Here is a 144,179-nt window from a genome sequence, read left to right as displayed (position 1 = left end):
AATAAATAGCATGGGAAGCAGTTGTCTGCACAACGTGCCACCGCCGACTGGAGGGCAGATCCGAAGAGGGGATGATTATGTATTTTGGGCAGCACGTGACGTCACTACGGCACTCGTGGCTGGCAACACTCGTAGGCGTTGTAGATACGTTACTCTTCCGCACGTGTCTTCCAGCGCAATATCCTGGTATGGCTGTAGAAGCCCTATGAAGCATAAATAAATAGCATGGGCAGCAGTTGTCTACAAAACGTGCCACCGCCGACTGGAGGGCAGATCCGAAGCGGGGGTGATTATATATTTTGGGCAGCACGTGACGTCACTACGGCACTCGTGGCTGGCGGCACTCGTAGGCGTTATAGATACGTTATTCTTCCGCACGTGTCTTCAGCGCAATTTCCTTGTACGGTTGTAGAAGCCCTATGAAGCACAAATAAATAGCATGGGAAGCAGTTGTCTGCACAATGTGCCACTGCCGACTTGAGGGCGGATCCGAAGAGGGGATGATTATGTATTTTGGGCAGCACGTGGCGTCACTGCGGCACTCGTGGCTGGCGGCACTCGTAGGCGTTATAGATACGTTACTCTTCCGCACGTGTCTTCCATTGCGATTTCCTCGTACGGTTGTAGAAGCCCTATGAAGCACAAATAAATAGCATGGGAAGCAGTTGTCTGCACAACGTGCCACTGCCGACTGGAGGGAAGATCCGAAGAGGAGATGATTATGTATTTTGGGCAGCACGTGACGTCAATACGGCACTCGTGGCTGGCGGCACTCTTAGGCGTTGTAGATACGTTACTCTTCCGCACGTGTCTTCCAGTGCAATTTCCTGGTATGGTTGTAGAAGCCCTATGAAGCACAAATAGCATGGGAAGCAGTTGTCTGCACAACGTGCCACCGCCGACTGGAGGGCAGATCCGAAGAGGGGATGATTATGTATTTTGGGCAGCACGTGACGTCACTACGGCACTCGTGGCTGGCAACACTCGTAGGCGTTGTAGATATGTTACTCTTCCGCACGTGTCTTCAAGCGCAATATCCTGGTATGGCTGTAGAAGCCCTATGAAGCACATATAAATAGCATGGGCAGCAGTTGTCTACAAAACGTGCCACCGCCGACTGGAGGGCAGATCCGAAGCGGGGGTGATTATGTATTTTGGGCAGCACGTGACGTCACTACGGCACTCGTGGCTGGCGGCACTCGTAGGCGTTATAGATACGTTACTCTTCCGCACGTGTCGTCCATTGCGATTTCCTCGTACGGTTGTAGAAGCCCTATGAAGCACAAATAAATAGCATGGGAAGCAGTTGTCTGCACAACGTGCCACTGCCGACTGGAGGAAAGATCCGAAGAGGGGATGATTATGTATTTTGGGCAGCACGTGACGTCAATACGGCACTCGTGGCTGGCGGCACTCGTAGGCGTTGTAGATACGTTACTCTTCCGCACGTGTCTTCCATTGCGATTTCCTCGTACGGTTGTAGAAGCCCTATGAAGCACAAATAAATAGCATGGGAAGCAGTTGTCTGCACAACGTGCCACTGCCGACTGGAGGGAAGATCCGAAGAGGGGATGATTATGTATTTTGGGCAGCACGTGACGTCAATACGGCACTCGTGGCTGGCGGCACTCTTAGGCGTTGTAGATACGTTACTCTTCCGCACGTGTCTTCCAGTGCAATTTCCTGGTATGGTTGTAGAAGCCCTATGAAGCACAAATAAATAGCGTGGGAAGCAGTTGTCTGCACAACGTGCCACCGCCGACTGGAGGGCAGATCCGAAGAGGGGATGATTATGTATTTTGGGCAGCACGTGACGTCACTACGGCACTCGTGGCTGGCAACACTCGTAGGCGTTGTAGATACGTTACTCTTCCGCACGTGTCTTCCAGCGCAATATCCTGGTATGGCTGTAGAAGCCCTATGAAGCACATATAAATAGCATGGGCAGCAGTTGTCTACAAAACGTGCCACCGCCGACTGGAGGGCAGATCCGAAGCGGGGGTGATTATGTATTTTGGGCAGCACGTGACGTCACTACGGCACTCGTGGCTGGCGGCACTCGTAGGCGTTATAGATACGTTACTCTTCCGCACGTGTCTTCCATTGCGATTTCCTCGTACGGTTGTAGAAGCCCTATGAAGCACAAATAAATAGCATGGGAAGCAGTTGTCTGCACAACGTGCCACTGCCGACTGGAGGGAAGATCCGAAGAGGGGATGATTATGTATTTTGGGCAGCACGTGACGTCAATACGGCACTCGTGGCTGGCGGCACTCGTAGGCGTTGTAGATACGTTACTCTTCCGCACGTGTCTTCCAGTGCAATTTCCTGGTATGGTTGTAGAAGCCCTATGAAGCACAAATAAATAGCATGGGAAGCAGTTGTCTGCACAACGTGCCACCGCCGACTGGAGGGCAGATCCGAAGAGGGGATGATTATGTATTTTGGGCAGCACGTGACGTCACTACGGCACTCGTGGCTGGCAACACTCGTAGGCGTTGTAGATACGTTACTCTTCCGCACGTGTCTTCCAGCGCAATATCCTGGTATGGCTGTAGAAGCCCTATGAAGCACAAATAAATAGCATGGGCAGCAGTTGTCTAAAAAACGTGCCACCGCCGACTGGAGGGCAGATCCGAAGAGGGGGTGATTATGTATTTTGGGCAGCACGTGACGTCACTACGGCACTCGTGGCTGGCGGCACTCGTAGTCGTTATAGATACGTTATACTTCCGCACGTGTCTTCCAGCACAATTTCCTCGTACGGTTGTAGAAGCCCTATGAAGCACAAATAAATAGCGTGGGAAGCAGTTGTCTGCACAATGTGCCACTGCCGCCTTGAGGGCGGATCCGAAGAGGGGATGATTATGTATTTTGGGCAGCACGTGGCGTCACTGCGGCACTCGTGGCTGGCGGCACTCGTAGGCGTTGTAGATACGTTACTCTTCCGCACGTGTCTTCCACTGCGATCTCCTCGTACGGTTGTAGAAGCCCTATGAGGCACAAATAAATAGCATGGGAAGCAGTTGTCTGCACAACGTGCCACTGCCGACTGGAGGGAAGATCCGAAGAGGGGATGATTATGTATTTTGGGCAGCACGTGACGTCACTACGGCACTCGTGGCTGGCGGCACTCGTAGGTGTTGTAGATACGTTACTCTTCCGCACGTGTCATCCAGCGCAATTTCCTGGTACGGTTGTAGAAGCCCTATGAAGCACAAATAAATAGCATGGGAAGCAGTTGTCTGCACAACGTGCCACTGCCGACTGGAGGGAAGATCCGAAGAGGGGATGATTATGTATTTTGGGCAGTACGTGACGTCACTACGGCACTCGTGGCTGGCGGCACTCGTAGGTGTTGTAGATGCGTTACACTTCCGCACGTGTCTTCCAGCGCAATTTCCTGGTACGGTTGTAGAAGCCCTATGAAGCACAAATAAATAGCATGGGCAGCAGTTCTCTACAAAACGTGCCACCGCCGACTGGAGGGCAGATCCGAAGAGGGGATGATTATGTATTTTGGGCTGCACGTGACGTCACTACGGCACTCGTGGCTGGAGGCACTCGTAGGCGTTATAGATACGTTACTCTTGCGCACGTGTCTTCCAGCGCAATTTCCTGGTGCGGTTGTAGAAGCACTATGAAGCACAAATAAATAGCATGGGAAGCAGTTGTCTGCACAACGTGCCACCGCCGACTGGAGGGCAGATCCGAAGAGGGGATGATTATGTATTTTGGGCAGCACGTGACGTCAATACGGCACTCGTGGCTGGCGGCACTCGTAGGCGTTGTAGATACGTTACTCTTCCGCACGTGTCTTCCAGTGCAATTTCCTGGTATGGTTGTAGAAGCCCTATGAAGCACAAATAAATAGCATGGGCAGCAGTTGTCTACAAAACGTGCCACCGCCGACTGGAGGGCAGATCCGAAGAGGGGGTGATTATGTATTTTGGGCAGCACGTGACGTCACTACGGCACTCGTGGCTGGCCGCACTCGTAGGCGTTATAGATACGTTACTCTTCCGCACGTGTCTTCCAGCGCAATTTTCTGGTACGGTTGTAGAAGCCCTATGAAGCACAAATAGATAGCATGGGAAGCAGTTGTCTGCACAACGTGCCACCGCCGACTGGAGGGCAGATCCGAATAGCGGATGATTACGTATTTTGGGCAGCACGTGACGTCACTACGGCACTCGTGGCTGGCGGCACTCGTAGGCGTTGTAGATACGTTACTCTTTCGCACGTGTCTTCCAGCGCAATTTCCTGGTACGGTTGTAGAAGCCCTATGAAGCACAAATAGCATGGGCAGCAGTTGTCTACACAACGTGCCACCGCCGACTGGAGGGCAGATCCGAAGAGGGGATGATTGTGTACTTTGGGCAGCACGTGACGTCACTACGGCACTCGTGGCTGGCGGCACTCGTAGGCGTTATAGATACGTTATTCTGCCGCACGTGTCTTCCAGCGCAATTTCCTCGTACGGTTGTAGAAGACCTATGAAGCACAAATAAATAGCATGGGAAGCAGTTGACTGCACAATGTGCCACTGCCGACTTGAGGGTGGATCCGAAGAGGGGATGATTATGTATTTTGGGCAGCACGTGACGTCACTACGGCACTCGTGGCTGGCGGCACTCGTAGGCGTTGTAGATACGTTACTCTTCCGCACGTGTCTTCCAGCGCAATTTCCTCGTACGGTTGTAGAAGCCCTGTGAAGCACAAATAAATAGCATGGGAAGCAGTTGTCTGCACAATGTGCCACTGCCGACTTGAGGGCGGATCCGAAGAGGGGATGATTATGTATTTTGGGCAGCACTTGACGTCACTACGGCACTCGTGGCTGGCGGCACTCGTAGGCGTTATAGATACGTTATTCTTCCGCACGTGTCTTCAGCGCAATTTCCTTGTACGGTTGTAGAAGCCCTATGAAGCACAAATAAATAGCATGGGAAGCAGTTGTCTGCACAATGTGCCACTGCCGACTTGAGGGCGGATCCGAAGAGGGGATGATTATGTATTTTGGGCAGCACGTGGCGTCACTGCGGCACTCGTGGCTGGCGGCACTCGTAGGCGTTATAGATACGTTACTCTTCCGCACGTGTCTTCCATTGCGATTTCCTCGTACGGTTGTAGAAGCCCTATGAAGCACAAATAAATAGCATGGGAAGCAGTTGTCTGCACAACGTGCCACTGCCGACTGGAGGGAAGATCCGAAGAGGGGATGATTATGTATTTTGGGCAGCACGTGACGTCAATACGGCACTCGTGGCTGGCGGCACTCTTAGGCGTTGTAGATACGTTACTCTTCCGCACGTGTCATCCAGTGCAATTTCCTGGTATGGTTGTAGAAGCCCTATGAAGCACAAATAAATAGCATGGGAAGCAGTTGTCTGCACAACGTGCCACCGCCGACTGGAGGGCAGATCCGAAGAGGGGATGATTATGTATTTTGGGCAGCACGTGACGTCACTACGGCACTCGTGGCTGGCAAGACTCGTAGGCGTTGTAGATACGTTACTCTTCCGCACGTGTCTTCCAGCGCAATATCCTGGTATGGCTGTAGAAGCCCTATGAAGCACATATAAATAGCATGGGCAGCAGTTGTCTACAAAACGTGCCACCGCCGACTGGAGGGCAGATCCGAAGCGGGGGTGATTATGTATTTTGGGCAGCACGTGACGTCACTACGGCACTCGTGGCTGGCGGCACTCGTAGGCGTTATAGATACGTTACTCTTCCGAACGTGTCTTCCATTGCGATTTCCTCGTACGGTTGTAGAAGCCCTATGAAGCACAAATAAATAGCATGGGAAGCAGTTGTCTGCACAGCGTGCCACTGCCGACTGGAGGGAAGATCCGAAGAGGGGATGATTATGTATTTTGGGCAGCACGTGACGTCAATACGGCACTCGTGGCTGGCGGCACTCGTAGGCGTTGTAGATACGTTACTCTTCCGCACGTGTCTTCCGGTGCAATTTCCTGGTATGGTTGTAGAAGCCCTATGAAGCACAAATAAATAGCATGGGAAGCAGTTGTCTGCACAACGTGCCACCGCCGACTGGAGGGCAGATCCGAAGAGGGGATGATTATGTATTTTGGGCAGCACGTGACGTCACTACGGCACTCGTGGCTGGCGGCACTCGTAGTCGTTGTAGATACGTTATACTTCCGCACGTGTCTTCCAGCACAATTTCCTCGTACGGTTGTAGAAGCCCTATGAAGCACAAATAAATAGCGTGGGAAGCAGTTGTCTGCACAATGTGCCACTGCCGCCTTGAGGGCGGATCCGAAGAGGGGATGATTATGTATTTTGGGCAGCACGTGGCGTCACTGCGGCACTCGTGGCTGGCGGCACTCGTAGGCGTTGTAGATACGTTACTCTTCCGCACGTGTCTTCCACTGCGATCTCCTCGTACGGTTGTAGAAGCCCTATGAAGCACAAATAAATAGCATGGGAAGCAGTTGTCTGCACAACGTGCCACTGCCGACTGGAGGGAAGATCCGAAGAGGGGATGATTATGTATTTTGGGCAGCACGTGACGTCACTACGGCACTCGTGGCTGGCGGCACTCGTAGGTGTTGTAGATACGTTACTCTTCCGCACGTGTCATCCAGCGCAATTTCCTGGTACGGTTGTAGAAGCCCTATGAAGCACAAATAAATAGCATGGGAAGCAGTTGTCTGCACAACGTGCCACTGCCGACTGGAGGGAAGATCCGAAGAGGGGATGATTATGTATTTTGGGCAGTATGTGACGTCACTACGGCACTCGTGGCTGCGGCACTCGTAGGTGTTGTAGCTGCGTTACACTTCCGCACGTGTCTTCCAGCGCAATTTCCTGGTACGGTTGTAGAAGCCCTATGAAGCACAAATAAATAGCATGGGAAGCAGTTGTCTGCACAACGTGCCACCGCCGACTGGAGGGCAGATCCGAAGAGGGGATGATTATGTATTTTGGGCTGCACGTGACGTCACTACGGCACTCGTGGCTGGAGGCACTCGTAGGCGTTATAGATACGTTACTCTTGCGCACGTGTCTTCCAGCGCAATTTCCTGGTGCGGTTGTAGAAGCCCTATGAAGCACAAATAAATAGCATGGGAAGCAGTTGTCTGCACAACGTGCCACCGCCGACTGGAGGGCAGATCCGAAGAGGGGATTATTATGTATTTTGGGCAGCACGTGACGTCAATACGGCACTCGTGGCTGGCGGCACTCGTAGGCGTTGTAGATACGTTACTCTTCCGCACGTGTCTTCCAGTGCAATTTCCTGGTATGGTTGTAGAAGCCCTATGAAGCACAAATAGCATGGGAAGCAGTTGTCTGCACAACGTGCCACCGCCGACTGGAGGGCAGATATGAAGAGGTGATGATTATGCATTTTGGGCAGCACATGACGTCACTACGGCACTCGTGGCTGGCGGCACTCGTAGGTGTTGTAGATACGTTACTCTTCCGCACGTGTCTTTCAGCGCAATTTCCTGGTACGTTTGTAGAAGCCCTATGAAGCACAAATAAATAGCATGGGCAGCAGTTGTCTACAAAGCGTGCCACCGCCGACTGGAGGGCAGATCCGAAGAGGGGGTGATTATGTATTTTGGGCAGCACGTGACGTCACTACGGCACTCGTGGCTGGCCGCACTCGTAGGCGTTGTAGATACGTTACTCTTCCGCACGTGTCTTCCAGCGCAATTTTCTGGTACGGTTGTAGAAGCCCTATGAAGCACAAATAGATAGCATGGGAAGCAGTTGTCTGCACAACGTGCCACCGCCGACTGGAGGGCAGATCCGAATAGGGGATGATTACGTATTTTGGGCAGCACGTGACGTCACTACGGCACTCGTGGCTGGCGGCACTCGTAGGCGTTGTAGATACGTTACTCTTTCGCTCGTGTCTTCCAGCGCAATTTCTTGGTACGGTTGTAGAAGCCCTATGAAGCACAAATAGCATGGGCAGCAGTTGTCTACACAACGTGCCACCGCCGACTGGAGGGCAGATCCGAAGAGGGGATGATTGTGTACTTTGGGCAGCACGTGACGTCACTACGGCACTCGTGGCTGGCGGCACTCGTAGGCGTTATAGATACGTTATTCTGCCGCACGTGTCTTCCAGCGCAATTTCCTCGTACGGTTGTAGAAGACCTATGAAGCACAAATAAATAGCATGGGAAGCAGTTGACTGCACAATGTGCCACTGCCGACTTGAGGGTGGATCCGAAGAGGGGATGATTATGTATTTTGGGCAGCACGTGACGTCACTACGGCACTCGTGGCTGGCGGCACTCGTAGGCGTTATAGATACGTTATTCTTCCGCACGTGTCTTCCAGTGCAATTTCCTGGTACGGGTGTAGAAGCCCTATGAAGCACAAATAAATAGCATGGGAAGCAGTTGTCTGCACAACGTGCCACCGCCGACTGGAGGGCAGATCCGAAGAGGGGAAGATTATGTATTTTGGGCAGCACGTGACGTCACTACGGCACTCGTGGCTGGCGGCACTCGTAGGCGTTGTAGATACGTTACTCTTCCGCACGTGTCTAGCGCAATTTCCTGGTACGGTTGTAAAAGCCCTATGAAGCACAAATAAATAGTATGGGAAGCAGTTGTCTGCACAACGTGCCACCACCGACTGGAGGGAAGATCCGAAGAGGGGATGATTATGTATTTTGGGCAGCACGTGACGTCAATACGGCACTCGTGGCTGGCGGCACTCGTAGGCGTTGTAGATACGTTACTCTTCCGCACGTGTCTTCCAGTGCAATTTCCTGGTATGGTTGTAGAAGCCCTATGAAGCACAAATAGCATGGGAAGCAGTTGTCTGCACAACGTGCCACCGCCGACTGGAGGGCAGATATGAAGAGGTGATGATTATGCATTTTGGGCAGCACATGACGTCACTACGGCACTCGTGGCTGGCGGCACTCGTAGGTGTTGTAGATACGTTACTCTTCCGCACGTGTCTTTCAGCGCAATTTCCTGGTACGTTTGTAGAAGCCCTATGAAGCACAAATAAATAGCATGGGCAGCAGTTGTCTACAAAGCATGCCACCGCCGACTGGAGGGCAGATCCGAAGAGGGGGTGATTATGTATTTTGGGCAGCACGTGACGTCACTACGGCACTCGTGGCTGGCCGCACTCGTAGGCGTTGTAGATACGTTACTCTTCCGCACGTGTCTTCCAGCGCAATTTTCTGGTACGGTTGTAGAAGCCCTATGAAGCACAAATAGATAGCATGGGAAGCAGTTGTCTGCACAACGTGCCACCGCCGACTGGAGGGCAGATCCGAATAGGGGATGATTACGTATTTTGGGCAGCACGTGACGTCACTACGGCACTCGTGGCTGGCGGCACTCGTAGGCGTTGTAGATACGTTACTCTTTCGCACGTGTCTTCCAGCGCAATTTCCTGGTACGGTTGTAGAAGCCCTATGAAGCACAAATAGCATGGGCAGCAGTTGTCTACACAACGTGCCACCGCCGACTGGAGGGCAGATCCGAAGAGGGGATGATTGTGTACTTTGGGCAGCACGTGACGTCACTACGGCACTCGTGGCTGGCGGCACTCGTAGGCGTTATAGATACGTTATTCTGCCGCACGTGTCTTCCAGCGCAATTTCCTCGTACGGTTGTAGAAGACCTATGAAGCACAAATAAATAGCATGGGAAGCAGTTGACTGCACAATGTGCCACTGCCGACTTGAGGGTGGATCCGAAGAGGGGATGATTATGTATTTTGGGCAGCACGTGACGTCACTACGGCACTCGTGGCTGGCGGCACTCGTAGGCGTTATAGATACGTTATTCTTCCGCACGTGTCTTCCAGTGCAATTTCCTGGTACGGGTGTAGAAGCCCTATGAAGCACAAATAAATAGCATGGGAAGCAGTTGTCTGCACAACGTGCCACCGCCGACTGGAGGGCAGATCCGAAGAGGGGAAGATTATGTATTTTGGGCAGCACGTGACGTCACTACGGCACTCGTGGCTGGCGGCACTCGTAGGCGTTGTAGATACGTTACTCTTCCGCACGTGTCTAGCGCAATTTCCTGGTACGGTTGTAGAAGCCCTATGAAGCACAAATAAATAGTATGGGAAGCAGTTGTCTGCACAACGTGCCACCGCCGACTGGAGGGAAGATCCGAAGAGGGGATGATTATGTATTTTGGGCAGCACGTGACGTCACTACGGCACTCGTGGCCTGCGGCACTCGTAGGTGTTGTAGATACGTTACTCTTCCGCACGTGTCTTCCAGCGCAATTTCCTGGTATGGTTGTAGAAGCCCTATGAAGAACAAATAAATAGCATGGGCAGCAGTTGTCTACAAAACGTGCCACCGCCGACTAGAGGGCAGATCCGAAGAGGGGATGATTGTGTACTTTGGGCAGCACGTGACGTCACTACGGCACTCGTGGCTGGCGGCACTCGTAGGCGTTATAGATACGTTATTCTGCCGCACGTGTCTTCCAGCGCAATTTCCTCGTACGGTTGTAGAAGACCTATGAAGCACAAATAAATAGCATGGGAAGCAGTTGACTGCACAATGTGCCACTGCCGACTTGAGGGTGGATCCGAAGAGGGGATGATTATGTATTTTGGGCAGCACGTGACGTCACTACGGCACTCGTGGCTGGCGGCACTCGTAGGCGTTGTAGATACGTTACTCTTCCGCACGTGTCTTCCAGCGCAATTTCCTCGTACGGTTGTAGAAGCCCTGTGAAGCACAAATAAATAGCATGGGAAGCAGTTGTCTGCACAATGTGCCACTGCCGACTTGAGGGCGGATCCGAAGAGGGGATGATTATGTATTTTGGGCAGCACTTGATGTCACTACGGCACTCGTGGCTGGCGGCACTCGTAGGCGTTATAGATCCGTTATTCTTCCGCACGTGTCTTCAGCGCAATTTCCTTGCACGGTTGTAGAAGCCCTATGAAGCACAAATAATTAGCATGGGAAGCAGTTGTCTGCACAATGTGCCACTGCCGACTTGAGGGCGGATCCGAAGAGGGGATGATTATGTATTTTGGGCAGCACGTGGCGTCACTGCGGCACTCGTGGCTGGCGGCACTCGTAGGCGTTATAGATACGTTACTCTTCCGCACGTGTCTTCCATTGCGATTTCCTCGTACGGTTGTAGAAGCCCTATGAAGCACAAATAAATAGCATGGGAAGCAGTTGTCTGCACAACGTGCCACTGCCGACTGGAGGGAAGATCCGAAGAGGGGATGATTATGTATTTTGGGCAGCACGTGACGTCAATACGGCACTCGTGGCTGGCGGCACTCTTAGGCGTTGTAGATACGTTACTCTTCCGCACGTGTCTTCCAGTGCAATTTCCTGGTATGGTTGTAGAAGCCCTATGAAGCACAAATAAATAGCATGGGAAGCAGTTGTCTGCACAACGTGCCACCGCCGACTGGAGGGCAGATCCGAAGAGGGGAAGATTATGTATTTTGGGCAGCACGTGACGTCACTACGGCACTCGTGGCTGGCGGCACTCGTAGGCGTTGTAGATACGTTACTCTTCCGCACGTGTCTAGCGCAATTTCCTGGTACGGTTGTAAAAGCCCTATGAAGCACAAATAAATAGTATGGGAAGCAGTTGTCTGCACAACGTGCCACCACCGACTGGAGGGAAGATCCGAAGAGGGGATGATTATGTATTTTGGGCAGCACGTGACGTCAATACGGCACTCGTGGCTGGCGGCACTCGTAGGCGTTGTAGATACGTTACTCTTCCGCACGTGTCTTCCAGTGCAATTTCCTGGTATGGTTGTAGAAGCCCTATGAAGCACAAATAGCATGGGAAGCAGTTGTCTGCACAACGTGCCACCGCCGACTGGAGGGCAGATATGAAGAGGTGATGATTATGCATTTTGGGCAGCACATGACGTCACTACGGCACTCGTGGCTGGCGGCACTCGTAGGTGTTGTAGATACGTTACTCTTCCGCACGTGTCTTTCAGCGCAATTTCCTGGTACGTTTGTAGAAGCCCTATGAAGCACAAATAAATAGCATGGGCAGCAGTTGTCTACAAAGCGTGCCACCGCCGACTGGAGGGCAGATCCGAAGAGGGGGTGATTATGTATTTTGGGCAGCACGTGACGTCACTACGGCACTCGTGGCTGGCCGCACTCGTAGGCGTTGTAGATACGTTACTCTTCCGCACGTGTCTTCCAGCGCAATTTTCTGGTACGGTTGTAGAAGCCCTATGAAGCACAAATAGATAGCATGGGAAGCAGTTGTCTGCACAACGTGCCACCGCCGACTGGAGGGCAGATCCGAATAGGGGATGATTACGTATTTTGGGCAGCACGTGACGTCACTACGGCACTCGTGGCTGGCGGCACTCGTAGGCGTTGTAGATACGTTACTCTTTCGCACGTGTCTTCCAGCGCAATTTCCTGGTACGGTTGTAGAAGCCCTATGAAGCACAAATAGCATGGGCAGCAGTTGTCTACACAACGTGCCACCGCCGACTGGAGGGCAGATCCGAAGAGGGGATGATTGTGTACTTTGGGCAGCACGTGACGTCACTACGGCACTCGTGGCTGGCGGCACTCGTAGGCGTTATAGATACGTTATTCTGCCGCACGTGTCTTCCAGCGCAATTTCCTCGTACGGTTGTAGAAGACCTATGAAGCACAAATAAATAGCATGGGAAGCAGTTGACTGCACAATGTGCCACTGCCGACTTGAGGGTGGATCCGAAGAGGGGATGATTATGTATTTTGGGCAGCACGTGACGTCACTACGGCACTCGTGGCTGGCGGCACTCGTAGGCGTTGTAGATACGTTACTCTTCCGCACGTGTCTTCCAGCGCAATTTCCTCGTACGGTTGTAGAAGCCCTGTGAAGCACAAATAAATAGCATGGGAAGCAGTTGTCTGCACAATGTGCCACTGCCGACTTGAGGGCGGATCCGAAGAGGGGATGATTATGTATTTTGGGCAGCACTTGACGTCACTACGGCACTCGTGGCTGGCGGCACTCGTAGGCGTTATAGATCCGTTATTCTTCCGCACGTGTCTTCAGCGCAATTTCCTTGCACGGTTGTAGAAGCCCTATGAAGCACAAATAATTAGCATGGGAAGCAGTTGTCTGCACAATGTGCCACTGCCGACTTGAGGGCGGATCCGAAGAGGGGATGATTATGTATTTTGGGCAGCACGTGGCGTCACTGCGGCACTCGTGGCTGGCGGCACTCGTAGGCGTTATAGATACGTTACTCTTCCGCACGTGTCTTCCATTGCGATTTCCTCGTACGGTTGTAGAAGCCCTATGAAGCACAAATAAATAGCATGGGAAGCAGTTGTCTGCACAACGTGCCACTGCCGACTGGAGGGAAGATCCGAAGAGGGGATGATTATGTATTTTGGGCAGCACGTGACGTCAATACGGCACTCGTGGCTGGCGGCACTCTTAGGCGTTGTAGATACGTTACTCTTCCGCACGTGTCTTCCAGTGCAATTTCCTGGTATGGTTGTAGAAGCCCTATGAAGCACAAATAAATAGCATGGGAAGCAGTTGTCTGCACAACGTGCCACCGCCGACTGGAGGGCAGATCCGAAGAGGGGAAGATTATGTATTTTGGGCAGCACGTGACGTCACTACGGCACTCGTGGCTGGCGGCACTCGTAGGCGTTGTAGATACGTTACTCTTCCGCACGTGTCTAGCGCAATTTCCTGGTACGGTTGTAAAAGCCCTATGAAGCACAAATAAATAGTATGGGAAGCAGTTGTCTGCACAACGTGCCACCACCGACTGGAGGGAAGATCCGAAGAGGGGATGATTATGTATTTTGGGCAGCACGTGACGTCAATACGGCACTCGTGGCTGGCGGCACTCGTAGGCGTTGTAGATACGTTACTCTTCCGCACGTGTCTTCCAGTGCAATTTCCTGGTATGGTTGTAGAAGCCCTATGAAGCACAAATAGCATGGGAAGCAGTTGTCTGCACAACGTGCCACCGCCGACTGGAGGGCAGATATGAAGAGGTGATGATTATGCATTTTGGGCAGCACATGACGTCACTACGGCACTCGTGGCTGGCGGCACTCGTAGGTGTTGTAGATACGTTACTCTTCCGCACGTGTCTTTCAGCGCAATTTCCTGGTACGTTTGTAGAAGCCCTATGAAGCACAAATAAATAGCATGGGCAGCAGTTGTCTACAAAGCGTGCCACCGCCGACTGGAGGGCAGATCCGAAGAGGGGGTGATTATGTATTTTGGGCAGCACGTGACGTCACTACGGCACTCGTGGCTGGCCGCACTCGTAGGCGTTGTAGATACGTTACTCTTCCGCACGTGTCTTCCAGCGCAATTTTCTGGTACGGTTGTAGAAGCCCTATGAAGCACAAATAGATAGCATGGGAAGCAGTTGTCTGCACAACGTGCCACCGCCGACTGGAGGGCAGATCCGAATAGGGGATGATTACGTATTTTGGGCAGCACGTGACGTCACTACGGCACTCGTGGCTGGCGGCACTCGTAGGCGTTGTAGATACGTTACTCTTTCGCACGTGTCTTCCAGCGCAATTTCCTGGTACGGTTGTAGAAGCCCTATGAAGCACAAATAGCATGGGCAGCAGTTGTCTACACAACGTGCCACCGCCGACTGGAGGGCAGATCCGAAGAGGGGATGATTGTGTACTTTGGGCAGCACGTGACGTCACTACGGCACTCGTGGCTGGCGGCACTCGTAGGCGTTATAGATACGTTATTCTGCCGCACGTGTCTTCCAGCGCAATTTCCTCGTACGGTTGTAGAAGACCTATGAAGCACAAATAAATAGCATGGGAAGCAGTTGACTGCACAATGTGCCACTGCCGACTTGAGGGTGGATCCGAAGAGGGGATGATTATGTATTTTGGGCAGCACGTGACGTCACTACGGCACTCGTGGCTGGCGGCACTCGTAGGCGTTATAGATACGTTATTCTTCCGCACGTGTCTTCCAGTGCAATTTCCTGGTACGGGTGTAGAAGCCCTATGAAGCACAAATAAATAGCATGGGAAGCAGTTGTCTGCACAACGTGCCACCGCCGACTGGAGGGCAGATCCGAAGAGGGGAAGATTATGTATTTTGGGCAGCACGTGACGTCACTACGGCACTCGTGGCTGGCGGCACTCGTAGGCGTTGTAGATACGTTACTCTTCCGCACGTGTCTAGCGCAATTTCCTGGTACGGTTGTAGAAGCCCTATGAAGCACAAATAAATAGTATGGGAAGCAGTTGTCTGCACAACGTGCCACCGCCGACTGGAGGGAAGATCCGAAGAGGGGATGATTATGTATTTTGGGCAGCACGTGACGTCACTACGGCACTCGTGGCCTGCGGCACTCGTAGGTGTTGTAGATACGTTACTCTTCCGCACGTGTCTTCCAGCGCAATTTCCTGGTATGGTTGTAGAAGCCCTATGAAGAACAAATAAATAGCATGGGCAGCAGTTGTCTACAAAACGTGCCACCGCCGACTAGAGGGCAGATCCGAAGAGGGGATGATTGTGTACTTTGGGCAGCACGTGACGTCCCTACGGCACTCGTGGCTGGCGGCACTCGTAGGCGTTATAGATACGTTATTCTGCCGCACGTGTCTTCCAGCGCAATTTCCTCGTACGGTTGTAGAAGACCTATGAAGCACAAATAAATAGCATGGGAAGCAGTTGACTGCACAATGTGCCACTGCCGACTTGAGGGTGGATCCGAAGAGGGGATGATTATGTATTTTGGGCAGCACGTGACGTCACTACGGCACTCGTGGCTGGCGGCACTCGTAGGCGTTGTAGATACGTTACTCTTCCGCACGTGTCTTCCAGCGCAATTTCCTCGTACGGTTGTAGAAGCCCTGTGAAGCACAAATAAATAGCATGGGAAGCAGTTGTCTGCACAATGTGCCACTGCCGACTTGAGGGCGGATCCGAAGAGGGGATGATTATGTATTTTGGGCAGCACTTGACGTCACTACGGCACTCGTGGCTGGCGGCACTCGTAGGCGTTATAGATACGTTATTCTTCCGCACGTGTCTTCAGCGCAATTTCCTTGCACGGTTGTAGAAGCCCTATGAAGCACAAATAATTAGCATGGGAAGCAGTTGTCTGCACAATGTGCCACTGCCGACTTGAGGGCGGATCCGAAGAGGGGATGATTATGTATTTTGGGCAGCACGTGGCGTCACTGCGGCACTCGTGGCTGGCGGCACTCGTAGGCGTTATAGATACGTTACTCTTCCGCACGTGTCTTCCATTGCGATTTCCTCGTACGGTTGTAGAAGCCCTATGAAGCACAAATAAATAGCATGGGAAGCAGTTGTCTGCACAACGTGCCACTGCCGACTGGAGGGAAGATCCGAAGAGGGGATGATTATGTATTTTGGGCAGCACGTGACGTCAATACGGCACTCGTGGCTGGCGGCACTCTTAGGCGTTGTAGATACGTTACTCTTCCGCACGTGTCTTCCAGTGCAATTTCCTGGTATGGTTGTAGAAGCCCTATGAAGCACAAATAAATAGCATGGGAAGCAGTTGTCTGCACAACGTGCCACCGCCGACTGGAGGGCAGATCCGAAGAGGGGATGATTATGTATTTTGGGCAGCACGTGACGTCACTACGGCACTCGTGGCTGGCAACACTCGTAGGCGTTGTAGATACGTTACTCTTCCGCACGTGTCTTCCAGCGCAATATCCTGGTATGGCTGTAGAAGCCCTATGAAGCACATATAAATAGCATGGGCAGCAGTTGTCTACAAAACGTGCCACCGCCGACTGGAGGGCAGATCCGAAGCGGGGGTGATTATGTATTTTGGGCAGCACGTGACGTCACTACGGCACTCGTGGCTGGCGGCACTCGTAGGCGTTATAGATACGTTACTCTTCCGCACGTGTCTTCCATTGCGATTTCCTCGTACGGTTGTAGAAGCCCTATGAAGCACAAATAAATAGCATGGGAAGCAGTTGTCTGCACAACGTGCCACTGCCGACTGGAGGGAAGATCCGAAGAGGGGATGATTATGTATTTTGGGCAGCACGTGACGTCAATACGGCACTCGTGGCTGGCGGCACTCGTAGGCGTTGTAGATACGTTACTCTTCCGCACGTGTCTTCCGGTGCAATTTCCTGGTATGGTTGTAGAAGCCCTATGAAGCACAAATAAATAGCATGGGAAGCAGTTGTCTGCACAACGTGCCACCGCCGACTGGAGGGCAGATCCGAAGAGGGGATGATTATGTATTTTGGGCAGCACGTGACGTCACTACGGCACTCGTGGCTGGCGGCACTCGTAGTCGTTGTAGATACGTTATACTTCCGCACGTGTCTTCCAGCACAATTTCCTCGTACGGTTGTAGAAGCCCTATGAAGCACAAATAAATAGCGTGGGAAGCAGTTGTCTGCACAATGTGCCACTGCCGCCTTGAGGGCGGATCCGAAGAGGGGATGATTATGTATTTTGGGCAGCACGTGGCGTCACTGCGGCACTCGTGGCTGGCGGCACTCGTAGGCGTTGTAGATACGTTACTCTTCCGCACGTGTCTTCCACTGCGATCTCCTCGTACGGTTGTAGAAGCCCTATGAAGCACAAATAAATAGCATGGGAAGCAGTTGTCTGCACAACGTGCCACCGCCGACTGGAGGGCAGATCCGAAGAGGGGATGATTATGTATTTTGGGCTGCACGTGACGTCACTACGGCACTCGTGGCTGGAGGCACTCGTAGGCGTTATAGATACGTTACTCTTGCGCACGTGTCTTCCAGCGCAATTTCCTGGTGCGGTTGTAGAAGCCCTATGAAGCACAAATAAATAGCATGGGAAGCAGTTGTCTGCACAACGTGCCACCGCCGACTGGAGGGCAGATCCGAAGAGGTGATGATTATGCATTTTGGGCAGCACATGACGTCACTACGGCACTCGTGGCTGGCGGCACTCGTAGGTGTTGTAGATGCGTTACTCTTCCGCACGTGTCTTTCAGCGCAATTTCCTGGTACGTTTGTAGAAGCCCTATGAAGCACAAATAAATAGCATGGGCAGCAGTTGTCTACAAAACGTGCCACCGCCGACTGGAGGGCAGATCCGAAGAGGGGGTGATTATGTATTTTGGGCAGCACGTGACGTCACTACGGCACTCGTGGCTGGCCGCACTCGTAGGCGTTGTAGATACATTACTCTTCCGCACGTGTCTTCCAGCGCAATTTTCTGGTACGGTTGTAGAAGCCCTATGAAGCACAAATAGATAGCATGGGAAGCAGTTGTCTGCACAACGTGCCACCGCCGACTGGAGGGCAGATCCGAATAGGGGATGATTACGTATTTTGGGCAGCACGTGACGTCACTACGGCACTCGTGGCTGGCGGCACTCGTAGGCGTTGTAGATACGTTACTCTTTCGCACGTGTCTTCCAGCGCAATTTCCTGGTACGGTTGTAGAAGCCCTATGAAGCACAAATAGCATGGGCAGCAGTTGTCTACACAACGTGCCACCGCCGACTGGAGGGCAGATCCGAAGAGGGGATGATTGTGTACTTTGGGCAGCACGTGACGTCACTACGGCACTCGTGGCTGGCGGCACTCGTAGGCGTTATAGATACGTTATTCTGCCGCACGTGTCTTCCAGCGCAATTTCCTCGTACGGTTGTAGAAGACCTATGAAGCACAAATAAATAGCATGGGAAGCAGTTGACTGCACAATGTGCCACTGCCGACTTGAGGGTTGATCCGAAGAGGGGATGATTATGTATTTTGGGCAGCACGTGACGTCACTACGGCACTCGTGGCTGGCGGCACTCGTAGGCGTTATAGATACGTTATTCTTCCGCACGTGTCTTCCAGCGCAATTTCCTGGTACGGTTGTAGAAGCCCTATGAAGCACAAATAAATAGCATGGGCAGCAGTTGTCTACAAAACGTGCCACCGCCGACTGGAGGGCAGATCCGAAGAGGGGATGATTATGTATTTTGGGCTGCACGTGACGTCACTACGGCACTCGCGGCTGGAGGCACTCGTAGGCGTTATAGATACGTTATTCTTCCGCACGTGTCTTCCAGCGCAATTTCCTGGTACGGGTGTAGAAGCCCTATGAAGCACAAATAAATAGCATGGGAAGCAGTTGTCTGCACAACGTGCCACCGCCGACTGGAGGGCAGATCCGAAGAGGGGAAGATTATGTATTTTGGGCAGCACGTGACGTCACTACGGCACTCGTGGCTGGCGGCACTCGTAGGCGTTGTAGATACGTTACTCTTCCGCACGTGTCTAGCGCAATTTCCTGGTACGGTTGTAGAAGCCCTATGAAGCACAAATAAATAGTATGGGAAGCAGTTGTCTGCACAACGTGCCACCGCCGACTGGAGGGAAGATCCGAAGAGGGGATGATTATGTATTTTGGGCAGCACGTGACGTCACTACGGCACTCGTGGCCTGCGGCACTCGTAGGTGTTGTAGATACGTTACTCTTCCGCACGTGTCTTCCAGCGCAATTTCCTGGTATGGTTGTAGAAGCCCTATGAAGAACAAATAAATAGCATGGGCAGCAGTTGTCTACAAAACGTGCCACCGCCGACTAGAGGGCAGATCCGAAGAGGGAATGATTATGTATTTTGGGCAGCACGTGACGTCACTACGGCACTCGTGGCTGGCGGCACTCGTAGGCGTTGTAGATACGTTACTCTTCCGCACGTGTCTTCCAGCGCAATTTTCTGGTACGGTTGTAGAAGCCTATGAAGCACAAATAGATAGCATGGGAAGCAGTTGTCTGCACAACGTGCCAACGCCGACTGGAGGGCAGATCCGAAGAGGGGATGATTATGTATTTTGGGCAGCACGTGACGTCACTACGGCACTCGTGGCTGGCGACACTCGTAGGCGTTGTAGATACGTTACTCTTCCGCACGTGTCTTCAAGCGCAATTTTCTGGTACGGTTGTAGAAGCCCTATGAAGCACAAATAGATAGCATGGGAAGCAGTTGTCTGCACAACGTGCCACCGCCGACTGGAGGGCAGATCCGAAGAGGGGATGATTATGTATTTTGATCAGCACGTGACGTCACTACGGCACTCGTGGCTGGCGACACTACGTTACTCTTCCGCACGTGTCTTCCAGCGCAATATCCTGGTATGGCTGTAGAAGCCCTATGAAGCACAAATAAATAGCATGGGCAGCAGTTGTCTACAAAACGTGCCACCGCCGACTGCAGGGCAGATCCGAAGAGGGGGTGATTATGTATTTTGGGCAGCGCGTGACGTCACTACGGCACTCGTGGCTGGCGGCACTCGTAGGCGTTGTAGATACGTTACTCTTCCGCACGTGTCTTCCAGCGCAGTTTTCTGGTACTGTTGTAGAAGCCCTATGAAGCACAAATCGATAGCATGGGAAGCAGTTGTCTGCACAACGTGCCACCGCCGACTGGAGGGCAGATCCGAAGAGGGGATGATTATGTATTTTGGGCAGCACGTGACATCACTACGGCACTCGTGGCTGGCGGCACTCGTAGGCGTTGTAGATAGGTTACTCTTCCGCACGTGTCTTCCAGCGGAATTTCCTCGTACGGTTGTAGAAGCCCTATGAAGCACAAATAAATAGCATGGGAAGCAGTTGTCTGCACAATGTGCCACTGCCGTCTTGAGGGCGGATCCGAAGAGGGGATGATTATGTATTTTGGGCAGCACGTGACGTCACTACGGCACTCGTGGCTGGCGGCACTCGTAGGCGTTATAGATACGTTATTCTTCCGCACGTGTCTTCAGCGCAATTTCCTTGTACGGTTGAAAAAGCCCTATGAAGCACAAATAAATAGCATGGGAAGCAGTTGTCTGCACAATGTGCCACTGCCGACTTGAGGGCGGATCCGAAGAGGGGCTGATTATGTATTTTGGGCAGCACGTGGCGTCACTGCGGCACTCGTAGGCGTTATAGATACGTTACTCTTCCGCACGTGTCTTCCATTGCGATTTCCTCGTACGGTTGTAGAAGCCCTATAAAGCACAAATAAATAGCATGGGAAGCAGTTGTCTGCACAACGTGCCACTGCCGACTGGAGGGAAGATCCGAAGAGGGGATGATTATATATTTTGGGCAGCACGTGACGTCACTACGGCACTCGTGGCTGGCGGCACTCGTAGGTGTTGTAGATACGTTGCTCTTCCGCACGTGTCTTCCAGCGCAATTTCCTGGTACGGTTGTAGAAGCCCTATGAAGCACAAATAAATAGCAGGGGAAGCAGTTGTCTGCACAACGTGCCACTGCCGACTGGAGGGAAGATCCGAAGAGGGGATGATTATGTATTTTGGGCAGCAAGTGACGTCACTACGGCACTCGTGGCTGGCGGCACACGTAGGTGTTGTAGATACGTTACTCTTCCGCACGTGTCTTACAGCGCAATTTCCTGGTACGGTTGTAGAAGCCCTATGAAGCACAAATAAATGGCATGGGAAGCAGTTGTCTGCACAACGTGCCACCGCCGACTGGAGGGCAGATCCGAAGAGGGGATGATTATGTATTTTGGGCAGCACGTGACGTCGATACGGCACTCGTGGCTGGTGGCACTCGTAGGCGTTGTAGTTACGTTACTCGTCCGCACGTGTCTTCCAGTGCAATTTCCTGGTATGGTTGTAGAAGCCGTATGAAGCACAAATTAATAGCATGGGAAGCAGTTGTCTGCACAACGTGCCACCGCCGACTGGAGGGCAGATCCGAAGAGGTGATGATTATGTATTTTGGGCAGCCCGTGACGTCACTACGGCACTCGTGGCTGGCGGCACTCGTAGGTGTTGTAGATACGTTACTCTTCCGCACGTGTCTTCCAGCGCAATTTTCTGGTACGGTTGTAGAAGCCCTATGAAGCACAAATAAATAGCATGGGCAGCAGTTGTCTACTGAAACGTGCCACCGCCGACTGGAGGGCAGATCCGAAGAGGGGGTGATTATGTATTTTGGGCAGCACGTGACGTCACTACGGCACTCGTGGCTGGCCGCACTCGTAGGCGTTGTAGATACGTTACTCTTCCGCACGTGTCTTCCAGCGAAATTTTCTGGTACGGTTGTAGAAGCCCTATGAAGCACAAAAAGATAGCATGGGAAGCAGTTGTCTGCACAACGTGCCACCGCCGACTGGAGGGCAGATCCGAATAGGGGATGATTACGTATTTTGGGAAGCACGTGACGTCACTACGGCACTCGTAGGCGTTGTAGATACGTTACTCTTCCGCACGTGTCTTCCAGCGCAATTTCCTGGTACGGTTGTAGAAGCCTTATGAAGCACAAATAGCATGGGCAGCAGTTGTCTACACAACGTGCCACCGCCGACTGGAGGGCAGATCCGAAGAGGGGATGATTGTGTACTTTGGGCAGCACGTGACGTCACTACGGCACTCGTGGCTGGCGGCACTCGTAGGCGTTATAGATACGTTATTCTTCCGCACGTGTCTTCCAGCGCAATTTCCTTGTACGGTTGTAGATGCCCTATGAAGCACAAATAAATAGCATGGGAAGCAGTTGTCTGCACAATGTGCCACTGCCGACTTGAAGGCGGATCCGAAGAGGGGATGATTATGTATTTTGGGCAGCACGTGACGTCACTACGGCACTCGTGGCTGGCGGCACTCGTAGGCGTTATAGATACGTTATTCTTCCGCACGTGTCTTCCAGCGCAATTTCCTGGTACGGGTGTAGAAGCCCTATGAAGCACAAATAAATAGCATGGGAAGCAGTTGTCTGCACAACGTGCCACCGCCGAGTGGAGGGCAGATCCGAAGAGGGGATGATTATGTATTTTGGGCAGCACGTGACGTCACTACGGCACTCGTGGCTGGCGGCACTCGTAGGTGTTGTAGATATGTTACTCTTCCGCACGTGTCTTCCAGCGCAATTTCCTGGTACGGTTGTAGAAGCCCTATGAAGCACAAATAAATAGCATGGGCAGCAGTTGTCTACAAAACGTGCCACCGCCGACTAGAGGACAGATCCGAAGAGGGAATGATTATGTATTTTGCGCAGCACGTGACGTCACTACGGCACTCGTGGCTGGCGGCACTCGTAGGCATTGTAGATACGTTACTCTTCCGCACGTGTCTTCCAGCGCAATTTTCTGGTACGGTTGTAGAAGCCCTATGAAGCACAAATAGATAGCATGGGAAGCAGTTGTCTGCACAACGTGCCACCGCCGACTGGAGGGCAGATCCGAAGAGGGGATGATTATGTATTTTGGGCAGCACGTGACGTCACTACGGCACTCGTGGCTGGCGACACTCGTAGGCGTTGTAGATACGATACTCTTCCGCACGTGTCTTCCAGCGCAATTTTCTGGTACGGTTGTAGAAGCCCTATGAAGCACAAATAGATAGCATGGGAAGCAGTTGTCTACACAATGTGCCACCGCCGACTGGAGTGCAGATCCGAAGAGGGGAGGATTATGTATTTTGGGCAGCACGTGACGGCACTACGGCACTCGTGGCTGGCGACACTCGTAGGCGTTGTAGATACGTTACTCTTCCGCACGTGTCTTCCAGCGCAATATCCTAGTATGGCTGTAGAAGCCCTATGAAGCACAAATAAATAGCATGGGAAGCAGATGTCTGCACAACCTGCCACCGCCGACTGGAGGGCAGATCCGAAGAGGGGATGATTATGTATTTTGGGCAGCACGTGACGTCATTACGGCACTCGTGGCTGGCGGCACTCGTAGGCGTTGTAGATACGTTGCTCTTCCGCACGTGTCTTCCAGCGCAATTTCCTGGTACGGTTGTAGAAGCCCTATGAAGCACAAATAAATAGCATGGGAAGCAGTTGTCTGCACAATGTGCCACCGCCGACTGGAGGGCAGTTCCGAAGAGGGGATGATTATGTATTTTGGGCAGCACGTGACGTCAATACGGCACTCGTGGCTGGCGGCACTCGTAGGCGTTGTAGATACGTTACTCTTCCGCACGTGTCTTCCAGCGCAATTTTCTGGTACGGTTGTAGAAGCCCTATGAAGCACAAATAGATAGCATGGGAAGCAGTTGTCTGCACAACGGGCCACCGCCGACTGGAGGGCAGATCCGAAGAGGGGATGATTATGTATTTTGGGCAGCACGTGACGTCACTACGGCACTCGTGGCTGGCGACACTCGTAGGCGTTGTAGATACGTTACTCTTTCGCACGTGTCTTCCAGCGCAATTTTCTGGTACGGTTGTAGAAGCCCTATGAAGCACAAATAGCATGGGCAGCAGTTGTCTACACAACGTGCCACCGCCGACTGGAGGGCAGATCCGAAGAGGGGATGATTGTGTACTTTGGGCAGCACGTGACGTCACTACGGCACTCGTGGCTGGCGGCACTCGTAGGCGTTATAGATACGTTATTCTGCCGCACGTGTCTTCCAGCACAATTTCCTCGTACGGTTGTAGAAGCCCTATGAAGCACAAATAAATAGCATGGGAAGCAGTTGTCTGCACAACGTGCCACCGCCGACTGGAGGGAAGATCCGAAGAGGGGATGTTATGTATTTTGGGCAGCACGTGACGTCACTACGGCACTCGTGGCTGGCGGCACTCGTAGGTGTTGTAGATACGTTACTCTTCCGCACGTGTCTTCCAGCGCAATTTCCTGGTATGGTTGTAGAAGCCCTATGAAGAACAAATAAATAGCATGGGCAGCAGTTGTCTACAAAACGTGCCACCGCCGACTAGAGGGCAGATCCGAAGAGGGAATGATTATGTATTTTGGGCAGCACGTGACGTCACTACGGCACTCGTGGCTGGCGGCACTCGTAGGCGTTGTAGATACGTTACTCTTCCGCACGTGTCTTCCAGCGCAATTTTCTGGTACGGTTGTAGAAGCCCTATGAAGCACAAATAGATAGCATGGGAAGCAGTTGTCTGCACAACGTGCCACCGCCGACTGGAGGGCAGATCCGAAGAGGGGATGATTATGTATTTTGGGCAGCACGTGACGTCACTACGGCACTCGTGGCTGGCGACACTCGTAGGCGTTGTAGATACGTTACTCTTCCGCACGTGTCTTCCAGCGCAATTTTCTGGTACGGTTGCAGAAGCCCTATGAAGCACAAATAGATAGCATGGGAAGCAGTTGTCTGCACAACGTGCCACCGCCGACTGGAGGGCAGATCCGAAGAGGGGATGATTATGTATTTTGGGCAGCACGTAACGTCACTCCGGCACTCGTGGCTGGCGACACTCGTAGGCGTTGTAGATACGTTACTCTTCCGCACGTGTCTTCCAGCGCAATATCCTGGTATGGCTGTAGAAGCCCTATGAAGCACAAATAAATAGCATGGGCAGCAGTTGTCTACAAAACGTGCCACCGCCGACTGGAGGGCAGATCCGAAGAGGGGGTGATTATGTATTTTGGGCAGCGCGTGACGTCACTACGGCACTCGTGGCTGGCGGCACTCGTAGGCGTTGTAGATACGTTACTCTTCCGCACGTGTCTTCCAGCGCAATTTTCTGGTACGGTTGTAGAAGCCTTATGAAGCACAAATAGATAGCATGGGAAGCAGTTGTCTGCACAACGTGCCACCGCCGACTGGAGGGCAGATACGAAGAGGGGATGATTATGTATTTCGGGCAGCACGTGACGTCACTACGGCACTCGTGGCTGGCGGCACTCGTAGGCGTTGTAGATACGTTACTCTTCCGCACGTGTCTTCCAGCGCAATTTCCTCGTACGGTTGTAGAAGCCCTATGAAGCACAAATAAATAGCATGGGAAGCAGTTGTCTGCACAATGTGCCACTGCCGACTTGAGGGCGGATCCGAAGAGGGGATGATTATGTATTTTGGGCAGCACGTGACGTCACTACGGCACTCGTGGCTGGCGGCACTCGTAGGCGTTATAGATACGTTATTCTTCCGCACGTGTCTTCAGTGCAATTTCCTTGTACAGTTGTAGAAGCCCTATGAAGCACAAATAAATAGCATGGGAAGCAGTTGTCTGCACAATGTGCCACTGCCGACTTGAGGGCGGATCCGAAGAGGGGATGATTATGTATTTTGGGCAGCACGTGGCGTCACTGCGGCACTCGTGGCTGGCGGCACTCGTAGGCGTTATAGATACGTTACTCTTCCGCACGTGTCTTCCATTGCGATTTCCTCGTACGGTTGTAGAAGCCCTATGAAGCACAAATAGATAGCATGGGAAGCAGTTGTCTGCACAACGTGCCACTGCCGACTGGAGGGAAGATCCGAAGAGGGGATGATTATGTATTTTGGGCAGCACGTGACGTCACTACGGCACTCGTGGCTGGCGGCACTCGTAGGTGTTGTAGATACGTTGCTCTTCCGCACGTGTCTTCCAGCGCAATTTCCTGGTACGGTTGTAGAAGCCCTATAAAGCACAAATAAATAGCATGGGAAGCAGTTGTCTGCACAACGTGCCACTGCCGACTGGAGGGAAGATCCGAAGATGGGATGATTATGTATTTTGGGCAGCACGTGACGTCGATACGGCACTCGTGGCTGGCGGCACTCGTAGGCGTTGCAGATACGTTACTCTTCCGCACGTGCCTTCCAGTGCAATTTCCTGGTATGGTTGTAGAAGCCCTATGAAGCACAAATTAATAGCATGGGAAGCAGTTGTCTGCACAACGTGCCACCGCCGACTGGAGGGCAGATCCGAAGAGGTGATGATTATGTATTTTGGGCAGCACGTGACGTCACTACGGCACTCGTGGCTGGCGGCACTCGTAGGTGTTCTAGATACGTTACTCTTCCGCACGTGTCTTCCAGCGCAATTTTCTGGTACGGTTGTAGAAGCCCTATGAAGCACAAATAAATAGCATGGGCTGCAGTTGTCTACTGAAACGTGCCACCGCCGACTGGAGGGCAGATCCGAAGAGGGGGTGATTATGTATTTTGGGCAGCACGTGACGTCACTACGGCACTCGTGGCTGGCCGCACTCGTAGGCGTTGTAGATACGTTACTCTTCCGCACGTGTCTTCCAGCGCAATTTTCTGGTACGGTTGTAGGAGCCCTATGAAGCACAAATAGCATGGGAAGCAGTTGTCTGCACAACGTGCCACCGCCGACTGGAGGGCAGATCCGAATAGGGGAAGATTATGTATTTTGGGCAGCACGTGACGTCACTACGGCACTCGTGGCTGGCGGCACTCGTAGGCGTTGTAGATACGTTACTCTTCCGCACGTGTCTAGCGCAATTTCCTGGTACGGTTGTAGAAGCCCTATGAAGCACAAATAAATAGTATGGGAAGCAGTTGTCTGCACAACGTGCCACCGCCGACTGGAGGGAAGATCCGAAGAGGGGATGATTATGTATTTTGGGCAGCACGTGACGTCACTACGGCACTCGTGGCCTGCGGCACTCGTAGGTGTTGTAGATACGTTACTCTTCCGCACGTGTCTTCCAGCGCAATTTCCTGGTATGGTTGTAGAAGCCCTATGAAGCACAAATAAATAGCATGGGAAGCAGTTGTCTGCACAATGTGCCACTGCCGACTTGAGGGCGGATCCGAAGAGGGGATGATTATGTATTTTGGGCAGCACGTGACGTCACTACGGCACTCGTGGCTGGCGGCACTCGTAGGCGTTATAGATACGTTATTCTTCCGCACGTGTCTTCAGTGCAATTTCCTTGTACAGTTGTAGAAGCCCTATGAAGCACAAATAAATAGCATGGGAAGCAGTTGTCTGCACAATGTGCCACTGCCGACTTGAGGGCGGATCCGAAGAGGGGATGATTATGTATTTTGGGCAGCACGTGGCGTCACTGCGGCACTCTTGGCTGGCGGCACTCGTAGGCGTTATAGATACGTTATTCTTCCGCACGTGTCTTCAGTGCAATTTCCTTGTACAGTTGTAGAAGCCCTATGAAGCACAAATAAATAGCATGGGAAGCAGTTGTCTGCACAATGTGCCACTGCCGACTTGAGGGCGGATCCGAAGAGGGGATGATTATGTATTTTGGGCAGCACGTGGCGTCACTGCGGCACTCGTGGCTGGCGGCACTCGTAGGCGTTATAGATACGTTACTCTTCCGCACGTGTCTTCCATTGCGATTTCCTCGTACGGTTGTAGAAGCCCTATGAAGCACAAATAGATAGCATGGGAAGCAGTTGTCTGCACAACGTGCCACTGCCGACTGGAGGGAAGATCCGAAGAGGGGATGATTATGTATTTTGGGCAGCACGTGACGTCACTACGGCACTCGTGGCTGGCGGCACTCGTAGGTGTTGTAGATACGTTGCTCTTCCGCACGTGTCTTCCAGCGCAATTTCCTGGTACGGTTGTAGAAGCCTTATAAAGCACAAATAAATAGCATGGGAAGCAGTTGTCTGCACAACGTGCCACTGCCGACTGGAGGGAAGATCCGAAGATGGGATGATTATGTATTTTGGGCAGCACGTGACGTCGATACGGCACTCGTGGCTGGCGGCACTCGTAGGCGTTGCAGATACGTTACTCTTCCGCACGTGCCTTCCAGTGCAATTTCCTGGTATGGTTGTAGAAGCCCTATGAAGCACAAATTAATAGCATGGGAAGCAGTTGTCTGCACAACGTGCCACCGCCGACTGGAGGGCAGATCCGAAGAGGTGATGATTATGTATTTTGGGCAGCACGTGACGTCACTACGGCACTCGTGGCTGGCGGCACTCGTAGGTGTTCTAGATACGTTACTCTTCCGCACGTGTCTTCCAGCGCAATTTTCTGGTACGGTTGTAGAAGCCCTATGAAGCACAAATAAATAGCATGGGCTGCAGTTGTCTACTGAAACGTGCCACCGCCGACTGGAGGGCAGATCCGAAGAGGGGGTGATTATGTATTTTGGGCAGCACGTGACGTCACTACGGCACTCGTGGCTGGCCGCACTCGTAGGCGTTGTAGATACGTTACTCTTCCGCACGTGTCTTCCAGCGCAATTTTCTGGTACGGTTGTAGGAGCCCTATGAAGCACAAATAGCATGGGAAGCAGTTGTCTGCACAACGTGCCACCGCCGACTGGAGGGCAGATCCGAATAGGGGAAGATTATGTATTTTGGGCAGCACGTGACGTCACTACGGCACTCGTGGCTGGCGGCACTCGTAGGCGTTGTAGATACGTTACTCTTCCGCACGTGTCTAGCGCAATTTCCTGGTACGGTTGTAGAAGCCCTATGAAGCACAAATAAATAGTATGGGAAGCAGTTGTCTGCACAACGTGCCACCGCCGACTGGAGGGAAGATCCGAAGAGGGGATGATTATGTATTTTGGGCAGCACGTGACGTCACTACGGCACTCGTGGCCTGCGGCACTCGTAGGTGTTGTAGATACGTTACTCTTCCGCACGTGTCTTCCAGCGCAATTTCCTGGTATGGTTGTAGAAGCCCTATGAAGAACAAATAAATAGCATGGGCAGCAGTTGTCTACAAAACGTGCCACCGCCGACAAGAGGGCAGATCCGAAGAGGGGATGATTGTGTACTTTGGGCAGCACGTGACGTCACTACGGCACTCGTGGCTGGCGGCACTCGTAGGCGTTATAGATACGTTATTCTGCCGCACGTGTCTTCCAGCGCAATTTCCTCGTACGGTTGTAGAAGACCTATGAAGCACAAATAAATAGCATGGGAAGCAGTTGACTGCACAATGTGCCACTGCCGACTTGAGGGTGGATCCGAAGAGGGGATGATTATGTATTTTGGGCAGCACGTGACGTCACTACGGCACTCGTGGCTGGCGGCACTCGTAGGCGTTGTAGATACGTTACTCTTCCGCACGTGTCTTCCAGCGCAATTTCCTCGTACGGTTGTAGAAGCCCTGTGAAGCACAAATAAATAGCATGGGAAGCAGTTGTCTGCACAATGTGCCACTGCCGACTTGAGGGCGGATCCGAAGAGGGGATGATTATGTATTTTGGGCAGCACTTGACGTCACTACGGCACTCGTGGCTGGCGGCACTCGTAGGCGTTATAGATACGTTATTCTTCCGCACGTGTCTTCAGCGCAATTTCCTTGCACGGTTGTAGAAGCCCTATGAAGCACAAATAATTAGCATGGGAAGCAGTTGTCTGCACAATGTGCCACTGCCGACTTGAGGGCGGATCCGAAGAGGGGATGATTATGTATTTTGGGCAGCACGTGGCGTCACTGCGGCACTCGTGGCTGGCGGCACTCGTAGGCGTTATAGATACGTTACTCTTCCGCACGTGTCTTCCATTGCGATTTCCTCGTACGGTTGTAGAAGCCCTATGAAGCACAAATAAATAGCATGGGAAGCAGTTGTCTGCACAACGTGCCACTGCCGACTGGAGGGAAGATCCGAAGAGGGGATGATTATGTATTTTGGGCAGCACGTGACGTCAATACGGCACTCGTGGCTGGCGGCACTCTTAGGCGTTGTAGATACGTTACTCTTCCGCACGTGTCTTCCAGTGCAATTTCCTGGTATGGTTGTAGAAGCCCTATGAAGCACAAATAAATAGCATGGGAAGCAGTTGTCTGCACAACGTGCCACCGCCGACTGGAGGGCAGATCCGAAGAGGGGATGATTATGTATTTTGGGCAGCACGTGACGTCACTACGGCACTCGTGGCTGGCAACACTCGTAGGCGTTGTAGATACGTTACTCTTCCGCACGTGTCTTCCAGCGCAATATCCTGGTATGGCTGTAGAAGCCCTATGAAGCACATATAAATAGCATGGGCAGCAGTTGTCTACAAAACGTGCCACCGCCGACTGGAGGGCAGATCCGAAGCGGGGGTGATTATGTATTTTGGGCAGCACGTGACGTCACTACGGCACTCGTGGCTGGCGGCACTCGTAGGCGTTATAGATACGTTACTCTTCCGCACGTGTCTTCCATTGCGATTTCCTCGTACGGTTGTAGAAGCCCTATGAAGCACAAATAAATAGCATGGGAAGCAGTTGTCTGCACAACGTGCCACTGCCGACTGGAGGGAAGATCCGAAGAGGGGATGATTATGTATTTTGGGCAGCCCGTGACGTCAATACGGCACTCGTGGCTGGCGGCACTCGTAGGCGTTGTAGATACGTTACTCTTCCGCACGTGTCTTCCGGTGCAATTTCCTGGTATGGTTGTAGAAGCCCTATGAAGCACAAATAAATAGCATGGGAAGCAGTTGTCTGCACAACGTGCCACCGCCGACTGGAGGGCAGATCCGAAGAGGGGATGATTATGTATTTTGGGCAGCACGTGACGTCACTACGGCACTCGTGGCTGGCGGCACTCGTAGTCGTTGTAGATACGTTATACTTCCGCACGTGTCTTCCAGCACAATTTCCTCGTACGGTTGTAGAAGCCCTATGAAGCACAAATAAATAGCGTGGGAAGCAGTTGTCTGCACAATGTGCCACTGCCGCCTTGAGGGCGGATCCGAAGAGGGGATGATTATGTATTTTGGGCAGCACGTGGCGTCACTGCGGCACTCGTGGCTGGCGGCACTCGTAGGCGTTGTAGATACGTTACTCTTCCGCACGTGTCTTCCACTGCGATCTCCTCGTACGGTTGTAGAAGCCCTATGAAGCACAAATAAATAGCATGGGAAGCAGTTGTCTGCACAACGTGCCACTGCCGACTGGAGGGAAGATCCGAAAAGGGGATGATTATGTATTTTGGGCAGCACGTGACGTCACTACGGCACTCGTGGCTGGCGGCACTCGTAGGTGTTGTAGATACGTTACTCTTCCGCACGTGTCATCCAGCGCAATTTCCTGGTACGGTTGTAGAAGCCCTATGAAGCACAAATAAATAGCATGGGAAGCAGTTGTCTGCACAACGTGCCACCGCCGACTGGAGGGCAGATCCGAAGAGGGGATGATTATGTATTTTGGGCTGCACGTGACGTCACTACGGCACTCGTGGCTGGAGGCACTCGTAGGCGTTATAGATACGTTACTCTTGCGCACGTGTCTTCCAGCGCAATTTCCTGGTGCGGTTGTAGAAGCCCTATGAAGCACAAATAAATAGCATGGGAAGCAGTTGTCTGCACAACGTGCCACCGCCGACTGGAGGGCAGATCCGAAGAGGTGATGATTATGCATTTTGGGCAGCACATGACGTCACTACGGCACTCGTGGCTGGCGGCACTCGTAGGTGTTGTAGATGCGTTACTCTTCCGCACGTGTCTTTCAGCGCAATTTCCTGGTACGTTTGTAGAAGCCCTATGAAGCACAAATAAATAGCATGGGCAGCAGTTGTCTACAAAACGTGCCACCGCCGACTGGAGGGCAGATCCGAAGAGGGGGTGATTATGTATTTTGGGCAGCACGTGACGTCACTACGGCACTCGTGGCTGGCCGCACTCGTAGGCGTTGTAGATACGTTACTCTTCCGCACGTGTCTTCCAGCGCAATTTTCTGGTACGGTTGTAGAAGCCTTATGAAGCACAAATAGATAGCATGGGAAGCAGTTGTCTGCACAACGTGCCACCGCCGACTGGAGGGCAGATCCGAATAGGGGATGATTACGTATTTTGGGCAGCACGTGACGTCACTACGGCACTCGTGGCTGGCGGCACTCGTAGGCGTTGTAGATACGTTACTCTTTCGCACGTGTCTTCCAGCGCAATTTCCTGGTACGGTTGTAGAAGCCCTATGAAGCACAAATAGCATGGGCAGCAGTTGTCTACACAACGTGCCACCGCCGACTGGAGGGCAGATCCGAAGAGGGGATGATTGTGTACTTTGAGCAGCACGTGACGTCACTACGGCACTCGTGGCTGGCGGCACTCGTAGGCGTTATAGATACGTTATTCTGCCGCACGTGTCTTCCAGCGCAATTTCCTCGTACGGTTGTAGAAGACCTATGAAGCACAAATAAATAGCATGGGAAGCAGTTGACTGCACAATGTGCCACTGCCGACTTGAGGGTTGATCCGAAGAGGGGATGATTATGTATTTTGGGCAGCACGTGACGTCACTACGGCACTCGTGGCTGGCGGCACTCGTAGGCGTTATAGATACGTTATTCTTCCGCACGTGTCTTCCAGCGCAATTTCCTGGTACGGTTGTAGAAGCCCTATGAAGCACAAATAAATAGCATGGGCAGCAGTTGTCTACAAAACGTGCCACCGCCGACTGGAGGGCAGATCCGAAGAGGGGATGATTATGTATTTTGGGCTGCACGTGACGTCACTACGGCACTCGCGGCTGGAGGCACTCGTAGGCGTTATAGATACGTTATTCTTCCGCACGTGTCTTCCAGCGCAATTTCCTGGTACGGGTGTAGAAGCCCTATGAAGCACAAATAAATAGCATGGGAAGCAGTTGTCTGCACAACGTGGGACCGCCGACTGGAGGGCAGATCCGAAGAGGGGAAGATTATGTATTTTGGGCAGCACGTGACGTCACTACGGCACTCGTGGCTGGCGGCACTCGTAGGCGTTGTAGATACGTTACTCTTCCGCACGTGTCTAGCGCAATTTCCTGGTACGGTTGTAGAAGCCCTATGAAGCACAAATAAATAGTATGGGAAGCAGTTGTCTGCACAACGTGCCACCGCCGACTGGAGGGAAGATCCGAAGAGGGGATGATTATGTATTTTGGGCAGCACGTGACGTCACTACGGCACTCGTGGCCTGCGGCACTCGTAGGTGTTGTAGATACGTTACTCTTCCGCACGTGTCTTCCAGCGCAATTTCCTGGTATGGTTGTAGAAGCCCTATGAAGAACAAATAAATAGCATGGGCAGCAGTTGTCTACAAAACGTGCCACCGCCGACTAGAGGGCAGATCCGAAGAGGGAATGATTATGTATTTTGGGCAGCACGTGACGTCACTACGGCACTCGTGGCTGGCGGCACTCGTAGGCGTTGTAGATACGTTACTCTTCCGCACGTGTCTTCCAGCGCAATTTTCTGGTACGGTTGTAGAAGCCTATGAAGCACAAATAGATAGCATGGGAAGCAGTTGTCTGCACAACGTGCCAACGCCGACTGGAGGGCAGATCCGAAGAGGGGATGATTATGTATTTTGGGCAGCACGTGACGTCACTACGGCACTCGTGGCTGGCGACACTCGTAGGCGTTGTAGATACGTTACTCTTCCGCACGTGTCTTCAAGCGCAATTTTCTGGTACGGTTGTAGAAGCCCTATGAAGCACAAATAGATAGCATGGGAAGCAGTTGTCTGCACAACGTGCCACCGCCGACTGGAGGGCAGATCCGAAGAGGGGATGATTATGTATTTTGATCAGCACGTGACGTCACTACGGCACTCGTGGCTGGCGACACTACGTTACTCTTCCGCACGTGTCTTCCAGCGCAATATCCTGGTATGGCTGTAGAAGCCCTATGAAGCACAAATAAATAGCATGGGCAGCAGTTGTCTACAAAACGTGCCACCGCCGACTGCAGGGCAGACCCGAAGAGGGGGTGATTATGTATTTTGGGCAGCGCGTGACGTCACTACGGCACTCGTGGCTGGCGGCACTCGTAGGCGTTGTAGATACGTTACTCTTCCGCACGTGTCTTCCAGCGCAGTTTTCTGGTACTGTTGTAGAAGCCCTATGAAGCACAAATCGATAGCATGGGAAGCAGTTGTCTGCACAACGTGCCACCGCCGACTGGAGGGCAGATCCGAAGAGGGGATGATTATGTATTTTGGGCAGCACGTGACATCACTACGGCACTCGTGGCTGGCGGCACTCGTAGGCGTTGTAGATAGGTTACTCTTCCGCACGTGTCTTCCAGCGCAATTTCCTCGTACGGTTGTAGAAGCCCTATGAAGCACAAATAAATAGCATGGGAAGCAGTTGTCTGCACAATGTGCCACTGCCGTCTTGAGGGCGGATCCGAAGAGGGGATGATTATGTATTTTGGGCAGCACGTGACGTCACTACGGCACTCGTGGCTGGCGGCACTCGTAGGCGTTATAGATACGTTATTCTTCCGCACGTGTCTTCAGCGCAATTTCCTTGTACGGTTGAAAACGCCCTATGAAGCACAAATCGATAGCATGGGAAGCAGTTGTCTGCACAACGTGCCACCGCCGACTGGAGGGCAGATCCGAAGAGGGGAAGATTATGTATTTTGGGCAGCACGTGACGTCACTACGGCACTCGTGGCTGGCGGCACTCGTAGGCGTTGTAGATACGTTACTCTTCCGCACGTGTCTAGCGCAATTTCCTGGTACGGTTGTAGAAGCCCTATGAAGCACAAATAAATAGTATGGGAAGCAGTTGTCTGCACAACGTGCCACCGCCGACTGGAGGGAAGATCCGAAGAGGGGATGATTATGTATTTTGGGCAGCACGTGACGTCACTACGGCACTCGTGGCCTGCGGCACTCGTAGGTGTTGTAGATACGTTACTCTTCCGCACGTGTCTTCCAGCGCAATATCCTGGTATGGCTGTAGAAGCCCTATGAAGCACAAATAAATAGCATGGGCAGCAGTTGTCTACAAAACGTGCCACCGCCGACTGCAGGGCAGATCCGAAGAGGGGGTGATTATGTATTTTGGGCAGCGCGTGACGTCACTACGGCACTCGTGGCTGGCGGCACTCGTAGGCGTTGTAGATACGTTACTCTTCCGCACGTGTCTTCCAGCGCAGTTTTCTGGTACTGTTGTAGAAGCCCTATGAAGCACAAATCGATAGCATGGGAAGCAGTTGTCTGCACAATGTGCCACTGCCGACTTGAGGGCGGATCCGAAGAGGGGCTGATTATGTATTTTGGGCAGCACGTGGCGTCACTGCGGCACTCGTAGGCGTTATAGATACGTTACTCTTCCGCACGTGTCTTCCATTGCGATTTCCTCGTACGGTTGTAGAAGCCCTATAAAGCACAAATAAATAGCATGGGAAGCAGTTGTCTGCACAACGTGCCACTGCCGACTGGAGGGAAGATCCGAAGAGGGGATGATTATATATTTTGGGCAGCACGTGACGTCACTACGGCACTCGTGGCTGGCGGCACTCGTAGGTGTTGTAGATACGTTGCTCTTCCGCACGTGTCTTCCAGCGCAATTTCCTGGTACGGTTGTAGAAGCCCTATGAAGCACAAATAAATAGCAGGGGAAGCAGTTGTCTGCACAACGTGCCACTGCCGACTGGAGGGAAGATCCGAAGAGGGGATGATTATGTATTTTGGGCAGCAAGTGACGTCACTACGGCACTCGTGGCTGGCGGCACACGTAGGTGTTGTAGATACGTTACTCTTCCGCACGTGTCTTACAGCGCAATTTCCTGGTACGGTTGTAGAAGCCCTATGAAGCACAAATAAATGGCATGGGAAGCAGTTGTCTGCACAACGTGCCACCGCCGACTGGAGGGCAGATCCGAAGAGGGGATGATTATGTATTTTGGGCAGCACGTGACGTCGATACGGCACTCGTGGCTGGTGGCACTCGTAGGCGTTGTAGATACGTTACTCGTCCGCACGTGTCTTCCAGTGCAATTTCCTGGTATGGTTGTAGAAGCCGTATGAAGCACAAATTAATAGCATGGGAAGCAGTTGTCTGCACAACGTGCCACCGCCGACTGGAGGGCAGATCCGAAGAGGTGATGATTATGTATTTTGGGCAGCCCGTGACGTCACTACGGCACTCGTGGCTGGCGGCACTCGTAGGTGTTGTAGATACGTTACTCTTCCGCACGTGTCTTCCAGCGCAATTTTCTGGTACGGTTGTAGAAGCCCTATGAAGCACAAATAAATAGCATGGGCAGCAGTTGTCTACTGAAACGTGCCACCGCCGACTGGAGGGCAGATCCGAAGAGGGGGTGATTATGTATTTTGGGCAGCACGTGACGTCACTACGGCACTCGTGGCTGGCCGCACTCGTAGGCGTTGTAGATACGTTACTCTTCCGCACGTGTCTTCCAGCGAAATTTTCTGGTACGGTTGTAGAAGCCCTATGAAGCACAAATAGATAGCATGGGAAGCAGTTGTCTGCACAACGTGCCACCGCCGACTGGAGGGCAGATCCGAATAGGGGATGATTACGTATTTTGGGAAGCACGTGACGTCACTACGGCACTCGTAGGCGTTGTAGATACGTTACTCTTCCGCACGTGTCTTCCAGCGCAATTTCCTGGTACGGTTGTAGAAGCCTTATGAAGCACAAATAGCATGGGCAGCAGTTGTCTACACAACGTGCCACCGCCGACTGGAGGGCAGATCCGAAGAGGGGATGATTGTGTACTTTGGGCAGCACGTGACGTCACTACGGCACTCGTGGCTGGCGGCACTCGTAGGCGTTATAGATACGTTATTCTTCCGCACGTGTCTTCCAGCGCAATTTCCTTGTACGGTTGTAGATGCCCTATGAAGCACAAATAAATAGCATGGGAAGCAGTTGTCTGCACAATGTGCCACTGCCGACTTGAAGGCGGATCCGAAGAGGGGATGATTATGTATTTTGGGCAGCACGTGACGTCACTACGGCACTCGTGGCTGGCGGCACTCGTAGGCGTTATAGATACGTTATTCTTCCGCACGTGTCTTCCAGCGCAATTTCCTGGTACGGGTGTAGAAGCCCTATGAAGCACAAATAAATAGCATGGGAAGCAGTTGTCTGCACAACGTGCCACCGCCGAGTGGAGGGCAGATCCGAAGAGGGGATGATTATGTATTTTGGGCAGCACGTGACGTCACTACGGCACTCGTGGCTGGCGGCACTCGTAGGTGTTGTAGATATGTTACTCTTCCGCACGTGTCTTCCAGCGCAATTTCCTGGTACGGTTGTAGAAGCCCTATGAAGCACAAATAAATAGCATGGGCAGCAGTTGTCTACAAAACGTGCCACCGCCGACTAGAGGACAGATCCGAAGAGGGAATGATTATGTATTTTGCGCAGCACGTGACGTCACTACGGCACTCGTGGCTGGCGGCACTCGTAGGCATTGTAGATACGTTACTCTTCCGCACGTGTCTTCCAGCGCAATTTTCTGGTACGGTTGTAGAAGCCCTATGAAGCACAAATAGATAGCATGGGAAGCAGTTGTCTGCACAACGTGCCACCGCCGACTGGAGGGCAGATCCGAAGAGGGGATGATTATGTATTTTGGGCAGCACGTGACGTCACTACGGCACTCGTGGCTGGCGACACTCGTAGGCGTTGTAGATACGATACTCTTCCGCACGTGTCTTCCAGCGCAATTTTCTGGTACGGTTGTAGAAGCCCTATGAAGCACAAATAGATAGCATGGGAAGCAGTTGTCTACACAATGTGCCACCGCCGACTGGAGTGCAGATCCGAAGAGGGGAGGATTATGTATTTTGGGCAGCACGTGACGGCACTACGGCACTCGTGGCTGGCGACACTCGTAGGCGTTGTAGATACGTTACTCTTCCGCACGTGTCTTCCAGCGCAATATCCTAGTATGGCTGTAGAAGCCCTATGAAGCACAAATAAATAGCATGGGAAGCAGATGTCTGCACAACCTGCCACCGCCGACTGGAGGGCAGATCCGAAGAGGGGATGATTATGTATTTTGGGCAGCACGTGACGTCATTACGGCACTCGTGGCTGGCGGCACTCGTAGGCGTTGTAGATACGTTGCTCTTCCGCACGTGTCTTCCAGCGCAATTTCCTGGTACGGTTGTAGAAGCCCTATGAAGCACAAATAAATAGCATGGGAAGCAGTTGTCTGCACAATGTGCCACCGCCGACTGGAGGGCAGTTCCGAAGAGGGGATGATTATGTATTTTGGGCAGCACGTGACGTCAATACGGCACTCGTGGCTGGCGGCACTCGTAGGCGTTATAGATACGTTACTCTTCCGCACGTGTCTTCCAGTGCAATTTCCTCGTACGGTTGTAGAATCCCTATGAAGCACAAATAAATAGCATGGGAAGCAATTGTCTGCAGAACGTGCCACCGCCGACTGGAGGGCAGATCCGAAGAGGGAATGATTATGTATTTTGGGCAGCACGTGACGTCACTACGGCACTCGTGGCTGGCGGCACTCGTAGGCATTGTAGATACGTTACTCTTCCGCACGTGTCTTCCAGCGCAATTTTCTGGTACGGTTGTAGAAGCCCTATGAAGCACAAATAGATAGCATGGGAAGCAGTTGTCTGCACAACGTGCTACCGCCGACTGGAGGGCAGATCCGAAGAGGGGATGATTATGTATTTTGGGCAGCACGTGACGTCACTACGGCACTCGTGGCTAGCGGCACTCGTAGGCGTTGTAGATACGTTACTCTTCCGCACGTGTCTTCCAGCGCAATTTTCTGGTACGGTTGTAGAAGCCCTATGAAGCACAAATAGATAGCATGGGAAGCAGTTGTCTGCACAACGGGCCACCGCCGACTGGAGGGCAGATCCGAAGAGGGGATGATTATGTATTTTGGGCAGCACGTGACGTCACTACGGCACTCGTGGCTGGCGACACTCGTAGGCGTTGTAGATACGTTACTCTTTCGCACGTGTCTTCCAGCGCAATTTTCTGGTACGGTTGTAGAAGCCCTATGAAGCACAAATAGCATGGGCAGCAGTTGTCTACACAATGTGCCACCGCCGACTGGAGGGCAGATCCGAAGAGGGGATGATTGTGTACTTTGGGCAGCACGTGACGTCACTACGGCACTCGTGGCTGGCGGCACTCGTAGGCGTTATAGATACGTTATTCTGCCGCACGTGTCTTCCAGCACAATTTCCTCGTACGGTTGTAGAAGCCCTATGAAGCACAAATAAATAGCATGGGAAGCAGTTGTCTGCACAACGTGCCACCGCCGACTGGAGGGAAGATCCGAAGAGGGGATGTTATGTATTTTGGGCAGCACGTGACGTCACTACGGCACTCGTGGCTGGCGGCACTCGTAGGTGTTGTAGATACGTTACTCTTCCGCACGTGTCTTCCAGCGCAATTTCCTGGTATGGTTGTAGAAGCCCTATGAAGAACAAATAAATCGCATGGGCAGCAGTTGTCTACAAAACGTGCCACCGCCGACTAGAGGGCAGATCCGAAGAGGGAATGATTATGTATTTTGGGCAGCACGTGACGTCACTACGGCACTCGTGGCTGGCGGCACTCGTAGGCGTTGTAGATACGTTACTCTTCCGCACGTGTCTTCCAGCGCAATTTTCTGGTACGGTTGTAGAAGCCCTATGAAGCACAAATAGATAGCATGGGAAGCAGTTGTCTGCACAACGTGCCACCGCCGACTGGAGGGCAGATCCGAAGAGGGGATGATTATGTATTTTGGGCAGCACGTGACGTCACTACGGCACTCGTGGCTGGCGACACTCGTAGGCGTTGTAGATACGTTACTCTTCCGCACGTGTCTTCCAGCGCAATTTTCTGGTACGGTTGTAGAAGCCCTATGAAGCACAAATAGATAGCATGGGAAGCAGTTGTCTGCACAACGTGCCACCGCCGACTGGAGGGCAGATCCGAAGAGGGGATGATTATGTATTTTGGGCAGCACGTAACGTCACTCCGGCACTCGTGGCTGGCGACACTCGTAGGCGTTGTAGATACGTTACTCTTCCGCACGTGTCTTCCAGCGCAATATCCTGGTATGGCTGTAGAAGCCCTATGAAGCACAAATAAATAGCATGGGCAGCAGTTGTCTACAAAACGTGCCACCGCCGACTGGAGGGCAGATCCGAAGAGGGGGTGATTATGTATTTTGGGCAGCGCGTGACGTCACTACGGCACTCGTGGCTGGCGGCACTCGTAGGCGTTGTAGATACGTTACTCTTCCGCACGTGTCTTCCAGCGCAATTTTCTGGTACGGTTGTAGAAGCCTTATGAAGCACAAATAGATAGCATGGGAAGCAGTTGTCTGCACAACGTGCCACCGCCGACTGGAGGGCAGATACGAAGAGGGGATGATTATGTATTTCGGGCAGCACGTGACGTCACTACGGCACTCGTGGCTGGCGGCACTCGTAGGCGTTGTAGATACGTTACTCTTCCGCACGTGTCTTCCAGCGCAATTTCCTCGTACGGTTGTAGAAGCCCTATGAAGCACAAATAAATAGCATGGGAAGCAGTTGTCTGCACAATGTGCCACTGCCGACTTGAGGGCGGATCCGAAGAGGGGATGATTATGTATTTTGGGCAGCACGTGACGTCACTACGGCACTCGTGGCTGGCGGCACTCGTAGGCGTTATAGATACGTTATTCTTCCGCACGTGTCTTCAGTGCAATTTCCTTGTACAGTTGTAGAAGCCCTATGAAGCACAAATAAATAGCATGGGAAGCAGTTGTCTGCACAATGTGCCACTGCCGACTTGAGGGCGGATCCGAAGAGGGGATGATTATGTATTTTGGGCAGCACGTGGCGTCACTGCGGCACTCGTGGCTGGCGGCACTCGTAGGCGTTATAGATACGTTACTCTTCCGCACGTGTCTTCCATTGCGATTTCCTCGTACGGTTGTAGAAGCCCTATGAAGCACAAATAGATAGCATGGGAAGCAGTTGTCTGCACAACGTGCCACTGCCAACTGGAGGGAAGATCCGAAGAGGGGATGATTATGTATTTTGGGCAGCACGTGACGTCACTACGGCACTCGTGGCTGGCGGCACTCGTAGGTGTTGTAGATACGTTGCTCTTCCGCACGTGTCTTCCAGCGCAATTTCCTGGTACGGTTGTAGAAGCCCTATGAAGCACAAATAAATAGCATGGGAAGCAGTTGTCTGCACAACGTGCCACTGCCGACTGGAGGGAAGATCCGAAGATGGGATGATTATGTATTTTGGGCAGCACGTGACGTCGATACGGCACTCGTAGGCGTTGCAGATACGTTACTCTTCCGCACGTGCCTTCCAGTGCAATTTCCTGGTATGGTTGTAGAAGCCCTATGAAGCACAAATTAATAGCATGGGAAGCAGTTGTCTGCACAACGTGCCACCGCCGACTGGAGGGCAGATCCGAAGAGGTGATGATTATGTATTTTGGGCAGCACGTGACGTCACTACGGCACTCGTGGCTGGCGGCACTCGTAGGTGTTCTAGATACGTTACTCTTCCGCACGTGTCTTCCAGCGCAATTTTCTGGTACGGTTGTAGAAGCCCTATGAAGCACAAATAAATAGCATGGGCTGCAGTTGTCTACTGAAACGTGCCACCGCCGACTGGAGGGCAGATCCGAAGAGGGGGTGATTATGTATTTTGGGCAGCACGTGACGTCACTACGGCACTCGTGGCTGGCCGCACTCGTAGGCGTTGTAGATACGTTACTCTTCCGCACGTGTCTTCCAGCGCAATTTTCTGGTACGGTTGTAGGAGCCCTATGAAGCACAAATAGCATGGGAAGCAGTTGTCTGCACAACGTGCCACCGCCGACTGGAGGGCAGATCCGAATAGGGGATGATTACGTATTTTGGGCAGCACGTGACGTCACTACGGCACTCGTAGGCGTTGTAGATACGTTACTCTTCCGCACGTGTCTTCCAGCGCAATTTCCTGGTACGGTTGTAGAAGAGCACAAATAGCATGGGCAGCAGTTGTCTACACAACGTGCCACCGCCGACTGGAGGGCAGATCCGAAGACGGGATGATTGTGTACTTTGGGCAGCACGTGACGTCACTACGGCACTCGTGGCTGGCGGCACTCGTAGGAGTTATAGATACGATATTCTTCCACACGTGTCTTGCAGCGCAATTTCCTCGTACGGTTGTAGAAGACCTATGAAGCACAAATAAATAGCATGGGAAGCAGTTGTCTGCACAATGTGCGGATCCGAAGAGGGGATGATTATGTATTTTGGGCAGCACGTGACGTCACTACGGCACTCGTGGCTGGCGGCACTCGTAGGCGTTATAGATACGTTATTCTTCCGCACGTGTCTTCCAGCGCAATTTCCTTGTACGGTTGTAGAAGCCCTATGAAGCACAAATAAATAGCATGGGAAGCAGTTGTCTGCACAATGTGCCACTGCCGACTTGAAGGCGGATCCGAAGAGGGGATGATTATGTATTTTGGGCAGCACGTGACGTCACTACGGCACTCGTGGCTGGCGGCACTCGTAGGCGTTATAGATACGTCATTCTTCCGCACGTGTCTTCCAGCGCAATTTCCTGGTACGGGTGTAGAAGCCCTATGAAGCACAAATAAATAGCATGGGAAGCAGTTGTCTGCACAACGTGCCACCGCCGAGTGGAGGGCAGATCCGAAGAGGGGATGATTATGTATTTTGGGCAGCACGTGACGTCACTACGGCACTCGTGGCTGGCGACACTCGTAGGCGTTGTAGATACGATACTCTTCCGCACGTGTCTTCCAGCGCAATTTTCTGGTACGGTTGTAGAAGCCCTATGAAGCACAAATAGATAGCATGGGAAGCAGTTGTCTGCACAACGTGCCACCGCCGACTGGAGGGCAGATCCGAAGAGGGGAGGATTATGTATTTTGGGCAGCACGTGACGGCACTACGGCACTCGTGGCTGGCGACACTCGTAGGCGTTGTAGATACGTTACTCTTCCGCACGTGTCTTCCAGCGCAATATCCTAGTATGGCTGTAGAAGCCCTATGAAGCACAAATAAATAGCATGGGAAGCAGATGTCTGCACAACGTGCCACCGCCGACTGGAGGGCAGATCCGAAGAGGGGATGATTATGTATTTTGGGCAGCACGTGACGTCATTACGGCACTCGTGGCTGGCGGCACTCGTAGGCGTTGTAGGTACGTTACTCTTCCGCACGTGTCTTCCAGCGCAATTTCCTGGTACGGTTGTAGAAGCCCTATGAAGCACAAATAAATAGCATGGGAAGCAGTTGTCTGCAGAACGTGCCACCGCCGACTGGAGGGCAGATCCGAAGAGGGAATGATTATGTATTTTGGGCAGCACGTGACGTCCCTACGGCACTCGTGGCTGGCGGCACTCGTAGGCGTTGTAAATACGTTACTCTTCCGCACGTGTCTTCCAGCGCAATTTTCTGGTACGGTTGTAGAAGCCCTATGAAGCACAAATAGATAGCATGGGAAGCAGTTGTCTGCACAACGTGCCACCGCCGACTGGAGGGCAGATCCGAAGAGGGGATGATTATGTATTTTGGGCAGCACGTGACGTCACTACGGCACTCGTGGCTGGCGGCACTCGTAGGCGTTGTAGATACGTTACTCTTCCGCACGTGTCTTCCAGCGCAATTTTCTGGTACGGTTGTAGAAGCCCTATGAAGCACAAATAGATAGCATGGGAAGCAGTTGTCTGCACAACGTGCCACCGCCGACTGGAGGGCAGATCCGAAGAGGGGATGATTATGTATTTTGGGCAGCACGTGACGTCACTACGGCACTCGTGGCTGGCGACACTCGTAGGCGTTGTAGATACGTTACACTTTCGCACGTGTCTTCCAGCGCAATTTTCTGGTACGGTTGTAGAAGCCCTATGAAGCACAAATAGATAGCATGGGAAGCAGTTGTCTGCACAATGTGCCACCGCCGACTGGAGGGCAGATCCGAAGAGGGGATGATTATGTATTTTGGGCAGCACGTGACGTCACTATGGCACTTGTGGCTGGCGACACTCGTAGGCGTTGTAGATACGTTACTCTTCCGCACGTGTCTTCCAGCGCAATATCCTGGTATGGCTGTAGAAGCCCTATGAAGCACCAATAAATAGCATGGGCAGCAGTTGTCTACAAAACGTGCCACCGCCGACTGGAGGGCAGATCCGAAGAGGGGGTGATTATGTATTTTGGGCAGCACGTGACGTCAATACAGCACTCGTGGCTGGCGGCACTCGTAGGCGTTATAGATACGTTACTCTTCCGCACGTGTCTTCCAGCGCAATTTCCTCGTACGGTTGTAGAAGCCCTATGAAGCACAAATAAATAGCATGGGAAGCAGTTGTCTGCAGAACGTGCCACCGCCGAGTGGAGGGCAGATCCGAAGAGGGGATGATTATGTATTTTGGGCAGCACGTGACGTCACTACGGCACTCGTGGCTGGCGGCACTCGTAGGCGTTGTAGATACGTTACTCTTCCGCACGTGTTTTCCAGCGCAATTTCCTCGTACGGTTGTAGAAGCCCTATGAAGCACAAATAAATAGCATGGGAAGCAGTTGTCTGCACAATGTGCCACTGCCGACTTGAGGGCGGATCCGAAGAGGGGATGATTATGTATTTTGGGCAGCACGTGACGTCACTACGGCACTCGTGGCTGGCGGCACTCGTAGGCGTTATAGATACGTTATTCTTCCGCACGTGTCTTCAGCGCAATTTCCTTGTACGGTTGTAGAAGCCCTATGAAGCACAAATAAATAGCATGGGAAGCAGTTGTCTGCACAATGTGCCACTGCCGACTTGAGGGCGGATCCGAAGAGGGGATGATTATGTATTTTGGGCAGCACGTGGCGTCACTGCGGCACTCGTGGCTGGCGGCACTCGTAGGCGTTATAGATACGTTACTCTTCCGCACGTGTCTTCAGTGCAATTTCCTTGTACAGTTGTAGAAGCCCTATGAAGCACAAATAAATAGCATGGGAAGCAGTTGTCTGCACAATGTGCCACTGCCGACTTGAGGGCGGATCCGAAGAGGGGATGATTATGTATTTTGGGCAGCACGTGGCGTCACTGCGGCACTCGTGGCTGGCGGCACTCGTAGGCGTTATAGATACGTTACTCTTCCGCACGTGTCTTCCATTGCGATTTCCTCGTACGGTTGTAGAAGCCCTATGAAGCACAAATAGATAGCATGGGAAGCAGTTGTCTGCACAACGTGCCACTGCCGACTGGAGGGAAGATCCGAAGAGGGGATGATTATGTATTTTGGGCAGCACGTGACGTCACTACGGCACTCGTGGCTGGCGGCACTCGTAGGTGTTGTAGATACGTTGCTCTTCCGCACGTGTCTTCCAGCGCAATTTCCTGGTACGGTTGTAGAAGCCCTATGAAGCACAAATAAATAGCATGGGAAGCAGTTGTCTGCACAACGTGCCACTGCCGACTGGAGGGAAGATCCGAAGATGGGATGATTATGTATTTTGGGCAGCACGTGACGTCGATACGGCACTCGTGGCTGGCGGCACTCGTAGGCGTTGCAGATACGTTACTCTTCCGCACGTGCCTTCCAGTGCAATTTCCTGGTATGGTTGTAGAAGCCCTATGAAGCACAAATTAATAGCATGGGAAGCAGTTGTCTGCACAACGTGCCACCGCCGACTGGAGGGCAGATCCGAAGAGGTGATGATTATGTATTTTGGGCAGCACGTGACGTCACTACGGCACTCGTGGCTGGCGGCACTCGTAGGTGTTCTAGATACGTTACTCTTCCGCACGTGTCTTCCAGCGCAATTTTCTGGTACGGTTGTAGAAGCCCTATGAAGCACAAATAAATAGCATGGGCTGCAGTTGTCTACTGAAACGTGCCACCGCCGACTGGAGGGCAGATCCGAAGAGGGGGTGATTATGTATTTTGGGCAGCACGTGACGTCACTACGGCACTCGTGGCTGGCCGCACTCGTAGGCGTTGTAGATACGTTACTCTTCCGCACGTGTCTTCCAGCGCAATTTTCTGGTACGGTTGTAGGAGCCCTATGAAGCACAAATAGCATGGGAAGCAGTTGTCTGCACAACGTGCCACCGCCGACTGGAGGGCAGATCCGAATAGGGGATGATTACGTATTTTGGGCAGCACGTGACGTCACTACGGCACTCGTAGGCGTTGTAGATACGTTACTCTTCCGCACGTGTCTTCCAGCGCAATTTCCTGGTACGGTTGTAGAAGAGCACAAATAGCATGGGCAGCAGTTGTCTACACAACGTGCCACCGCCGACTGGAGGGCAGATCCGAAGACGGGATGATTGTGTACTTTGGGCAGCACGTGACGTCACTACGGCACTCGTGGCTGGCGGCACTCGTAGGAGTTATAGATACGTTATTCTTCCGCACGTGTCTTGCAGCGCAATTTCCTCGTACGGTTGTAGAAGACCTATGAAGCACAAATAAATAGCATGGGAAGCAGTTGTCTGCACAATGTGCGGATCCGAAGAGGGGATGATTATGTATTTTGGGCAGCACGTGACGTCACTACGGCACTCGTGGCTGGCGGCACTCGTAGGCGTTATAGATACGTTATTCTTCCGCACGTGTCTTCCAGCGCAATTTCCTTGTACGGTTGTAGAAGCCCTATGAAGCACAAATAAATAGCATGGGAAGCAGTTGTCTGCACAATGTGCCACTGCCGACTTGAAGGCGGATCCGAAGAGGGGATGATTATGTATTTTGGGCAGCACGTGACGTCACTACGGCACTCGTGGCTGGCGGCACTCGTAGGCGTTATAGATACGTCATTCTTCCGCACGTGTCTTCCAGCGCAATTTCCTGGTACGGGTGTAGAAGCGCTATGAAGCACAAATAAATAGCATGGGAAGCAGTTGTCTGCACAACGTGCCACCGCCGAGTGGAGGGCAGATCCGAAGAGGGGATGATTATGTATTTTGGGCAGCACGTGATGTCACTACGGCACTCGTGGCTGGCGACACTCGTAGGCGTTGTAGATACGATACTCTTCCGCACGTGTCTTCCAGCGCAATTTTCTGGTACGGTTGTAGAAGCCCTATGAAGCACAAATAGATAGCATGGGAAGCAGTTGTCTGCACAACGTGCCACCGCCGACTGGAGGGCAGATCCGAAGAGGGGAGGATTATGTATTTTGGGCAGCACGTGACGGCACTACGGCACTCGTGGCTGGCGACACTCGTAGGCGTTGTAGATACGTTACTCTTCCGCACGTGTCTTCCAGCGCAATATCCTAGTATGGCTGTAGAAGCCCTATGAAGCACAAATAAATAGCATGGGAAGCAGATGTCTGCACAACGTGCCACCGCCGACTGGAGGGCAGATCCGAAGAGGGGATGATTATGGATTTTGGGCAGCACGTGACGTCATTACGGCACTCGTGGCTGGCGGCACTCGTAGGCGTTGTAGGTACGTTACTCTTCCGCACGTGTCTTCCAGCGCAATTTCCTGGTACGGTTGTAGAAGCCCTATGAAGCACAAATAAATAGCATGGGAAGCAGTTGTCTGCAGAACGTGCCACCGCCGACTGGAGGGCAGATCCGAAGAGGGAATGATTATGTATTTTGGGCAGCACGTGACGTCCCTACGGCACTCGTGGCTGGCGGCACTCGTAGGCGTTGTAAATACGTTACTCTTCCGCACGTGTCTTCCAGCGCAATTTTCTGGTACGGTTGTAGAAGCCCTATGAAGCACAAATAGATAGCATGGGAAGCAGTTGTCTGCACAACGTGCCACCGCCGACTGGAGGGCAGATCCGAAGAGGGGATGATTATGTATTTTGGGCAGCACGTGACGTCACTACGGCACTCGTGGCTGGCGGCACTCGTAGGCGTTGTAGATACGTTACTCTTCCGCACGTGTCTTCCAGCGCAATTTTCTGGTACGGTTGTAGAAGCCCTATGAAGCACAAATAGATAGCATGGGAAGCAGTTGTCTGCACAACGTGCCACCGCCGACTGGAGGGCAGATCCGAAGAGGGGATGATTATGTATTTTGGGCAGCACGTGACGTCACTACGGCACTCGTGGCTGGCGACACTCGTAGGCGTTGTAGATACGTTACACTTTCGCACGTGTCTTCCAGCGCAATTTTCTGGTACGGTTGTAGAAGCCCTATGAAGCACAAATAGATAGCATGGGAAGCAGTTGTCTGCACAATGTGCCACCGCCGACTGGAGGGCAGATCCGAAGAGGGGATGATTATGTATTTTGGGCAGCACGTGACGTCACTATGGCACTTGTGGCTGGCGACACTCGTAGGCGTTGTAGATACGTTACTCTTCCGCACGTGTCTTCCAGCGCAATATCCTGGTATGGCTGTAGAAGCCCTATGAAGCACAAATAGATAGCATGGGAAGCAGTTGTCTGCACAATGTGCCACCGCCGACTGGAGGGCAGATCCGAAGAGGGGATGATTATGTATTTTGGGCAGCACGTGACGTCACTATGGCACTTGTGGCTGGCGACACTCGTAGGCGTTGTAGATACGTTACTCTTCCGCACGTGTCTTCCAGCGCAATATCCTGGTATGGCTGTAGAAGCCCTATGAAGCACCAATAAATAGCATGGGCAGCAGTTGTCTACAAAACGTGCCACCGCCGACTGGAGGGCAGATCCGAAGAGGGGGTGATTATGTATTTTGGGCAGCACGTGACGTCAATACAGCACTCGTGGCTGGCGGCACTCGTAGGCGTTATAGATACGTTACTCTTCCGCACGTGTCTTCCAGCGCAATTTCCTCGTACGGTTGTAGAAGCCCTATGAAGCACAAATAAATAGCATGGGAAGCAGTTGTCTGCACAATGTGCCACTGCCGACTTGAGGGCGGATCCGAAGAGGGGATGATTATGTATTTTGGGCAGCACGTGACGTCACTACGGCACTCGTGGCTGGCGGCACTCGTAGGCGTTATAGATACGTTATTCTTCCGCACGTGTCTTCAGCGCAATTTCCTTGTACGGTTGTAGAAGCCCTATGAAGCACAAATAAATAGCATGGGAAGCAGTTGTCTGCACAATGTGCCACTGCCGACTTGAGGGCGGATCCGAAGAGGGGATGATTATGTATTTTGGGCAGCACGTGGCGTCACTGCGGCACTCGTGGCTGGCGGCACTCGTAGGCGTTATAGATACGTTACTCTTCCGCACGTGTCTTCCAGCGCAATTTTCTGGTACGGTTGTAGAAGCCCTATGAAGCACAAATAGATAGCATGGGAAGCAGTTGTCTGCACAACGTGCCACCGCCGACTGGAGGGCAGATCCGAAGAGGGGATGATTATGTATTTTGGGCAGCACGTGACGTCACTACGGCACTCGTGGCTGGCGACACTCGTAGGCGTTGTAGATACGTTACACTTTCGCACGTGTCTTCCAGCGCAATTTTCTGGTACGGTTGTAGAAGCCCTATGAAGCACAAATAGATAGCATGGGAAGCAGTTGTCTGCACAATGTGCCACCGCCGACTGGAGGGCAGATCCGAAGAGGGGATGATTATGTATTTTGGGCAGCACGTGACGTCACTATGGCACTTGTGGCTGGCGACACTCGTAGGCGTTGTAGATACGTTACTCTTCCGCACGTGTCTTCCAGCGCAATATCCTGGTATGGCTGTAGAAGCCCTATGAAGCACCAATAAATAGCATGGGCAGCAGTTGTCTACAAAACGTGCCACCGCCGACTGGAGGGCAGATCCGAAGAGGGGGTGATTATGTATTTTGGGCAGCACGTGACGTCAATACAGCACTCGTGGCTGGCGGCACTCGTAGGCGTTATAGATACGTTACTCTTCCGCACGTGTCTTCCAGCGCAATTTCCTCGTACGGTTGTAGAAGCCCTATGAAGCACAAATAAATAGCATGGGAAGCAGTTGTCTGCACAATGTGCCACTGCCGACTTGAGGGCGGATCCGAAGAGGGGATGATTATGTATTTTGGGCAGCACGTGACGTCACTACGGCACTCGTGGCTGGCGGCACTCGTAGGCGTTATAGATACGTTATTCTTCCGCACGTGTCTTCAGCGCAATTTCCTTGTACGGTTGTAGAAGCCCTATGAAGCACAAATAAATAGCATGGGAAGCAGTTGTCTGCACAATGTGCCACTGCCGACTTGAGGGCGGATCCGAAGAGGGGATGATTATGTATTTTGGGCAGCACGTGGCGTCACTGCGGCACTCGTGGCTGGCGGCACTCGTAGGCGTTATAGATACGTTACTCTTCCGCACGTGTCTTCCATTGCGATTTCCTCGTACGGTTGTAGAAGCCCTATGAAGCACAAATAAATAGCATGGGAAGCAGTTGTCTGCACAACGTGCCACTGCCGACTGGAGGGAAGATCCGAAGAGGGGATGATTATGTATTTTGGGCAGCACGTGACGTCACTACGGCACTCGTGGCTGGCGGCACTCGTAGGTGTTGTAGATACGTTACTCTTCCGCACGTGTCTTACAGCGCAATTTCCTGGTACGGTTGTAGAAGCCCTATGAAGCACAAATAAATAGCATGGGCAGCAGTTGTCTACAAAACGTGCCACCGCCGACTGGAGGGCAGATCCGAAGAGGGGATGATTATGTATTTTGGGCTGCACGTGACGTCACTACGGCACTCGTGGCTGGAGGCACTCGTAGGCGTTATAGATACGTTACTCTTGCGCACGTGTCTTCCAGCGCAATTTCCTGGTACGGTTGTAGAAGCCCTATGAAGCACAAATAAATAGCATGGGAAGCAGTTGTCTGCACAACGTGCCACCGCCGACTGGAGGGCAGATCCGAAGAGGGGATGATTATGTATTTTGGGCAGCACGTGACGTCGATACGGCACTCGTGGCTGGCGGCACTCGTAGGCGTTGTGGATACGTTACTCTTCCGCACGTGTCTTCCAGTGCAATTTCCTGGTATGGTTGTAGAAGCCCTATGAAGCACAAATTAATAGCATGGGAAGCAGTTGTCTGCACAACGTGCCACCGCCGACTGGAGGGCAGATCCGAAGAGGTGATGATTATGTATTTTGGGCAGCACGTGACGTCACTACGGCACTCGTGGCTGGCGGCACTCGTAGGTGTTGTAGATACATTACTCTTCCGCACGTGTCTTCCAGCGCAATTTTCTGGTACGGTTGTAGAAGCCCTATGAAGCACAAATAGGTAGCATGGGAAGCAGTTGTCTGCACAACGTGCCACCGCCGACTGGAGGGCAGATCCGAAGAGGGGATGATTATGTATTTTGAGCAGCACGTGACGTCACTACGGCACTCGTGGCTGGCGACACTCGTAGGCGTTGTAGATACGATACTCTTTCGCACGTGTCTTCCAGCGCAATTTTCTGGTACGGTTGTAGAAGCCCTATGAAGCACAAATAGATAGCATGGGAAGCAGTTGTCTGCACAACGTGCCACCGCCGACTGGAGGGCAGAACCGAAGAGGGGAGGATTATGTATTTTGGGCAGCACGTGACGGCACTACGGCACTCGTGGCTGGCGACACTCGTAGGCGTTGTAGATACGTTACTCTTCCGCACGTGTCTTCCAGCGCAATATCCTAGTATGGCTGTAGAAGCCCTATGAAGCACAAATAAATAGCATGGGAAGCAGATGTCTGCACAACCTGCCACCGCCGACTGGAGGGCAGATCCGAAGAGGGGATGATTATGTATTTTGGGCAGCACGTGACGTCATTACGGCACTCGTGGCTGGCGGCACTCGTAGGCGTTGTAGATACGTTACTCTTCCGCACGTGTCTTCCAGCGCAATTTCCTGGTACGGTTGTAGAAGCCCTATGAAGGACAAATAAATAGCATGGGAAGCAGTTGTCTGCAGAACGTGCCACCGCCGACTGGAGGGCAGATCCGAAGAGGGAATGATTATGTATTTTCGGCAGCACGTGACGTCACTACGGCACTCGCAGGCGTTGTAGATACGTTACTCTTCCGCACGTGTCTTCCAGCGCAATTTTCTGGTACGGTTGTAGAAGCCCTATGAAGCACAAATAGATAGCATGGGAAGCAGTTGTCTGCACAACGTGCCACCGCCGACTGGAGGGCAGATCCGAAGAGGGGATGATTATGTATTTTGGGCAGCACGTGACGTCACTACGGCACTCGTGGCTGGCGGCACTCGTAGGCGTTGTAGATACGTTACTCTACCGCACGTGTCTTCCAGCGCAATTTTCTGGTACGGTTGTAGAAGCCCTATGAAGCACAAATAGATAGCATGGGAAGCAGTTGTCTGCACAACGTGCCACCGCAGACTGGAGGGCAGATCCGAAGAGGGGATGATTATGTATTTTGGGCAGCACGTGACGTCGCTACGGCACTCGTGGTTGGCGACACTCGTAGGCGTTGTAGATACGTTACTCTTTCGCACGTGTCTTCCAGTGCAATTTCCTCGTACGGTTGTAGAAGCCCTATGAAGCACAAATAAATAGCATGGGAAGCAGTTGTCTGCAGAACGTGCCACCGCCGACTGGAGGGCAGATCCGAAGAGGGAATGATTATGTATTTTCGGCAGCACGTGACGTCACTACGGCACTCGTAGGCGTTGTAGATACGTTACTCTTTCGCACGTGTCTTCCAGCGCAATTTTCTGGTACGGTTGTAGAAGCCCTATGAAGCACAAATAGATAGCATGGGAAGCAGTTGTCTGCACAACGTGCCACCGCCGACTGGAGGGCAGATCCGAAGAGGGGATGATTATGTATTTTGGGCAGCACGTGACGTCACTATGGCACTCGTGGCTGGCGACACTCGTAGGCGTTATAGATACGTTACTCTTCCGCACGTGTCTTCCAGCGCAAAATCCTGGTATGGCTGTAGAAGGCCTATGAAGCACAAATAAATAGCATGGGCAGCAGGTGTCTACAAAACGTGCCACCGCCGACTGGAGGGCAGATCCGAAGAGGGGGTGATTATGTATTTTGGGCAGCACGTGACGTCAATACGGCACTCGTGGCTGGCGGCACTCGTAGGCGTTATAGATACGTTACTCTTCCGCACGTGTCTTCCAGCGCAATTTCCTCGTACGGTTGTAGAAGCCCTATGAAGCACAAATAAATAGCATGGGAAGCAGTTGTCTGCAGAACGTGCCACCGCCGAGTGGAGGGCAGATCCGAAGAGGGGATGATTATGTATTTTGGGCAGCACGTGACGTCACTACGGCACTCGTGGCTGGCGGCACTCGTAGGCGTTGTAGATACGTTACTCTTCCGCACGTGTCTTCCAGCGCAATTTCCTCGTACGGTTGTAGAAGCCCTATGAAGCACAAATAAATAGCATGGGAAGCAGTTGTCTGCACAATGTGCCACTGCCGACTTGAGGGCGGATCCGAAGAGGGGATGATTATGTATTTTGGGCAGCACGTGACGTCACTACGGCACTCGTGGCTGGCGGCACTCGTAGGCGTTATAGATACGTTATTCTTCCGCACGTGTCTTCAGCGCAATTTCCTTCTACGGTTGTAGAAGCCCTATGAAGCACAAATAAATAGCATGGGAAGCAGTTGTCTGCACAATGTGCCACTGCCGACTTGAGGGCGGATCCGAAGAGGGGATGATTATGTATTTTGGGCAGCACGTGGCGTCACTGCGGCACTCGTGGCTGGCGGCACTCGTAGGCGTTATAGATACGTTACTCTTCCGCACGTGTCTTCCATTGCGATTTCCTCGTACGGTTGTAGAAGCCCTATGAAGCACAAATAAATAGCATGGGAAGCAGTTGTCTGCACAATGTGCCACTGCCGACTGGAGGGAAGATCCGAAGAGGGGATGATTATGTATTTTGGGCAGCACGTGACGTCACTACGGCACTCGTGGCTGGCGGCACTCGTAGGTGTTGTAGATACGTTACTCTTCCGCACGTGTCTTACAGCGCAATTTCCTGGTACGGTTGTAGAAGCCCTATGAAGCACAAATAAATAGCATGGGCAGCAGTTGTCTACAAAACGTGCCACCGCCGACTGGAGGGCAGATCCGAAGAGGGGATGATTATGTATTTTGGGCTGCACGTGACGTCACTACGGCACTCGTGGCTGGAGGCACTCGTAGGCATTATAGATACGTTACTCTTGCGCACGTGTCTTCCAGCGCAATTTCCCGGTACGGTTGTAGAAGCCCTATGAAGCACAAATAAATAGCATGGGAAGCAGTTGTCTGCACAACGTGCCACCACCGACTGGAGGGCAGATCCGAGGAGGGGATGATTATGTATTTTGGGCAGCACGTGACGTCGATACGGCACTCGTGGCTGGCGGCACTCGTAGGCGTTGTAGATACGTTACTCTTCCGCACGTGTCTTCCAGTGCAATTTCCTGGTACGCTTGTAGAAGCCCTATGAAGCACAAATTAATAGCATGGGAAGCAGTTGTCTGCACAACGTGCCACCGCCGACTGGAGGGCAGATCCGAAGAGGTGATGATTATGTATTTTGGGCAGCACGTGACGTCACTACGGCACTCGTGGCTGGCGCCACTCGTAGGCGTTATAGATACGTTACTCTTCCGCACGTGTCTTCCATTGCGATTTCCTCGTACGGTTGTAGAAGCCCTATGAAGCACAAATAAATAGCATGGGAAGCAGTTGTCTGCACAACGTGCCACCGCCGACTGGAGGGACGATCCGAAGAGGGGATGATTATGTATTTTGGGCAGCACGTGACGTCACTACGGCACTCGTGGCTGGCGGCACTCGTAGGCGTTGTAGATACGTCACTCTTCCGCACGTGTCTTCCAGCGCAATTTTCTGGTACGGTTGTAGAAGCCCTATGAAGCACAAATAGATAGCATGGGAAGCAGTTGTCTGCACAACGTGCCACCGCCGACTGGAGGACAGATCCGAAGAGGGGATGATTATGTATTTTGGGCAGCACGTGACGTCACTACGGAACTCGTGGCTGGCGACACTCGTAGGCGTTGTAGATACGTTACTCATCCGCACGTGTCTTCCAGCGCAATTTCCTGGTACAGTTGTAGAAGCCCTATGAAGCACAGATAAATAGCATGGGAAGCAGTTGTCTGCACAACATGCCACCGCCGACTGGAGGGAAGATCCGAAGAGGGGATGATTATGTATTTTGGGCAGCACGTGACGTCACTAAGGCACTCGTGGCTGGCGGCACTCGTAGGTGTGGTAGATACGTTACTCTTCCGCACGTGTCTTCCAGCGCAATTTCCTGGTACGGTTGTAGAAGCCCTATGAAGCACAAATAAATAGCATCGGCAGCAGTTGTCTGCAAAATGTGCCACCGCCGACTGGAGGGCAGATCCGAAGAGGGGATGATTATGTATTTTGGGCTGCCTCGTGACGTCACTACGGCACTCGTGGCTGGCGGCACTCGTAGGCGTTGTAGATACGTTATTCTGCCGCACGTGTCTTCCAGCGCAATTTCCTCGTACGGTTGTAGAAGACCTATGAAGCACAAATAAATAGCATGGGAAACAGTTGTCTGCACAATGTGCCACCGCCGACTGGAGGGCAGATCCGAAGAGGGTATGATTATGTATTTTGGGCAGCACGTGACGTCACTACGGCACTCGTGGCTGGCGGCACTCGTAGGCGTTGTAGATACATTACTCTTCCGCACGTGTCTTCCAGCGCAATTTTCTGGTACGGTTGTAGAAGCCCTATGAAGCACAAATAGGTAGCATGGGAAGCAGTTGTCTGCACAACGTGCCACCGCCGACTGGAGGGCAGATCCGAAGAGGGGATGATTATGTATTTTGGGCAGCACGTGACGTCACTACGGCACTCGTGGCTGGCGACACTCGTAGGCGTTGTAGATACGATACTCTTTCGCACGTGTCTTCCAGCGCAATTTTCTGGTACGGTTGTAGAAGCCCTATGAAGCACAAATAGATAGCATGGGAAGCAGTTGTCTGCACAACGTGCCACCGCCGACTGGAGGGCAGATCCGAAGAGGGGAGGATTATGTATTTTGGGCAGCACGTGACGGCACTACGGCACTCGTGGCTGGCGACACTCGTAGGCGTTGTAGATACGTTACTCTTCCGCACGTGTCTTCCAGCGCAATATCCTAGTATGGCTGTAGAAGCCCTATGAAGCACAAATAAATAGCATGGGAAGCAGATGTCTGCACAACCTGCCACCGCCGACTGGAGGGCAGATCCGAAGAGGGGATGATTATGTATTTTGGGCAGCACGTGACGTCATTACGGCACTCGTGGCTGGCGGCACTCGTAGGCGTTGTAGATACGTTACTCTTCCGCACGTGTCTTCCAGCGCAATTTCCTGGTACGGTTGTAGAAGCCCTATGAAGCACAAATAAGTAGCATGGGAAGCAGTTGTCTGCAGAACGTGCCACCGCCGACTGGAGGGCAGATCCGAAGAGGGAATGATTATGTATTTTCGGCAGCACGTGACGTCACTACGGCACTCGTAGGCGTTGTAGATACGTTACTCTTCCGCACGTGTCTTCCAGCGCAATTTTCTGGTACGGTTGTAGAAGCCCTATGAAGCACAAAAAGATAGCATGGGAAGCAGTTGTCTGCACAACGTGCCACCGCCGACTGGAGGGCAGATCCGAAGAGGGGATGATTATGTATTTTGGGCAGCACGTGACGTCACTACGGCACTCGTGGCTGGCGGCACTCGTAGGCGTTGTAGATACGTTACTCTTCCGCACGTGTCTTCCAGCGCAATTTTCTGGTACGGTTGTAGAAGCCCTATGAAGCACAAATAGATAGCATGGGAAGCAGTTGTCTGCACAACGTGCCACCGCAGACTGGAGGGCAGATCCGAAGAGGGGATGATTATGTATTTTGGGCAGCACGTGACGTCACTACGGCACTCGTGGCTGGCGACACTCGTAGGCGTTGTAGATACGTTACTCTTTCGCACGTGTCTTCCAGCGCAATTTTCTGGTACGGTTGTAGAAGCCCTATGAAGCACAAATAGATAGCATGGGAAGCAGTTGTCTGCACAACGTGCCACCGCCGACTGGAGGGCAGATCCGAAGAGGGGATGATTATGTATTTTGGGCAGCACGTGACGTCACTATGGCACTCGTGGCTGGCGTCACTCGTAGGCGTTATAGATACGTTACTCTTCCGCACGTGTCTTCCAGCGCAAAATCCTGGTATGGCTGTAGAAGGCCTATGAAGCACAAATAAATAGCATGGGCAGCAGGTGTCTACAAAACGTGCCACCGCCGACTGGAGGGCAGATCCGAAGAGGGGGTGATTATGTATTTTGGGCAGCACGTGACGTCAGTGCGGCACTCGTGGCTGGCGGCACTCGTAGGCGTTATAGATACGTTACTCTTCCGCACGTGTCTTCCAGCGCAATTTCCTCGTACGGTTGTAGAAGCCCTATGAAGCACAAATAAATAGCATGGGAAGCAGTTGTCTGCAGAACGTGCCACCGCCGAGTGGAGGGCAGATCCGAAGAGGGGATGATTATGTATTTTGGGCAGCACGTGACGTCACTACGGCACTCGTGGCTGGCGGCACTCGTAGGCGTTGTAGATACGTTACTCTTCCGCACGTGTCTTCCAGCGCAATTTCCTCGTACGGTTGTAGAAGCCCTATGAAGCACAAATAAATAGCATGGGAAGCAGTTGTCTGCACAATGTGCCACTGCCGACTTGAGGGCGGATCCGAAGAGGGGATGATTATGTATTTTGGGCAGCACGTGACGTCACTACGGCACTCGTGGCTGGCGGCACTCGTAGGCGTTATAGATACGTTATTCTTCCGCACGTGTCTTCAGCGCAATTTCCTTCTACGGTTGTAGAAGCCCTATGAAGCACAAATAAATAGCATGGGAAGCAGTTGTCTGCACAATGTGCCACTGCCGACTTGAGGGCGGATCCGAAGAGGGGATGATTATGTATTTTGGGCAGCACGTGGCATCACTGCGGCACTCGTGGCTGGCGGCACTCGTAGGCGTTATAGATACGTTACTCTTCCGAACGTGTCTTCCATTGCGATTTCCTCGTACGGTTGTAGAAGCCCTATGAAGCACAAATAAATAGCATGGGAAGCAGTTGTCTGCACAATGTGCCACTGCCGACTGGAGGGAAGATCCGAAGAGGGGATGATTATGTATTTTGGGCAGCACGTGACGTCACTACGGCACTCGTGGCTGGCGGCACTCGTAGGTGTTGTAGATACGTTACTCTTCCGCACGTGTCTTACAGCGCAATTTCCTGGTACGGTTGTAGAAGCCCTATGAAGCACAAATAAATAGCATGGGCAGCAGTTGTCTACAAAACGTGCCACCGCCGACTGGAGGGCAGATCCGAAGAGGGGATGATTATGTATTTTGGGCTGCACGTGACGTCACTACGGCACTCGTGGCTGGAGGCACTCGTAGGCGTTATAGATACGTTACTCTTGCGCACGTGTCTTCCAGCGCAATTTCCCGGTACGGTTGTAGAAGCCCTATGAAGCACAAATAAATAGCATGGGAAGCAGTTGTCTGCACAACGTGCCACCACCGACTGGAGGGCAGATCCGAAGAGGGGATGATTATGTATTTTGGGCAGCACGTGACGTCGATACGGCACTCGTGGCTGGCGGCACTCGTAGGCGTTGTAGATACGTTACTCTTCCGCACGTGTCTTCCAGTGCAATTTCCTGGTACGGTTGTAGAAGCCCTATGAAGCACAAATTAATAGCATGGGAAGCAGTTGTCTGCACAACGTGCCACCGCCGACTGGAGGGCAGATCCGAAGAGGTGATGATTATGTATTTTGGGCAGCACGTGACGTCACTACGGCACTCGTGGCTGGCGCCACTCGTAGGCGTTATAGATACGTTACTCTTCCGCACGTGTCTTCCATTGCGATTTCCTCGTACGGTTGTAGAAGCCCTATGAAGCACAAATAAATAGCATGGGAAGCAGTTGTCTGCACAACGTGCCACCGCCGACTGGAGGGACGATCCGAAGAGGGGATGATTATGTATTTTGGGCAGCACGTGACGTCACTACGGCACTCGTGGCTGGCGGCACTCGTAGGCGTTGTAGATACGTCACTCTTCCGCACGTGTCTTCCAGCGCAATTTTCTGGTACGGTTGTAGAAGCCCTATGAAGCACAAATAGATAGCATGGGAAGCAGTTGTCTGCACAACGTGCCACCGCCGACAGGAGGACAGATCCGAAGAGGGGATGATTATGTATTTTGGGCAGCACGTGACGTCACTACGGCACTCGTGGCTGGCGACACTCGTAGGCGTTGTAGATACGTTACTCATCCGCACGTGTCTTCCAGCGCAATTTCCTGGTACAGTTGTAGAAGCCCTATGAAGCACAAATAAATAGCATGGGAAGCAGTTGTCTGCACAACATGCCACCGCCGACTGGAGGGAAGATCCGAAGAGGGGATGATTATGTATTTTGGGCAGCACGTGACGTCACTAAGGCACTCGTGGCTGGCGGCACTCGTAGGTGTGGTAGATACGTTACTCTTCCGCACGTGTCTTCCAGCGCAATTTCCTGGTACGGTTGTAGAAGCCCTATGAAGCACAAATAAATAGCATCGGCAGCAGTTGTCTGCAAAACGTGCCACCGCCGACTGGAGGGCAGATCCGAAGAGGGGATGATTATGTATTTTGGGCTGCCTCGTGACGTCACTACGGCACTCGTGGCTGGCGGCACTCGTAGGCGTTGTAGATACGTTATTCTGCCGCACGTGTCTTCCAGCGCAATTTCCTCGTACGGTTGTAGAAGACCTATGAAGCACAAATAAATAGCATGGGAAGCAGTTGTCTGCACAATGTGCCACCGCCGACTGGAGGGCAGATCCGAAGAGGGAATGATTATGTATTTTGGGCAGCACGTGACGTCACTACGGCACTCGTGGCTGGCGGCACTCGTAGGTGTTGTAGATACATTACTCTTCCGCACGTGTCTTCCAGCGCAATTTTCTGGTACGGTTGTAGAAGCCCTATGAAGCACAAATAGGTAGCATGGGAAGCAGTTGTCTGCACAACGTGCCACCGCCGACTGGAGGGCAGATCCGAAGAGGGGATGATTATGTATTTTGGGCAGCACGTGACGTCACTACGGCACTCGTGGCTGGCGACACTCGTAGGCGTTGTAGATACGATACTCTTTCGCACGTGTCTTCCAGCGCAATTTTCTGGTACGGTTGTAGAAGCCCTATGAAGCACAAATAGATAGCATGGGAAGCAGTTGTCTGCACAACGTGCCACCGCCGACTGGAGGGCAGATCCGAAGAGGGGAGGATTATGTATTTTGGGCAGCACGTGACGGCACTACGGCACTCGTGGCTGGCGACACTCGTAGGCGTTGTAGATACGTTACTCTTCCGCACGTGTCTTCCAGCGCAATATCCTAGTATGGCTGTAGAAGCCCTATGAAGCACAAATAAATAGCATGGGAAGCAGATGTCTGCACAACCTGCCACCGCCGACTGGAGGGCAGATCCGAAGAGGGGATGATTATGTATTTTGGGCAGCACGTGACGTCATTACGGCACTCGTGGCTGGCGGCACTCGTAGGCGTTGTAGATACGTTACTCTTCCGCACGTGTCTTCCAGCGCAATTTCCTGGTACGGTTGTAGAAGCCCTATGAAGCACAAATAAATAGCATGGGAAGCAGTTGTCTGCAGAACGTGCCACCGCCGACTGGAGGGCAGATCCGAAGAGGGAATGATTATGTATTTTCGGCAGCACGTGACGTCACTACGGCACTCGTAGGCGTTGTAGATACGTTACTCTTCCGCACGTGTCTTCCAGCGCAATTTTCTGGTACGGTTGTAGAAGCCCTATGAAGCACAAATAGATAGCATGGGAAGCAGTTGTCTGCACAACGTGCCACCGCCGACTGGAGGGCAGATCCGAAGAGGGGATGATTATGTATTTTGGGCAGCACGTGACGTCACTACGGCACTCGTGGCTGGCGGCACTCGTAGGCGTTGTAGATACGTTACTCTTCCGCACGTGTCTTCCAGCGCGATTTTCTGGTACGGTTGTAGAAGCCCTATGAAGCACAAATAGATAGCATGCGAAGCAGTTGTCTGCACAACGTGCCACCGCAGACTGGAGGGCAGATCCGAAGAGGGGATGATTATGTATTTTGGGCAGCACGTGACGTCACTACGGCACTCGTGGCTGGCGACACTCGTAGGCGTTGTAGATACGTTACTCTTTCGCACGTGTCTTCCAGCGCAATTTTCTGGTACGGTTGTAGAAGCCCTATGAAGCACAAATAGATAGCATGGGAAGCAGTTGTCTGCACAACGTGCCACCGCCGACTGGAGGGCAGATCCGAAGAGTTGATGATTATGTATTTTGGGCAGCACGTGACGTCACTATGGCACTCGTGGCTGGCGACACTCGTAGGCGTTATAGATACGTTACTCTTCCGCACGTGTCTTCCAGCGCAATATCCTGGTATGGCTGTAGAAGGCCTATGAAGCACAAATAAATAGCATGGGCAGCAGGTGTCTACAAAACGTGCCACCGCCGACTGGAGGGCAGATCCGAAGAGGGGGTGATTATGTATTTTGGGCAGCACGTGACGTCAATACGGCACTCGTGGCTGGCGGCACTCGTAGGCGTTATAGATACGTTACTCTTCCGCACGTGTCTTCCAGCGCAATTTCCTCGTACGGTTGTAGAAGCCCTATGAAGCACAAATAAATAGCATGGGAAGCAGTTGTCTGCAGAACGTGCCACCGCCGAGTGGAGGGCAGATCCGAAGAGGGGATGATTATGTATTTTGGGCAGCACGTGACGTCACTACGGCACTCGTGGCTGGCGGCACTCGTAGGCGTTGTAGATACGTTACTCTTCCGCACGTGTCTTCCAGCGCAATTTCCTCGTACGGTTGTAGAAGCCCTATGAAGCACAAATAAATAGCATGGGAAGCAGTTGTCTGCACAATGTGCCACTGCCGACTTGAGGGCGGATCCGAAGAGGGGATGATTATGCATTTTAGGCAGCACGTGACGTCACTACGGCACTCGTGGCTAGCGGCACTCGTAGGCGTTATAGATACGTTATTCTTCCGCACGTGTCTTCAGCGCAATTTCCTTCTACGGTTGTAGAAGCCCTATGAAGCACAAATAAATAGCATGGGAAGCAGTTGTCTGCACAATGTGCCACTGCCGACTTGAGGGCGGATCCGAAGAGGGGATGATTATGTATTTTGGGCAGCACGTGGCGTCACTGCGGCACTCGTGGCTGGCGGCACTCGTAGGCGTTATAGATACGTTACTCTTCCGCACGTGTCTTCCATTGCGATTTCCTCGTACGGTTGTAGAAGCCCTATGAAGCACAAATAAATAGCATGGGAAGCAGTTGTCTGCACAATGTGCCACTGCCGACTGGAGGGAAGATCCGAAGAGGGGATGATTATGTATTTTGGGCAGCACGTGACGTCACTACGGCACTCGTGGCTGGCGGCACTCGTAGGTGTTGTAGATACGTTACTCTTCCGCACGTGTCTTACAGCGCAATTTCCTGGTACGGTTGTAGAAGCCCTATGAAGCACAAATAAATAGCATGGGCAGCAGTTGTCTACAAAACGTGCCACCGCCGACTGGAGGGCAGATCCGAAGAGGGGATGATTATGTATTTTGGGCTGCACGTGACGTCACTACGGCACTCGTGGCTGGAGGCACTCGTAGGCGTTATAGATACGTTACTCTTGCGCACGTGTCTTCCAGCGCAATTTCCCGGTACGGTTGTAGAAGCCCTATGAAGCACAAATAAATAGCATGGGAAGCAGTTGTCTGCACAACGTGCCACCGCCGACTGGAGGGCAGATCCGAAGAGGGGATGATTATGTATTTTGGGCAGCACGTGACGTCGATACGGCACTCGAGGCTGGCGGCACTCGTAGGCGTTGTAGATACGTTACTCTTCCGCACGTGTCTTCCAGTGCAATTTCCTGGTACGGGTGTAGAAGCCCTATGAAGCACAAATAAATAGCATGGGAAGCAGTTGTCTGCACAACGTGCCACCGCCGAGTGGAGGGCAGATCCGAAGAGGGGATGATTATGTATTTTGGGCAGCACGTGACGTCACTACGGCACTCGTGGCTGGCGACACTCGTAGGCGTTGTAGATACGATACTCTTCCGCACGTGTCTTCCAGCGCAATTTTCTGGTACGGTTGTAGAAGCCCTATGAAGCACAAATAGATAGCATGGGAAGCAGTTGTCTGCACAACGTGCCACCGCCGACTGGAGGGCAGATCCGAAGAGGGGAGGATTATGTATTTTGGGCAGCACGTGACGGCACTACGGCACTCGTGGCTGGCGACACTCGTAGGCGTTGTAGATACGTTACTCTTCCGCACGTGTCTTCCAGCGCAATATCCTAGTATGGCTGTAGAAGCCCTATGAAGCACAAATAAATAGCATGGGAAGCAGATGTCTGCACAACGTGCCACCGCCGACTGGAGGGCAGATCCGAAGAGGGGATGATTATGTATTTTGGGCAGCACGTGACGTCATTACGGCACTCGTGGCTGGCGGCACTCGTAGGCGTTGTAGGTACGTTACTCTTCCGCACGTGTCTTCCAGCGCAATTTCCTGGTACGGTTGTAGAAGCCCTATGAAGCACAAATAAATAGCATGGGAAGCAGTTGTCTGCAGAACGTGCCACCGCCGACTGGAGGGCAGATCCGAAGAGGGAATGATTATGTATTTTGGGCAGCACGTGACGTCCCTACGGCACTCGTGGCTGGCGGCACTCGTAGGCGTTGTAAATACGTTACTCTTCCGCACGTGTCTTCCAGCGCAATTTTCTGGTACGGTTGTAGAAGCCCTATGAAGCACAAATAGATAGCATGGGAAGCAGTTGTCTGCACAACGTGCCACCGCCGACTGGAGGGCAGATCCGAAGAGGGGATGATTATGTATTTTGGGCAGCACGTGACGTCACTACGGCACTCGTGGCTGGCGGCACTCGTAGGCGTTGTAGATACGTTACTCTTCCGCACGTGTCTTCCAGCGCAATTTTCTGGTACGGTTGTAGAAGCCCTATGAAGCACAAATAGATAGCATGGGAAGCAGTTGTCTGCACAACGTGCCACCGCCGACTGGAGGGCAGATCCGAAGAGGGGATGATTATGTATTTTGGGCAGCACGTGACGTCACTACGGCACTCGTGGCTGGCGACACTCGTAGGCGTTGTAGATACGTTACACTTTCGCACGTGTCTTCCAGCGCAATTTTCTGGTACGGTTGTAGAAGCCCTATGAAGCACGAATAGATAGCATGGGAAGCAGTTGTCTGCACAATGTGCCACCGCCGACTGGAGGGCAGATCCGAAGAGGGGATGATTATGTATTTTTGGCAGCACGTGACGTCACTATGGCACTTGTGGCTGGCGACACTCGTAGGCGTTGTAGATACGTTACTCTTCCGCACGTGTCTTCCAGCGCAATATCCTGGTATGGCTGTAGAAGCCCTATGAAGCACCAATAAATAGCATGGGCAGCAGTTGTCTACAAAACGTGCCACCGCCGACTGGAGGGCAGATCCGAAGAGGGGGTGATTATGTATTTTGGGCAGCACGTGACGTCAATACAGCACTCGTGGCTGGCGGCACTCGTAGGCGTTATAGATACGTTACTCTTCCGCACGTGTCTTCCAGCGCAATTTCCTCGTACGGTTGTAGAAGCCCTATGAAGCACAAATAAATAGCATGGGAAGCAGTTGTCTGCAGAACGTGCCACCGCCGAGTGGAGGGCAGATCCGAAGAGGGGATGATTATGTATTTTGGGCAGCACGTGACGTCACTACGGCACTCGTGGCTGGCGGCACTCGTAGGCGTTGTAGATACGTTACTCTTCCGCACGTGTTTTCCAGCGCAATTTCCTCGTACGGTTGTAGAAGCCCTATGAAGCACAAATAAATAGCATGGGAAGCAGTTGTCTGCACAATGTGCCACTGCCGACTTGAGGGCGGATCCGAAGAGGGGATGATTATGTATTTTGGGCAGCACGTGACGTCACTACGGCACTCGTGGCTGGCGGCACTCGTAGGCGTTATAGATACGTTATTCTTCCGCACGTGTCTTCAGCGCAATTTCCTTGTACGGTTGTAGAAGCCCTATGAAGCACAAATAAATAGCATGGGAAGCAGTTGTCTGCACAATGTGCCACTGCCGACTTGAGGGCGGATCCGAAGAGGGGATGATTATGTATTTTGGGCAGCACGTGGCGTCACTGCGGCACTCGTGGCTGGCGGCACTCGTAGGCGTTATAGATACGTTACTCTTCCGCACGTGTCTTCCATTGCGATTTCCTCGTACGGTTGTAGAAGCCCTATGAAGCACAAATAAATAGCATGGGAAGCAGTTGTCTGCACAACGTGCCACTGCCGACTGGAGGGAAGATCCGAAGAGGGGATGATTATGTATTTTGGGCAGCACGTGACGTCACTACGGCACTCGTGGCTGGCGGCACTCGTAGGTGTTGTAGATACGTTACTCTTCCGCACGTGTCTTACAGCGCAATTTCCTGGTACGGTTGTAGAAGCCCTATGAAGCACAAATAAATAGCATGGGCAGCAGTTGTCTACAAAACGTGCCACCGCCGACTGGAGGGCAGATCCGAAGAGGGGATGATTATGTATTTTGGGCTGCACGTGACGTCACTACGGCACTCGTGGCTGGAGGCACTCGTAGGCGTTATAGATACGTTACTCTTGCGCACGTGTCTTCCAGCGCAATTTCCTGGTACGGTTGTAGAAGCCCTATGAAGCACAAATAAATAGCATGGGAAGCAGTTGTCTGCACAACGTGCCACCGCCGACTGGAGGGCAGATCCGAAGAGGGGATGATTATGTATTTTGGGCAGCACGTGACGTCGATACGGCACTCGTGGCTGGCGGCACTCGTAGGCGTTGTGGATACGTTACTCTTCCGCACGTGTCTTCCAGTGCAATTTCCTGGTATGGTTGTAGAAGCCCTATGAAGCACAAATTAATAGCATGGGAAGCAGTTGTCTGCACAACGTGCCACCGCCGACTGGAGGGCAGATCCGAAGAGGTGATGATTATGTATTTTGGGCAGCACGTGACGTCACTACGGCACTCGTGGCTGGCGGCACTCGTAGGTGTTGTAGATACATTACTCTTCCGCACGTGTCTTCCAGCGCAATTTTCTGGTACGGTTGTAGAAGCCCTATGAAGCACAAATAGGTAGCATGGGAAGCAGTTGTCTGCACAACGTGCCACCGCCGACTGGAGGGCAGATCCGAAGAGGGGATGATTATGTATTTTGGGCAGCACGTGACGTCACTACGGCACTCGTGGCTGGCGACACTCGTAGGCGTTGTAGATACGATACTCTTTCGCACGTGTCTTCCAGCGCAATTTTCTGGTACGGTTGTAGAAGCCCTATGAAGCACAAATAGATAGCATGGGAAGCAGTTGTCTGCACAACGTGCCACCGCCGACTGGAGGGCAGATCCGAAGAGGGGAGGATTATGTATTTTGGGCAGCACGTGACGGCACTACGGCACTCGTGGCTGGCGGCACTCGTAGGCGTTGTAGATACGTTACTCTTCCGCACGTGTCTTCCAGCGCAATTTCCTGGTACGGTTGTAGAAGCCCTATGAAGCACAAATAAATAGCATGGGAAGCAGTTGTCTGCAGAACGTGCCACCGCCGACTGGAGGGCAGATCCGAAGAGGGAATGATTATGTATTTTCGGCAGCACGTGACGTCACTACGGCACTCGCAGGCGTTGTAGATACGTTACTCTTCCGCACGTGTCTTCCAGCGCAATTTTCTGGTACGGTTGTAGAAGCCCTATGAAGCACAAATAGATAGCATGGGAAGCAGTTGTCTGCACAACGTGCCACCGCCGACTGGAGGGCAGATCCGAAGAGGGGAGGATTATGTATTTTGGGCAGCACGTGACGGCACTACGGCACTCGTGGCTGGCGGCACTCGTAGGCGTTGTAGATACGTTACTCTTCCGCACGTGTCTTCCAGCGCAATTTCCTGGTACGGTTGTAGAAGCCCTATGAAGCACAAATAAATAGCATGGGAAGCAGTTGTCTGCAGAACGTGCCACCGCCGACTGGAGGGCAGATCCGAAGAGGGAATGATTATGTATTTTCGGCAGCACGTGACGTCACTACGGCACTCGCAGGCGTTGTAGATACGTTACTCTTCCGCACGTGTCTTCCAGCGCAATTTTCTGGTACGGTTGTAGAAGCCCTATGAAGCACAAATAGATAGCATGGGAAGCAGTTGTCTGCACAACGTGCCACCGCCGACTGGAGGGCAGATCCGAAGAGGGGATGATTATGTATTTTGGGCAGCACGTGACGTCACTACGGCACTCGTGGCTGGCGGCACTCGTAGGCGTTGTAGATACATTACTCTACCGCACGTGTCTTCCAGCGCAATTTTCTGGTACGGTTGTAGAAGCCCTATGAAGCACAAATAGATAGCATGGGAAGCAGTTGTCTGCACAACGTGCCACCGCAGACTGGAGGGCAGATCCGAAGAGGGGATGATTATGTATTTTGGGCAGCACGTGACGTCGCTACGGCACTCGTGGTTGGCGACACTCGTAGGCGTTGTAGATACGTTACTCTTTCGCACGTGTCTTCCAGTGCAATTTCCTCGTACGGTTGTAGAAGCCCTATGAAGCACAAATAAATAGCATGGGAAGCAGTTGTCTGCAGAACGTGCCACCGCCGACTGGAGGGCAGATCCGAAGAGGGAATGATTATGTATTTTCGGCAGCACGTGACGTCACTACGGCACTCGTAGGCGTTGTAGATACGTTACTCTTCCGCACGTGTCTTCCAGCGCAATTTTCTGGTACGGTTGTAGAAGCCCTATGAAGCACAAATAGATAGCATGGGAAGCAGTTGTCTGCACAACGTGCCACCGCCGACTGGAGGGCAGATCCGAAGAGGGGATGATTATGTATTTTGGGCAGCACGTGACGTCACTACGGCACTCGTGGCTGGCGGCACTCGTAGGCGTTGTAGATACGTTACTCTTCCGCACGTGTCTTCCAGCGCAATTTTCTGGTACGGTTGTAGAAGCCCTATGAAGCACAAATAGATAGCATGGGAAGCAGTTGTCTGCACAACGTGCCACCGCAGACTGGAGGGCAGATCCGAAGAGGGGATGATTATGTATTTTGGGCAGCACGTGACGTCACTACGGCACTCGTGGCTGGCGACACTCGTAGGCGTTGTAGATACGTTACTCTTTCGCACGTGTCTTCCAGCGCAATTTTCTGGTACGGTTGTAGAAGCCCTATGAAGCACAAATAGATAGCATGGGAAGCAGTTGTCTGCACAACGTGCCACCGCCGACTGGAGGGCAGATCCGAAGAGGGGATGAATATGTATTTTGGGCAGCACGTGACGTCACTATGGCACTCGTGGCTGGCGACACTCGTAGGCGTTATAGATACGTTACTCTTCCGCACGTGTCTTCCAGCGCAAAATCCTGGTATGGCTGTAGAAGGCCTATGAAGCACAAATAAATAGCATGGGCAGCAGGTGTCTACAAAACGTGCCACCGCCGACTGGAGGGCAGATCCGAAGAGGGGGTGATTATGTATTTTGGGCAGCACGTGACGTCAATACGGCACTCGTGGCTGGCGGCACTCGTAGGCGTTATAGATACGTTACTCTTCCGCACGTGTCTTCCAGCGCAATTTCCTCGTACGGTTGTAGAAGCCCTATGAAGCACAAATAAATAGCATGGGAAGCAGTTGTCTGCAGAACGTGCCACCGCCGAGTGGAGGGCAGATCCGAAGAGGGGATGATTATGTATTTTGGGCAGCACGTGACGTCACTACGGCACTCGTGGCTGGCGGCACTCGTAGGCGTTGTAGATACGTTACTCTTCCGCACGTGTCTTCCAGCGCAATTTCCTCGTACGGTTGTAGAAGCCCTATGAAGCACAAATAAATAGCATGGGAAGCAGTTGTCTGCACAATGTGCCACTGCCTACTTGAGGGCGGATCCGAAGAGGGGATGATTATGTATTTTGGGCAGCACGTGACGTCACTACGGCACTCGTGGCTGGCGGCACTCGTAGGCGTTATAGATACGTTATTCTTCCGCACGTTTCTTCAGCGCAATTTCCTTCTACGGTTGTAGAAGCCCTATGAAGCACAAATAAATAGCATGGGAAGCAGTTGTCTGCACAATGTGCCACTGCCGACTTGAGGGCGGATCCGAAGAGGGGATGATTATGTATTTTGGGCAGCACGTGGCGTCACTGCGGCACTCGTGGCTGGCGGCACTCGTAGGCGTTATAGATACGTTACTCTTCCGCACGTGTCTTCCATTGCGATTTCCTCGTACGGTTGTAGAAGCCCTATGAAGCACAAATAAATAGCATGGGAAGCAGTTGTCTGCACAATGTGCCACTGCCGACTGGAGGGAAGATCCGAAGAGGGGATGATTATGTATTTTGGGCAGCACGTGACGTCACTACGGCACTCGTGGCTGGCGGCACTCGTAGGTGTTGTAGATACGTTACTCTTCCGCACGTGTCTTACAGCGCAATTTCCTGGTACGGTTGTAGAAGCCCTATGAAGCACAAATAAATAGCATGGGCAGCAGTTGTCTACAAAACGTGCCACCGCCGACTGGAGGGCAGATCCGAAGAGGGGATGATTATGTATTTTGGGCTGCACGTGACGTCACTACGGCACTCGTGGCTGGAGGCACTCGTAGGCGTTATAGATACGTTACTCTTGCGCACGTGTCTTCCAGCGCAATTTCCCGGTACGGTTGTAGAAGCCCTATGAAGCACAAATAAATAGCATGGGAAGCAGTTGTCTGCACAACGTGCCACCACCGACTGGAGGGCAGATCCGAGGAGGGGATGATTATGTATTTTGGGCAGCACGTGACGTCGATACGGCACTCGTGGCTGGCGGCACTCGTAGGCGTTGTAGATACGTTACTCTTCCGCACGTGTCTTCCAGTGCAATTTCCTGGTACGGTTGTAGAAGCCCTATGAAGCACAAATTAATAGCATGGGAAGCAGTTGTCTGCACAACGTGCCACCGCCGACTGGAGGGCAGATCCGAAGAGGTGATGATTATGTATTTTGGGCAGCACGTGACGTCACTACGGCACTCGTGGCTGGCGCCACTCGTAGGCGTTATAGATACGTTACTCTTCCGCACGTGTCTTCCATTGCGATTTCCTCGTACTCGTTGTAGAAGCCCTATGAAGCACAAATAAATAGCATGGGAAGCAGTTGTCTGCACAACGTGCCACCGCCGACTGGAGGGACGATCCGAAGAGGGGATGATTATGTATTTTGGGCAGCACGTGACGTCACTACGGCACTCGTGGCTGGCGGCACTCGTAGGCGTTGTAGATACGTCACTCTTCCGCACGTGTCTTCCAGCGCAATTTTCTGGTACGGTTGTAGAAGCCCTATGAAGCACAAATAGATAGCATGGGAAGCAGTTGTCTGCACAACGTGCCACCGCCGACTGGAGGACAGATCCGAAGAGGGGATGATTATGTATTTTGGGCAGCACGTGACGTCACTACGGAACTCGTGGCTGGCGACACTCGTAGGCGTTGTAGATACGTTACTCATCCGCACGTGTCTTCCAGCGCAATTTCCTGGTACAGTTGTAGAAGCCCTATGAAGCACAGATAAATAGCATGGGAAGCAGTTGTCTGCACAACATGCCACCGCCGACTGGAGGGAAGATCCGAAGAGGGGATGATTATGTATTTTGGGCAGCACGTGACGTCACTAAGGCACTCGTGGCTGGCGGCACTCGTAGGTGTGGTAGATACGTTACTCTTCCGCACGTGTCTTCCAGCGCAATTTCCTGGTACGGTTGTAGAAGCCCTATGAAGCACAAATAAATAGCATCGGCAGCAGTTGTCTGCAAAATGTGCCACCGCCGACTGGAGGGCAGATCCGAAGAGGGGATGATTATGTATTTTGGGCTGCCTCGTGACGTCACTACGGCACTCGTGGCTGGCGGCACTCGTAGGCGTTGTAGATACGTTATTCTGCCGCACGTGTCTTCCAGCGCAATTTCCTCGTACGGTTGTAGAAGACCTATGAAGCACAAATAAATAGCATGGGAAACAGTTGTCTGCACAATGTGCCACCGCCGACTGGAGGGCAGATCCGAAGAGGGAATGATTATGTATTTTGGGCAGCACGTGACGTCACTACGGCACTCGTGGCTGGCGGCACTCGTAGGCGTTGTAGATACATTACTCTTCCGCACGTGTCTTCCAGCGCAATTTTCTGGTACGGTTGTAGAAGCCCTATGAAGCACAAATAGGTAGCATGGGAAGCAGTTGTCTGCACAACGTGCCACCGCCGACTGGAGGGCAGATCCGAAGAGGGGATGATTATGTATTTTGGGCAGCACGTGACGTCACTACGGCACTCGTGGCTGGCGACACTCGTAGGCGTTGTAGATACGATACTCTTTCGCACGTGTCTTCCAGCGCAATTTTCTGGTACGGTTGTAGAAGCCCTATGAAGCACAAATAGATAGCATGGGAAGCAGTTGTCTGCACAACGTGCCACCGCCGACTGGAGGGCAGATCCGAAGAGGGGAGGATTATGTATTTTGGGCAGCACGTGACGGCACTACGGCACTCGTGGCTGGCGACACTCGTAGGCGTTGTAGATACGTTACTCTTCCGCACGTGTCTTCCAGCGCAATATCCTAGTATGGCTGTAGAAGCCCTATGAAGCACAAATAAATAGCATGGGAAGCAGATGTCTGCACAACCTGCCACCGCCGACTGGAGGGCAGATCCGAAGAGGGGATGATTATGTATTTTGGGCAGCACGTGACGTCATTACGGCACTCGTGGCTGGCGGCACTCGTAGGCGTTGTAGATACGTTACTCTTCCGCACGTGTCTTCCAGCGCAATTTCCTGGTACGGTTGTAGAAGCCCTATGAAGCACAAATAAGTAGCATGGGAAGCAGTTGTCTGCAGAACGTGCCACCGCCGACTGGAGGGCAGATCCGAAGAGGGAATGATTATGTATTTTCGGCAGCACGTGACGTCACTACGGCACTCGTAGGCGTTGTAGATACGTTACTCTTCCGCACGTGTCTTCCAGCGCAATTTTCTGGTACGGTTGTAGAAGCCCTATGAAGCACAAATAGATAGCATGGGAAGCAGTTGTCTGCAAAATGTGCCACCGCCGACTGGAGGGCAGATCCGAAGAGGGGATGATTATGTATTTTGGGCAGCACGTGACGTCACTACGGCACTCGTGGCTGGCGGCACTCGTAGGCGTTGTAGATACGTTACTCTTCCGCACGTGTCTTCCAGCGCAATTTCCTCGTACGGTTGTAGAAGCCCTATGAAGCACAAATAAATAGCATGGGAAGCAGTTGTCTGCACAATGTGCCACTGCCGACTTGAGGGCGGATCCGAAGAGGGGATGATTATGTATTTTGGGCAGCACGTGACGTCACTACGGCACTCGTGGCTGGCGGCACTCGTAGGCGTTATAGATACGTTATTCTTCCGCACGTGTCTTCAGCGCAATTTCCTTCTACGGTTGTAGAAGCCCTATGAAGCACAAATAAATAGCATGGGAAGCAGTTGTCTGCACAATGTGCCACTGCCGACTTGAGGGCGGATCCGAAGAGGGGATGATTATGTATTTTGGGCAGCACGTGGCGTCACTGCGGCACTCGTGGCTGGCGGCACTCGTAGGCGTTATAGATACGTTACTCTTCCGCACGTGTCTTCCATTGCGATTTCCTCGTACGGTTGTAGAAGCCCTATGAAGCACAAATAAATAGCATGGGAAGCAGTTGTCTGCACAATGTGCCACTGCCGACTGGAGGGAAGATCCGAAGAGGGGATGATTATGTATTTTGGGCAGCACGTGACGTCACTACGGCACTCGTGGCTGGCGGCACTCGTAGGTGTTGTAGATACGTTACTCTTCCGCACGTGTCTTACAGCGCAATTTCCTGGTACGGTTGTAGAAGCCCTATGAAGCACAAATAAATAGCATGGGCAGCAGTTGTCTACAAAACGTGCCACCGCCGACTGGAGGGCAGATCCGAAGAGGGGATGATTATGTATTTTGGGCTGCACGTGACGTCACTACGGCACTCGTGGCTGGAGGCACTCGTAGGCGTTATAGATACGTTACTCTTTTCGCACGTGTCTTCCAGCGCAATTTCCCGGTACGGTTGTAGAAGCCCTATGAAGCACAAATAAATAGCATGGGAAGCAGTTGTCTGCACAACGTGCCACCACCGACTGGAGGGCAGATCCGAAGAGGGGATGATTATGTATTTTGGGCAGCACGTGACGTCGATACGGCACTCGTGGCTGGCGGCACTCGTAGGCGTTGTAGATACGTTACTCTTCCGCACGTGTCTTCCAGTGCAATTTCCTGGTACGGTTGTAGAAGCCCTATGAAGCACAAATTAATAGCATGGGAAGCAGTTGTCTGCACAACGTGCCACCGCCGACTGGAGGGCAGATCCGAAGAGGTGATGATTATGTATTTTGGGCAGCACGTGACGTCACTACGGCACTCGTGGCTGGCGCCACTCGTAGGCGTTATAGATACGTTACTCTTCCGCACGTGTCTTCCATTGCGATTTCCTCGTACGGTTGTAGAAGCCCTATGAAGCACAAATAAATAGCATGGGAAGCAGTTGTCTGCACAACGTGCCACCGCCGACTGGAGGGACGATCCGAAGAGGGGATGATTATGTATTTTGGGCAGCACGTGACGTCACTACGGCACTCGTGGCTGGCGGCACTTGTAGGCGTTGTAGATACGTCACTCTTCCGCACGTGTCTTCCAGCGCAATTTTCTGGTACGGTTGTAGAAGCCCTATGAAGCACAAATAGATAGCATGGGAAGCAGTTGTCTGCACAACGTGCCACCGCCGACTGGAGGACAGATCCGAAGAGGGGATGATTATGTATTTTGGGCAGCACGTGACGTCACTACGGCACTCGTGGCTGGCGACACTCGTAGGCGTTGTAGATACGTTACTCATCCGCACGTGTCTTCCAGCGCAATTTCCTGGTACAGTTGTAGAAGCCCTATGAAGCACAAATAAATAGCATGGGAAGCAGTTGTCTGCACAACATGCCACCGCCGACTGGAGGGAAGATCCGAAGAGGGGATGATTATGTATTTTGGGCAGCACGTGACGTCACTAAGGCACTCGTGGCTGGCGGCACTCGTAGGTGTGGTAGATACGTTACTCTTCCGCACGTGTCTTCCAGCGCAATTTCCTGGTACGGTTGTAGAAGCCCTATGAAGCACAAATAAATAGCATCGGCAGCAGTTGTCTGCAAAACGTGCCACCGCCGACTGGAGGGCAGATCCGAAGAGGGGATGATTATGTATTTTGGGCTGCCTCGTGACGTCACTACGGCACTCGTGGCTGGCGGCAGTCGTAGGCGTTGTAGATACGTTATTCTGCCGCACGTGTCTTCCAGTGCAATTTCCTCGTACGGTTGTAGAAGACCTATGAAGCACAAATAAATAGCATGGGAAGCAGTTGTCTGCACAATGTGCCACCGCCGACTGGAGGGCAGATCCGAAGAGGGAATGATTATGTATTTTGGGCAGCACGTGACGTCACTACGGCACTCGTGGCTGGCGGCACTCGTAGGCGTTGTAGATACATTACTCTTCCGCACGTGTCTTCCAGCGCAATTTTCTGGTACGGTTGTAGAAGCCCTATGAAGCACAAATAGGTAGCATGGGAAGCAGTTGTCTGCACAACGTGCCACCGCCGACTGGAGGGCAGATCCGAAGAGGGGATGATTATGTATTTTGGGCAGCACGTGACGTCACTACGGCACTCGTGGCTGGCGACACTCGTAGGCGTTGTAGATACGATACTCTTTCGCACGTGTCTTCCAGCGCAATTTTCTGGTACGGTTGTAGAAGCCCTATGAAGCACAAATAGATAGCATGGGAAGCAGTTGTCTGCACAACGTGCCACCGCCGACTGGAGGGCAGATCCGAAGAGGGGAGGATTATGTATTTTGGGCAGCACGTGACGGCACTACGGCACTCGTGGCTGGCGACACTCGTAGGCGTTGTAGATACGTTACTCTTCCGCACGTGTCTTCCAGCGCAATATCCTAGTATGGCTGTAGAAGCCCTATGAAGCACAAATAAATAGCATGGGAAGCAGATGTCTGCACAACCTGCCACCGCCGACTGGAGGGCAGATCCGAAGAGGGGATGATTATGTATTTTGGGCAGCACGTGACGTCATTACGGCACTCGTGGCTGGCGGCACTCGTAGGCGTTGTAGATACGTTACTCTTCCGCACGTGTCTTCCAGCGCAATTTCCTGGTACGGTTGTAGAAGCCCTATGAAGCACAAATAAATAGCATGGGAAGCAGTTGTCTGCAGAACGTGCCACCACCGACTGGAGGGCAGATCCGAAGAGGGAATGATTATGTATTTTCGGCAGCACGTGACGTCACTACGGCACTCGTAGGCGTTGTAGATACGTTACTCTTCCGCACGTGTCTTCCAGCGCAATTTTCTGGTACGGTTGTAGAAGCCCTATGAAGCACAAATAGATAGCATGGGAAGCAGTTGTCTGCACAACGTGCCACCGCCGACTGGAGGGCAGATCCGAAGAGGGGATGATTATGTATTTTGGGCCGCACGTGACGTCACTACGGCACTCGTGGCTGGCGGCACTCGTAGGCATTGTAGATACGTTACTCTTCCGCACGTGTCTTCCAGCGCAATTTTCTGGTACGGTTGTAGAAGCCCTATGAAGCACAAATAGATAGCATGCGAAGCAGTTGTCTGCACAACGTGCCACCGCAGACTGGAGGGCAGATCCGAAGAGGGGATGATTATGTATTTTGGGCAGCACGTGACGTCACTACGGCACTCGTGGCTGGCGACACTCGTAGGCGTTGTAGATACGTTACTCTTTCGCACGTGTCTTCCAGCGCAATTTTCTGGTACGGTTGTAGAAGCCCTATGAAGCACAAATAGATAGCATGGGAAGCAGTTGTCTGCACAACGTGCCACCGCCGACTGGAGGGCAGATCCGAAGAGTTGATGATTATGTATTTTGGGCAGCACGTGACGTCACTATGGCACTCGTGGCTGGCGACACTCGTAGGCGTTATAGATACGTTACTCTTCCGCACGTGTCTTCCAGCGCAATATCCTGGTATGGCTGTAGAAGGCCTATGAAGCACAAATAAATAGCATGGGCAGCAGGTGTCTACAAAACGTGCCACCGCCGACTGGAGGGCAGATCCGAAGAGGGGGTGATTATGTATTTTGGGCAGCACGTGACGTCAATACGGCACTCGTGGCTGGCGGCACTCGTAGGCGTTATAGATACGTTACTCTTCCGCACGTGTCTTCCAGCGCAATTTCCTCGTACGGTTGTAGAAGCCCTATGAAGCACAAATAAATAGCATGGGAAGCAGTTGTCTGCAGAACGTGCCACCGCCGAGTGGAGGGCAGATCCGAAGAGGGGATGATTATGTATTTTGGGCAGCACGTGACGTCACTACGGCACTCGTGGCTGGCGGCACTCGTAGGCGTTGTAGATACGTTACTCTTCCGCACGTGTCTTCCAGCGCAATTTCCTCGTACGGTTGTAGAAGCCCTATGAAGCACAAATAAATAGCATGGGAAGCAGTTGTCTGCACAATGTGCCACTGCCGACTTGAGGGCGGATCCGAAGAGGGGATGATTATGCATTTTAGGCAGCACGTGACGTCACTACGGCACTCGTGGCTGGCGGCACTCGTAGGCGTTATAGATACGTTATTCTTCCGCACGTGTCTTCAGCGCAATTTCCTTCTACGGTTGTAGAAGCCCTATGAAGCACAAATAAATAGCATGGGAAGCAGTTGTCTGCACAATGTGCCACTGCCGACTTGAGGGCGGATCCGAAGAGGGGATGATTATGTATTTTGGGCAGCACGTGGCGTCACTGCGGCACTCGTGGCTGGCGGCACTCGTAGGCGTTATAGATACGTTACTCTTCCGCACGTGTCTTCCATTGCGATTTCCTCGTACGGTTGTAGAAGCCGTATGAAGCACAAATAAATAGCATGGGAAGCAGTTGTCTGCACAACGTGCCACCGCCGACTGGAGGGACGATCCGAAGAGGGGATGATTATGTATTTTGGGCAGCACGTGACGTCACTACGGCACTCGTGGCTGGCGGCACTCGTAGGCGTTGTAGATACGTCACTCTTCCGCACGTGTCTTCCAGCGCAATTTTCTGGTACGGTTGTAGAAGCCCTATGAAGCACAAATAGATAGCATGGGAAGCAGTTGTCTGCACAACGTGCCACCGCCGACTGGAGGACAGATCCGAAGAGGGGATGATTTTGTATTTTGGGCAGCACGTGACGTCACTACGGCACTCGTGGCTGGCGACACTCGTAGGCGTTGTAGATACGTTACTCATCCGCACGTGTCTTCCAGCGCAATTTCCTGGTACGGTTGTAGAAGCCCTATGAAGCACAAATAAATAGCATGGGAAGCAGTTGTCTGCACAACATGCCACCGCCGACTGGAGGGAAGATCCGAAGAGGGGATGATTATGTATTTTGGGCAGCACGTGACGTCACTAAGGCACTCGTGGCTGGCGGCACTCGTAGGTGTGGTAGATACGTTACTCTTCCGCACGTGTCTTCCAGCGCAATTTCCTGGTACGGTTGTAGAAGCCCTATGAAGCACAAATAAATAGCATCGGCAGCAGTTGTCTGCAAAACGTGCCACCGCCGACTGGAAAGCAGATCCGAAGAGGGGATGATTATGTATTTTGGGCTGCCTCGTGACGTCACTACGGCACTCGTGGCTGGCGGCACTCGTAGGCGTTGTAGATACGTTATTCAGCCGCACGTGTCTTCCAGCGCAATTTCCTCGTACGGTTGTAGAAGACCTATGAAGCACAAATAAATAGCATGGGAAGCAGTTGTCTGCACAATGTGCCACCGCCGACTGGAGGGCAGATCCGAAGAGGGAATGATTATGTATTTTGGGCAGCACGTGACGTCACTACGGCACTCGTGGCTGGCGGCACTCGTAGGCGTTGTAGATACGTTACTCTTCCGCACGTGTCTTCCAGCGCAATTTTCTGGTACGGTTGTAGAAGCCCTATGAAGCACAAATAAATAGCATGGGAAGCAGTTGTCTGCACAACGTGCCACCGCCGACTGGAGGGCAGTTCCGAAGAGGGGATGATTATGTATTTTGGGCAGCACGTGACGTTAATACGGCACTCGTGGCTGGCGGCACTCGTAGGCGTTATAGATACGTTACTCTTCCGCACGTGTCTTCCAGTGCAATTTCCTCGTACGGTTGTAGAAGCCCTATGAAGCAGAAATAAATAGCATGGGAAGCATTTGTCTGCAGAACGTGCCACCGCCGACTGGAGGGCAGATCCGAAGAGGGAATGATTATGTATTTTGGGCAGCACGTGACGTCACTACGGCACTCGTAGGCGTTGTAGATACGTTACTCTTCCGCACGTGTCTTCCAGCGCAATTTTCTGGTACGGTTGTAGAAGCCCTATGAAGCACAAATAGATAGCATGGGAAGCAGTTGTCTGCACAACGTGCCACCGCCGACTGGAGGGCAGATCCGAAGAGGGGATGATTATGTATTTTGGGCAGCACGTGACGTCACTACGGCACTCGTGGCTGGCGACACTCGTAGGCGTTGTAGATAAGTTACTCTTCCGCAATTGTCTTCCAGCGCAATATCCTGGTATGGCTGTAGAAGCCCTATGAAGCACAAATAAATAGCATGGGCAGCAGTTGTCTACAAAACGTGCCACCGCCGACTGGAGGGCAGATCCGAAGAGGGGGTGATTATGTACTTTGGGCAGCACGTGACGTCAATACGGCACTCGTGGCTGGCGGCACTCGTAGGCGTTATAGATACGTTACTCTTCCGCACGTGTCTTCCAGCGCAATTTCCTCGTACGGTTGTAGAAGCCCTATGAAGCACAAATAAATAGCATGGGAAGCAGTTGTCTGCAGAACGTGCCACCGCCGAGTGGAGGGCAGATCCGAAGAGGGAATGATTATGTATTTTGGGCAGCACGTGACGTCACTACGGCACTCGTGGCTGGCGGCACTCGTAGGCGTTGTAGATACGTTACTCTTCCGCACGTGTCTTCCAGCGCAATTTTCTGGTACGGTTGTAGAAGCCCTATGAAGCACAAATAGATAGCATGGGAAGCAGTTGTCCGCACAACGTGCCACCGCCGACTGGAGGGCAGATCCGAAGAGGGGATGATTATGTATTTTGGGCAGCACGTGACGTCACTACGGCACTCGTGGCTGGCGACACTCGTAGGCGTCGTAGATACGTTACTCTTCCGCACGTGTCTTCCAGCGCAATTTCCTGGTACGGTTGTAGAAGCCCTATGAGGCACAAATAAATAGCATGGGCAGCAGTTGTCTGCAAAACGTGCCACCGCCGACTAGAGGGCAGATCCGAAGAGGGAATGATTATGTATTTTGGGCAGCACGTGACGTCACTACGGCACTCGTGGCTGGCGGCACTCGTAGGCGTTGTAGATACGTCACTCTTCCGCACGTGTCTTCCAGCGCAATTTTCTGGTACGGTTGTAGAAGCCCTATGAAGCACAAATAGATAGCATGGGAAGCAGTTGTCTGCACAACGTGCCACCGCCGACTGGAGGACAGATCCGAAGAGGGGATGATTATGTATTTTGAGCAGCACGTGACGTCACTACGGCACTCGTGGCTGGCGACACTCGTAAGCGTTGTAGATACGTTACTCATCCGCACGTGTCTTCCAGCGCAATTTCCTGGTACGGTTGTAGAAGCCCTATGAAGCACAAATAAATAGCATGGGAAGCAGTTGTCTGCACAACATGCCACCGCCGACTGGAGGGAAGATCCGAAGAGGGGATGATTATGTATTTTGGGCAGCACGTGACGTCACTAAGGCACTCGTGGCTGGCGGCACTCGTAGGTGTTGTAGATACGTTACTCTTCCGCACGTGTCTTCCAGCGCAATTTCCTGGTACGGTTGTAGAAGCCCTATGAAGCACAAATAAGTAGCATGGGCAGCAGTTGTCTGCAAAACGTGCCACCGCCGACTGGAGGGCAGATCCGAAGAGGGGATGATTATGTATTTTGGGCTGCCTCGTGACGTCACTACGGCACTCGTGGCTGGCGGCACTCGTAGGCGTTGTAGATACGTTATTCTGCCGCACGTGTCTTCCAGCGCAATTTTCTCGTACGGTTGTAGAAGACCTATGAAGCACAAATAAATAGCATGGGAAGCAGTTGTCTGCACAATGTGCCACCGCCGACTGGAGGGCAGATCCGAAGAGGGAATGATTATGTATTTTGGGCAGCACGTGACGTCACTACGGCACTCGTGGCTGGCGGCACTCGTAGGCGTTGTAGATACGTTACTCTTCCGCACGTGTCTTCCAGCGCAATTTTCTGGTACGGTTGTAGAAGCCCTATGAAGCACAAATAAATAGCATGGGAAGCAGTTGTCTGCACAACGTGCCACCGCCGACTGGAGGGCAGTTCCGAAGAGGGGATGATTATGTATTTTGGGCAGCACGTGACGTCAATACGGCACTCGTGGCTGGCGGCACTCGTAGGCGTTATAGATACGTTACTCTTCCGCACGTGTCTTCCAGTGCAATTTCCTCGTACGGCTGTAGAAGCCCTATGAAGCACAAATAAATAGCATGGGAAGCAGTTGTCTGCAGAACGTGCCACCGCCGACTGGAGGGCAGATCCGAAGAGGGAATGATTATGTATTTTGGGCAGCACGTGAGGTCACTACGGCACTCGTGGCTGGCGGCACTCGTAGGCGTTGTAGATACGTTACTCTTCCGCACGTGTCTTCCAGCGCAATTTTCTGGTACGGTTGTAGAAGCCCTATGAAGCACAAATAGATAGCATGGGAAGCAGTTGTCTGCACAACGTGCCACCGCCGACTGGAGGGCAGATCCGAAGAGGGGATGATTATGTATTTTGGGCAGCACGTGACGTCACTACGGCACTCGTGGCTGGCGGCACTCGTAGGCGTTGTAGATACGTTACTCTTCCGCACGTGTCTTCCAGCGCAATTTTCTCGTACGGTTGTAGAAGACCTATGAAGCACAAATAAATAGCATGGGAAGCAGTTGTCTGCACAATGTGCCACCGCCGACTGGAGGGCAGATCCGAAGAGGGAATGATTATGTATTTTGGGCAGCACGTGACGTCACTACGGCACTCGTGGCTGGCGGCACTCGTAGGCGTTGTAGATACGTTACTCTTCCGCACGTGTCTTCCAGCGCAATTTTCTGGTACGGTTGTAGAAGCCCTATGAAGCACAAATAAATAGCATGGGAAGCAGTTGTCTGCACAACGTGCCACCGCCGACTGAAGGGCAGTTCCGAAGAGGGGATGATTATGTATTTTGGGCAGCACGTGACGTCAATACGGCACTCGTGGCTGGCGGCACTCGTAGGTGTTATAGATACGTTACTCTTCCGCACGTGTCTTCCAGTGCAATTTCCTCGTACGGCTGTAGAAGCCCTATGAAGCACAAATAAATAGCATGGGAAGCAGTTGTCTGCAGAACGTGCCACCGCCGACTGGAGGGCAGATCCGAAGAGGGAATGATTATGTATTTTGGGCAGCACGTGAGGTCACTACGGCACTCGTGGCTGGCGGCACTCGTAGGCGTTGTAGATACGTTACTCTTCCGCACGTGTCTTCCAGCGCAATTTTCTGGTACGGTTGTAGAAGCCCTATGAAGCACGAATAGATAGCATGGGAAGCAGTTGTCTGCACAACGTGCCACCGCCGACTGGAGGGCAGATCCGAAGAGGGGATGATTATGTATTTTGGGCAGCACGTGACGTCACTACGGCACTCGTGGCTGGCGACACTCGTAGGCGTTGTAGATACGTTACTCTTCCGCACGTGTCTTCCAGCGCAATTTTCTGGTACGGTTGTAGAAGCCCTATGAAGCACAAATAGAGAGCATGGGAAGCAGTTGTCTGCACAACGTGCCACCGCCGACTGGAGGGCCGATCCGAAGAGGGGATGATTATGTATTTTGGGCAGCACGTGACGTCACTACGGCACTCGTGGCTGGCGACACTCGTAGGCGTTGTAGATACGTTACTCTTCCGCACGTGTCTTCCAGCGCAATATCCTGGTATGGCTGTAGAAGCCCTATGAAGCACAAATAAATAGCATGGGCAGCAGTTGTCTTCATAACGTGCCACCGCCGACTGGAGGGCAGATCCGAAGAGGGGGTGATTATGTATTTTGGGCAGCGCGTGACGTCACTACGGCACTCGTGGCTGGCGGCACTCGTAGGCGTTGTAGATACGTTACTCTTCCGCACGTGTCTTCCAGCACAATTTTCTGGTACGGTTGTAGAAGCCCTATGAAGCACAACTAGATAGCATGGGAAGCAGTTGTCTGCACAACGTGCCACCGCCGACTGGAGGGCAGATCCGAAGAGGGGATGATTATGTATTTTGGGCAGCACGTGACGTCACTACGGCACTCGTGGCTGGCGGCACTCGTAGGCGTTGTAGATACGTTACTCTTCCGCACGTGTCTTCAGCGCAATTTCCTTGTACGGTTGTAGAAGCCCTATGAAGCACAAATAAATAGGATGGGAAGCAGTTGTCTGCACAATGTGCCACTGCCGACTTGAGGGCGGATCCGAAGAGGGGATGATTATGTATTTTGGGCAGCACGTGGCGTCACTGCGGCACTCGTGGCTGGCGGCACTCGTAGGCGTTATAGATACGTTACTCTTTCGCACGTGTCTTCCATTGCGATTTCCTCGTACGGTTGTAGAAGCCCTATGAAGCACAAATAAATAGCATGGGAAGCAGTTGTCTGCACAACGTGCCACTGCCGACTGGAGGGAAGATCCGAAGAGGGGATGATTATGTATTTTGGGCAGCACGTGACGTCACTACGGCACTCGTGGCTGGCGACACTCGTAGGCGTTGTAGATACGATACTCTTTCGCACGTGTCTTCCAGCGCAATTTTCTGGTACGGTTGTAGAAGCCCTATGAAGCACAAATAGATAGCATGGGAAGCAGTTGTCTGCACAACGTGCCACCGCCGACTGGAGGGCAGATCCGAAGAGGGGAGGATTATGTATTTTGGGCAGCACGTGACGGCACTACGGCACTCGTGGCTGGCGACACTCGTAGGCGTTGTAGATACGTTACTCTTCCGCACGTGTCTTCCAGCGCAATATCCTAGTATGGCTGTAGAAGCCCTATGAAGCACAAATAAATAGCATGGGAAGCAGATGTCTGCACAACCTGCCACCGCCGACTGGAGGGCAGATCCGAAGAGGGGATGATTATGTATTTTGGGCAGCACGTGACGTCATTACGGCACTCGTGGCTGGCGGCACTCGTAGGCGTTGTAGATACGTTACTCTTCCGCACGTGTCTTCCAGCGCAATTTCCTGGTACGGTTGTAGAAGCCCTATGAAGCACAAATAAATAGCATGGGAAGCAGTTGTCTGCAGAACGTGCCACCGCCGACTGGAGGGCAGATCCGAAGAGGGAATGATTATGTATTTTGGGCAGCACGTGACGTCACTACGGCACTCGTGGCTGGCGACACTCGTAGGCGTTGTAGATACGATACTCTTTCGCACGTGTCTTCCAGCGCAATTTTCTGGTACGGTTGTAGAAGCCCTATGAAGCACAAATAGATAGCATGGGAAGCAGTTGTCTGCACAACGTGCCACCGCCGACTGGAGGGCAGTTCCGAAGAGGGGATGATTATGTATTTTGGGCAGCACGTGACGTCAATACGGCACTCGTGGCTGGCGGCACTCGTAGGTGTTATAGATACGTTACTCTTCCGCACGTGTCTTCCAGTGCAATTTCCTCGTACGGCTGTAGAAGCCCTATGAAGCACAAATAAATAGCATGGGAAGCAGTTGTCTGCAGAACGTGCCACCGCCGACTGGAGGGCAGATCCGAAGAGGGAATGATTATGTATTTTGGGCAGCACGTGAGGTCACTACGGCACTCGTGGCTGGCGGCACTCGTAGGCGTTGTAGATACGTTACTCTTCCGCACGTGTCTTCCAGCGCAATTTTCTGGTACGGTTGTAGAAGCCCTATGAAGCACGAATAGATAGCATGGGAAGCAGTTGTCTGCACAACGTGCCACCGCCGACTGGAGGGCAGATCCGAAGAGGGGATGATTATGTATTTTGGGCAGCACGTGACGTCACTACGGCACTCGTGGCTGGCGACACTCGTAGGCGTTGTAGATACGTTACTCTTCCGCACGTGTCTTCCAGCGCAATTTTCTGGTACGGTTGTAGAAGCCCTATGAAGCACAAATAGAGAGCATGGGAAGCAGTTGTCTGCACAACGTGCCACCGCCGACTGGAGGGCCGATCCGAAGAGGGGATGATTATGTATTTTGGGCAGCACGTGACGTCACTACGGCACTCGTGGCTGGCGACACTCGTAGGCGTTGTAGATACGTTACTCTTCCGCACGTGTCTTCCAGCGCAATATCCTGGTATGGCTGTAGAAGCCCTATGAAGCACAAATAAATAGCATGGGCAGCAGTTGTCTACATAACGTGCCACCGCCGACTGGAGGGCAGATCCGAAGAGGGGGTGATTATGTATTTTGGGCAGCGCGTGACGTCACTACGGCACTCGTGGCTGGCGGCACTCGTAGGCGTTGTAGATACGTTACTCTTCCGCACGTGTCTTCCAGCGCAATTTTCTGGTACGGTTGTAGAAGCCCTATGAAGCACAACTAGATAGCATGGGAAGCAGTTGTCTGCACAACGTGCCACCGCCGACTGGAGGGCAGATCCGAAGAGGGGATGATTATGTATTTTGGGCAGCACGTGACGTCACTACGGCACTCGTGGCTGGCGGCACTCGTAGGCGTTGTAGATACGTTACTCTTCCGCACGTGTCTTCAGCGCAATTTCCTTGTACGGTTGTAGAAGCCCTATGAAGCACAAATAAATAGGATGGGAAGCAGTTGTCTGCACAATGTGCCACTGCCGACTTGAGGGCGGATCCGAAGAGGGGATGATTATGTATTTTGGGCAGCACGTGGCGTCACTGCGGCACTCGTGGCTGGCGGCACTCGTAGGCGTTATAGATACGTTACTCTTTCGCACGTGTCTTCCATTGTGATTTCCTCGTACGGTTGTAGAAGCCCTATGAAGCACAAATAAATAGCATGGGAAGCAGTTGTCTGCACAACGTGCCACTGCCGACTGGAGGGAAGATCCGAAGAGGGGATGATTATGTATTTTGGGCAGCACGTGACGTCACTACGGCACTCGTGGCTGGCGACACTCGTAGGCGTTGTAGATACGATACTCTTTCGCACGTGTCTTCCAGCGCAATTTTCTGGTACGGTTGTAGAAGCCCTATGAAGCACAAATAGATAGCATGGGAAGCAGTTGTCTGCACAACGTGCCACCGCCGACTGGAGGGCAGATCCGAAGAGGGGAGGATTATGTATTTTGGGCAGCACGTGACGGCACTACGGCACTCGTGGCTGGCGACACTCGTAGGCGTTGTAGATACGTTACTCTTCCGCACGTGTCTTCCAGCGCAATATCCTAGTATGGCTGTAGAAGCCCTATGAAGCACAAATAAATAGCATGGGAAGCAGATGTCTGCACAACCTGCCACCGCCGACTGGAGGGCAGATCCGAAGAGGGGATGATTATGTATTTTGGGCAGCACGTGACGTCATTACGGCACTCGTGGCTGGCGGCACTCGTAGGCGTTGTAGATACGTTACTCTTCCGCACGTGTCTTCCAGCGCAATTTCCTGGTACGGTTGTAGAAGCCCTATGAAGCACAAATAAATAGCATGGGAAGCAGTTGTCTGCAGAACGTGCCACCGCCGACTGGAGGGCAGATCCGAAGAGGGAATGATTATGTATTTTCGGCAGCACGTGACGTCACTACGGCACTCGTAGGCGTTGTAGATACGTTACTCTTCCGCACGTGTCTTCCAGCGCAATTTTCTGGTACGGTTGTAGAAGCCCTATGAAGCACAAATAGATAGCATGGGAAGCAGTTGTCTGCACAACGTGCCACCGCCGACTGGAGGGCAGATCCGAAGAGGGGATGATTATGTATTTTGGGCAGCACGTGACGTCACTACGGCACTCGTGGCTGGTGACACTCGTAGGCGTTGTAGATACGTTACTCTTTCGCACGTGTCTTCCAGTGCAATTTCCTCGTACGGTTGTAGAAGCCCTATGAAGCACAAATAAATAGCATGGGAAGCAGTTGTCTGCACAACGTGCCACCGCAGACTGGAGGGCAGATCCGAAGAGGGGATGATTATGTATTTTGGGCAGCACGTGACGTCACTACGGCACTCGTGGCTGGCGACACTCGTAGGCGTTGTAGATACGTTACTCTTTCGCACGTGTCTTCCAGCGCAATTTTCTGGTACGGTTGTAGAAGCCCTATGAAGCACAAATAGATAGCATGGGAAGCAGTTGTCTGCACAACGTGCCACCGCCGACTGGAGGGCAGATCCGAAGAGGGGATGATTATGTATTTTGGGCAGCACGTGACGTCACTATGGCACTCGTGGCTGGCGACACTCGTAGGCGTTATAGATACGTTACTCTTCCGCACGTGTCTTCCAGCGCAATATCCTGGTATGGCTGTAGAAGGCCTATGAAGCACAAATAAATAGCATGGGCAGCAGGTGTCTACAAAACGTGCCACCGCCGACTGGAGGGCAGATCCGAAGAGGGGGTGATTATGTATTTTGGGCAGCACGTGACGTCAATACGGCACTCGTGGCTGGCGGCACTCGTAGGCGTTATAGATACGTTACTCTTCCGCACGTGTCTTCCAGCGCAATCTCCTCGTACGGTTGTAGAAGCCCTATGAAGCACAAATAAATAGCATGGGAAGCAGTTGTCTGCAGAACGTGCCACCGCCGAGTGGAGGGCAGATCCGAAGAGGGGATGATTATGTATTTTGGGCAGCACGTGACGTCACTACGGCACTCGTGGCTGGCGGCACTCGTAGGCGTTATAGATACGTTACTCTTCCGCACGTGTCTTCCAGCGCAATTTCCTCGTACGGTTGTAGAAGCCCTATGAAGCACAAATAAATAGCATGGGAAGCAGTTGTCTGCACAATGTGCCACTGCCGACTTGAGGGCGGATCCGAAGAGGGGATGATTATGTATTTTGGGCAGCACGTGACGTCACTACGGCACTCGTGGCTGGCGGCACTCGTAGGCGTTATAGATACGTTATTCTTCCGCACGTGTCTTCAGCGCAATTTCCTTCTACGGTTGTAGAAGCCCTATGAAGCACAAATAAATAGCATGGGAAGCAGTTGTCTGCACAATGTGCCACTGCCGACTTGAGGGCGGATCCGAAGAGGGGATGATTATGTATTTTGGGCAGCACGTGGCGTCACTGCGGCACTCGTGCCTGGCGGCACTCGTAGGCGTTATAGATACGTTACTCTTCCGCACGTGTCTTCCATTGCGATTTCCTCGTACGGTTGTAGAAGCCCTATGAAGCACAAATAAATAGCATGGGAAGCAGTTGTCTGCACAATGTGCCACTGCCGACTGGAGGGAAGATCCGAAGAGGGGATGATTATGTATTTTGGGCAGCACGTGACGTCACTACGGCACTCGTGGCTGGCGGCACTCGTAGGTGTTGTAGATACGTTACTCTTCCGCACGTGTCTTACAGCGCAATTTCCTGGTACGGTTGTAGAAGCCCTATGAAGCACAAATAAATAGCATGGGCAGCAGTTGTCTACAAAACGTGCCACCGCCGACTGGAGGGCAGATCCGAAGAGGGGATGATTATGTATTTTGGGCTGCACGTGACGTCACTACGGCACTCGTGGCTGGAGGCACTCGTAGGCGTTATAGATACGTTACTCTTGCGCACGTGTCTTCCAGCGCAATTTCCCGGTACCGTTGTAGAAGCCCTATGAAGCACAAATAAATAGCATGGGAAGCAGTTGTCTGCACAAGGTGCCACCGCCGACTGGAGGGCAGATCCGAAGAGGGGATGATTATGTATTTTGGGCAGCACGTGACGTCGATACGGCACTCGTGGCTGGCGGCACTCGTAGGCGTTGTAGATACGTTACTCTTCCGCACGTGTCTTCCAGTGCAATTTCCTGGTACGGTTGTAGAAGCCCTATGAAGCACAAATTAATAACATGGGAAGCAGTTGTCTGCACAATGTGCCACTGCCGACTTGAGGGCGGATCCGAAGAGGGGATGATTATGTATTTTGGGCAGCACGTGGCGTCACTGCGGCACTCGTGCCTGGCGGCACTCGTAGGCGTTATAGATACGTTACTCTTCCGCACGTGTCTTCCATTGCGATTTCCTCGTACGGTTGTAGAAGCCCTATGAAGCACAAATAAATAGCATGGGAAGCAGTTGTCTGCACAATGTGCCACTGCCGACTGGAGGGAAGATCCGAAGAGGCGATGATTATGTATTTTGGGCAGCACGTGACGTCACTACGGCACTCGTGGCTGGCGGCACTCGTAGGTGTTGTAGATACGTTACTCTTCCGCACGTGTCTTACAGCGCAATTTCCTGGTACGGTTGTAGAAGCCCTATGAAGCACAAATAAATAGCATGGGCAGCAGTTGTCTACAAAACGTGCCACCGCCGACTGGAGGGCAGATCCGAAGAGGGGATGATTATGTATTTTGGGCTGCACGTGACGTCACTACGGCACTCGTGGCTGGAGGCACTCGTAGGCGTTATAGATACGTCACTCTTCCGCACGTGTCTTCCAGCGCAATTTTCTGGTACGGTTGTAGAAGCCCTATGAAGCACAAATAGATAGCATGGGAAGCAGTTGTCTGCACAACGTGCCACCGCCGACTGGAGGACAGATCCGAAGAGGGGATGATTATGTATTTTGAGCAGCACGTGACGTCACTACGGCACTCGTGGCTGGCGACACTCGTAAGCGTTGTAGATACGTTACTCATCCGCACGTGTCTTCCAGCGCAATTTCCTGGTACGGTTGTAGAAGCCCTATGAAGCACAAATAAATAGCATGGGAAGCAGTTGTCTGCACAACATGCCACCGCCGACTGGAGGGAAGATCCGAAGAGGGGATGATTATGTATTTTGGGCAGCACGTGACGTCACTAAGGCACTCGTGGCTGGCGGCACTCGTAGGTGTTGTAGATACGTTACTCTTCCGCACGTGTCTTCCAGCGCAATTTCCTGGTACGGTTGTAGAAGCCCTATGAAGCACAAATAAATAGCATGGGAAGCAGTTGTCTGCACAATGTGCCACTGCCGACTTGAGGGCGGATCCGAAGAGGGGATGATTATGTATTTTGGGCAGCACGTGACGTCACTACGGCACTCGTGGCTGGCGGCACTCGTAGGCGTTATAGATACGTTATTCTTCCGCACGTGTCTTCAGCGCAATTTCCTTCTACGGTTGTAGAAGCCCTATGAAGCACAAATAAATAGCATGGGAAGCAGTTGTCTGCACAATGTGCCACTGCCGACTTGAGGGCGGATCCGAAGAGGGGATGATTATGTATTTTGGGCAGCACGTGGCGTCACTGCGGCACTCGTGCCTGGCGGCACTCGTAGGCGTTATAGATACGTTACTCTTCCGCACGTGTCTTCCATTGCGATTTCCTCGTACGGTTGTAGAAGCCCTATGAAGCACAAATAAATAGCATGGGAAGCAGTTGTCTGCACAATGTGCCACTGCCGACTGGAGGGAAGATCCGAAGAGGGGATGATTATGTATTTTGGGCAGCACGTGACGTCACTACGGCACTCGTGGCTGGCGGCACTCGTAGGTGTTGTAGATACGTTACTCTTCCGCACGTGTCTTACAGCGCAATTTCCTGGTACGGTTGTAGAAGCCCTATGAAGCACAAATAAATAGCATGGGCAGCAGTTGTCTACAAAACGTGCCACCGCCGACTGGAGGGCAGATCCGAAGAGGGGATGATTATGTATTTTGGGCTGCACGTGACGTCACTACGGCACTCGTGGCTGGAGGCACTCGTAGGCGTTATAGATATGTTACTCTTGCGCACGTGTCTTCCAGCGCAATTTCCCGGTACCGTTGTAGAAGCCCTATGAAGCACAAATAAATAGCATGGGAAGCAGTTGTCTGCACAACGTGCCACCGCCGACTGGAGGGCAGATCCGAAGAGGGGATGATTATGTATTTTGGGCAGCACGTGACGTCGATACGGCACTCGTGGCTGGCGGCACTCGTAGGCGTTGTAGATACGTTACTCTTCCGCACGTGTCTTCCAGTGCAATTTCCTGGTACGGTTGTAGAAGCCCTATGAAGCACAAATTAATAACATGGGAAGCAGTTGTCTGCACAATGTGCCACTGCCGACTTGAGGGCGGATCCGAAGAGGGGATGATTATGTATTTTGGGCAGCACGTGGCGTCACTGCGGCACTCGTGCCTGGCGGCACTCGTAGGCGTTATAGATACGTTACTCTTCCGCACGTGTCTTCCATTGCGATTTCCTCGTACGGTTGTAGAAGCCCTATGAAGCGCAAATAAATAGCATGGGAAGCAGTTGTCTGCACAATGTGCCACTGCCGACTGGAGGGAAGATCCGAAGAGGGGATGATTATGTATTTTGGGCAGCACGTGACGTCACTACGGCACTCGTGGCTGGCGGCACTCGTAGGTGTTGTAGATACGTTACTCTTCCGCACGTGTCTTACAGCGCAATTTCCTGGTACGGTTGTAGAAGCCCTATGAAGCACAAATAAATAGCATGGGCAGCAGTTGTCAACAAAACGTGCCACCGCCGACTGGAGGGCAGATCCGAAGAGGGGATGATTATGTATTTTGGGCTGCACGTGACGTCACTACGGCACTCGTGGCTGGAGGCACTCGTAGGCGTTATAGATACGTCACTCTTCCGCACGTGTCTTCCAGCGCAATTTTCTGGTACGGTTGTAGAAGCCCTATGAAGCACAAATAGATAGCATGGGAAGCAGTTGTCTGCACAACGTGCCACCGCCGACTGGAGGACAGATCCGAAGAGGGGATGATTATGTATTTTGAGCAGCACGTGACGTCACTACGGCACTCGTGGCTGGCGACACTCGTAAGCGTTGTAGATACGTTACTCATCCGCACGTGTCTTCCAGCGCAATTTCCTGGTACGGTTGTAGAAGCCCTATGAAGCACAAATAAATAGCATGGGAAGCAGTTGTCTGCACAACATGCCACCGCCGACTGGAGGGAAGATCCGAAGAGGGGATGATTATGTATTTTGGGCAGCACGTGACGTCACTAAGGCACTCGTGGCTGGCGGCACTCGTAGGTGTTGTAGATACGTTACTCTTCCGCACGTGTCTTCCAGCGCAATTTCCTGGTACGGTTGTAGAAGCCCTATGAAGCACAAATAAGTAGCATGGGCAGCAGTTGTCTGCAAAACGTGCCACCGCCGACTGGAGGGCAGATCCGAAGAGGGGATGATTATGTATTTTGGGCTGCCTCGTGACGTCACTACGGCACTCGTGGCTGGCGGCACTCGTAGGCGTTGTAGATACGTTATTCTGCCGCACGTGTCTTCCAGCGCAATTTTCTCGTACGGTTGTAGAAGACCTATGAAGCACAAATAAATAGCATGGGAAGCAGTTGTCTGCACAATGTGCCACCGCCGACTGGAGGGCAGATCCGAAGAGGGAATGATTATGTATTTTGGGCAGCACGTGACGTCACTACGGCACTCGTGGCTGGCGGCACTCGTAGGCGTTGTAAATACGTTACTCTTCCGCACGTGTCTTCCAGCGCAATTTTCTGGTACGGTTGTAGAAGCCCTATGAAGCACAAATAAATAGCATGGGAAGCAGTTGTCTGCACAACGTGCCACCGCCGACTGGAGGGCAGTTCCGAAGAGGGGATGATTATGTATTTTGGGCAGCACGTGACGTCAATACGGCACTCGTGGCTGGCGGCACTCGTAGGCGTTATAGATACGTTACTCTTCCGCACGTGTCTTCCAGTGCAATTTCCTCGTACGGCTGTAGAAGCCCTATGAAGCACAAATAAATAGCATGGGAAGCAGTTGTCTGCAGAACGTGCCACCGCCGACTGGAGGGCAGATCCGAAGAGGGAATGATTATGTATTTTGGGCAGCACGTGAGGTCACTACGGCACTCGTGGCTGGCGGCACTCGTAGGCGTTGTAGATACGTTACTCTTCCGCACGTGTCTTCCAGCGCAATTTTCTGGTACGGTTGTAGAAGCCCTATGAAGCACAAATAGATAGCATGGGAAGCAGTTGTCTGCACAACGTGCCACCGCCGACTGGAGGGCAGATCCGAAGAGGGGATGATTATGTATTTTGGGCAGCACGTGACGTCACTACGGCACTCGTGGCTGGCGGCACTCGTAGGCGTTGTAGATACGTTACTCTTCCGCACGTGTCTTCCAGCGCAATTTTCTCGTACGGTTGTAGAAGACCTATGAAGCACAAATAAATAGCATGGGAAGCAGTTGTCTGCACAATGTGCCACCGCCGACTGGAGGGCAGATCCGAAGAGGGAATGATTATGTATTTTGGGCAGCACGTGACGTCACTACGGCACTCGTGGCTGGCGGCACTCGTAGGCGTTGTAGATACGTTACTCTTCCGCACGTGTCTTCCAGCGCAATTTTCTGGTACGGTTGTAGAAGCCCTATGAAGCACAAATAAATAGCATGGGAAGCAGTTGTCTGCACAACGTGCCACCGCCGACTGGAGGGCAGTTCCGAAGAGGGGATGATTATGTATTTTGGGCAGCACGTGACGTCAATACGGCACTCGTGGCTGGCGGCACTCGTAGGTGTTATAGATACGTTACTCTTCCGCACGTGTCTTCCAGTGCAATTTCCTCGTACGGCTGTAGAAGCCCTATGAAGCACAAATAAATAGCATGGGAAGCAGTTGTCTGCAGAACGTGCCACCGCCGACTGGAGGGCAGATCCGAAGAGGGAATGATTATGTATTTTGGGCAGCACGTGAGGTCACTACGGCACTCGTGGCTGGCGGCACTCGTAGGCGTTGTAGATACGTTACTCTTCCGCACGTGTCTTCCAGCGCAATTTTCTGGTACGGTTGTAGAAGCCCTATGAAGCACAAATAGATAGCATGGGAAGCAGTTGTCTGCACAACGTGCCACCGCCGACTGGAGGGCAGATCCGAAGAGGGGATGATTATGTATTTTGGGCAGCACGTGACGTCACTACGGCACTCGTGGCTGGCGACACTCGTAGGCGTTGTAGATACGTTACTCTTGCGCACGTGTCTTCCAGCGCAATTTTCTGGTACGGTTGTAGAAGCCCTATGAAGCACAAATAGAGAGCATGGGAAGCAGTTGTCTGCACAACGTGCCACCGCCGACTGGAGGGCCGATCCGAAGAGGGGATGATTATGTATTTTGGGCAGCACGTGACGTCACTACGGCACTCGTGGCTGGCGACACTCGTAGGCGTTGTAGATACGTTACTCTTCCGCACGTGTCTTCCAGCGCAATATCCTGGTATGGCTGTAGAAGCCCTATGAAGCACAAATAAATAGCATGGGCAGCAGTTGTCTACATAACGTGCCACCGCCGACTGGAGGGCAGATCCGAAGAGGGGGTGATTATGTATTTTGGGCAGCGCGTGACGTCACTACGGCACTCGTGGCTGGCGGCACTCGTAGGCGTTGTAGATACGTTACTCTTCCGCACGTGTCTTCCAGCGCAATTTTCTGGTACGGTTGTAGAAGCCCTATGAAGCACAACTAGATAGCATGGGAAGCAGTTGTCTGCACAACGTGCCACCGCCGACTGGAGGGCAGATCCGAAGAGGGGATGATTATGTATTTTGGGCAGCACGTGACGTCACTACGGCACTCGTGGCTGGCGGCACTCGTAGGCGTTGTAGATACGTTACTCTTCCGCACGTGTCTTCAGCGCAATTTCCTTGTACGGTTGTAGAAGCCCTATGAAGCACAAATAAATAGGATGGGAAGCAGTTGTCTGCACAATGTGCCACTGCCGACTTGAGGGCGGATCCGAAGAGGGGATGATTATGTATTTTGGGCAGCACGTGGCGTCACTGCGGCACTCGTGGCTGGCGGCACTCGTAGGCGTTATAGATACGTTACTCTTTCGCACGTGTCTTCCATTGCGATTTCCTCGTACGGTTGTAGAAGCCCTATGAAGCACAAATAAATAGCATGGGAAGCAGTTGTCTGCACAACGTGCCACTGCCGACTGGAGGGAAGATCCGAAGAGGGGATGATTATGTATTTTGGGCAGCACGTGACGTCACTACGGCACTCGTGGCTGGCGACACTCGTAGGCGTTGTAGATACGATTCTCTTTCGCACGTGTCTTCCAGCGCAATTTTCTGGTACGGTTGTAGAAGCCCTATGAAGCACAAATAGATAGCATGGGAAGCAGTTGTCTGCACAACGTGCCACCGCCGACTGGAGGGCAGATCCGAAGAGGGGAGGATTATGTATTTTGGGCAGCACGTGACGGCACTACGGCACTCGTGGCTGGCGACACTCGTAGGCGTTGTAGATACGTTACTCTTCCGCACGTGTCTTCCAGCGCAATATCCTAGTATGGCTGTAGAAGCCCTATGAAGCACAAATAAATAGCATGGGAAGCAGATGTCTGCACAACCTGCCACCGCCGACTGGAGGGCAGATCCGAAGAGGGGATGATTATGTATTTTGGGCAGCACGTGACGTCATTATGGCACTCGTGGCTGGCGGCACTCGTAGGCGTTGTAGATACGTTACTCTTCCGCACGTGTCTTCCAGCGCAATTTCCTGGTACGGTTGTAGAAGCCCTATGAAGCACAAATAAATAGCATGGGAAGCAGTTGTCTGCAGAACGTGCCACCGCCGACTGGAGGGCAGATCCGAAGAGGGAATGATTATGTATTTTCGGCAGCACGTGACGTCACTACGGCACTCGTAGGCGTTGTAGATACGTTACTCTTCCGCACGTGTCTTCCAGCGCAATTTTCTGGTACGATTGTAGAAGCCCTATGAAGCACAAATAGATAGCATGGGAAGCAGTTGTCTGCACAACGTGCCACCGCCGACTGGAGGGCAGATCCGAAGAGGGGATGATTATGTATTTTGGGCAGCACGTGACGTCACTACGGCACTCGTGGCTGGCGACACTCGTAGGCGTTGTAGATACGTTACTCTTTCGCACGTGTCTTCCAGTGCAATCTCCTCGTACGGTTGTAGAAGCCCTATGAAGCACAAATAAATAGCATGGGAAGCAGTTGTCTGCAGAACGTGCCACCGCCGAGTGGAGGGCAGATCCGAAGAGGGGATGATTATGTATTTTGGGCAGCACGTGACGTCACTACGGCACTCGTGGCTGGCGGCACTCGTAGGCGTTGTAGATACGTTACTCTTCCGCACGTGTCTTCCAGCGCAATTTCCTCGTACGGTTGTAGAAGCCCTATGAAGCACAAATAAATAGCATGGGAAGCAGTTGTCTGCACAATGTGCCACTGCCGACTTGAGGGCGGATCCGAAGAGGGGATGATTATGTATTTTGGGCAGCACGTGACGTCACTACGGCACTCGTGGCTGGCGGCACTCGTAGGCGTTATAGATACGTTATTCTTCCGCACGTGTCTTCAGCGCAATTTCCTTCTACGGTTGTAGAAGCCCTATGAAGCACAAATAAATAGCATGGGAAGCAGTTGTCTGCACAATGTGCCACTGCCGACTTGAGGGCGGATCCGAAGAGGGGATGATTATGTATTTTGGGCAGCACGTGGCGTCACTGCGGCACTCGTGCCTGGCGGCACTCGTAGGCGTTATAGATACGTTACTCTTCCGCACGTGTCTTCCATTGCGATTTCCTCGTACGGTTGTAGAAGCCCTATGAAGCACAAATAAATAGCATGGGAAGCAGTTGTCTGCACAATGTGCCACTGCCGACTGGAGGGAAGATCCGAAGAGGGGATGATTATGTATTTTGGGCAGCACGTGACGTCACTACGGCACTCGTGGCTGGCGGCACTCGTAGGTGTTGTAGATACGTTACTCTTCCGCACGTGTCTTACAGCGCAATTTCCTGGTACGGTTGTAGAAGCCCTATGAAGCACAAATAAATAGCATGGGCAGCAGTAGTCTACAAAACGTGCCACCGCCGACTGGAGGGCAGATCCGAAGAGGGGATGATTATGTATTTTGGGCTGCACGTGACGTCACTACGGCACTCGTGGCTGGAGGCACTCGTAGGCGTTATAGATACGTTACTCTTGCGCACGTGTCTTCCAGCGCAATTTCCCGGTACGGTTGTAGAAGCCCTATGAAGCACAAATAAATAGCATGGGAAGCAGTTGTCTGCACAACGTGCCACCGCCGACTGGAGGGCAGATCCGAAGAGGGGATGATTATGTATTTTGGGCAGCACGTGACGTCGATACGGCACTCGTGGCTGGCGGCACTCGTAGGCGTTGTAGATACGTTACTCTTCCGCACGTGTCTTCCAGTGATATTTCCTGGTACGGTTGTAGAAGCCCTATGAAGCACAAATTAATAGCATGGGAAGCAGTTGTCTGCACAATGTGCCACTGCCGACTTGAGGGCGGATCCGAAGAGGGGATGATTATGTATTTTGGGCAGCACGTGGCGTCACTGCGGCACTCGTGCCTGGCGGCACTCGTAGGCGTTATAGATACGTTACTCTTCCGCACGTGTCTTCCATTGCGATTTCCTCGTACGGTTGTAGAAGCCCTATGAAGCACAAATAAATAGCATGGGAAGCAGTTGTCTGCACAATGTGCCACTGCCGACTGGAGGGAAGATCCGAAGAGGGGATGATTATGTATTTTGGGCAGCACGTGACGTCACTACGGCACTCGTGGCTGGCGGCACTCGTAGGTGTTGTAGATACGTTACTCTTCCGCACGTGTCTTACAGCGCAATTTCCTGGTACGGTTGTAGAAGCCCTATGAAGCACAAATAAATAGCATGGGCAGCAGTTGTCTACAAAACGTGCCACCGCCGACTGGAGGGCAGATCCGAAGAGGGGATGATTATGTATTTTGGGCTGCACGTGACGTCACTACGGCACTCGTGGCTGGAGGCACTCGTAGGCGTTATAGATACGTTACTCTTGCGCACGTGTCTTCCAGCGCAATTTCCCGGTACGGTTGTAGAAGCCCTATGAAGCACAAATAAATAGCATGGGAAGCAGTTGTCTGCACAACGTGCCACCGCCGACTGGAGGGCAGATCTGAAGAGGGGATGATTATGTATTTTGGGCAGCACGTGACGTCGATACGGCACTCGTGGCTGGCGGCACTCGTAGGCGTTGTAGATACGTTACTCTTCCGCACGTGTCTTCCAGTGCAATTTCCTGGTACGGTTGTAGAAGCCCTATGAAGCACAAATTAATAGCATGGGAAGCAGTTGTCTGCACAACGTGCCACCGCCGACTGGAGGGCAGATCCGAAGAGGTGATGATTATGTATTTTGGGCAGCACGTGACGTCACTACGGCACTCGTGGCTGGCGCCACTCGTAGGCGTTATAGATACGTTACTCTTCCGCACGTGTCTTCCATTGCGATTTCCTCGTACGGTTGTAGAAGCCCTATGAAGCACAAATAAATAGCATGGGAAGCAGTTGTCTGCACAACGTGCCACCGCCGACTGGAGGGACGATCCGAAGAGGGGATGATTATGTATTTTGGGCAGCACGTGACGTCACTACGGCACTCGTGGCTGGCGGCACTCGTAGGCGTTGTAGATACGTCACTCTTCCGCACGTGTCTTCCAGCGCAATTTTCTGGTACGGTTGTAGAAGCCCTATGAAGCACAAATAGATAGCATGGGAAGCAGTTGTCTGCACAACGTGCCACCGCCGACTGGAGGACAGATCCGAAGAGGGGATGATTATGTATTTTGGGCAGCACGTGACGTCACTACGGCACTCGTGGCTGGCGACACTCGTAGGCGTTGTAGATACGTTACTCATCCGCACGTGTCTTCCAGCGCAATTTCCTGGTACGGTTGTAGAAGCCCTATGAAGCACAAATAAATAGCATGGGAAGCAGTTGTCTGCACAACATGCCACCGCCGACTGGAGGGAAGATCCGAAGAGGGGATGATTATGTATTTTGGGCAGCACGTGACGTCACTAAGGCACTCGTGGCTGGCGGCACTCGTAGGTGTGGTAGATACGTTACTCTTCCGCACGTGTCTTCCAGCGCAATTTCCTGGTACGGTTGTAGAAGCCCTATGAAGCACAAATAAATAGCATCGGCAGCAGTTGTCTGCAAAACGTGCCACCGCCGACTGGAGGGCAGATCCGAAGAGGGGATGATTATGTATTTTGGGCTGCCTCGTGACGTCACTACGGCACTCGTGGCTGGCGGCACTCGTAGGCGTTGTAGATACGTTATTCTGCCGCACGTGTCTTCCAGCGCAATTTCCTCGTACGGTTGTAGAAGACCTATGAAGCACAAATAAATAGCATGGGAAGCAGTTGTCTGCACAACGTGCCACCGCCGACTGGAGGGCAGTTCCGAAGAGGGGATGATTATGTATTTTGGGCAGCACGTGACGTTAATACGGCACTCTTGGCTGGCGGCACTCGTAGGCGTTATAGATACGTTACTCTTCCGCACGTGTCTTCCAGTGCAATTTCCTCGTACGGTTGTAGAAGCCCTATGAAGCAGAAATAAATAGCATGGGAAGCATTTGTCTGCAGAACGTCCCACCGCCGACTGGAGGGCAGATCCGAAGAGGGAATGATTATGTATTTTGGGCAGCACGTGACGTCACTACGGCACTCGTGGCTGGCGGCACTCGTAGGCGTTGTAGATACGTTACTCTTCCGCACGTGTCTTCCAGCGATATTTTCTGGTACGGTTGTAGAAGCCCTATGAAGCAGAAATAAATAGCATGGGAAGCATTTGTCTGCAGAACGTGCCACCGCCGACTGGAGGGCAGATCCGAAGAGGGAATGATTATGTATTTTGGGCAGCACGTGACGTCACTACGGCACTCGTAGGCGTTGTAGATACGTTACTCTTCCGCACGTGTCTTCCAGCGCAATTTTCTGGTACGGTTGTAGAAGCCCTATGAAGCACAAATAGATAGCATGGGAAGCAGTTGTCTGCACAACGTGCCACCGCCGACTGGAGGGCAGATCCGAAGAGGGGATGATTATGTATTTTGGGCAGCACGTGACGTCACTACGGCACTCGTGGCTGGCGACACTCGTAGGCGTTGTAGATAAGTTACTCTTCCGCAATTGTCTTCCAGCGCAATATCCTGGTATGGCTGTAGAAGCCCTATGAAGCACAAATAAATAGCATGGGCAGCAGTTGTCTACAAAATGTGCCACCGCCGACTGGAGGGCAGATCCGAAGAGGGGGTGATTATGTACTTTGGGCAGCACGTGACGTCAATACGGCACTCGTGGCTGGCGGCACTCGTAGGCGTTATAGATACGTTACTCTTCCGCACGTGTCTTCCAGCGCAATTTCCTCGTACGGTTGTAGAAGCCCTATGAAGCACAAATAAATAGCATGGGAAGCAGTTGTCTGCAGAACGTGCCACCGCCGAGTGGAGGGCAGATCCGAAGAGGGAATGATTATGTATTTTGGGCAGCACGTGACGTCACTACGGCACTCGTGGCTGGCGGCACTCGTAGGCGTTGTAGATACGTTACTCTTCCGCACGTGTCTTCCAGCGCAATTTTCTGGTACGGTTGTAGAAGCCCTATGAAGCACAAATAGATAGCATGGGAAGCAGTTGTCCGCACAACGTGCCACCGCCGACTGGAGGGCAGATCCGAAGAGGGGATGATTATGTATTTTGGGCAGCACGTGACGTCACTACGGCACTCGTGGCTGGCGACACTCGTAGGCGTCGTAGATACGTTACTCTTCCGCACGTGTCTTCCAGCGCAATTTCCTGGTACGGTTGTAGAAGCCCTATGAGGCACAAATAAATAGCATGGGCAGCAGTTGTCTGCAAAACGTGCCACCGCCGACTAGAGGGCAGATCCGAAGAGGGAATGATTATGTATTTTGGGCAGCACGTGACGTCACTACGGCACTCGTGGCTGGCGGCACTCGTAGGCGTTGTAGATACGTCACTCTTCCGCACGTGTCTTCCAGCGCAATTTTCTGGTACGGTTGTAGAAGCCCTATGAAGCACAAATAGATAGCATGGGAAGCAGTTGTCTGCACAACGTGCCACCGCCGACTGGAGGACAGATCCGAAGAGGGGATGATTATGTATTTTGAGCAGCACGTGACGTCACTACGGCACTCGTGGCTGGCGACACTCGTAAGCGTTGTAGATACGTTACTCATCCGCACGTGTCTTCCAGCGCAATTTCCTGGTACGGTTGTAGAAGCCCTATGAAGCACAAATAAATAGCATGGGAAGCAGTTGTCTGCACAACATGCCACCGCCGACTGGAGGGAAGATCCGAAGAGGGGATGATTATGTATTTTGGGCAGCACGTGACGTCACTAAGGCACTCGTGGCTGGCGGCACTCGTAGGTGTTGTAGATACGTTACTCTTCCGCACGTGTCTTCCAGCGCAATTTCCTGGTACGGTTGTAGAAGCCCTATGAAGCACAAATAAGTAGCATGGGCAGCAGTTGTCTGCAAAACGTGCCACCGCCGACTGGAGGGCAGATCCGAAGAGGGGATGATTATGTATTTTGGGCTGCCTCGTGACGTCACTACGGCACTCGTGGCTGGCGGCACTCGTAGGCGTTGTAGATACGTTATTCTGCCGCACGTGTCTTCCAGCGCAATTTTCTCGTACGGTTGTAGAAGACCTATGAAGCACAAATAAATAGCATGGGAAGCAGTTGTCTGCACAATGTGCCACCGCCGACTGGAGGGCAGATCCGAAGAGGGAATGATTATGTATTTTGGGCAGCACGTGACGTCACTACGGCACTCGTGGCTGGCGGCACTCGTAGGCGTTGTAGATACGTTACTCTTCCGCACGTGTCTTCCAGCGCAATTTTCTGGTACGGTTGTAGAAGCCCTATGAAGCACAAATAAATAGCATGGGAAGCAGTTGTCTGCACAACGTGCCACCGCCGACTGGAGGGCAGTTCCGAAGAGGGGATGATTATGTATTTTGGGCAGCACGTGACGTCAATACGGCACTCGTGGCTGGCGGCACTCGTAGGCGTTATAGATACGTTACTCTTCCGCACGTGTCTTCCAGTGCAATTTCCTCGTACGGCTGTAGAAGCCCTATGAAGCACAAATAAATAGCATGGGAAGCAGTTGTCTGCAGAACGTGCCACCGCCGACTGGAGGGCAGATCCGAAGAGGGAATGATTATGTATTTTGGGCAGCACGTGAGGTCACTACGGCACTCGTGGCTGGCGGCACTCGTAGGCGTTGTAGATACGTTACTCTTCCGCACGTGTCTTCCAGCGCAATTTTCTGGTACGGTTGTAGAAGCCCTATGAAGCACAAATAGATAGCATGGGAAGCAGTTGTCTGCACAACGTGCCACCGCCGACTGGAGGGCAGATCCGAAGAGGGGATGATTATGTATTTTGGGCAGCACGTGACGTCACTACGGCACTCGTGGCTGGCGGCACTCGTAGGCGTTGTAGATACGTTACTCTTCCGCACGTGTCTTCCAGCGCAATTTTCTCGTACGGTTGTAGAAGACCTATGAAGCACAAATAAATAGCATGGGAAGCAGTTGTCTGCACAATGTGCCACCGCCGACTGGAGGGCAGATCCGAAGAGGGAATGATTATGTATTTTGGGCAGCACGTGACGTCACTACGGCACTCGTGGCTGGCGGCACTCGTAGGCGTTGTAGATACGTTACTCTTCCGCACGTGTCTTCCAGCGCAATTTTCTGGTACGGTTGTAGAAGCCCTATGAAGCACAAATAAATAGCATGGGAAGCAGTTGTCTGCACAACGTGCCACCGCCGACTGGAGGGCAGTTCCGAAGAGGGGATGATTATGTATTTTGGGCAGCACGTGACGTCAATACGGCACTCGTGGCTGGCGGCACTCGTAGGTGTTATAGATACGTTACTCTTCCGCACGTGTCTTCCAGTGCAATTTCCTCGTACGGCTGTAGAAGCCCTATGAAGCACAAATAAATAGCATGGGAAGCAGTTGTCTGCAGAACGTGCCACCGCCGACTGGAGGGCAGATCCGAAGAGGGAATGATTATGTATTTTGGGCAGCACGTGAGGTCACTACGGCACTCGTGGCTGGCGGCACTCGTAGGCGTTGTAGATACGTTACTCTTCCGCACGTGTCTTCCAGCGCAATTTTCTGGTACGGTTGTAGAAGCCCTATGAAGCACAAATAGATAGCATGGGAAGCAGTTGTCTGCACAACGTGCCACCGCCGACTGGAGGGCAGATCCGAAGAGGGGATGATTATGTATTTTGGGCAGCACGTGACGTCACTACGGCACTCGTGGCTGGCGACACTCGTAGGCGTTGTAGATACGTTACTCTTCCGCACGTGTCTTCCAGCGCAATTTTCTGGTACGGTTGTAGAAGCCCTATGAAGCGCAAATAGAGAGCATGGGAAGCAGTTTTCTGCACAATGTGCCACCGCCGACTGGAGGGCCGATCCGAAGAGGGGATGATTATGTATTTTGGGCAGCACGTGACGTCACTACGGCACTCGTGGCTGGCGACACTCGTAGGCGTTGTAGATACGTTACTCTTCCGCACGTGTCTTCCAGCGCAATATCCTGGTATGGCTGTAGAAGCCCTATGAAGCACAAATAAATAGCATGGGCAGCAGTTGTCTACATAACGTGCCACCGCCGACTGGAGGGCAGATCCGAAGAGGGGGTGATTATGTATTTTGGGCAGCGCGTGACGTCACTACGGCACTCGTGGCTGGCGGCACTCGTAGGCGTTGTAGATACGTTACTCTTCCGCACGTGTCTTCCAGCGCAATTTTCTGGTACGGTTGTAGAAGCCCTATGAAGCACAACTAGATAGCATGGGAAGCAGTTGTCTGCACAACGTGCCACCGCCGACTGGAGGGCAGATCCGAAGAGGGGATGATTATGTATTTTGGGCAGCACGTGACGTCACTACGGCACTCGTGGCTGGCGGCACTCGTAGGCGTTGTAGATACGTTACTCTTCCGCACGTGTCTTCAGCGCAATTTCCTTGTACGGTTGTAGAAGCCCTATGAAGCACAAATAAATAGGATGGGAAGCAGTTGTCTGCACAATGTGCCACTGCCGACTTGAGGGCGGATCCGAAGAGGGGATGATTATGTATTTTGGGCAGCACGTGGCGTCACTGCGGCACTCGTGGCTGGCGGCACTCGTAGGCGTTATAGATACGTTACTCTTTCGCACGTGTCTTCCATTGCGATTTCCTCGTACGGTTGTAGAAGCCCTATGAAGCACAAATAAATAGCATGGGAAGCAGTTGTCTGCACAACGTGCCACCGCCGACTGGAGGGCAGATCCGAAGAGGGGATGATTATGTATTTTGGGCTGCACGTGACGTCACTACGGCACTCGTGGCTGGAGGCACTCGTAGGCGTTATAGATACGTTACTCTTGCGCACGTGTCTTCCAGCGCAATTTCCCGGTACGGTTGTAGAAGCCCTATGAAGCACAAATAAATAGCATGGGAAGCAGTTGTCTGCACAACGTGCCACCGCCGACTGGAGGGCAGATCCGAAGAGGGGATGATTATGTATTTTGGGCAGCACGTGACGTCGATACGGCACTCGTGGCTGGCGGCACTCGTAGGCGTTGTAGATACGTTACTCTTCCGCACGTGTCTTCCAGTGCAATTTCCTGGTACGGTTGTAGAAGCCCTATGAAGCACAAATTAATAGCATGGGAAGCAGTTGTCTGCACAATGTGCCACTGCCGACTTGAGGGCGGATCCGAAGAGGGGATGATTATGTATTTTGGGCAGCACGTGGCGTCACTGCGGCACTCGTGCCTGGCGGCACTCGTAGGCGTTATAGATACGTTACTCTTCCGCACGTGTCTTCCATTGCGATTTCCTCGTACGGTTGTAGAAGCCCTATGAAGCACAAATAAATAGCATGGGAAGCAGTTGTCTGCACAATGTGCCACTGCCGACTGGAGGGAAGATCCGAAGAGGGGATGATTATGTATTTTGGGCAGCACGTGACGTCACTACGGCACTCGTGGCTGGCGGCACTCGTAGGTGTTGTAGATACGTTACTCTTCCGCACGTGTCTTACAGCGCAATTTCCTGGTACGGTTGTAGAAGCCCTATGAAGCACAAATAAATAGCATGGGCAGCAGTTGTCTACAAAACGTGCCACCGCCGACTGGAGGGCAGATCCGAAGAGGGGATGATTATGTATTTTGGGCTGCACGTGACGTCACTACGGCACTCGTGGCTGGAGGCACTCGTAGGCGTTATAGATACGTTACTCTTGCGCACGTGTCTTCCAGCGCAATTTCCCGGTACGGTTGTAGAAGCCCTATGAAGCACAAATAAATAGCATGGGAAGCAGTTGTCTGCACAACGTGCCACCGCCGACTGGAGGGCAGATCCGAAGAGGGGATGATTATGTATTTTGGGCAGCACGTGACGTCGATACGGCACTCGTGGCTGGCGGCACTCGTAGGCGTTGTAGATACGTTACTCTTCCGCACGTGTCTTCCAGTGCAATTTCCTGGTACGGTTGTAGAAGCCCTATGAAGCACAAATTAATAGCATGGGAAGCAGTTGTCTGCACAACGTGCCACCGCCGACTGGAGGGCAGATCCGAAGAGGTGATGATTATGTATTTTGGGCAGCACGTGACGTCACTACGGCACTCGTGGCTGGCGCCACTCGTAGGCGTTATAGATACGTTACTCTTCCGCACGTGTCTTCCATTGCGATTTCCTCGTACGGTTGTAGAAGCCCTATGAAGCACAAATAAATAGCATGGGAAGCAGTTGTCTGCACAACGTGCCACCGCCGACTGGAGGGACGGTCCGAAGAGGGGATGATTATGTATTTTGGGCAGCACGTGACGTCACTACGGCACTCGTGGCTGGCGGCACTCGTAGGCGTTGTAGATACGTCACTCTTCCGCACGTGTCTTCCAGCGCAATTTTCTGGTACGGTTGTAGAAGCCCTATGAAGCACAAATAGATAGCATGGGAAGCAGTTGTCTGCACAACGTGCCACCGCCGACTGGAGGACAGATCCGAAGAGGGGATGATTATGTATTTTGGGCAGCACGTGACGTCACTACGGCACTCGTGGCTGGCGACACTCGTAGGCGTTGTAGATACGTTACTCATCCGCACGTGTCTTCCAGCGCAATTTCCTGGTACGGTTGTAGAAGCCCTATGAAGCACAAATAAATAGCATGGGAAGCAGTTGTCTGCACAACATGCCACCGCCGACTGGAGGGAAGATCCGAAGAGGGGATGATTATGTATTTTGGGCAGCACGTGACGTCACTAAGGCACTCGTGGCTGGCGGCACTCGTAGGTGTGGTAGATACGTTACTCTTCCGCACGTGTCTTCCAGCGCAATTTCCTGGTACGGTTGTAGAAGCCCTATGAAGCACAAATAAATAGCATCGGCAGCAGTTGTCTGCAAAACGTGCCACCGCCGACTGGAGGGCAGATCCGAAGAGGGGATGATTATGTATTTTGGGCTGCCTCGTGACGTCACTACGGCACTCGTGGCTGGCGGCACTCGTAGGCGTTGTAGATACGTTATTCTGCCGCACGTGTCTTCCAGCGCAATTTCCTCGTACGGTTGTAGAAGACCTATGAAGCACAAATAAATAGCATGGGAAGCAGTTGTCTGCACAACGTGCCACCGCCGACTGGAGGGCAGTTCCGAAGAGGGGATGATTATGTATTTTGGGCAGCACGTGACGTTAATACGGCACTCTTGGCTGGCGGCACTCGTAGGCGTTATAGATACGTTACTCTTCCGCACGTGTCTTCCAGTGCAATTTCCTCGTACGGTTGTAGAAGCCCTATGAAGCAGAAATAAATAGCATGGGAAGCATTTGTCTGCAGAACGTGCCACCGCCGACTGGAGGGCAGATCCGAAGAGGGAATGATTATGTATTTTGGGCAGCACGTGACGTCACTACGGCACTCGTGGCTGGCGGCACTCGTAGGCGTTGTAGATACGTTACTCTTCCGCACGTGTCTTCCAGCGATATTTTCTGGTACGGTTGTAGAAGCCCTATGAAGCAGAAATAAATAGCATGGGAAGCATTTGTCTGCAGAACGTGCCACCGCCGACTGGAGGGCAGATCCGAAGAGGGAATGATTATGTATTTTGGGCAGCACGTGACGTCACTACGGCACTCGTAGGCATTGTAGATACGTTACTCTTCCGCACGTGTCTTCCAGCGCAATTTTCTGGTACGGTTGTAGAAGCCCTATGAAGCACAAATAGATAGCATGGGAAGCAGTTGTCTGCACAACGTGCCACCGCCGACTGGAGGGCAGATCCGAAGAGGGGATGATTATGTATTTTGGGCAGCACGTGACGTCACTACGGCACTCGTGGCTGGCGACACTTGTAGGCGTTGTAGATAAGTTACTCTTCCGCAATTGTCTTCCAGCGCAATATCCTGGTATGGCTGTAGAAGCCCTATGAAGCACAAATAAATAGCATGGGCAGCAGTTGTCTACAAAATGTGCCACCGCCGACTGGAGGGCAGATCCGAAGAGGGGGTGATTATGTACTTTGGGCAGCACGTGACGTCAATACGGCACTCGTGGCTGGCGGCACTCGTAGGCGTTATAGATACGTTACTCTTCCGCACGTGTCTTCCAGCGCAATTTCCTCGTACGGTTGTAGAAGCCCTATGAAGCACAAATAAATAGCATGGGAAGCAGTTGTCTGCAGAACGTGCCACCGCCGAGTGGAGGGCAGATCCGAAGAGGGAATGATTATGTATTTTGGGCAGCACGTGACGTCACTACGGCACTCGTGGCTGGCGGCACTCGTAGGCGTTGTAGATACGTTACTCTTCCGCACGTGTCTTCCAGCGCAATTTTCTGGTACGGTTGTAGAAGCCCTATGAAGCACAAATAGATAGCATGGGAAGCAGTTGTCCGCACAACGTGCCACCGCCGACTGGAGGGCAGATCCGAAGAGGGGATGATTATGTATTTTGGGCAGCACGTGACGTCACTACGGCACTCGTGGCTGGCGACACTCGTAGGCGTCGTAGATACGTTACTCTTCCGCACGTGTCTTCCAGCGCAATTTCCTGGTACGGTTGTAGAAGCCCTATGAGGCACAAATAAATAGCATGGGCAGCAGTTGTCTGCAAAACGTGCCACCGCCGACTAGAGGGCAGATCCGAAGAGGGAATGATTATGTATTTTGGGCAGCACGTGACGTCACTACGGCACTCGTGGCTGGCGGCACTCGTAGGCGTTGTAGATACGTCACTCTTCCGCACGTGTCTTCCAGCGCAATTTTCTGGTACGGTTGTAGAAGCCCTATGAAGCACAAATAGATAGCATGGGAAGCAGTTGTCTGCACAACGTGCCACCGCCGACTGGAGGACAGATCCGAAGAGGGGATGATTATGTATTTTGAGCAGCACGTGACGTCACTACGGCACTCGTGGCTGGCGACACTCGTAAGCGTTGTAGATACGTTACTCATCCGCACGTGTCTTCCAGCGCAATTTCCTGGTACGGTTGTAGAAGCCCTATGAAGCACAAATAAATAGCATGGGAAGCAGTTGTCTGCACAACATGCCACCGCCGACTGGAGGGAAGATCCGAAGAGGGGATGATTATGTATTTTGGGCAGCACGTGACGTCACTAAGGCACTCGTGGCTGGCGGCACTCGTAGGTGTTGTAGATACGTTACTCTTCCGCACGTGTCTTCCAGCGCAATTTCCTGGTACGGTTGTAGAAGCCCTATGAAGCACAAATAAGTAGCATGGGCAGCAGTTGTCTGCAAAACGTGCCACCGCCGACTGGAGGGCAGATCCGAAGAGGGGATGATTATGTATTTTGGGCTGCCTCGTGACGTCACTACGGCACTCGTGGCTGGCGGCACTCGTAGGCGTTGTAGATACGTTATTCTGCCGCACGTGTCTTCCAGCGCAATTTTCTCGTACGGTTGTAGAAGACCTATGAAGCACAAATAAATAGCATGGGAAGCAGTTGTCTGCACAATGTGCCACCGCCGACTGGAGGGCAGATCCGAAGAGGGAATGATTATGTATTTTGGGCAGCACGTGACGTCACTACGGCACTCGTGGCTGGCGGCACTCGTAGGCGTTATAGATACGTTACTCTTCCGCACGTGTCTTCCAGCGCAATTTTCTGGTACGGTTGTAGAAGCCCTATGAAGCACAAATAAATAGCATGGGAAGCAGTTGTCTGCACAACGTGCCACCGCCGACTGGAGGGCAGTTCCGAAGAGGGGATGATTATGTATTTTGGGCAGCACGTGACGTCAATACGGCACTCGTGGCTGGCGGCACTCGTAGGCGTTATAGATACGTTACTCTTCCGCACGTGTCTTCCAGTGCAATTTCCTCGTACGGCTGTAGAAGCCCTATGAAGCACAAATAAATAGCATGGGAAGCAGTTGTCTGCAGAACGTGCCACCGCCGACTGGAGGGCAGATCCGAAGAGGGAATGATTATGTATTTTGGGCAGCACGTGAGGTCACTACGGCACTCGTGGCTGGCGGCACTCGTAGGCGTTGTAGATACGTTACTCTTCCGCACGTGTCTTCCAGCGCAATTTTCTGGTACGGTTGTAGAAGCCCTATGAAGCACAAATAGATAGCATGGGAAGCAGTTGTCTGCACAACGTGCCACCGCCGACTGGAGGGCAGATCCGAAGAGGGGATGATTATGTATTTTGGGCAGCACGTGACGTCACTACGGCACTCGTGGCTGGCGGCACTCGTAGGCGTTGTAGATACGTTACTCTTCCGCACGTGTCTTCCAGCGCAATTTTCTCGTACGGTTGTAGAAGACCTATGAAGCACAAATAAATAGCATGGGAAGCAGTTGTCTGCACAATGTGCCACCGCCGACTGGAGGGCAGATCCGAAGAGGGAATGATTATGTATTTTGGGCAGCACGTGACGTCACTACGGCACTCGTGGCTGGCGGCACTCGTAGGCGTTGTAGATACGTTACTCTTCCGCACGTGTCTTCCAGCGCAATTTTCTGGTACGGTTGTAGAAGCCCTATGAAGCACAAATAAATAGCATGGGAAGCAGTTGTCTGCACAACGTGCCACCGCCGACTGGAGGGCAGTTCCGAAGAGGGGATGATTATGTATTTTGGGCAGCACGTGACGTCAATACGGCACTCGTGGCTGGCGGCACTCGTAGGTGTTATAGATACGTTACTCTTCCGCACGTGTCTTCCAGTGCAATTTCCTCGTACGGCTGTAGAAGCCCTATGAAGCACAAATAAATAGCATGGGAAGCAGTTGTCTGCAGAACGTGCCACCGCCGACTGGAGGGCAGATCCGAAGAGGGAATGATTATGTATTTTGGGCAGCACGTGAGGTCACTACGGCACTCGTGGCTGGCGGCACTCGTAGGCGTTGTAGATACGTTACTCTTCCGCACGTGTCTTCCAGCGCAATTTTCTGGTACGGTTGTAGAAGCCCTATGAAGCACAAATAGATAGCATGGGAAGCAGTTGTCTGCACAACGTGCCACCGCCGACTGGAGGGCAGATCCGAAGAGGGGATGATTATGTATTTTGGGCAGCACGTGACGTCACTACGGCACTCGTGGCTGGCGACACTCGTAGGCGTTGTAGATACGTTACTCTTCCGCACGTGTCTTCCAGCGCAATTTTCTGGTACGGTTGTAGAAGCCCTATGAAGCACAAATAGAGAGCATGGGAAGCAGTTTTCTGCACAATGTGCCACCGCCGACTGGAGGGCCGATCCGAAGAGGGGATGATTATGTATTTTGGGCAGCACGTGACGTCACTACGGCACTCGTGGCTGGCGACACTCGTAGGCGTTGTAGATACGTTACTCTTCCGCACGTGTCTTCCAGCGCAATATCCTGGTATGGCTGTAGAAGCCCTATGAAGCACAAATAAATAGCATGGGCAGCAGTTGTCTACATAACGTGCCACCGCCGACTGGAGGGCAGATCCGAAGAGGGGGTGATTATGTATTTTGGGCAGCGCGTGACGTCACTACGGCACTCGTGGCTGGCGGCACTCGTAGGCGTTGTAGATACGTTACTCTTCCGCACGTGTCTTCCAGCGCAATTTTCTGGTACGGTTGTAGAAGCCCTATGAAGCACAACTAGATAGCATGGGAAGCAGTTGTCTGCACAACGTGCCACCGCCGACTGGAGGGCAGATCCGAAGAGGGGATGATTATGTATTTTGGGCAGCACGTGACGTCACTACGGCACTCGTGGCTGGCGGCACTCGTAGGCGTTGTAGATACGTTACTCTTCCGCACGTGTCTTCAGCGCAATTTCCTTGTACGGTTGTAGAAGCCCTATGAAGCACAAATAAATAGGATGGGAAGCAGTTGTCTGCACAATGTGCCACTGCCGACTTGAGGGCGGATCCGAAGAGGGGATGATTATGTATTTTGGGCAGCACGTGGCGTCACTGCGGCACTCGTGGCTGGCGGCACTCGTAGGCGTTATAGATACGTTACTCTTTCGCACGTGTCTTCCATTGCGATTTCCTCGTACGGTTGTAGAAGCCCTATGAAGCACAAATAAATAGCATGGGAAGCAGTTGTCTGCACAACGTGCCACTGCCGACTGGAGGGAAGATCCGAAGAGGGGATGATTATGTATTTTGGGCAGCACGTGACGTCACTACGGCACTCGTGGCTGGCGACACTCGTAGGCGTTGTAGATACGATACTCTTTCGCACGTGTCTTCCAGCGCAATTTTCTGGTACGGTTGTAGAAGCCCTATGAAGCACAAATAGATAGCATGGGAAGCAGTTGTCTGCACAACGTGCCACCGCCGACTGGAGGGCAGATCCGAAGAGGGGAGGATTATGTATTTTGGGCAGCACGTGACGGCACTACGGCACTCGTGGCTGGCGACACTCGTAGGCGTTGTAGATACGTTACTCTTCCGCACGTGTCTTCCAGCGCAATATCCTAGTATGGCTGTAGAAGCCCTATGAAGCACAAATAAATAGCATGGGAAGCAGATGTCTGCACAACCTGCCACCGCCGACTGGAGGGCAGATCCGAAGAGGGGATGATTATGTATTTTGGGCAGCACGTGACGTCATTACGGCACTCGTGGCTGGCGGCACTCGTAGGCGTTGTAGATACGTTACTCTTCCGCACGTGTCTTCCAGCGCAATTTCCTGGTACGGTTGTAGAAGCCCTATGAAGCACAAATAAATAGCATGGGAAGCAGTTGTCTGCAGAACGTGCCACCGCCGACTGGAGGGCAGATCCGAAGAGGGAATGATTATGTATTTTCGGCAGCACGTGACGTCACTACGGCACTCGTAGGCGTTGTAGATACGTTACTCTTCCGCACGTGTCTTCCAGCGCAATTTTCTGGTACGGCTGTAGAAGCCCTATGAAGCACAAATAGATAGCATGGGAAGCAGTTGTCTGCACAACGTGCCACCGCCGACTGGAGGGCAGATCCGAAGAGGGGATGATTATGTATTTTGGGCAGCACGTGACGTCACTACGGCACTCGTGGCTGGCGGCACTCGTAGGCGTTGTAGATACGTTACTCTTCCGCACGTGTCTTCCAGCGCAATTTTCTGGTACGGTTGTAGAAGCCCTATGAAGCACAAATAGATAGCATGGGAAGCAGTTGTCTGCACAACGTGCCACCGCCGACTGGAGGGCAGATCCGAAGAGGGGGTGATTATGTATTTTGGGCAGCACGTGACGTCAATACGGCACTCGTGGCTGGCGGCACTCGTAGGCGTTATAGATACGTTACTCTTCCGCACGTGTCTTCCAGCGCAATCTCCTCGTACGGTTGTAGAAGCCCTATGAAGCACAAATAAATAGCATGGGAAGCAGTTGTCTGCAGAACGTGCCACCGCCGAGTGGAGGGCAGATCCGAAGAGGGGATGATTATGTATTTTGGGCAGCACGTGACGTCACTACGGCACTCGTGGCTGGCGGCACTCGTAGGCGTTATAGATACGTTACTCTTCCGCACGTGTCTTCCAGCGCAATTTCCTCGTACGGTTGTAGAAGCCCTATGAAGCACAAATAAATAGCATGGGAAGCAGTTGTCTGCACAATGTGCCACTGCCGACTTGAGGGCGGATCCGAAGAGGGGATGATTATGTATTTTGGGCAGCACGTGACGTCACTACGGCACTCGTGGCTGGCGGCACTCGTAGGCGTTATAGATACGTTATTCTTCCGCACGTGTCTTCAGCGCAATTTCCTTCTACGGTTGTAGAAGCCCTATGAAGCACAAATAAATAGCATGGGAAGCAGTTGTCTGCACAATGTGCCACTGCCGACTTGAGGGCGGATCCGAAGAGGGGATGATTATGTATTTTGGGCAGCACGTGGCGTCACTGCGGCACTCGTGCCTGGCGGCACTCGTAGGCGTTATAGATACGTTACTCTTCCGCACGTGTCTTCCATTGCGATTTCCTCGTACGGTTGTAGAAGCCCTATGAAGCACAAATAAATAGCATGGGAAGCAGTTGTCTGCACAATGTGCCACTGCCGACTGGAGGGAAGATCCGAAGAGGGGATGATTATGTATTTTGGGCAGCACGTGACGTCACTACGGCACTCGTGGCTGGCGGCACTCGTAGGTGTTGTAGATACGTTACTCTTCCGCACGTGTCTTACAGCGCAATTTCCTGGTACGGTTGTAGAAGCCCTATGAAGCACAAATAAATAGCATGGGCAGCAGTTGTCTACAAAACGTGCCACCGCCGACTGGAGGGCAGATCCGAAGAGGGGATGATTATGTATTTTGGGCTGCACGTGACGTCACTACGGCACTCGTGGCTGGAGGCACTCGTAGGCGTTATAGATACGTTACTCTTGCGCACGTGTCTTCCAGCGCAATTTCCCGGTACGGTTGTAGAAGCCCTATGAAGCACAAATAAATAGCATGGGAAGCAGTTGTCTGCACAACGTGCCACCGCCGACTGGAGGGCAGATCCGAAGAGGGGATGATTATGTATTTTGGGCAGCACGTGACGTCGATACGGCACTCGTGGCTGGCGGCACTCGTAGGCGTTGTAGATACGTTACTCTTCCGCACGTGTCTTCCAGTGCAATTTCCTGGTACGGTTGTAGAAGCCCTATGAAGCACAAATTAATAGCATGGGAAGCAGTTGTCTGCACAATGTGCCACTGCCGACTTGAGGGCGGATCCGAAGAGGGGATGATTATGTATTTTGGGCAGCACGTGGCGTCACTGCGGCACTCGTGCCTGGCGGCACTCGTAGGCGTTATAGATACGTTACTCTTCCGCACGTGTCTTCCATTGCGATTTCCTCGTACGGTTGTAGAAGCCCTATGAAGCACAAATAAATAGCATGGGAAGCAGTTGTCTGCACAATGTGCCACTGCCGACTGGAGGGAAGATCCGAAGAGGGGATGATTATGTATTTTGGGCAGCACGTGACGTCACTACGGCACTCGTGGCTGGCGGCACTCGTAGGTGTTGTAGATACGTTACTCTTCCGCACGTGTCTTACAGCGCAATTTCCTGGTACGGTTGTAGAAGCCCTATGAAGCACAAATAAATAGCATGGGCAGCAGTTGTCTACAAAACGTGCCACCGCCGACTGGAGGGCAGATACGAAGAGGGGATGATTATGTATTTTGGGCTGCACGTGACGTCACTACGGCACTCGTGGCTGGAGGCACTCGTAGGCGTTATAGATACGTCACTCTTCCGCACGTGTCTTCCAGCGCAATTTTCTGGTACGGTTGTAGAAGCCCTATGAAGCACAAATAGATAGCATGGGAAGCAGTTGTCTGCACAACGTGCCACCGCCGACTGGAGGACAGATCCGAAGAGGGGATGATTATGTATTTTGAGCAGCACGTGACGTCACTACGGCACTCGTGGCTGGCGACACTCGTAAGCGTTGTAGATACGTTACTCATCCGCACGTGTCTTCCAGCGCAATTTCCTGGTACGGTTGTAGAAGCCCTATGAAGCACAAATAAATAGCATGGGAAGCAGTTGTCTGCACAACATGCCACCGCCGACTGGAGGGAAGATCCGAAGAGGGGATGATTATGTATTTTGGGCAGCACGTGACGTCACTAAGGCACTCGTGGCTGGCGGCACTCGTAGGTGTGGTAGATACGTTACTCTTCCGCACGTGTCTTCCAGCGCAATTTCCTGGTACGGTTGTAGAAGCCCTATGAAGCACAAATAAATAGCATCGGCAGCAGTTGTCTGCAAAACGTGCCACCGCCGACTGGAGGGCAGATCCGAAGAGGGGATGATTATGTATTTTGGGCTGCCTCGTGACGTCACTACGGCACTCGTGGCTGGCGGCACTCGTAGGCGTTGTAGATACGTTATTCTGCCGCACGTGTCTTCCAGCGCAATTTCCTCGTACGGTTGTAGAAGACCTATGAAGCACAAATAAATAGCATGGGAAGCAGTTGTCTGCACAACGTGCCACCGCCGACTGGAGGGCAGTTCCGAAGAGGGGATGATTATGTATTTTGGGCAGCACGTGACGTTAATACGGCACTCTTGGCTGGCGGCACTCGTAGGCGTTATAGATACGTTACTCTTCCGCACGTGTCTTCCAGTGCAATTTCCTCGTACGGTTGTAGAAGCCCTATGAAGCAGAAATAAATAGCATGGGAAGCATTTGTCTGCAGAACGTGCCACCGCCGACTGGAGGGCAGATCCGAAGAGGGAATGATTATGTATTTTGGGCAGCACGTGACGTCACTACGGCACTCGTGGCTGGCGGCACTCGTAGGCGTTGTAGATACGTTACTCTTCCGCACGTGTCTTCCAGCGATATTTTCTGGTACGGTTGTAGAAGCCCTATGAAGCAGAAATAAATAGCATGGGAAGCATTTGTCTGCAGAACGTGCCACCGCCGACTGGAGGGCAGATCCGAAGAGGGAATGATTATGTATTTTGGGCAGCACGTGACGTCACTACGGCACTCGTAGGCGTTGTAGACACGTTACTCTTCCGCACGTGTCTTCCAGCGCAATTTTCTGGTACGGTTGTAGAAGCCCTATGAAGCACAAATAGATAGCATGGGAAGCAGTTGTCTGCACAACGTGCCACCGCCGACTGGAGGGCAGATCCGAAGAGGGGATGATTATGTATTTTGGGCAGCACGTGACGTCACTACGGCACTCGTGGCTGGCGACACTCGTAGGCGTTGTAGATAAGTTACTCTTCCGCAATTGTCTTCCAGCGCAATATCCTGGTATGGCTGTAGAAGCCCTATGAAGCACAAATAAATAGCATGGGCAGCAGTTGTCTACAAAATGTGCCACCGCCGACTGGAGGGCAGATCCGAAGAGGGGGTGATTATGTACTTTGGGCAGCACGTGACGTCAATACGGCACTCGTGGTTGGCGGCACTCGTAGGCGTTATAGATACGTTACTCTTCCGCACGTGTCTTCCAGCGCAATTTCCTCGTACGGTTGTAGAAGCCCTATGAAGCACAAATAAATAGCATGGGAAGCAGTTGTCTGCAGAACGTGCCACCGCCGAGTGGAGGGCAGATCCGAAGAGGGAATGATTATGTATTTTGGGCAGCACGTGACGTCACTACGGCACTCGTGGCTGGCGGCACTCGTAGGCGTTGTAGATACGTTACTCTTCCGCACGTGTCTTCCAGCGCAATTTTCTGGTACGGTTGTAGAAGCCCTATGAAGCACAAATAGATAGCATGGGAAGCAGTTGTCCGCACAACGTGCCACCGCCGACTGGAGGGCAGATCCGAAGAGGGGATGATTATGTATTTTGGGCAGCACGTGACGTCACTACGGCACTCGTGGCTGGCGACACTCGTAAGCGTTGTAGATACGTTACTCATCCGCACGTGTCTTCCAGCGCAATTTTCTGGTACGGTTGTAGAAGCCCTATGAAGCACAAATAGATAGCATGGGAAGCAGTTGTCTGCACAACGTGCCACCGCCGACTGGAGGACAGATCCGAAGAGGGGATGATTATGTATTTTGAGCAGCACGTGACGTCACTACGGCACTCGTGGCTGGCGACACTCGTAAGCGTTGTAGATACGTTACTCATCCGCACGTGTCTTCCAGCGCAATTTCCTGGTACGGTTGTAGAAGCCCTATGAAGCACAAATAAATAGCATGGGAAGCAGTTGTCTGCACAACATGCCACCGCCGACTGGAGGGAAGATCCGAAGAGGGGATGATTATGTATTTTGGGCAGCACGTGACGTCACTAAGGCACTCGTGGCTGGCGGCACTCGTAGGTGTTGTAGATACGTTACTCTTCCGCACGTGTCTTCCAGCGCAATTTCCTGGTACGGTTGTAGAAGCCCTATGAAGCACAAATAAGTAGCATGGGCAGCAGTTGTCTGCAAAACGTGCCACCGCCGACTGGAGGGCAGATCCGAAGAGGGGATGATTATGTATTTTGGGCTGCCTCGTGACGTCACTACGGCACTCGTGGCTGGCGGCACTCGTAGGCGTTGTAGATACGTTATTCTGCCGCACGTGTCTTCCAGCGCAATTTTCTCGTACGGTTGTAGAAGACCTATGAAGCACAAATAAATAGCATGGGAAGCAGTTGTCTGCACAATGTGCCACCGCCGACTGGAGGGCAGATCCGAAGAGGGAATGATTATGTATTTTGGGCAGCACGTGACGTCACTACGGCACTCGTGGCTGGCGGCACTAGTAGGCGTTGTAGATACGTTACTCTTCCGCACGTGTCTTCCAGCGCAATTTTCTGGTACGGTTGTAGAAGCCCTATGAAGCACAAATAAATAGCATGGGAAGCAGTTGTCTGCACAACGTGCCACCGCCGACTGGAGGGCAGTTCCGAAGAGGGGATGATTATGTATTTTGGGCAGCACGTGACGTCAATACGGCACTCGTGGCTGGCGGCACTCGTAGGCGTTATAGATACGTTATCTTCCGCACGTGTCTTCCAGTGCAATTTCCTCGTACGGCTGTAGAAGCCCTATGAAGCACAAATAAATAGCATGGGAAGCAGTTGTCTGCAGAACGTGCCACCGCCGACTGGAGGGCAGATCCGAAGAGGGAATGATTATGTATTTTGGGCAGCACGTGAGGTCACTACGGCACTCGTGGCTGGCGGCACTCGTAGGCGTTGTAGATACGTTACTCTTCCGCACGTGTCTTCCAGCGCAATTTTCTGGTACGGTTGTAGAAGCCCTATGAAGCACAAATAGATAGCATGGGAAGCAGTTGTCTGCACAACGTGCCACCGCCGACTGGAGGGCAGATCCGAAGAGGGAATGATTATGTATTTTGGGCAGCACGTGACGTCACTACGGCACTCGTGGCTGGCGGCACTCGTAGGCGTTGTAGATACGTTACTCTTCCGCACGTCTCTTCCAGCGCAATTTTCTCGTACGGTTGTAGAAGACCTATGAAGCACAAATAAATAGCATGGGAAGCAGTTGTCTGCACAATGTGCCACCGCCGACTGGAGGGCAGATCCGAAGAGGGAATGATTATGTATTTTGGGCAGCACGTGACGTCACTACGGCACTCGTGGCTGGCGGCACTCGTAGGCGTTGTAGATACGTTACTCTTCCGCACGTGTCTTCCAGCGCAATTTTCTGGTACGGTTGTAGAAGCCCTATGAAGCACAAATAGATAGCATGGGAAGCAGTTGTCTGCACAACGTGCCACCGCCGACTGGAGGGCAGATCCGAAGAGGGGATGATTATGTATTTTGGGCAGCACGTGACGTCACTACGGCACTCGTGGCTGGCGACACTCGTAGGCGTTGTAGATACGTTACTCTTCCGCACGTGTCTTCCAGCGCAATTTTCTGGTACGGTTGTAGAAGCCCTATGAAGCACAAATAAATAGCATGGGAAGCAGTTGTCTGCACAACGTGCCACTGCCGACTGGAGGGAAGATCCGAAGAGGGGATGATTATGTATTTTGGGCAGCACGTGACGTCACTACGGCACTCGTGGCTGGCGACACTCGTAGGCGTTGTAGATACGATACTCTTTCGCACGTGTCTTCCAGCGCAATTTTCTGGTACGGTTGTAGAAGCCCTATGAAGCACAAATAGATAGCATGGGAAGCAGTTGTCTGCACAACGTGCCACCGCCGACTGGAGGGCAGATCCGAAGAGGGGAGGATTATGTATTTTGGGCAGCACGTGACGGCACTACGGCACTCGTGGCTGGCGACACTCGTAGGCGTTGTAGATACGTTACTCTTCCGCACGTGTCTTCCAGCGCAATATCCTAGTATGGCTGTAGAAGCCCTATGAAGCACAAATAAATAGCATGGGAAGCAGATGTCTGCACAACCTGCCACCGCCGACTGGAGGGCAGATCCGAAGAGGGGATGATTATGTATTTTGGGCAGCACGTGACGTCATTACGGCACTCGTGGCTGGCGGCACTCGTAGGCGTTGTAGATACGTTACTCTTCCGCACGTGTCTTCCAGCGCAATTTCCTGGTACGGTTGTAGAAGCCCTATGAAGCACAAATAAATAGCATGGGAAGCAGTTGTCTGCAGAACGTGCCACCGCCGACTGGAGGGCAGATCCGAAGAGGGAATGATTATGTATTTTCGGCAGCACGTGACGTCACTACGGCACTCGTAGGCGTTGTAGATACGTTACTCTTCCGCACGTGTCTTCCAGCGCAATTTTCTGGTACGGTTGTAGAAGCCCTATGAAGCACAAATAGATAGCATGGGAAGCAGTTGTCTGCACAACGTGCCACCGCCGACTGGAGGGCAGATCCGAAGAGGGGATGATTATGTATTTTGGGCAGCACGTGACGTCACTACGGCACTCGTGGCTGGCGGCACTCGTAGGCGTTGTAGATACGTTACTCTTCCGCACGTGTCTTCCAGCGCAATTTTCTGGTACGGTTGTAGAAGCCCTATGAAGCACAAATAGATAGCATGGGAAGCAGTTGTCTGCACAACGTGCCACCGCCGACTGGAGGGCAGATCCGAAGAGTGGGTGATTATGTATTTTGGGCAGCACGTGACGTCAATACGGCACTCGTGGCTGGCGGCACTCGTAGGCGTTATAGATACGTTACTCTTCCGCACGTGTCTTCCAGCGCAATCTCCTCGTACGGTTGTAGAAGCCCTATGAAGCACAAATAAATAGCATGGGAAGCAGTTGTCTGCAGAACGTGCCACCGCCGAGTGGAGGGCAGATCCGAAGAGGGGATGATTATGTATTTTGGGCAGCACGTGACGTCACTACGGCACTCGTGGCTGGCGGCACTCGTAGGCGTTATAGATACGTTACTCTTCCGCACGTGTCTTCCAGCGCAATTTCCTCGTACGGTTGTAGAAGCCCTATGAAGCACAAATAAATAGCATGGGAAGCAGTTGTCTGCACAATGTGCCACTGCCGACTTGAGGGCGGATCCGAAGAGGGGATGATTATGTATTTTGGGCAGCACGTGACGTCACTACGGCACTCGTGGCTGGCGGCACTCGTAGGCGTTATAGATACGTTATTCTTCCGCACGTGTCTTCAGCGCAATTTCCTTCTACGGTTGTAGAAGCCCTATGAAGCACAAATAAATAGCATGGGAAGCAGTTGTCTGCACAATGTGCCACTGCCGACTTGAGGGCGGATCCGAAGAGGGGATGATTATGTATTTTGGGCAGCACGTGGCGTCACTGCGGCACTCGTGCCTGGCGGCACTCTTAGGCGTTATAGATACGTTACTCTTCCGCACGTGTCTTCCATTGCGATTTCCTCGTACGGTTGTAGAAGCCCTATGAAGCACAAATAAATAGCATGGGAAGCAGTTGTCTGCACAATGTGCCACTGCCGACTGGAGGGAAGATCCGAAGAGGGGATGATTATGTATTTTGGGCAGCACGTGACGTCACTACGGCACTCGTGGCTGGCGGCACTCGTAGGTGTTGTAGATACGTTACTCTTCCGCACGTGTCTTACAGCGCAATTTCCTGGTACGGTTGTAGAAGCCCTATGAAGCACAAATAAATAGCATGGGCAGCAGTTGTCTACAAAACGTGCCACCGCCGACTGGAGGGCAGATCCGAAGAGGGGATGATTATGTATTTTGGGCTGCACGTGACGTCACTACGGCACTCGTGGCTGGAGGCACTCGTAGGCGTTATAGATACGTTACTCTTGCGCACGTGTCTTCCAGCGCAATTTCCCGGTACGGTTGTAGAAGCCCTATGAAGCACAAATAAATAGCATGGGAAGCAGTTGTCTGCACAACGTGCCACCGCCGACTGGAGGGCAGATCCGAAGAGGGGATGATTATGTATTTTGGGCAGCACGTGACGTCGATACGGCACTCGTGGCTGGCGGCACTCGTAGGCGTTGTAGATACGTTACTCTTCCGCACGTGTCTTCCAGTGCAATTTCCTGGTACGGTTGTAGAAGCCCTATGAAGCACAAATTAATAGCATGGGAAGCAGTTGTCTGCACAATGTGCCACTGCCGACTTGAGGGCGGATCCGAAGAGGGGATGATTATGTATTTTGGGCAGCACGTGGCGTCACTGCGGCACTCGTGCCTGGCGGCACTCGTAGGCGTTATAGATACGTTACTCTTCCGCACGTGTCTTCCATTGCGATTTCCTCGTACGGTTGTAGAAGCCCTATGAAGCACAAATAAATAGCATGGGAAGCAGTTGTCTGCACAATGTGCCACTGCCGACTGGAGGGAAGATCCGAAGAGGGGATGATTATGTATTTTGGGCAGCACGTGACGTCACTACGGCACTCGTGGCTGGCGGCACTCGTAGGTGTTGTAGATACGTTACTCTTCCGCACGTGTCTTACAGCGCAATTTCCTGGTACGGTTGTAGAAGCCCTATGAAGCACAAATAAATAGCATGGGCAGCAGTTGTCTACAAAACGTGCCACCGCCGACTGGAGGGCAGATACGAAGAGGGGATGATTATGTATTTTGGGCTGCACGTGACGTCACTACGGCACTCGTGGCTGGAGGCACTCGTAGGCGTTATAGATACGTCACTCTTCCGCACGTGTCTTCCAGCGCAATTTTCTGGTACGGTTGTAGAAGCCCTATGAAGCACAAATAGATAGCATGGGAAGCAGTTGTCTGCACAACGTGCCACCGCCGACTGGAGGACAGATCCGAAGAGGGGATGATTATGTATTTTGAGCAGCACGTGACGTCACTACGGCACTCGTGGCTGGCGACACTCGTAAGCGTTGTAGATACGTTACTCATCCGCACGTGTCTTCCAGCGCAATTTCCTGGTACGGTTGTAGAAGCCCTATGAAGCACAAATAAATAGCATGGGAAGCAGTTGTCTGCACAACATGCCACCGCCGACTGGAGGGAAGATCCGAAGAGGGGATGATTATGTATTTTGGGCAGCACGTGACGTCACTAAGGCACTCGTGGCTGGCGGCACTCGTAGGTGTTGTAGATACGTTACTCTTCCGCACGTGTCTTCCAGCGCAATTTCCTGGTACGGTTGTAGAAGCCCTATGAAGCACAAATAAGTAGCATGGGCAGCAGTTGTCTGCAAAACGTGCCACCGCCGACTGGAGGGCAGATCCGAAGAGGGGATGATTATGTATTTTGGGCTGCCTCGTGACGTCACTACGGCACTCGTGGCTGGCGGCACTCGTAGGCGTTGTAGATACGTTATTCTGCCGCACGTGTCTTCCAGCGCAATTTTCTCGTACGGTTGTAGAAGACCTATGAAGCACAAATAAATAGCATGGGAAGCAGTTGTCTGCACAATGTGCCACCGCCGACTGGAGGGCAGATCCGAAGAGGGAATGATTATGTATTTTGGGCAGCACGTGACGTCACTACGGCACTCGTGGCTGGCGGCACTCGTAGGCGTTGTAGATACGTTACTCTTCCGCACGTGTCTTCCAGCGCAATTTTCTGGTACGGTTGTAGAAGCCCTATGAAGCACAAATAAATAGCATGGGAAGCAGTTGTCTGCACAACGTGCCACCGCCGACTGGAGGGCAGTTCCGAAGAGGGGATGATTATGTATTTTGGGCAGCACGTGACGTCAATACGGCACTCGTGGCTGGCGGCACTCGTAGGCGTTATAGATACGTTACTCTTCCGCACGTGTCTTCCAGTGCAATTTCCTCGTACGGCTGTAGAAGCCCTATGAAGCACAAATAAATAGCATGGGAAGCAGTTGTCTGCAGAACGTGCCACCGCCGACTGGAGGGCAGATCCGAAGAGGGAATGATTATGTATTTTGGGCAGCACGTGAGGTCACTACGGCACTCGTGGCTGGCGGCACTCGTAGGCGTTGTAGATACGTTACTCTTCCGCACGTGTCTTCCAGCGCAATTTTCTGGTACGGTTGTAGAAGCCCTATGAAGCACAAATAGATAGCATGGGAAGCAGTTGTCTGCACAACGTGCCACCGCCGACTGGAGGGCAGATCCGAAGAGGGGATGATTATGTATTTTGGGCAGCACGTGACGTCACTACGGCACTCGTGGCTGGCGGCACTCGTAGGCGTTGTAGATATGTTACTCTTCCGCACGTGTCTTCCAGCGCAATTTTCTCGTACGGTTGTAGAAGACCTATGAAGCACAAATAAATAGCATGGGAAGCAGTTGTCTGCACAATGTGCCACCGCCGACTGGAGGGCAGATCCGAAGAGGGAATGATTATGTATTTTGGGCAGCACGTGACGTCACTACGGCACTCGTGGCTGGCGGCACTCGTAGGCGTTGTAGATACGTTACTCTTCCGCACGTGTCTTCCAGCGCAATTTTCTGGTACGGTTGTAGAAGCCCTATGAAGCACAAATAAATAGCATGGGAAGCAGTTGTCTGCACAACGTGCCACCGCCGACTGGAGGGCAGTTCCGAAGAGGGGATGATTATGTATTTTGGGCAGCACGTGACGTCAATACGGCACTCGTGGCTGGCGGCACTCGTAGGTGATATAGATACGTTACTCTTCCGCACGTGTCTTCCAGTGCAATTTCCTCGTACGGCTGTAGAAGCCCTATGAAGCACAAATAAATAGCATGGGAAGCAGTTGTCTGCAGAACGTGCCACCGCCGACTGGAGGGCAGATCCGAAGAGGGAATGATTATGTATTTTGGGCAGCACGTGAGGTCACTACGGCACTCGTGGCTGGCGGCACTCGTAGGCGTTGTAGATACGTTACTCTTCCGCACGTGTCTTCCAGCGCAATTTTCTGGTACGGTTGTAGAAGCCCTATGAAGCACTAATAGATAGCATGGGAAGCAGTTGTCTGCACAACGTGCCACCGCCGACTGGAGGGCAGATCCGAAGAGGGGATGATTATGTATTTTGGGCAGCACGTGACGTCACTACGGCACTCGTGGCTGGCGACACTCGTAGGCGTTGTAGATACGTTACTCTTCCGCACGTGTCTTCCAGCGCAATTTTCTGGTACGGTTGTAGAAGCCCTATGAAGCACAAATAGAGAGCATGGGAAGCAGTTGTCTGCACAACGTGCCACCGCCGACTGGAGGGCCGATCCGAAGAGGGGATGATTATGTATTTTGGGCAGCACGTGACGTCACTACGGCACTCGTGGCTGGCGACACTCGTAGGCGTTGTAGATACGTTACTCTTCCGCACGTGTCTTCCAGCGCAATTTTCTGGTACGGTTGTAGAAGCCCTATGAAGCACAAATAGATAGCATGGGAAGCAGTTGTCTGCACAACGTGCCACCGCCGACTGGAGGGCAGATCCGAAGAGGGGATGATTATGTATTTTGGGCAGCACGTGACGTCACTACGGCACTCGTGGCTGGCGGCACTCGTAGGCGTTGTAGATACGTTACTCTTCCGCACGTGTCTTCCAGCGCAATTTTCTCGTACGGTTGTAGAAGACCTATGAAGCACAAATAAATAGCATGGGAAGCAGTTGTCTGCACAATGTGCCACCGCCGACTGGAGGGCAGATCCGAAGAGGGAATGATTATGTATTTTGGGCAGCACGTGACGTCACTACGGCACTCGTGGCTGGCGGCACTCGTAGGCGTTGTAGATACGTTACTCTTCCGCACGTGTCTTCCAGCGCAATTTTCTGGTACGGTTGTAGAAGCCCTATGAAGCACAAATAAATAGCATGGGAAGCAGTTGTCTGCACAACGTGCCACCGCCGACTGGAGGGCAGTTCCGAAGAGGGGATGATTATGTATTTTGGGCAGCACGTGACGTCAATACGGCACTCGTGGCTGGCGGCACTCGTAGGTGTTATAGATACGTTACTCTTCCGCACGTGTCTTCCAGTGCAATTTCCTCGTACGGCTGTAGAAGCCCTATGAAGCACAAATAAATAGCATGGGAAGCAGTTGTCTGCAGAACGTGCCACCGCCGACTGGAGGGCAGATCCGAAGAGGGAATGATTATGTATTTTGGGCAGCACGTGAGGTCACTACGGCACTCGTGGCTGGCGGCACTCGTAGGCGTTGTAGATACGTTACTCTTCCGCACGTGTCTTCCAGCGCAATTTTCTGGTACGGTTGTAGAAGCCCTATGAAGCACAAATAGATAGCATGGGAAGCAGTTGTCTGCACAACGTGCCACCGCCGACTGGAGGGCAGATCCGAAGAGGGGATGATTATGTATTTTGGGCAGCACGTGACGTCACTACGGCACTCGTGGCTGGCGACACTCGTAGGCGTTGTAGATACGTTACTCTTCCGCACGTGTCTTCCAGCGCAATTTTCTGGTACGGTTGTAGAAGCCCTATGAAGCACAAATAGAGAGCATGGGAAGCAGTTGTCTGCACAACGTGCCACCGCCGACTGGAGGGCCGATCCGAAGAGGGGATGATTATGTATTTTGGGCAGCACGTGACGTCACTACGGCACTCGTGGCTGGCGACACTCGTAGGCGTTGTAGATACGTTACTCTTCCGCACGTGTCTTCCAGCGCAATATCCTGGTATGGCTGTAGAAGCCCTATGAAGCACAAATAAATAGCATGGGCAGCAGTTGTCTACATAACGTGCCACCGCCGACTGGAGGGCAGATCCGAAGAGGGGGTGATTATGTATTTTGGGCAGCGCGTGACGTCACTACGGCACTCGTGGCTGGCGGCACTCGTAGGCGTTGTAGATACGTTACTCTTCCGCACGTGTCTTCCAGCGCAATTTTCTGGTACGGTTGTAGAAGCCCTATGAAGCACAACTAGATAGCATGGGAAGCAGTTGTCTGCACAACGTGCCACCGCCGACTGGAGGGCAGATCCGAAGAGGGGATGATTATGTATTTTGGGCAGCACGTGACGTCACTACGGCACTCGTGGCTGGCGGCACTCGTAGGCGTTGTAGATACGTTACTCTTCCGCACGTGTCTTCAGCGCAATTTCCTTGTACGGTTGTAGAAGCCCTATGAAGCACAAATAAATAGGATGGGAAGCAGTTGTCTGCACAATGTGCCACTGCCGACTTGAGGGCGGATCCGAAGAGGGGATGATTATGTATTTTGGGCAGCACGTGGCGTCACTGCGGCACTCGTGGCTGGCGGCACTCGTAGGCGTTATAGATACGTTACTCTTTCGCACGTGTCTTCCATTGCGATTTCCTCGTACGGTTGTAGAAGCCCTATGAAGCACAAATAAATAGCATGGGAAGCAGTTGTCTGCACAACGTGCCACTGCCGACTGGAGGGAAGATCCGAAGAGGGGATGATTATGTATTTTGGGCAGCACGTGACGTCACTACGGCACTCGTGGCTGGCGACACTCGTAGGCGTTGTAGATACGATACTCTTTCGCACGTGTCTTCCAGCGCAATTTTCTGGTACGGTTGTAGAAGCCCTATGAAGCACAAATAGATAGCATGGGAAGCAGTTGTCTGCACAACGTGCCACCGCCGACTGGAGGGCAGATCCGAAGAGGGGAGGATTATGTATTTTGGGCAGCACGTGACGGCACTACGGCACTCGTGGCTGGCGACACTCGTAGGCGTTGTAGATACGTTACTCTTCCGCACGTGTCTTCCAGCGCAATATCCTAGTATGGCTGTAGAAGCCCTATGAAGCACAAATAAATAGCATGGGAAGCAGATGTCTGCACAACCTGCCACCGCCGACTGGAGGGCAGATCCGAAGAGGGGATGATTATGTATTTTGGGCAGCACGTGACGTCATTACGGCACTCGTGGCTGGCGGCACTCGTAGGCGTTGTAGATACGTTACTCTTCCGCACGTGTCTTCCAGCGCAATTTCCTGGTACGGTTGTAGAAGCCCTATGAAGCACAAATAAATAGCATGGGAAGCAGTTGTCTGCAGAATGTGCCACCGCCGACTGGAGGGCAGATCCGAAGAGGGAATGATTATGTATTTTCGGCAGCACGTGACGTCACTACGGCACTCGTAGGCGTTGTAGATACGTTACTCTTCCGCACGTGTCTTCCAGCGCAATTTTCTGGTACGGTTGTAGAAGCCCTATGAAGCACAAATAGATAGCATGGGAAGCAGTTGTCTGCACAACGTGCCACCGCCGACTGGAGGGCAGATCCGAAGAGGGGATGATTATGTATTTTGGGCAGCACGTGACGTCACTACGGCACTCGTGGCTGGCGGCACTCGTAGGCGTTGTAGATACGTTACTCTTCCGCGCGTGTCTTCCAGCGCAATTTTCTGGTACGGTTGTAGAAGCCCTATGAAGCACAAATAGATAGCATGGGAAGCAGTTGTCTGCACAACGTGCCACCGCCGACTGGAGGGCAGATCCGAAGAGGGGATGATTATGTATTTTGGGCAGCACGTGACGTCACTACGGCACTCGTGGCTGGCGACACTCGTAGTCGTTGTAGATACGTTACTCTTTCGCACGTGTCTTCCAGTGCAATTTCCTCGTACGGTTGTAGAAGCCCTATGAAGCACAAATAAATAGCATGGGAAGCAGTTGTCTGCACAACGTGCCACCGCAGACTGGAGGGCAGATCCGAAGAGGGGATGATTATGTATTTTGGGCAGCACGTGACGTCACTACGGCACTCGTGGCTGGCGACACTCGTAGGCGTTGTAGATACGTTACTCTTTCGCACGTGTCTTCCAGCGCAATTTTCTGGTACGGTTGTAGAAGCCCTATGAAGCACAAATAGATAGCATGGGAAGCAGTTGTCTGCAGAACGTGCCACCGCCGACTGGAGGGCAGATCCGAAGAGGGGATGATTATGTATTTTGGGCAGCACGTGACGTCACTATGGCACTCGTGGCTGGCGACACTCGTAGGCGTTATAGATACGTTACTCTTCCGCACGTGTCTTCCAGCGCAATATCCTGGTATGGCTGTAGAAGGCCTATGAAGCACAAATAAATAGCATGGGCAGCAGGTGTCTACAAAACGTGCCACCGCCGACTGGAGGGCAGATCCGAAGAGGGGGTGATTATGTATTTTGGGCAGCACGTGACGTCAATACGGCACTCGTGGCTGGCGGCACTCGTAGGCGTTATAGATACGTTACTCTTCCGCACGTGTCTTCCAGCGCAATCTCCTCGTACGGTTGTAGAAGCCCTATGAAGCACAAATAAATAGCATGGGAAGCAGTTGTCTGCACAATGTGCCACTGCCGACTTGAGGGCGGATCCGAAGAGGGGATGATTATGTATTTTGGGCAGCACGTGACGTCACTACGGCACTCGTGGCTGGCGGCACTCGTAGGCGTTATAGATACGTTATTCTTCCGCACGTGTCTTCAGCGCAATTTCCTTCTACGGTTGTAGAAGCCCTATGAAGCACAAATAAATAGCATGGGAAGCAGTTGTCTGCACAATGTGCCACTGCCGACTTGAGGGCGGATCCGAAGAGGGGATGATTATGTATTTTGGGCAGCACGTGGCGTCACTGCGGCACTCGTGCCTGGCGGCACTCGTAGGCGTTATAGATACGTTACTCTTCCGCACGTGTCTTCCATTGCGATTTCCTCGTACGGTTGTAGAAGCCCTATGAAGCACAAATAAATAGCATGGGAAGCAGTTGTCTGCACAATGTGCCACTGCCGACTGGAGGGAAGATCCGAAGAGGGGATGATTATGTATTTTGGGCAGCACGTGACGTCACTACGGCACTCGTGGCTGGCGGCACTCGTAGGTGTTGTAGATACGTTACTCTTCCGCACGTGTCTTACAGCGCAATTTCCTGGTACGGTTGTAGAAGCCCTATGAAGCACAAATAAATAGCATGGGCAGCAGTTGTCTACAAAACGTGCCACCGCCGACTGGAGGGCAGATCCGAAGAGGGGATGATTATGTATTTTGGGCTGCACGTGACGTCACTACGGCACTCGTGGCTGGAGGCACTCGTAGGCGTTATAGATACGTTACTCTTGCGCACGTGTCTTCCAGCGCAATTTCCCGGTACGGTTGTAGAAGCCCTATGAAGCACAAATAAATAGCATGGGAAGCAGTTGTCTGCACAACGTGCCACCGCCGACTGGAGGGCAGATCCGAAGAGGGGATGATTATGTATTTTGGGCAGCACGTGACGTCGATACGGCACTCGTGGCTGGCGGCACTCGTAGGCGTTGTAGATACGTTACTCTTCCGCACGTGTCTTCCAGTGCAATTTCCTGGTACGGTTGTAGAAGCCCTATGAAGCACAAATTAATAGCATGGGAAGCAGTTGTCTGCACAATGTGCCACTGCCGACTTGAGGGCGGATCCGAAGAGGGGATGATTATGTATTTTGGGCAGCACGTGGCGTCACTGCGGCACTCGTGCCTGGCGGCACTCGTAGGCGTTATAGATACGTTACTCTTCCGCACGTGTCTTCCATTGCGATTTCCTCGTACGGTTGTAGAAGCCCTATGAAGCACAAATAAATAGCATGGGAAGCAGTTGTCTGCACAATGTGCCACTGCCGACTGGAGGGAAGATCCGAAGAGGGGATGATTATGTATTTTGGGCAGCACGTGACGTCACTACGGCACTCGTGGCTGGCGGCACTCGTAGGTGTTGTAGATACGTTACTCTTCCGCACGTGTCTTACAGCGCAATTTCCTGGTACGGTTGTAGAAGCCCTATGAAGCACAAATAAATAGCATGGGCAGCAGTTGTCTACAAAACGTGCCACCGCCGACTGGAGGGCAGATCCGAAGAGGGGATGATTATGTATTTTGGGCTGCACGTGACGTCACTACGGCACTCGTGGCTGGAGGCACTCGTAGGCGTTATAGATACGTTACTCTTGCGCACGTGTCTTCCAGCGCAATTTCCCGGTACGGTTGTAGAAGCCCTATGAAGCACAAATAAATAGCATGGGAAGCAGTTGTCTGCACAACGTGCCACCGCCGACTGGAGGGCAGATCCGAAGAGGGGATGATTATGTATTTTGGGCAGCACGTGACGTCGATACGGCACTCGTGGCTGGCGGCACTCGTAGGCGTTGTAGATACGTTACTCTTCCGCACGTGTCTTCCAGTGCAATTTCCTGGTACGGTTGTAGAAGCCCTATGAAGCACAAATTAATAGCATGGGAAGCAGTTGTCTGCACAACGTGCCACCGCCGACTGGAGGGCAGATCCGAAGAGGTGATGATTATGTATTTTGGGCAGCACGTGACGTCACTACGGCACTCGTGGCTGGCGCCACTCGTAGGCGTTATAGATACGTTACTCTTCCGCACGTGTCTTCCATTGCGATTTCCTCGTACGGTTGTAGAAGCCCTATGAAGCACAAATAAATAGCATGGGAAGCAGTTGTCTGCACAACGTGCCACCGCCGACTGGAGGGACGATCCGAAGAGGGGATGATTATGTATTTTGGGCAGCACGTGACGTCACTACGGCACTCGTGGCTGGCGGCACTCGTAGGCGTTGTAGATACGTCACTCTTCCGCACGTGTCTTCCAGCGCAATTTTCTGGTACGGTTGTAGAAGCCCTATGAAGCACAAATAGATAGCATGGGAAGCAGTTGTCTGCACAACGTGCCACCGCCGACTGGAGGACAGATCCGAAGAGGGGATGATTATGTATTTTGGGCAGCACGTGACGTCACTACGGCACTCGTGGCTGGCGACACTCGTAGGCGTTGTAGATACGTTACTCATCCGCACGTGTCTTCCAGCGCAATTTCCTGGTACGGTTGTAGAAGCCCTATGAAGCACAAATAAATAGCATGGGAAGCAGTTGTCTGCACAACATGCCACCGCCGACTGGAGGGAAGATCCGAAGAGGGGATGATTATGTATTTTGGGCAGCACGTGACGTCACTAAGGCACTCGTGGCTGGCGGCACTCGTAGGTGTGGTAGATACGTTACTCTTCCGCACGTGTCTTCCAGCGCAATTTCCTGGTACGGTTGTAGAAGCCCTATGAAGCACAAATAAATAGCATCGGCAGCAGTTGTCTGCAAAACGTGCCACCGCCGACTGGAGGGCAGATCCGAAGAGGGGATGATTATGTATTTTGGGCTGCCTCGTGACGTCACTACGGCACTCGTGGCTGGCGGCACTCGTAGGCGTTGTAGATACGTTATTCTGCCGCACGTGTCTTCCAGCGCAATTTCCTCGTACGGTTGTAGAAGACCTATGAAGCACAAATAAATAGCATGGGAAGCAGTTGTCTGCACAACGTGCCACCGCCGACTGGAGGGCAGTTCCGAAGAGGGGATGATTATGTATTTTGGGCAGCACGTGACGTTAATACGGCACTCTTGGCTGGCGGCACTCGTAGGCGTTATAGATACGTTACTCTTCCGCACGTGTCTTCCAGTGCAATTTCCTCGTACGGTTGTAGAAGCCCTATGAAGCAGAAATAAATAGCATGGGAAGCATTTGTCTGCAGAACGTGACACCGCCGACTGGAGGGCAGATCCGAAGAGGGAATGATTATGTATTTTGGGCAGCACGTGACGTCACTACGGCACTCGTGGCTGGCGGCACTCGTAGGCGTTGTAGATACGTTACTCTTCCGCACGTGTCTTCCAGCGATATTTTCTGGTACGGTTGTAGAAGCCCTATGAAGCACAAATAGATAGCATGGGAAGCAGTTGTCTGCACAACGTGCCACCGCCGACTGGAGGGCAGATCCGAAGAGGGGATGATTATGTATTTTGGGCAGCACGTGACGTCACTACGGCACTCGTGGCTGGCGACACTCGTAGGCGTTGTAGATACGTTACTCTTTCGCACGTGTCTTCCAGCGCAATTTTCTGGTACAGTTGTAGAAGCCCTATGAAGCACAAATAGATAGCATGGGAAGCAGTTGTCTGCACAACGTGCCACCGCCGACTGGAGGGCAGATCCGAAGAGGGGATGATTATGTATTTTGGGCAGCACGTGACGTCACTACGGCACTCGTGGCTGGCGACACTCGTAGGCGTTGTAGATAAGTTACTCTTCCGCAATTGTCTTCCAGCGCAATATCCTGGTATGGCTGTAGAAGCCCTATGAAGCACAAATAAATAGCATGGGCAGCAGTTGTCTACAAAACGTGCCACCGCCGACTGGAGGGCAGATCCGAAGAGGGGGTGATTATGTATTTTGGGCAGCACGTGACGTCAATACGGCACTCGTGGCTGGCGGCACTCGTAGGCGTTATAGATACGATACTCTTCCGCACGTGTCTTCCAGCGCAATTTCCTCGTACGGTTGTAGAAGCCCTATGAAGCACAAATAAATAGCATGGGAAGCAGTTGTCTGCAGAACGTGCCACCGCCGAGTGGAGGGCAGATCCGAAGAGGGAATGATTATGTATTTTGGGCAGCACGTGACGTCACTACGGCACTCGTGGCTGGCGGCACTCGTAGGCGTTGTAGATACGTTACTCTTCCGAACGTGTCTTCCAGCGCAATTTTCTGGTACGGTTGTAGAAGCCCTATGAAGCACAAATAGATAGCATGGGAAGCAGTTGTCCGCACAACGTGCCACCGCCGACTGGAGGGCAGATCCGAAGAGGGGATGATTATGTATTTTGGGCAGCACGTGACGTCACTACGGCACTCGTGGCTGGCGACACTCGTAGGCGTCGTAGATACGTTACTCTTCCGCACGTGTCTTCCAGCGCAATTTCCTGGTACGGTTGTAGAAGCCCTATGAGGCACAAATAAATAGCATGGGCAGCAGTTGTCTGCAAAACGTGCCACCGCCGACTAGAGGGCAGATCCGAAGAGGGAATGATTATGTATTTTGGGCAGCACGTGACGTCACTACGGCACTCGTGGCTGGCGGCACTCGTAGGCGTTGTAGATACGTCACTCTTCCGCACGTGTCTTCCAGCGCAATTTTCTGGTACGGTTGTAGAAGCCCTATGAAGCACAAATAGATAGCATGGGAAGCAGTTGTCTGCACAACGTGCCACCGCCGACTGGAGGACAGATCCGAAGAGGGGATGATTATGTATTTTGGGCAGCACGGGACGTCACTACGGCACTCGTGGCTGGCGACACTCGTAAGCGTTGTAGATACGTTACTCATCCGCACGTGTCTTCCAGCGCAATTTCCTGGTACGGTTGTAGAAGCCCTATGAAGCACAAATAAATAGCATGGAAAGCAGTTGTCTGCACAACATGCCACCGCCGACTGGAGGGAAGATCCGAAGAGGGGATGATTATGTATTTTGGGCAGCACGTGACGTCACTAAGGCACTCGTGGCTGGCGGCACTCGTAGGTGTTGTAGATACGTTACTCTTCCGCACGTGTCTTCCAGCGCAATTTCCTGGTACGGTTGTAGAAGCCCTATGAAGCACAAATAAGTGGCATGGGCAGCAGTTGTCTGCAAAACGTGCCACCGCCGACTGGAGGGCAGATCCGAAGAGGGGATGATTATGTATTTTGGGCTGCCTCGTGACGTCACTACGGCACTCGTGGCTGGCGGCACTCGTAGGCGTTGTAGATACGTTATTCTGCCGCACGTGTCTTCCAGCGCAATTTTCTCGTACGGTTGTAGAAGACCTATGAAGCACAAATAAATAGCATGGGAAGCAGTTGTCTGCACAATGTGCCACCGCCGACTGGAGGGCAGTTCCGAAGAGGGGATGATTATGTATTTTGGGCAGCACGTGACGTCAATACGGCACTCGTGGCTGGCGGCACTCGTAGGCGTTATAGATACGTTACTCTTCCGCACGTGTCTTCCAGTGCAATTTCCTCGTACGGCTGTAGAAGCCCTATGAAGCACAAATAAATAGCATGGGAAGCAGTTGTCTGCAGAACGTGCCACCGCCGACTGGAGGGCAGATCCGAAGAGGGAATGATTATGTATTTTGGGCAGCACGTGAGGTCACTACGGCACTCGTGGCTGGCGGCACTCGTAGGCGTTGTAGATACGTTACTCTTCCGCACGTGTCTTCCAGCGCAATTTTCTGGTACGGTTGTAGAAGCCCTATGAAGCACAAATAGATAGCATGGGAAGCAGTTGTCTGCACAACGTGCCACCGCCGACTGGAGGGCAGATCCGAAGAGGGGATGATTATGTATTTTGGGCAGCACGTGACGTCACTACGGCACTCGTGGCTGGCGACACTCGTAGGCGTTGTAGATACGTTACTCTTCCGCACGTGTCTTCCAGCGCAATTTTCTGGTACGGTTGTAGAAGCCCTATGAAGCACAAATAGAGAGCATGGGAAGCAGTTGTCTGCACAACGTGCCACCGCCGACTGGAGGGCCGATCCGAAGAGGGGATGATTATGTATTTTGGGCAGCACGTGACGTCACTACGGCACTCGTGGCTGGCGACACTCGTAGGCGTTGTAGATACGTTACTCTTCCGCACGTGTCTTCCAGCGCAATATCCTGGTATGGCTGTAGAAGCCCTATGAAGCACAAATAAATAGCATGGGCAGCAGTTGTCTACATAACGTGCCACCGCCGACTGGAGGGCAGATCCGAAGAGGGGGTGATTATGTATTTTGGGCAGCGCGTGACGTCACTACGGCACTCGTGGCTGGCGGCACTCGTAGGCGTTGTAGATACGTTACTCTTCCGCACGTGTCTTCCAGCGCAATTTTCTGGTACGGTTGTAGAAGCCCTATGAAGCACAACTAGATAGCATGGGAAGCAGTTGTCTGCACAACGTGCCACCGCCGACTGGAGGGCAGATCCGAAGAGGGGATGATTATGTATTTTGGGCAGCACGTGACGTCACTACGGCACTCGATGCTGGCGGCACTCGTAGGCGTTGTAGATACGTTACTCATCCGCACGTGTCTTGAGCGCAATTTCCTTGTACGGTTGTAGAAGCCCTATGAAGCACAAATAAATAGCATGGGAAGCAGTTGTCTGCACAATGTGCCACTGCCGACTTGAGGGCGGATCCGAAGAGGGGATGATTATGTATTTTGGGCAGCACGTGGCGTCACTGCGGCACTCGTGGCTGGCGGCACTCGTAGGCGTTATAGATACGTTACTCTTTCGCACGTGTCTTCCATTGCGATTTCCTCGTACGGTTGTAGAAGCCCTATGAAGCACAAATAAATAGCATGGGAAGCAGTTGTCTGCACAACGTGCCACTGCCGACTGGAGGGAAGATCCGAAGAGGGGATGATTATGTATTTTGGGAAGCACGTGACGTCACTACGGCACTCGTGGCTGGCGGCACTCGTAGGTGTTGTAGATACGTTGCTCTTCCGCACGTGTCTTCCAGCGCAATTTCCTGGTATGGCTGTAAAAGCCCTATGAAGCACAAATAAATAGCATGGGAAGCAGTTGTCTGCACAACGTGCCACTGCCGACTGGAGGGAAGATCCGAAGAGGGGATGATTATGTATTTTGGGCAGCACGTGACGTCACTACGGCACTCGTGGCTGGCGGCACTCGTAGGTGTTGTAGATACGTTACTCTTCCGCACGTGTCTTCAGCGCAATTTCCTTGTACGGTTGTAGAAGCCCTATGAAGCACAAATAAATAGCATGGGAAGCAGTTGTCTGCACAATGTGCCACTGCCGACTTGAGGGCGGATCCGAAGAGGGGATGATTATGTATTTTGGGCAGCACGTGGCGTCACTGCGGCACTCGTGGCTGGCGGCACTCGTAGGCGTTATAGATACGTTACTCTTTCGCACGTGTCTTCCATTGCGATTTCCTCGTACGGTTGTAGAAGCCCTATGAAGCACAAATAAATAGCATGGGAAGCAGTTGTCTGCACAACGTGCCACTGCCGACTGGAGGGAAGATCCGAAGAGGGGATGATTATGTATTTTGGGCAGCACGTGACGTCACTACGGCACTCGTGGCTGGCGGCACTCGTAGGTGTTGTAGATACGTTGCTCTTCCCCACGTGTCTTCCAGCGCAATTTCCTGGTATGGTTGTAGAAGCCCTATGAAGCACAAATAAATAGCATGGGAAGCAGTTGTCTGCACAACGTGCCACTGCCGACTGGAGGGAAGATCCGAAGAGGGGATGATTATGTATTTTGGGCAGCACGTGACGTCACTACGGCACTCGTGGCTGGCGGCACTCGTAGGTGTTGTAGATACGTTACTCTTCCGCACGTGTCTTACAGCGCAATTTCCTGGTACGGTTGTAGAAGCCCTATGAAGCACAAATAAATAGCATGGGCAGCAGTTGTCTACAAAACGTGCCACCGCCGACTGGAGGGCAGATCCGAAGAGGGGATGATTATGTATTTTGGGCTGCGCGTGACGTCACTACGGCACTCGCGGCTGGAGGCACTCGTAGGCGTTATAGATACGTTACTCTTGCGCACGTGTCTTCCAGCGCAATTTCCTGCTACGGTTGTAGAAGCCCTATGAAGCACAAATAAATAGCATGGGAAGCAGTTGTCTGCACAACGTGCCACCGCCGACTGGAAGGCAGATCCGAAGAGGGGATGATTATGTATTTTGGGCAGCACGTGACGTCGATACGGCACTCGTGGCTGGCGGCACTCGTAGGCGTTGTAGATACGTTACTCTTCCGCACGTGTCTTCCAGTGCAATTTCCTGGTATGGTTGTAGAAGCCCTATGAAGCACAAATTAATAGCATGGGAAGCAGTTGTCTGCACAACGTGCCACCGCCGACTGGAGGGCAGATCCGAAGAGGTGATGATTATGTATTTTGGGCAGCACGTGACGTCACTACGGCACTCGTAGCTGGCGGCACTCGTAGGTGTTGTAGATACGTTACTCTTCCGCACGTGTCTTCCAGCGCAATTTTCTGGTACGGTTGTAGAAGCCCTATGAAGCACAAATAAATAGCATGGGCAGCAGTTGTCTACTGAAACGTGCCACCGCCGACTGGAGGGCAGATCCGAAGAGGGGGTGATTATGTATTTTGGGCAGCACGTGACGTCACTACGGCACTCGTGGCTGGCCGCACTCGTAGGCGTTGTAGATACGTTACTCTTCCGCACGTGTCTTCCAGCGCAATTTTCTGGTACGGTTGTAAAAGCCCTATGAAGCACAAATAGATAGCATGGGAAGCAGTTGTCTGCACAACGTGCCACCGCCGACTGGAGGGCCGATCCGAAGAGGGGATGATTATGTATTTTAGGCAGCACGTGACGTCACTACGGCACTCGTGGCTGGCGACACTCGTAGGCGTTGTAGATACGTTACTCTTCCGCACGTGTCTTCCAGCGCAATTTTCTGGTACGGTTGTAGAAGCCCTATGAAGCACAAATAGATAGCATGGGAAGCAGTCGTCTGCACAATGTGCCACCGCCGACTGGAGGGCAGATCCGAAGAGGGGATGATTATGTATTTTGGGCAGCACGTGACGTCACTACGGCACTCGTGGCTGGCGGCACTCGTAGGCGTTGTAGATACGTTACTCTTCCGCACGTGTCTTCCAGCGCAATTTCCTCGTACGGTTGTAGAAGCCCTATGAAGCACAAATAAATAGCATGGGAAGAAGTTGTCTGCACAATGTGCCACTGCCGACTTGAGGGCGGATCCGAAGAGGGGATGATTATGTATTTTGGGCAGCACGTGACGTCACTACGGCACTCGTGGCTGGCGGCACTCGTAGGCGTTATAGATACGTTATTCTTCCCCACGTGTCTTCAGCGCAATTTCCTTGTACGGTTGTAGAAGCCCTATGAAGCACAAATAAATAGCATGGGAAGCAGTTGTCTGCACAATGTGCCACTGCCGACTTGAGGGCGGATCCGAAGAGGGGATGATTATGTATTTTGGGCAGCACGTGGCGTCACTGCGGCACTCGTGGCTGGCGGCACTCGTAGGTGTTGTAGATACGTTGCTCTTCCGCACGTGTCTTCCAGCGCAATTTCCTGGTATGGTTGTAGAAGCCCTATGAAGCACAAATAAATAGCATGGGAAGCAGTTGTCTGCACAACGTGCCACTGCCGACTGGAGGGAAGATCCGAAGAGGGGATGATTATGTATTTTGGGCAGCACGTGACGTCACTACGGCACTCGTGGCTGGCGGCACTCGTAGGTGTTGTAGATACGTTGCTCTTCCGCACGTGTCTTACAGCGCAATTTCCTGGTACGGTTGTAGAAGCCCTATGAAGCACAAATAAATAGCATGGGCAGCAGTTGTCTACAAAACGTGCCACCGCCGACTGGAGGGCAGATCCGAAGAGGGGATGATTATGTATTTTGGGCTGCACGTGACGTCACTACGGCACTCGTGGCTGGAGGCACTCGTAGGCGTTATAGATACGTTACTCTTGCGCACGTGTCTTCCAGCGCAATTTCCCGGTACGGTTGTAGAAGCCCTATGAAGCACAAATAAATAGCATGGGAAGCAGTTGTCTGCACAACGTGCCACCGCCGACTGGAGGGCAGATCCGAAGAGGGGATGATTATGTATTTTGGGCAGCACGTGACGTCGATACGGCACTCGTGGCTGGCGGCACTCGTAGGCGTTGTAGATACGTTACTCTTCCGCACGTGTCTTCCAGTGCAATTTCCTGGTACGGTTGTAGAAGCCCTATGAAGCACAAATTAATAGCATGGGAAGCAGTTGTCTGCACAACGTGCCACCGCCGACTGGAGGGCAGATCCGAAGAGGTGATGATTATGTATTTTTGGCAGCACGTGACGTCACTACGGCACTCGTGGCTGGCGCCACTCGTAGGCGTTATAGATACGTTACTCTTCCGCACGTGTCTTCCATTGCGATTTCCTCGTACGGTTGTAGAAGCCCTATGAAGCACAAATAAATAGCATGGGAAGCAGTTGTCTGCACAACGTGCCACCGCCGACTGGAGGGACGATCCGAAGAGGGGATGATTATGTATTTTGGGCAGCACGTGACGTCACTACGGCACTCGTGGCTGGCGGCACTCGTAGGCGTTGTAGATACGTCACTCTTCCGCACGTGTCTTCCAGCGCAATTTTCTGGTACGGTTGTAGAAGCCCTATGAAGCACAAATAGATAGCATGGGAAGCAGTTGTCTGCACAACGTGCCACCGCCGACTGGAGGACAGATCCGAAGAGGGGATGATTATGTATTTTGGGCAGCACGTGACGTCACTACGGCACTCGTGGCTGGCGACACTCGTAGGCGTTGTAGATACGTTACTCATCCGCACGTGTCTTCCAGCGCAATTTCCTGGTACGGTTGTAGAAGCCCTATGAAGCACAAATAAATAGCATGGGAAGCAGTTGTCTGCACAACATGCCACCGCCGACTGGAGGGAAGATCCGAAGAGGGGATGATTATGTATTTTGGGCAGCACGTGACGTCACTAAGGCACTCGTGGCTGGCGGCACTCGTAGGTGTGGTAGATACGTTACTCTTCCGCACGTGTCTTCCAGCGCAATTTCCTGGTACGGTTGTAGAAGCCCTATGAAGCACAAATAAATAGCATCGGCAGCAGTTGTCTGCAAAACGTGCCACCGCCGACTGGAGGGCAGATCCGAAGAGGGGATGATTATGTATTTTGGGCTGCCTCGTGACGTCACTACGGCACTCGTGGCTGGCGGCACTCGTAGGCGTTGTAGATACGTTATTCTGCCGCACGTGTCTTCCAGCGCAATTTCCTCGTACGGTTGTAGAAGACCTATGAAGCACAAATAAATAGCATGGGAAGCAGTTGTCTGCACAACGTGCCACCGCCGACTGGAGGGCAGTTCCGAAGAGGGGATGATTATGTATTTTGGGCAGCACGTGACGTTAATACGGCACTCTTGGCTGGCGGCACTCGTAGGCGTTATAGATACGTTACTCTTCCGCACGTGTCTTCCAGTGCAATTTCCTCGTACGGTTGTAGAAGCCCTATGAAGCAGAAATAAATAGCATGGGAAGCATTTGTCTGCAGAACGTGACACCGCCGACTGGAGGGCAGATCCGAAGAGGGAATGATTATGTATTTTGGGCAGCACGTGACGTCACTAGGGCACTCGTGGCTGGCGGCACTCGTAGGCGTTGTAGATACGTTACTCTTCCGCACGTGTCTTCCAGCGATATTTTCTGGTACGGTTGTAGAAGCCCTATGAAGCACAAATAGATAGCATGGGAAGCAGTTGTCTGCACAACGTGCCACCGCCGACTGGAGGGCAGATCCGAAGAGGGGATGATTATGTATTTTGGGCAGCACGTGACGTCACTACGGCACTCGTGGCTGGCGACACTCGTAGGCGTTGTAGATACGTTACTCTTTCGCACGTGTCTTCCAGCGCAATTTTCTGGTACAGTTGTAGAAGCCCTATGAAGCACAAATAGATAGCATGGGAAGCAGTTGTCTGCACAACGTGCCACCGCCGACTGGAGGGCAGATCCGAAGAGGGGATGATTATGTATTTTGGGCAGCACGTGACGTCACTACGGCACTCGTGGCTGGCGACACTCGTAGGCGTTGTAGATAAGTTACTCTTCCGCAATTGTCTTCCAGCGCAATATCCTGGTATGGCTGTAGAAGCCCTATGAAGCACAAATAAATAGCATGGGCAGCAGTTGTCTACAAAACGTGCCACCGCCGACTGGAGGGCAGATCCGAAGAGGGGGTGATTATGTATTTTGGGCAGCACGTGACGTCAATACGGCACTCGTGGCTGGCGGCACTCGTAGGCGTTATAGATACGATACTCTTCCGCACGTGTCTTCCAGCGCAATTTCCTCGTACGGTTGTAGAAGCCCTATGAAGCACAAATAAATAGCATGGGAAGCAGTTGTCTGCAGAACGTGCCACCGCCGAGTGGAGGGCAGATCCGAAGAGGGAATGATTACGTATTTTGGGCAGCATGTGACGTCACTACGGCACTCGTGGCTGGCGGCACTCGTAGGCGTTGTAGATACGTTACTCTTCCGAACGTGTCTTCCAGCGCAATTTTCTGGTACGGTTGTAGAAGCCCTATGAAGCACAAATAGATAGCATGGGAAGCAGTTGTCCGCACAACGTGCCACCGCCGACTGGAGGGCAGATCCGAAGAGGGGATGATTATGTATTTTGGGCAGCACGTGACGTCACTACGGCACTCGTGGCTGGCGACACTCGTAGGCGTCGTAGATACGTTACTCTTCCGCACGTGTCTTCCAGCGCAATTTCCTGGTACGGTTGTAGAAGCCCTATGATGCACAAATAAATAGCATGGGCAGCAGTTGTCTGCAAAACGTGCCACCGCCGACTAGAGGGCAGATCCGAAGAGGGAATGATTATGTATTTTGGGCAGCACGTGACGTCACTACGGCACTCGTGGCTGGCGGCACTCGTAGGCGTTGTAGATACGTCACTCTTCCGCACGTGTCTTCCAGCGCAATTTTCTGGTACGGTTGTAGAAGCCCTATGAAGCACAAATAGATAGCATGGGAAGCAGTTGTCTGCACAACGTGCCACCGCCGACTGGAGGACAGATCCGAAGAGGGGATGATTATGTATTTTGGGCAGCACGGGACGTCACTACGGCACTCGTGGCTGGCGACACTCGTAAGCGTTGTAGATACGTTACTCATCCGCACGTGTCTTCCAGCGCAATTTCCAGGTACGGTTGTAGAAGCCCTATGAAGCACAAATAAATAGCATGGGAAGCAGTTGTCTGCACAACATGCCACCGCCGACTGGAGGGAAGATCCGAAGAGGGGATGATTATGTATTTTGGGCAGCACGTGACGTCACTAAGGCACTCGTGGCTGGCGGCACTCGTAGGTGTTGTAGATACGTTACTCTTCCGCACGTGTCTTCCAGCGCAATTTCCTGGTACGGTTGTAGAAGCCCTATGAAGCACAAATAAGTGGCATGGGCAGCAGTTGTCTGCAAAACGTGCCACCGCCGACTGGAGGGCAGATCCGAAGAGGGGATGATTATGTATTTTGGGCTGCCTCGTGACGTCACTACGGCACTCGTGGCTGGCGGCACTCGTAGGCGTTGTAGATACGTTATTCTGCCGCACGTGTCTTCCAGCGCAATTTTCTCGTACGGTTGTAGAAGACCTATGAAGCACAAATAAATAGCATGGGAAGCAGTTGTCTGCACAATGTGCCACCGCCGACTGGAGGGCAGTTCCGAAGAGGGGATGATTATGTATTTTGGGCAGCACGTGACGTCAATACGGCACTCGTGGCTGGCGGAACTCGTAGGCGTTATAGATACGTTACTCTTCCGCACGTGTCTTCCAGTGCAATTTCCTCGTACGGCTGTAGAAGCCCTATGAAGCACAAATAAATAGCATGGGAAGCAGTTGTCTGCAGAACGTGCCACCGCCGACTGGAGGGCAGATCCGAAGAGGGAATGATTATGTATTTTGGGCAGCACGTGGGGTCACTACGGCACTCGTGGCTGGCGGCACTCGTAGGCGTTGTAGATACGTTACTCTTCCGCACGTGTCTTCCAGCGCAATTTTCTGGTACGGTTGTAGAAGCCCTATGAAGCACAAATAGATAGCATGGGAAGCAGTTGTCTGCACAACGTGCCACCGCCGACTGGAGGGCAGATCCGAAGAGGGGATGATTATGTATTTTGGGCAGCACGTGACGTCACTACGGCACTCGTGGCTGGCGACACTCGTAGGCGTTGTAGATACGTTACTCTTCCGCACGTGTCTTCCAGCGCAATTTTCTGGTACGGTTGTAGAAGCCCTATGAAGCACAAATAGAGAGCATGGGAAGCAGTTGTCTGCACAACGTGCCACCGCCGACTGGAGGGCCGATCCGAAGAGGGGATGATTATGTATTTTGGGCAGCACGTGACGTCACTACGGCACTCGTGGCTGGCGACACTCGTAGGCGTTGTAGATACGTTACTCTTCCGCACGTGTCTTCCAGCGCAATATCCTGGTATGGCTGTAGAAGCCCTATGAAGCACAAATAAATAGCATGGGCAGCAGTTGTCTACATAACGTGCCACCGCCGACTGGAGGGCAGATCCGAAGAGGGGGTGATTATGTATTTTGGGCAGCGCGTGACGTCACTACGGCACTCGTGGCTGGCGGCACTCGTAGGCGTTGTAGATACGTTACTCTTCCGCACGTGTCTTCCAGCGCAATTTTCTGGTACGGTTGTAGAAGCCCTATGAAGCACAACTAGATAGCATGGGAAGCAGTTGTCTGCACAACGTGCCACCGCCGACTGGAGGGCAGATCCGAAGAGGGGATGATTATGTATTTTGGGCAGCACGTGACGTCACTACGGCACTCGATGCTGGCGGCACTCGTAGGCGTTGTAGATACGTTACTCATCCGCACGTGTCTTGAGCGCAATTTCCTTGTACGGTTGTAGAAGCCCTATGAAGCACAAATAAATAGCATGGGAAGCAGTTGTCTGCACAATGTGCCACTGCCGACTTGAGGGCGGATCCGAAGAGGGGATGATTATGTATTTTGGGCAGCACGTGGCGTCACTGCGGCACTCGTGGCTGGCGGCACTCGTAGGCGTTATAGATACGTTACTCTTTCGCACGTGTCTTCCATTGCGATTTCCTCGTACGGTTGTAGAAGCCCTATGAAGCACAAATAAATAGCATGGGAAGCAGTTGTCTGCACAACGTGCCACTGCCGACTGGAGGGAAGATCCGAAGAGGGGATGATTATGTATTTTGGGAAGCACGTGACGTCACTACGGCACTCGTGGCTGGCGGCACTCGTAGGTGTTGTAGATACGTTGCTCTTCCGCACGTGTCTTCCAGCGCAATTTCCTGGTATGGCTGTAAAAGCCCTATGAAGCACAAATAAATAGCATGGGAAGCAGTTGTCTGCACAACGTGCCACTGCCGACTGGAGGGAAGATCCGAAGAGGGGATGATTATGTATTTTGGGCAGCACGTGACGTCACTACGGCACTCGTGGCTGGCGGCACTCGTAGGTGTTGTAGATACGTTACTCTTCCGCACGTGTCTTCAGCGCAATTTCCTTGTACGGTTGTAGAAGCCCTATGAAGCACAAATAAATAGCATGGGAAGCAGTTGTCTGCACAATGTGCCACTGCCGACTTGAGGGCGGATCCGAAGAGGGGATGATTATGTATTTTGGGCAGCACGTGGCGTCACTGCGGCACTCGTGGCTGGCGGCACTCGTAGGCGTTATAGATACGTTACTCTTTCGCACGTGTCTTCCATTGCGATTTCCTCGTACGGTTGTAGAAGCCCTATGAAGCACAAATAAATAGCATGGGAAGCAGTTGTCTGCACAACGTGCCACTGCCGACTGGAGGGAAGATCCGAAGAGGGGATGATTATGTATTTTGGGCAGCACGTGACGTCACTACGGCACTCGTGGCTGGCGGCACTCGTAGGTGTTGTAGATACGTTGCTCTTCCCCACGTGTCTTCCAGCGCAATTTCCTGGTATGGTTGTAGAAGCCCTATGAAGCACAAATAAATAGCATGGGAAGCAGTTGTCTGCACAACGTGCCACTGCCGACTGGAGGGAAGATCCGAAGAGGGGATGATTATGTATTTTGGGCAGCACGTGACGTCAC

Source organism: Amblyomma maculatum, chromosome 8 (genome assembly GCF_055883805.1).
Source record: "Amblyomma maculatum isolate TAMU_Amacu chromosome 8, ASM5588380v1, whole genome shotgun sequence".
NCBI lineage: Eukaryota > Metazoa > Arthropoda > Arachnida > Ixodida > Ixodidae > Amblyomma > Amblyomma maculatum.
This window is presented reverse-complemented; position numbering follows the sequence as displayed.